The sequence below is a fragment of the Bos mutus genome, chromosome 21 (genome assembly GCF_027580195.1).
Source record: "Bos mutus isolate GX-2022 chromosome 21, NWIPB_WYAK_1.1, whole genome shotgun sequence".
NCBI lineage: Eukaryota > Metazoa > Chordata > Mammalia > Artiodactyla > Bovidae > Bos > Bos mutus.
In genome coordinates this window covers 57,020,679-57,164,857 of record NC_091637.1, presented here as the reverse complement: position 1 = coordinate 57,164,857, position 144,179 = coordinate 57,020,679, and the positions used below count along the sequence as shown (strand labels likewise).

The 144,179-nt window shown below is 41.3% G+C and overlaps 1 protein-coding gene across 2 annotated transcripts; it reads left to right on the top strand.

The window, feature by feature from the left end:
• Positions 1-44,223: 44,223 nt before the first annotated feature.
• Positions 44,224-133,197, top strand: BTBD7 (BTB domain containing 7). Of its 2 annotated transcripts, none has more exons than XM_070357877.1 (11): positions 44,224-44,469; positions 76,106-76,293; positions 76,775-77,854; positions 107,200-107,408; positions 112,096-112,171; positions 115,147-115,307; positions 119,075-119,218; positions 121,296-121,485; positions 124,246-124,424; positions 126,056-126,499; positions 127,915-133,197. In XM_070357877.1, the coding sequence occupies exons 2-11, from the start codon at positions 76,212-76,214 to the stop codon at positions 128,725-128,727; spliced, it is 3,378 nt and encodes a 1,125-aa protein (XP_070213978.1). In that variant the 5' UTR covers positions 44,224-44,469; positions 76,106-76,211; the 3' UTR covers positions 128,728-133,197. The 2 variants fall into 2 exon arrangements, with proteins under 2 accessions (XP_070213978.1, XP_070213979.1); XM_070357878.1 differs by lacking the exon at positions 44,224-44,469 and adding an exon at positions 44,958-44,976.
• The last annotated feature ends 10,982 nt before the right edge of the window (positions 133,198-144,179 follow it).

The window sequence follows — 144,179 nt, the reverse complement described above, 5'->3', positions numbered from 1 at the left end:
CTGGAGAAGGGAATGGCTACCCACTCCAGTATTCTTGTCTGGAGAATTCCATGGACAGAGGAACCTGACAGGTTACAGTCCATGGGGTCACAAAGAGTCTGACGGGACTGAAGGACTAACACTTTTCACTTTTTCATTATAGCTAAAGGATACAGATTAAAATCAGTCAAGGGAAAAAGTGCACGAAACAGATGCCAGGAAGGCTCCAAATACAGACCTTCCAGTTGACCTTTACCCCATAGAGTTGGGACAGCATTACTCTCCTGGAATTGGTATGTAACAATATACACAGAAGACTGCCAACCAGGAAAGTTCACACAAGCCTCCATGTTCATAGTTTTTATTATGGTCCTATCACATAGGTATAATTGATTGCTCACATCTCAGTGTCCAGTCCCCAGCCTGAGAGGTGAGCATACTATATGAGCCAAAGCTCCTACCATAAATCACGTATTATCTAGTGTGTGGCCAGCCCCCACCCTAATCACATTAACTATCTAATGGGATCCAAGGGCACCATGTGAAAAGACATTCCTATTAGGCACAACTTTCTAAAGACTGAGATCTTTCTAAGCTGAGGACAAAGGTAAAGTTAAATTCTTTACTATACATCCTCCAATATATTTGAACATTTCTAAAAAGTCTTCATGCAGTGTAGCTTTTGAAACAGGCTAACATCCTTTGGGTTAAGGCATCTTGTGCTGTGATTTACTAATCACTTCTCCTCCTTCCTCCACTTCACCTCTAGCAATCTCCTCTTTACTAGGAGGTGAGATCATAGAAATAGCAAGCACACTAACAGTGCTATAGTAGGCAGTTCTCTAAACAGATATTTCCTACTTCTCTTGTGGCTGCATCTAAGCACCTCTAAACAAAGAATTGATGCATATACCTGTCAAAACTTTCAATGAGATCTTAATTCTGCTTAGAGGATAGACAGCTCCGTTGAATCAGTCTTTGTTTCAGAATCCCTTGTTTACAGTATTCAGTAAGGTATGCTACTGTATAGTTTTGTCTTAAGCTTATGGATTTTATAATTTAAAATGGCATTCTTTCTCTACATTTTCATGTTTATAATTTTCAGTGACTTGCAAAGAAGAGAGATTTTTTTTTCCATCATCTTCTGCATGAGGTCCATCATTTGTTTTCAATTTGTGGGGGAGTGTATCTCTAGGAATATAGGTGAATTTAAAAACCTGAATACAAACGAGATGCCAGTCCAGGTTCGATGCACGATACTGGATGCTTGGGGCTAGTGCACTGGGACAACCCAGAGGGATGGTATGGGGAGGGAGGAGGGAGGAGGGTTCAGGATGGGGAACACATGTATACCTGTGGCGGATTCATTTTGATATTTGGCAAAACTAATACAATTATGTAAAGTTTAAAAATAAAATAAAATAAAAACCTGAATACTCTAATAGAAGAATTTGATTCATTAAAATTCTGAATTGGTGAGTAAAATAAAATACAAATGTCTCAGTGTATCAGAAACATATATCCTTGAGCAAAATGCAGATATAAATTATAAATAAAGAGATATGTAGATATAATGAAAAGGTAATATCTAACCCATTTTATGATTTCAAAATGAGCAAAACTAGATGAAGGGGCCTAAAGTGGTTCCAGGGTGGGTGGTAGAGTAGAGTCACTCTGAGAACATATTAAACAAAAACAAAGGAAGCTGTTCAGATTTCACACAAAAACAGAAATCCAAACCTGTGTCACAGGAATGCTGTGTATCTATTGCTTTTCACATTGACTCCACTCAGGGTGTTGGCGGCCAGAGTGAGGCACTCGGCCCGTGGCAAAGGTCATGAGGAAGGAGGCTCAACATACGCAAAGGTGGGATCGAGCCTCAGGAGTCCCCCTGGAAATCCTCGAGCATCTACCCCCACAACCAGAGCCTGCCTACTTTACTACTTTGTGCTCTCACCTACACCTCTGACTTTACGGGGGTCTGTCCCCTACCACCTCTTTCGGAGAAGGAGTTAACTTAGAGCTCCAGTTAATAAAAACTCCTGGGCGTGACAAGAGTATTTTAACCTACAAACTCTTCTGAAGGTTCTCTAGCCTGCCTGACAGGCTTGTCCGGCCACATGTGATTGCTCACAGCCTCCCAACCGTGAGAGGCACGAGATGATTTAAAACTTCTAAAAACAGGTTCCTTAGAAAAGTTAGAAAACCATTAGTATAAATATAATGGGCTGATTAGAAATTGTATTGGTGAAGGGTTTTTCATTTGTTGAGCCAATGTTTGTCGCTAAGTCTCCACATCCCCTGCCCTTACACATATTAATGAATATATAGAAGAAATAAGTATTAACCTTTGATATTAATCACGTTAGACCTTAGGCTAAGTAAATTCTTTCCTTAACTAAAACCCACTATACCCTCACCCTATAGGAATATAACTTTATTTGGGTGGCGTCTGTTTTAAGAATAATCACCCCTGGAGAAATAAGTGTCCTGGTTGACTGACCGCTGTCACAAGGAGAGGGTCATAAATTGTCAGCAGGCCCCCTGGCCAGAAGATGATGTAACACCCCTAAGACCTCTGTATACATTTGTATGAAGCACCTGACTTTGATAAAAGTCAGGACTGCTGATCCCACGTGACTTTTGCATAACATCTCAGTGTATAAAAGTAGACCATGGAAAATAAAGAATTGGGATCAGTTTCTCAAAATACTGGTCTCCCCATGTCGCTCTCTCTCTTACACTCTGGCTGAGTCTCCGTCTGGAACGCGGAACCCACCAAGCTTACTAATTTTGCCTGGGCTTCTAAGATCCAACCGGGGAGGCCTCAGTGTCTCCTCTCCTTCCGGAGAACGGAAGGACGCCTGCGGCCTACGTAAGTGGTGCAAGCTTCTTGTCTTGAAGTTTTATTGGTCTCCCGCGTAAACCAAGCTACTCAGCCTCTTTTCTCCACTGATTTTTCCTACTGAGCTATCCTCATTCTATTACTCTTTACATCTTTAATTAATATCTAATTGAAGCTATTGTATCCTGATCCTCGCCGACGCCGTCCCCACTTTGAACTCCCTGGATCAGCCGGGGCTGGACCCTGGCATCAGGGCATAGCAATCATGGAGCTACTGGGTTGGTATTAAGTTCTTTAGTTATTCCCATCTGTAGGATAAATCATGGACAAGAAAAAAGGCAAATGGTCACATTTCTGCTGCCCCAAGTAAGAGCTGACCAGGGCAAATTGTGCAGCCTGTTACTTAGATTGGTCTGCCTACCCTTCCCACTGCCCAGGACAGCCAAGTTTACCCAGACAAGGGACTAACCCAGGGAGTCAACACATTTACTGTAATTAATAATATTTTTAAACTTATTTTTGCCCTCTTATGTCATGTTTCCAATTTGCCATTCTTAAGTGTTGTTTTCTCTTTCCTACCTTTGCTGTGATGTGCTTAGTCACTCAATCATGTCCGATTCTTTGCGACCCCATGGACTGTAGCCCTGACAGGCTCCTCTGTCCATGGGGATTCTCCCAGCAAGAATATTGGAGTGGGTTGCCATGCCCTCCTCCAGGGGATCTTCCCAACCCAGGGACTGAACCCAGGTCTCCTGCATTGCAGGCAGATTCTTTACCATCTGAGCCACCAGGGAAACCCGTGAATACTGGAGTGGGTAGCCTATCCCTTCTCCAGGGGAACTTCCCAACCCAGAAATTGAACTGGGGTTTCCTACATTGCAAGCAGATTCTTTACCAGCTGAGTTATCGGGGAATTCAGACACATTTGCTTTTCCATTTTATCCTCGAGAAGTTTGGAAAATATATAACCTATTCTTCTTACAATTACCCTTAAATTTTGAAAGAATAAACTTTCATTTAAATATTACCACCATGGCCAATAAAATTCTCCATCAGTTTCAGTATCCTGGGCCTTCCCTGCTGGTCACCATCCACCTAAGATACCGTAGCACCTGAGGCAGTCATCTGAGGGTCCAGTTCCAGATTATTAAATTGTTTTGTTTTACCCATTAAAAATTACATAGACTTAACTATTTTGTGTGGCCTTTTTCCTATTTCATTGACCCATCTGTTTCTCTTCCCTGGAATAAAGCTTCTAATAACTATTTAATAGGAGAAAGGTGAAGGAAATGGCAACCCACTCCACTATTCTTGCCTGGAGAATCCCACAGACAGAGGAGCCTGGCAGGTTATGGTCCGTTGGCTCGCAAGAGTCAGACATGACTTAGTGACTAAACCAGCACCAGGAGAAAGGTGGAGAAATGGATTTAAGATAGTGTTCGAACCACAATCAGTATGAAAGTCACCTAGTTAAGAATCAGGGATGAGGGCGATAAGAAAAAAGGAGATTTTTATGAAACAAGAGGCTCAGGAATTCTGGACACCAGCTGGAGAGAAGCCCAAACCAGGAGCAGCAAGATGGGGATCAGCCTTCCTGTCACTGTCCTCTCTTCCAAGGGCCTATGGGGACTACAGCGGGTAGGGGGCAGGGAGCAGAGTTTGGGGATGGAGGAAGACATTCAGCTTGGGTATTCCCCCTCCTCCGAATAAACCTCTGATCACTCAAAAACAAAAACAAAAGTTGCTTTCTCTTCACAGAGGAAGATGCATCCTTGGTAATGCTGTCTTTTATGTAAGAATGAAAAGAGATGAGTATTTGTTTCCCCTATTGGAAGCACCTACATAAGTTGTATCTGGTGATCTCAGTCCCAAGTGTAAATGGACATAAGCAAAAGCAAGATTTGGGTTTTCCCAGATCCAAGAGTACCTTTTTTCTTCCTGGACATCATCTCCATCAGCTACACATTCCATTAAGAATCTGAGGGCCATGAAAAGATGCACTAAGATATGCTGCATCTGATGTGCTTTATGCCATCACTTCATTTCCCCTTCATGGAGCACAGCCTTGTGGTGAAGGGGCTTGTGTACCTCAATGAAGCTATAAGCCATGCTGTGGAGGGCCACTCAAAACAGATGGGTGAAGAGTTCTGACAAAACATGGGCCACTGGAGAAGCAAATAGCAACCCACTCCACTACTCTTGCCTGGAGAACCCCATGGACAGTATGAAAAGGCAAAAAAAGATACGACATCGGAAGATGAGCCCCCTAGGTTGGAAAGTGTCCAATATGCTGCTGGGGAGAGGCAGAGGATAATTACTAATAGCTTAAGAAAGAATGAAATGGATAGGCCAAAGCAGAAACAATGCTCAGCTGCGGGTGCATCTGGTGGGGAAAGTCCAATGCTGTAAAGAACAATATTGCATAGAATGTTAGGTCCATGAATCAAGGTACATTGGACATGGTCAAGCATGAGACGGCAAGAGTGAACATCGACATTTTAGGAACTCGTGAACTAAAATGGATAGGAATAGGTGAATTTAATTCAGATGAACATTATACCTACTACTGTGGGCAAGAATCCCTAGGAAGAAATGGAGTAACCCTCAAATTCAAAAAGAGTCTGAAATACAGTACCCAAGTACAATATCAAAAATGACAGAATGATCTCAGTTCGTTTCCAAGGCAAGCCACTCAACATCACAGTAATCCAAGTTTATGCCCTTACTACTGATATCAAAGAAGCTGAAGTTGACCAGTTCTATGAAGACATACAACACCTTCTAGAACTAACACCAAAAAAAAGATGTCCTTTTCATCATAGAGGATTGGAATGCAAAATATGAAGTCAAGAGATACCTGGAATAACAGGAAAGTTTTGCCTTGGAGTACAAAATGAAGCAGGGCAAAGGTTAACAGAGTTTTGTCAAGAGACACACTGGTCATAGCACACACCCTTTTCCAACAACCCAAGAGACAACTCTACACATAGACATCACCTGATGGTCATTATCCAATTCAGACTCATTATGTTCTTTGCAGCCAAAGATGGAAAATCTCTATACAGTCAGCAAAAACACGACCTAGAGCTGACTATGGCTCAGATTATGAGCTCCTTATTGCAAAATTCAGGCTTAAATGGAAAAAAAGTAGGGAAAACCACTAGGTCATTCAGGTATGACCTAAATCAAATCACTTATGATTATACAGTAGAAGTGACAAATAGATTCAAGGGATTAGATCTGGTAGACAGAGTGCTTGAAGAACTTTGGATGGAGATTCACAACATTGTACAGGAGGTAGTGACTAAAACCATCTCAAAGAAAAAGAAATGCAAGAAGGCAAAGTGGTTGTCTGTGGAGGCTTTGCAAATAACTGAGGAAAGAAAAGAAGCAAAAGGCAAGGGAGAAAGGGAAAGATATACCCAACTGAATGCAAAATTCCAGAGATCAGCAAAGAGAGACAAGAAGGTCTTCTTAAAAGAACAATGGAAAGAAATAAACAATAGAACAGGAAAGACTAGAGATCTCTTCAAAAAGACTGGAGATATAAAGGGAACATTTAATGCAAGGATGTGTAAGAAAAAGGCCAGAAATGGTAAGGACCTAAGAGAAACAGAAGAGATTAAGAAGAGGTGGTGGGACTTACCTGGCTCCAGTGGCTAAGTCTTGTGCTCCGAATCCAGGAGGACCAGGTTTGATCCCTGGTCCAGGAACTAGATCCCACATGCTGCAACTAAAGATCCTAGTGTAGCCAAATTAATTAATTAATTAAAAAAATATATAAGAAGAGATGGAAAGAATACACAGAAGAACTATACAAAAAAGATCTTTATGACCTGGATAACCATTATGGTGTGGTTGCTTACCTAGAGCCAGACATCCAGGAACATGAAGTCAAGTGGGCTTTACCATTACTACAAACAAAGCTAGTGGAGGTGATGGAATTCCAGCTGAGCTATTTCAAATCCTGAAAGATGATGCTGTAAAAGTGCTGCACTCAATATGCCAGCAAATTTGGAAAACTCAGCAGTGGCCACAGGACCGGAAAAGATCAGTTTTCATTCCAATCTCAAAGAAAGAAAATGCCAAAGAATATTCAAACTACCGCAGAATTGCACTCATTTCACATGCTAGCAAGGTGATGTTCAAAATCCTTCAAGCTAGGTTTCAGCAGTATGTGAACCTAGAACTTCCAGATATACAAGCTGGACTTAGAAAAGGCAGAAGAACCAGAGATCAAATTGCCAACATCTGCTGGATCATAGAGAAAACAAGGGAATTTCAGAAAAACATCTGCTTCATTGACTCTGCTAAAGCCTTTGACTGTGTGGATTACAACAAACTGTGGCAAATTCTTCAAGAGATGGGAATACCAGACCACCTTACCTGTCTCCTGAGAAATCTGTATGCAGGTCAAGAAAGCAACAGTTAGAACAGGACATGGAACAACCGACTGTTTCAAGACTGAGAAAGGAGAACATCAAAGCTGTACATTGGCACCCTGTTTATTTAACTTATATGCAGAGTACATCATGCAAAGTGCCTGGCTGGATGACTCAAAAGCTGGAATCAAGACTGCCAGAAGAAATATCAACAACTTCGGATATGCAGATTTCATCACTCTAATGGAAGAAAGTGAAGAGGACCTAAAGAGCCTCCTGATGAAGGAGAAAGCGCAGACTGAAAAAGCTGCCTTAAAATTCAACATTCAACTCAGATCATGGCATCCAGTCCCATCACTTCATGTCAAATAGATGGGGGAAAAGTGCAAACAGTGACAGATTTATTTTGGGGGGCTCCAAAATCCAGTGGACAGTGACCGAAGCCATAAAATTAAAAGACACTTGCTCCTTGGAAGAAAAACTAAGACAAACTCGCTAAGTCACTTCAGTCATGTCCGACTCTTTGCCATCCTGTGGACTGTAGCCCTCCAGGCCCCTCTGCCCATGGGATTCTCCAGTCAAGAATACTGATGTGGGTTGCCATGCTCTTCTCCAGGGTATCTTTCCAACCCAGGGATCAAATCCATATCTCTATGTCTCCTCCATTGGCAGGCGGTTCCTTTACCACTAGCGCCACTTGGAAAGCCCATGACAAACCTCGACAGTGTATTAAAAAGCAGAGACATTACCTTGCGGACAAATGTCTGTCTAGTCAAAGCTATGGTTTTTCCAATAGTGATGTATACATGTGAGACTTGGACCATAATGAAGGCTGAGTGCCAATGAATTGATGCTTTCAAACTGCAGTGCTGGAGAAGACTCTTGAGAGTCCCTTGGACAGTAAGGAGATCAAGCCAGTCAATCCTAAAGGAAATCAACCCTGAATATTCACTGGAAGGACTGATGCTGAAGCTGAAGCTGCAATACTTTGGTCACCTGATGCAAAGAGCTGATTCATTGGGAAGACCCTGATGCTGGGGAAGACTGGGGACGAGAGGAGAAGGGGGCAATAGAGGATGAGATGGTTAGATGACATCACAGGCTCAATGGACATGAGTCTGAGCAAACTCCAGGAGATAGTGAAGGACAGGTAAGCCTGGCACACTGCAATCCATGGGATTGCAAAGAGTTGGACATGACTTAGTGACTGAACAACAAAGAAAAACAAGGATTATTTCCCACAAACCACCTGAAATACCCCAAATGGTAAACTTTGAGGCCTTGTTCATCTAAAAATTATTTTTTTCACTTCCACTGAAATGCTTCTTTGGCTAGGTATAGTATTCTTATCAGTTAAAGAAAATCATTGTCCCTCCTATCTTTGAAAGTGTTGCTTCACTGCCTTTAAAATTGTATTACAGTGAGAGATCTGATTATTTCTTTGTAGATAACATTTTTTTTTCTGTATGAAAGCTTTTTAGAAATTTCTCATTATCCTTTGTCTTCTCAGATTTCACCACAATGTATGTAGGTATGAGTCAGTGAAGTCGCTCAGTCGTGTCCGACTCTTTGCGACCCCATGGACTGTAGCCCACCAGGCTTCTCTGTCCATGGGATCCTCCAGGCAAGAATCCTGGAGTGGGTTGCCATTTTCTTCTCCAGGGGATCTTCCTGACTCAGGGAATGAACCCGGGTCTCCCGTATTACAGGCAGACACTTTAACCTCTGAGCCACCAGGGAAGCCCTATGTAGGTATAGGCCTTTTATAATTTATTCTGTTATTGATTTATTTAGTGTTTGAGTTTTTCTCTAGATTTACTTTCAAGTGTACTCACCCACCTTCTTTATCTAATCTCATCCCACACACAATAAACCTATTCAGATAAATCCTAAGTTACAATATGGATATATCTCACACACATAACATCATTAAGACTGACGTAATAATACATTCTGTACTATTCTATTTGTGTAAAGTTTCAACATACAAAACTAATCTATGCTGTTAGAAGTCAGAATAGGGGTTATCTTTAGGGGCTAATGACTAGAAGCGGGCACAAGAAGGGCTTCTTGGATCTTGGTAATATTCTGTTTCTTGGTCTGGGTGTCGGTTACATAGTTGTATTAACTTTGTTTGTATTAACTTTGTGAAATTAATTTGTATTAACTTACACACCTTTATGTATGTGGTACTTCAATCAAAAGTTTTTTTAAGGGGTTTCCCTAGTGGTTAAGAGTTAAAGAGACCATCTTGCAATGCAGGGACACTGGTTCGATCCCTGCTTCAGGAAGATCCCACATGCCACACAGCAACTAAGCCTATGTGCCACAAGTACTGAACCTATGCTCTAGAGCCCCCAAGCCACAACTACTGCAGCCTGAGTACCCACAACCCATGCTCCACAACAAAGAAGTCACAACAGTGAGAAGCTCACACACGGCAACTAGAGTAGCCCCAACTCCCCACAACTAGAGAAAGCCTGCACATAGCAACGAAGACCCAGCACAGCCAAAAATAACAAACTAAATAATTTTTAAAGTTTTTTTTAAACAACTGGAGATTATTTTGAATTCTCTATTCTTCTTACAGAGGTAACTTTTCATTTAATATAATTTAAAAAACAGATTAATATGTAAAAATCTGGAAAATTAGATTATATATTTATATACTGCAAAGTATACTCTAGGGACTTCCACCTCTAGAACCAGCAGAACAGGTAAGTCAGACTAGTATTTCTGACAAGCAACTAGACCAGTAGAACAAAATTAAAAAAAAAAAAAAAAAAAACGGTTTTAAGGTATAAACAGACATTGAAGAATTACCAGGCCAGAAACTGATAAATATAGAGATTAAGAGAGGTAAGTCCTGCATTTGCCAATTCTGGAAGAAGTGGTTGAGAAGTGATTTTGACAGCCTCTCAGAGGCAGGGGGATAGGGGCTGAAGTGCAGAGTCAACTAAGGTAGGGAATGCAGAGGGAGGAAAGCAATCAGACAAGTGGGTGAATCTCCCTTGACTTGCTTTGGGACCTCAAAAGACTGCAATCTAGAAGTAAGACCGAACCAGAAGTAGATAGGTTTATAAAGAGACCATATCTATTTTAAGAGTAAGCTGAGGATGTCATAAGAACACGAAGGCTACACAGGTTTCCCAAAGGACACATTAAATCTGAGACTTGAGAAAGAAATAGAAGTGAGTAAAAATTTTCCAAGTCAAAATGGAAACTGGAGAAGCAAAGAGTAGAAGAGGGAAAGCATTCCAGAGAGAGTCCATGCAAAGGCTGGAGGCATTCTGAAGATTCATATATTCATGTGATAGGGATATGAAAATATGAGCAGTTGAATATAACTAGAGCACAGCTAAGATAAGTTAAGAGGTGAAGCTGCAGTTGGATGAAAGTCAAAGGTAAGAAAAGTTTAAAATGTACAATCAGTAAGACTTTTTAAGATTAGAACTACAGTAAAGAAAAAGACTGTTAAGGAGGGTTCCTATGGTTATTTATTGTATAGGCAGCTGATAGACCATGGTATCTTACTTTTCAGATTCAAAGCAAACATGATTCACTTGTTACATTTACTTTCGTAAGCCTAAATTACTTGCATTATCTTCCTAAAACCAGAGTCTATCACTTTCCTGTCCAAAACCCTTTAATAGCTTTCCTGTACATATAATGGACTTCCCAGGTGGTGCTAGTGGTAAAGAACCCGTCTGCCAATGCAGGAGACAAATGAGATGCAGGTTCAATCCCTGGGTCAGGAAGGTCACCTAGAGGAGGGCATGGCAACCCACTGCAGTATTCTTGCCTGGAGAATCCCATGGACATTAAAGCCTGGTGGGCTCCATAGGGCTGCACAGAGTTGGACACGACTGAGGGGACCTTAGGACGCACACATGTACGTATAATAAAAAAAAATTTAATTCAAACATGGACTATATGCCATCTATGATTTGGTTCCCACCTACTCTCTCATCATCTTCACACAACACTTTCTGTCTCACTCCCAGCATTTTAAGCTACGTAGTTTTCCTAAGTTCTATAGAATATTAAGATCTTGGTCTCCTGAGGGTCTCATACATGATGTTTCTTCTGATATTTTCATCCCCTTCCCCACTCTTCACTTCACCTTTTTGTCTTTAGGTCTCAACTTAAATATCATTCTAGCAAACATACCTTCAATGACTTCCCTCCCCCCAGCTTAAGTTAGGTTCCCTGGTTCATATCTCCCTCCCTTCATATCTTATTTGTGATTATGTATTTCCTCCTCTCGGCTGTTAGGACAGTGACTTCGTTTCTCTTGTATATATCCAGTACCTAACACAGTGTACTGTGATATACAGGAGGTGCTCAAACACTGAATGAATAAATGCACACAGGATGAATAGCAGATTTGAAAGGAGAAAGATTTCAGGATTGGGTATTTTTAATCTGAAGTGTCTACACATTATCAAAGAGGAAATACTAGGCAGACAAAAACAGCTACCTGAATTTTAGAAGAAAGATCTAGGACAAAAAGACAGATTTGGGAGTAATCAACAGGTACCTGAAGCCATCCAAAGATGAGAACACACAGAGAAGGAATTTTAAGCAGAAGGGGAAGGAGGCTAAGACTAAGAAAAAACAAACTGATGGGAGAAAAATAAGTCTGTGATAAGTGTAATACCACTGAAGAGATTATTTCAAAAACAGAGTAAATAAATGGCAAATACTCAAAGTTGAAAGGACTAAAATCTATCTACTAGATTTAGTGCCAAAGCTACTGATGACCTTGGGTAGCAATATCAATGGAATGATGAGTAGAAATAAATGTTCAGTTAATTGTTAACTCAATCAGTGGAGCAGAAGTTGAGAAAGCTACCAAAAACTTGGATGCTTATGTTAAAGAAGGTAGAAGGGCTTTTTACCCTTCTTAAAGAATGAAAGTTGGGGATATTTAAATTACCATGAGATAGAATCAGTAAAGAGAAATCTAAGTTAGACAACTGCTAGAGCCTAATTATAGGGTAGGAAACATGTAGGACCCAGAGCAGAGGATAGCGAATCAGCCTTAGAATGGCAATTGTCCCACTGCAATTACAGGAAAGATGGGTTGGATTCAGTTACACTTGTAGAAAGGCAGGCAAAAACTGGGCTTCCCTGGTGACTCAGAGGATAAAGAATCTGCCTGCAATGCAGGAGCCCCGGGTTCAGTCCCTAGATTGGGAAAATCCCCTGGTGAAGGGAATGGCAATCCACTTCAGTATTCTTGCCTAGAGAATTCTATGGACAGAGGAGCTGGTGGTCTACAGTCCACGAGATCACAAAGAGTCAGACAGGACTGAGCGATTACACTTTCACTTTCAGGCAAAAATTAAGGATTCATTTCAACTTCTCTGTGAAGCCCGCGATGAGGTAGTCCTCTGAGATTAAGTAGGAGGCTAATGTGCTAAATGGAGCTAACATGAGATTTAATTTTTTTAAAGGATACACATTTATTTAGGCTGTACCTAGTCTCAGTTGCAGCATGTGAGATCTTTAGTTGCAGCATGCAAACTCTAAGCTTTGGCATGTGGGATCTAGTTCCCTGACCAGGGATGGAACCTGTGCCCCCTGCACTGGGAATGTGGAGTCTCAGCTACTAGACCAGGGAAGTAGGTGGTATAGCATCTCACCAACTTGAAGTTTAAAAATGGCCACTATCATAAAAAGTAAAGAAAAAGAGAAAGGAATTTCAAGAAGCACTGCAGGCTTTTAAGTCTGGAGACAGTGAATTTCTAATAGTAGTAATAGTACAACTCTTTGATTCCCTTGCAGCTCTTGCCCAAGCCAAAATCAGGGAACTAAGACTGATACAGGATTTGTATTTTGGAGGGCAAAAGAACAAAAAGATAGAAGGGCAAAGTTAAAGGTATTGGCAATAGAACACTTAAATCAGAGTGGGTAAGGTGGAAAGGCTGGATAAGTAAAAAAGGAAAAACAGCAGGTTCCTCACAGAAGAGAATGGAGTAGAAGTCCAAATGAGGCCAGGTAAAAGTGTGGTGAGAACAATGAAGTAAGAAAGCTGAGAAAAGTGTAGGCTAACTAAATGAGTATGACATTATAGAAGTGATTTTCCCCATGATGGGCCTACTCAAGCATCGTATTGAATGTACATGTTATGTATATGTGCATAAATTATACACAGGATAAATTTTAATCAATACTTGATTTATAAAGTTTAATTCTGAATAACCTTAGGTTACTGTTCAAAAAAAATTTTAACGCCTTGCTTACACAGCAGGCCAGAGAATCTTTCAATGACGACATATTAATTTGAATAAAGCAAAAAGTTAAAAATCACTGGTCTAGGTCAACCTGTTCATTTTTCAGAAAAGGAAACAGCCTTCCAGAAGTAAAACGATTTACCCAAATTCAGCAACTTGCCATAGCAACAGAACTTTAAAAATAAATGGAACTTTGCAGAAAATGGTTTTTCTGTATTGAAAAATGGCTTACCTCAATCTTTCAGAATAAAAGTATTTCATAATTATCAACCTTTCTTGTAAAAATCTTTGATACAAATATTTGCCACAAATATTGTATTTACCATGCTTACAAATATTGTGTTCATCATGCTTATAAACGTTACAAATGATTTATAAGTCCCTGTCTAAAGACCCGAACTTATAATTTCTATAAATTTGCCAAAACCTATCAAGGAAAAACTGACAAGCTTAGTCAATATAAATGCTACATTTTACTTATACTGTTGACTAAAATTATTCCATTTCTTCTATAATCTTCCTCAACACAGAATTACACACAGCCACTACTAGAAAAGGTTGAATTTGGCAAAAGAGATGAACCCTATTTGTCTTATCAGCAGTTTAACCATTCAACAGATATATTTAAAACAAAAAAAGAGCTCAGAACATGTGCCAGGCATTGAGCTGAATGTTAGAAAAACACTAAGAACTGCTTTCCTATCTACAGACCACATGCTCACCAAATGCTTGTGTATTGAAGGACCAATTTAAGTCTTTTGATCAAAGAGTAAATATTTTTATTTATCCACTATGCCACATCTAAGGATTAAAAAATTGTCGTACCTCACACTTCCTCGAGAAATTTTAAATCTGGCTATGGAGATGAAATAGATAGGCATTGTATCTATATGCTGATGATTAGCTATTTTATCAAATACCAGAACTTTATACCTACTAGATGTTAGCCAATAAAGTACTCATCTAAGAAACAGTGAGAGTTCTATTGATATAGATAAAATTGTATTGATAAAGTTCAATGATATCACTGTCAAATATGTTACAACTAACTGGCTGTCTCACCAAGAAAATCATTCGTTTATTGGAAAATTTCACTTTTAAATCAAGTTGAACTACTTCATTTATTCCCCAAACTTACATTTTAAACTATTCCACAAAAATTTAATCTGAAGAAATGAAAAGTTTCTACACACTTCGTGCGTGCATGCGAAGTCACTTCAGTTGTGCCTATTTTCAACCCTATGGACCGTAGCCTGCCAGGTTCCCCTGTCCATGGGATTCTCCAGGCAAGAATTATGGAGTGGGTTGCCATTTCCTTCTCCAAGGGATCTTCCCAACCCAGATATTGAACCCACATCTCTTAAGTCTCCCACATGGGCAGGAAGGTTCTTTTATCACTAGTGCCACCTGGGAAGCCCATTCTACACACTAATCCTTCCCAAAAGAACGTACTGTAAATTCTTTAAATTTCAAAATAAAAATTCCTCAAACATTTCACAAATAGGAGCAAGACCTCCTCCAAGAAATTCCACTTGATTCACATTATTTGTAGAGTCCATATTTGCAAACCCTACTTTCTAAAATTGATTTGCAATCCCCAAATCAATACTCACAACATTTACAGACATGGCGGGGTGGTGAAAAATTTGAATTGCTCAATGCTAAGGTCAAACAAGGCTATGTTCTGCCTTCCTGTTTTGACTCATTATTGTAAACAAGCATCCTTGCCATGATCTACCTAGCATCACATTTTTTATATTTTTTATATTTTTATAAAAATATAGTGTATAGAGGGAGAAGGCAATGGCAATACACTCCAGTACTCTCGCCTGGAAAATCCCATGGTCAGAGGAGCCTGGTAGGCTGCAGTCCATGGGGTCTGAGGGACTTCACTTTCACTTGTCACTTTCATGAATTGGAGGAGGAAATGGCAACCCACTTGTGTTCTTGCCTGGAGAATCCCAGGGACGGGGGAGCCCAGTGGGCTACTGTCTATGGGGTCGCACAGAGTCGGACACAACTGAAGTGACTTAGCAGGAACAGCAACACTGTATATAACTGAAGCACTTTGCTGTACAGCAATGAACACACTATAAATCAACTATACTTGAAAAAAATTAATTTTAAAAAAATTAGATTAAAACTAAGGCATCCTTAAACAGAAAGACATATAAGGTTATATGCTGACAAAGTGTTCAGTCGCTCAGTTGTGCCCCACTCTTTGCAGCCCCATGGACCAAAGCCAGCCAGGATCCTCTGCCATTTTCCAGCCAAGAACACTAGAGTGAGTTGCCATTCCCTACTCTAGGGAATCTGTCCTACCCAGGGATAGAACTCACATCTCTTGCACCTCCTGCATAGGGAGGCAGGTTCTTTAGCCCTAGTGCCACCTGGGAAGCCCAATATATATTGACAGGTGGCGAAATATTAATATATTGTGACCAGAGGCTCACAAGAACCTAAGCCTATATTTCCCCTAGGAGCAGTGCTTCAGTATTTGCTAATTGAGCATTCACAGTGACTACAGAATAAAACTACCCAAGTAACAAGAATCAACTACACTTTGAATGTGACACCTTTATGCATGTAAAATTAACTAAAAGACAGGGCAATAGTCCGTTCTCCAAAATGAGCTACCATTTCAGTCTGTTCACCAAAAGGAGCTACCATTTTCCTATAGCATTATTCCATGAGAATACTCAATAAATACGTGTGAAGTAAGTGGTTCATAAAATTAAGTGCTCCAGTTTTATGTTAAAGACTCCTATTTTCAATATTCTTTCCCAGCTAGCACAAAGGTAGGTCAGTCCTTTGCTATTATTTGGAGTATGTGGAGGCATACATTAGAAGCTAAAGCTCATAAAGCTCAAGTCAGAGAAGAAAAAAGTTCAGTAAGACTGATCATTCATTAACGTTCTCATTATTGTACAATTAGCCCCTGAACAATACAGGTCCACTTATATGGGTTTGTTTTTTTTTTTGCCACATGTGGGATCCTAGTTCAGAGACCAGGGGTAAACTGCACCCCTGCATTGGAATTCCAGGAACCTTAAACACTGGACCACCATGGAAAGTGCAACATATGAAGCTTTTTTTTTTTCCCCAGTAAATATGTACTACATACAGGATCCTATGTACTACAGGATCCAACGTTGGTCGACTCCTTGAATATGGAACCGCTGATACTGGAGGGCGGACTGTAAAGTTACCTCTGAAATTCCGACTGCATAAAGGATCAGCAGTCTAATTCCCCTGCTCCCCTCCACTCCTGCCTCCCCCCAACCCTTCCCTTCCCTTCCCACCTTTCAAAGGTCAACCGTATTTTAATTCAGTAGATTTCATCAGCTTTCACGATGTTTAGAAAAAACCTGTGATCACACATAATAGCAAGCATAAACAAGCATCTCAGTTTTATTTAACATTTTTAAATGACTGCACACTCTTTCTCTAATGCACCATATAAAAAAGTGCAAAATATTTACCATAAGCATATGGTCAGGAAAGTGAACACCCACAATGGCTGCACCATCAACTCAACTAAGCACTTTTACTCATTTAAAGAGTCCACAGCGTTTTCTGGAAGTTGCTGGACGTTAACAGCTGCTCCACATCTTCTTGAACTACTCTCTTCTGAACTGGTCCAGGTTGCTCAGCACGTACCCACGCGGCGTTAAGAAGGCGGTGAAAAACACCACGAGTGCAATAGCCACCTCCTGGAACAAGATATCAACAGCGCTGTTAGGAGGGCGGCTTCCGGAGTGGAGAACTGTTTCAAACGTTCTGAGGAGTTTGGCTGTGGTCCTCGATCTGGGGGCCCGGTGACACCTAAAAAGCAGAACTCCCTTCCTAAGTGACCCCGTAGAAATTTCTGAGGAAAACTCATTTTTCTCCTCATGGTGCCTCCGTTCTGACCTTTGAAATCTGGAAGCTAGACATTGCCCCGCGATTTCCCACATTTTAGAGAAATGCTAGGTCTCGGCAATTTAGGGCGCTATCAAAGTGAGAGATGTTCTGAGGTGCAACGACGGCTCTGCCCCTCGAACTTCGCGCCCAAAACGGTACCGACAACGAAGGTCCGGTTCTCTGAGGCCCTCGCGCTCCTCGAGGTCCCCGCTTCCTGGCGCCTCAAGCCCAACCCCAGCGCCCTCACCGCGACGGCGCCTCAGCTCCCCAGCGGCCTCCGAGCCCTCCGGACCACCCAAGCCTCCCACCCAAATAGCCGCCGCGTCCTCCTCGCCTCCACCCGTCGGGGCGCTCCCGCCTAAGCCAGGCGCTTCCGCCCGCCGCGTCCCGCCTTCGCCGCCCGGGAGAATGGGCCCCAACTCACGACGGTCGACACCGGGCGGTGGCGCGGAGGCTCCAAGTGGGCCATGCGCAGGCCAGGCATCAGGAGCAGCAGGGTCACACGGCGGCGGGGAAACACGCAGAGCACGGGCATGCGCGGCATGATTCGTCCGGTGCGGCGAAGCCAGGCGTAGACGCGAAGCGCGGTGAGGAGACGTGAGGTGAAGCGAGGCGACGCGCGGTCGGACCTCACGAGCCTCACAACACGACAGTAGAATCGTCTGCGCATGTTCTGGGGACACAGGAGGTTGGGGGGGCGTACTACTCCCCGCTCCCTGATAAGCCCCGCCCCTGACACGCCCCTTCCGCTCAGCGCCCTGCTGAGCCCAGACCTTACGCACGTACCCGCTGCCTCAGTCCACCTACGCTCCTCGCGTAGCACCATCCCTATGCTCCTAGGCCCTGCTTCCTACGCATGCCACACCGCCCTCTCCTCTACCCGCCCTGCCTAACTTCCTAACCCCACGGCCCACAGTATCTCGATTTCTGTTCGGTGGGGATCAGACGGTAAAGAATTCGCCTCCAATGCGGGATCAGTTCAGTGGATCAGTCGTGTCCGACTCTTTGCAACCCCATGAATCACAGCACGCCAGGCCTCCCTGTCCATCACCAACTCCCGGAGTTCACTCAAACTCATGTCCATCGAGTGGGTGATGCCGTCCAGCCATCTCATCCTCTGTCCTCCCCTTCTCCTCCTGCCCTCAATCCCTCCCAGCCTCAGGGTCTTTTCCAATGAGTCAACTCTGTGCATAAGGTGGCCAAAGTATTGGAGTTTCAGCTTTAGCATCAGTCCCTCCAATGAACACCCAGGACTGATCTCCTTTAGGATGGACTGGTTGGATCTCCTTGCAGTCCAAGGGACTCTCAAGAGTCTTCTCCAACACCACAGTTCAAAAGCATCAATTCTTTAGTGCTCAGCTTTCTTCACAGTCCAACTCTCACATCCATACATGACCACTGGAAAAATCATAGCCTTGACTAGCCGGACCTATGTTGGCAAAGTAATATTGCTCTTCAATATGCTGTCTAGGTTGGTCATAACTTTCCTTCCAAGGTGTAAGCGTCTTTTAATTTCATGGCTGCAATCACCATCTGCAGTGATTTTGGAGCCCCCCCCCCCCAAAAATAAAGTCTGACACTGTTTCCACTGTTTCCCCTTCTATCTGCCATGAAGTGATGGGACCAGATGCCATGATCTTCGTTTTCTGAATGTTGAGCTTTAAGCCAACTTTTTCACTCTCTTCTTTCACTTTCATCAAGAGGCTTTTGAGTTCCTCTTCACTTTCTTCCATAAGGGTGGTATCATCTACATATCTGAGGTTATTGATATTTCTCTCAGCAATCTTGATTCCAGCTTGTGCTTCTTCCAGTCCAGCGTTTCTCATGACGTACTCTGCATATAAGTTAAATAAGCAGAGTGACAATATACAGCCTTGACATACTCCTTTCCCAATTGAAACCAGTCTGTTGTTCCATGTCCAGTTCTAAGTGTTGCTTCCTGACCTGCATATAGGTTTCTCAAGAGGCAGATCAGGTGGTCTGGTATTCCCATCTCTTTCAGAATTTTCCACAGTTTATTGTGGTCCACACAGTCAAAGGCTTTGGCATAGTCAATAAAGCAGAAATAGATGTTTTTCTGGAACTCTCTTGCTTTTTCTATGATCCAGCAGATGTTGGCAATTTCATCTCTGGTTCCTCTGCGTTTTCTAAAACCAACTTGATCATCTGGAAGTTCACGATTCACGTATCACTAAAGCCTGGCTTGGAGAATTTTGAGCATTACTTTACTAGCGTGTGAGATGAGTGCAATTGTGTGGTAGTTTGAGCATTCTTTGGCATTGCCTTTCTTTGGGATTGGAATGAAAACTGACCTTTTCCAGTCCTGTGGCCACTGCTGAGTTTTCCAAATTTGCTGGCATATTGAGTGCAGCACTTTCACAGCATCATCTTTCAGGATTTGGATCAACTGGAATTCCATCACCTCCACTAGCTTTGTTCATAGTGATGCTTTCTAAGGCCCACTTGACTTCACATTCCAGGATGTCTGGCTGTAGGTGAGTGATCACACCATGGTGATTATCCCAATGCAGGATACCTGGGTTCGATCCCTGGGTTGGGAAGATCCCCTGGAGGAGGGCATGGCAACCCACTCCAGTATTCTTGCCTGCAGAATCCCCATGGACAGAGGAGCCTGGTGGTCTACAGTCCATGGGGTCACAAAGAGTCGAACACAACTGAGCGACTATGCATACAAGATAAAGCATAGTGAACACAGCTAGACTTAACTTACCTTTATCTTTCATTCCTCCCTACCTGTATCTCTCTACGTGCCATCACTTCTCTGGGTGGAATTTATAACGTTTATACTCTGTTCTCTAATGTTAATTACATTTTCTATGCATTGCATTTCTATGCATTAAATGCATTCTATACATTTAATTCCCCAAATTAAAATCAAGAACGAGTATCTAAAAATAATCATGGCAGGATCAAATTGAGTGTTTGGATCCAGTAAAGAAGGTGATGTAACTGTGGAAATTCTTGAAGGAAAAATGGTATATTGTGATTTTCAAATTTAATAATATAAGAACCCTTGCCTACTCCCTAAGATGATTTAGTTTCTTCACAGTATTTCATTTTTAGGCTTATTGTGAAACCAGCATTCTAGGGTTTCTTTTGATATGCTCGTTTCTACTACCTGATTTCTTCCTCTTTTTGGATTCCTATTTCATTTTGCTTCCTATTTTTTTTTGTTTCATTCTTATTTCAATTCCTTAAGCAATTCTTTCAGGAAGGGTCTGTGAGTAATAAGTTTCTTCAATCCATAAAAGTCAAAGAAATATTTTGCTCTACACTTAATTGCTAATTTGGCTGGGTGTACAATGCTAGACTCAAAATTATTTCCTTGTTTTCTAGCATTTTAAAGGAATTTTAAAGGCATTATTCCCTTGTTTTCTAGCAGCTAGTGTAACTGCTAAGTGTGATCTAATATAATTCTTATTCCTCTGACGTAGCCTCTTTTTTTTTTTTTTTTTTTGGAATCTTTTTGTGTTTGGGCTTGTTAAGTGTCTCCACGTTATGGCTAGATAAGGTTCTTGCTTCATTCATACAAATCAGCAGTGGGTGAGACTTTTCAACTTGAAGACTTGGATCTTTCTTAACCTCTGGGAGGTCTACTTCTGTGTGTTATTTATGTCCTTCCCTCTATTTTTTCTAGTCTGTCTTCTCTTCACAAGAGGTGAAGGATCAAGAGAGCTGTCTGTGGTCTCTTTTATTATGTAAGACAGTAATCCCATTCACTAGTGTCTGAAAGCGAAAGTTAAGTAGCTCGGTAGTGTCCGACTCTTTGAGACCCCATGGACTGTAGCCCACCAGGCTCCTCCATCCATGGGATTCTCCAGGCAAGAATACTGGAGTGGGTTGCCATTTCCTTCTCCAGGGGATCTTCCTGACCCAGGGATCGAACCCAGGTCTCCCGAATTAGAGGCACACGCTTTAACCTCTGAGCCACCAGGGAAGGCCTGACCCCTGCTCTTAACCTAATCTTCTCGCAGAGGCTACACCTCATCACTTTGGAAATTAGGACTTCAACATATGAATGTGGAGGGAATGTAAACATTCAGTCTATTGCATTTAGTAAAAAAAAAAAAAAAAGAATGCAAAAAGATCTCATTAAAAATTTTTAGTTCTAAAAAAAATTTAGTTCTGAAAAATTATCACAATAAAAAATTTTGTAACTGTGTATGGTAACAGATGTTCATTGTATTTATTGTAGGAATCCTTTCTCAATATATAGCCACACATCTCAGATGGGACTCAAACCCATAATCCTCCAACAGAAACCATACAACTCATCTCAGGACTTAATGAAGCTGAGGTTTTTTACATCTCAGCACAAAAGGAATTCTGCAAGAGGCAAAGTTATAAGAAGTAAATTTATTAATAATATTTGTAAGGAAGTTGCAGGAGCATGAGACATGAAAGGATGGGCATGTCCCAAGTCTTGGGCTAGTTCCTAGGATGGGCCACCAAATGCAGATCCTTGGCTTCTGGCAGGAAAGCATTCAAGAACAAGTCATAGTAAAGTGAAAGCAGAGATACACATTCCATAGACAGAATAAGATCTGTCTCGGAAGGTGAGAGCGGACCTTGTAGTTACTTTTTATGGACTGGGTAACTTCATAAGCTAGTGAGTAGGAGGATTATCCCAACTATTTCAAAGAAGGGGTGGGGATTACCAGGAACTGGGTGAGCCACCATTCACTTTCTGGTCTTCTAGAACCTACCTCAGAACTGTCATGGTGCTTGTGGGTGTGTCATTTAGCATGCTAATGTATTACAATGAGCATTACAATTGTATTACAATATAATATCCATCCATGTTGCTGAAATGACAAAATTTCATTCTTCTTGATGACTGAGCCAGCCACTTACCCATTTCCCATGGCTCTCTTTCCCCTTCTCTGCGTTATGTATGGCCCAAGGACCATCTGAACATGGTAATTGTGTATCTCATTCACTAAGAGGTGAGCATTGTAAGAGTAGGCTTGTCTGACTTGCTCACCCCAAAGCACCCCAAGAAGCACCTCACACACAGTAAGTACCCAATAAATATTTGTTGAATGCACGAATAATGAATGCTCATGTCTCCCTGTCTCTTTTCCTTCCCACCTAAAGACACTCTCTGGAGAGAACACCCTCTGCAACACAGTAGAAATGGACAACTAGGGAGACACTAGATTGTGAAGAGAGGGAATGAATGAACCATGGCACCTGTAAATATTGGTCACCTGTTTGTAGCCATGAGATTATGGGAGAGCACAGCTGGAGGAGGGGTGCTAATGTATAATTCTTCCCAGATATTTCTCTCCCTCTATGGGCCAAGGAGGATTTGAGTTTTGCCTACGCAGTTTTTTTTCTTCTCCTTCACCCTTCAAGATGGGGGAAGAGGAGGTGTCAGAACTATCCCTTTAAATTCTTGTAATGCAGAATCAGGAGGAAACAGAAGGGGCAAAAGACAGAAAGCTCAAGACACCACTGAATGCAATTTTCTGAAGAGCTGAAAAAAAATTTGTACTATGTGATTAAGTAGAAAGAAAAATGAAAGGGAATTTTTAGAAGAATCGCGGTAGTCTGTGTATCCCAGTGGTAAACAGCCTGCCTGCCAGTGCAGGCTTAGAGACGCAGGTTCAGTCCCTGGGTCAGGAAGATCCCCTGGAGGAGGGCACAGCAACCTACTCCAGTATTCATACCTGGAGAATCCCATGGACAGAGGAGCCTGGCAGGCCACAGTCCATAGCATGGCACCGAGTTGGATATGACTGAAGAGACTTAGCACAGCACAGTATTATAAAATAAGTCACAATAGTTTGAAAGGATTGAACTCATACATGGTGAGTTAACAACAATGGGATTAAATTGGAAATCAAAACCAAAAGGGTATCTGAAAAAACTCCTAGAATATTTAGAAATTGAACAATACACTTCTGAGTGACCCATTAGTCAAAGAAGAAACCACAAGGGAAATTAGAAAAGATTCTCAACTGAATTAAAATTAAAACACAACGCATCAAATTTTGTGAAGAGCCAGGCTCTTCTCTCCATGGAATTTCCCAGGCAAGAATACTGGAGTGGGTTGCTATGCCCTACTTCCCAACCCAAGAATCAGTCCCAGGTCTCCAGCACTGTAGGCAGATTCTTTCCCATCTGAACCACTAGGGAAGCCTTCTTCTGTAGTACTTGCCTTAGCATAAAATCCCAGACATTTTCATACAATTTTCTCTGATACTTCTTATTTTTGGGTTCCAATGTTGTTGACATATGGCATAGTCTGTACACCTTTCTTTTCTGGGAACTGCCTCTCTCTCATAAAGTGATGATGATAGTAGTTATTATTATTGATATTATAATTAGTAGCAGTAGTAGTATTTAACCTTTCTAAAGCACCTGTTTATGTGCCTGGAACTTCCTCTAAACACTACACAAAGTATTAACTCTCTAAATCTTCCTATACACCTATAAGGTAAGCATTGTTATTATACTCATTTACAGATGAAGAAACTGAGGCAAGGAAAATTTAAGCAAATTGCTCATAGTTATATTAGTGGTTTAGAAAGTTTTTAATCTCAGGAACTCCTTAGAGATTAAGCTCCAAAGAGCTTTTGTTTATGTAGGTTATACTATGTTCAGTTCAGTTCAGTCACTCAGTCGTGTCCGACTCTTTGCAACCCCATGAATTGCAGCACACCAGGCCTCCCTATTCATCACCAACTCCCGGAGTTCACTCAAATTCACGTCCGTCGAGTCAGTGATGCCATCCAGCCATCTCATCCTCTGTCGTCCCCTTCTCCTCCTGCCCCCAATCCCTCCCAGCCTCAGGGTCCTTTCCAATGAGTCAACTCTGCGCATAAGGTGGCCAAACTACTGGAGTTTCAGCTTCAGCATCAGTCCCTCCAATGAACACCGAGGACTAATCTCCTTTAGGATGGACTGGTTGGATCTCCTTGCAGTCCAAGGGACTCTCAAGAGTCTTCTCCAACACCACAGTTCAAAAGCATCAATTCTTCAGCGCTCAGCTTTCTTCACAGTCCAACTCTCACATCCATACATGACCACAGGAAAAGCCATAGCCTTGACTAGTAGGGCCTTTGTTGGCAAAGTAATATCTCTGCTTTTCAATAACAGAAGCAGAAGATATCAAGAAGAGGTGGCAAGAATACACAGAAGAACTGTACAAAAAAGATCTTCATGTCCCAGATAATCACGATGGTGTGATCACTGACCTAGAGTCAGACATCCTGGAATGTGAAGTCAAGAGGGCCTTAGAAAGCATCACTATGAACAAAGCTAGTGGAGGTGATGGAATTCCAGTTGAGCTATTTCAAATCCTGAAAGATGATGCTGTGAAAGTGCTGCACTCAATATGCCAGCAAATTTGGAAAACTCAGCAGTGGCCACAGGACTGGAAAAGGTCAGTTTTCATTCCAATCCCAAAGAAAGGCAATGCCAAAGAATGCTCAAACTACTGCACAATTGCACTCATCTCACATGCTAGTAAATCAATGCTCAAAATTCTCCAAGCCAGGCTTCAGCAATATGTGAACTGTGAACTTCCTGATGTTCAAGCTGGTTTTAGAAAAGGCAGAGGAACCAGAGATCAAATTGCCAACATCTGCTGGATCATGGAAAGCAAGAGAGTTCCAGAAAAACATCTATTTCTGCTTTACTGACTATGCCAAAGCCTTTGACTGTGTGGATCACAATCAACTGTGGGAAATTCTGAAAGAGATGGGAATACCAGACCACCTGACCTGCCTCTTGAGAAATCCGTATGCAGGTCAGGAAGCAACAGTTAGAACTGGACATGGAACAATAGACTGGTTCCAAACAGGAAAAGGAGTACGTCAAGGCTGTATATTGTCACCCTGCTTATTTAACTCCTTTGCAGAGTACATCATGAGAAACGCTGGACTGGAAGAAACACAAGCTGGAATCAAGATTGCCGGGAGAAAAATCAATAACCCCAGATATGCAGATGACACCACCCTTATGGCAGAAAGTGAAGAGGAACTCAAAAGCCTCTTGATGAAAGTGAAAGAGGAGAGTGAAAAAGTTGGCTTAAAGCTCAACATTCAGAAAACGAAGATCATGGCATCTGGTCTCATCACTTCATGGGAAATAGATGAGGAAACAATGGAAACAGTGTAAGACTTTATTTTGGGGGGCTCCAAAATCACTGCAAATGGTGACTGCAGCCATGAAATTAAAAGACACTTATTCCTTGGAAGGAAACTTATGACCAACCTAGATAGCATATTCAAAAGCAGAGACATTACTTTGTCAACAAAGGTCCAGCTAGTCAAGGCTATGGTTTTTCCTGTGGTCATGTATGGATGTGAGAGTTGGACTGTGAAGAAGGCTGAGTGCAGAAGAGTTGGTGCTTTTGAACTGTGGTGTTGGAGAAGACTCTTGAGAGTCCCTTGGACTGCAAGGAGATTCAACCAGTCCATTCTAAAGGAGATCAGCCCTGAGATTTCTTTGGAAGGAATGATGCTAAAGCTGAAACTCCAGTAGTTTGGCCACCTCATGCGCAGAGTTGACTCATTGGAAAAGACTCTAATGCTGGGAGGGATTGAGGGCAGGAGGAGAAGGGGACGACAGAGGATGAGATGGATGGATCGAATCACTGACTCGATGGATGTGAGTCTGAGTGAACTCCGGGAGTTGGTGATGGACAGGGAGGCCCGTGTGCTGCAATTCATGAGGTCGCAAAGAGTCGGACACGACTGAGCGACTGAACTGAACTGATCTAGGTTGGTCATAGCTTACCTTCCAAGGAGTAAGCGTCTTTTAATTTCATGGCTGCAGTCACCATCTGCAGTGATTTTGGAGCCCCCAAAAATAAAGTCTGACACTAGAAACACTTAAATACTTTAAATATTTATTTATTAATTGACTTAAAAATAGAAGTAACAAATCCATCACATACTCACATAATAACATTTAAATGAAATATAAATATATATATATAAAGCAGTGAAATGAGTAGTATTGTTTTACATTTTTGTTTCTCTTTACTGTCAGGTTTAATAGAAAATTGTGCTGTGTGTATGTTCAGTTACTCAGTCGTTGCCAACTCTTTGCAACCCCATGGACTGTAGCCTGCCAGGTTCCTTGGTGCATGGAATTGTCAGGCGAGTGTATGCTCCTCGGTTCTTTGTCTCGTCACCACAAAGATTTGGAGTGACAGACATTAAAGCCCCCTTGGCATGTCACAGCTGTCGGGTCTTAGACAGACCGTGTTATAGCTCTCAGATCTTGAAAGGACGATGTTACACTCTTAGACAAATCAGTGTTACAGCTCTATTTTATTTATAAGTTAACAGAAAAATCCATCTTCGAGGTGTGAGGGCACGTCGATCCAAAGACGCGAAGAGAAGAGTGCCCCAGCGCACAGGAGAGGGAGAAAGAGAGAGAGAGAGCCCTTTGGCTCCTCTTTTTATACGTTTTTTTCTTCCCCTTGGGCCTGCCCTATGCAAATTGGGCTTAGTCAGGAGTGCTATTCTACCTGAAGTCCTCACTCCGGTCCTCAGACCTTCCTTTGACCTTTCTCTTTTCTGCTTTCGCAGGCTTCTCCCTTCCTTGTCTTTTAGCCACCGCCATTTTGGACTCCTTTTCCCTATTCTAACTACCTGACAGAATTTTCTAGGCAAGTATACTGGAACAGGTTGTCATTCTTACTCCAGGGGATCTTCCTGACCGAGGGATCAAACCTGAGTTTGATTCCTGCATTGACACGAAGATTCTTTACCATTGTACCACGTGGGAAGCTCATAATAGAAGATTAGACTACCTGAAAAAAAAAATTAGAAATAAACTACCCAGATTCACATCTGCTTTTATATTCAACCTATTGTGATGTCCCATGTTATACAATCTCTGGAAAATTCCACCATACATTCTTCAGAGAATGAGTAAAAAAGTCAAATATCTTAGTGTTATTAGGAAAAGAATTTTTGTTTAATTGTTGTTTTTTAATGAAAATAACTGTGACATTGTGGGGCCTCAGAAAGGGTCTAGGGAACTCCTAAATTCATGGGCTACATGAATCCTGTAATAACTCTTTTTTTTAAATTAATATTTATTTATTTGACTGTACTGGCCTTTCTCAAGATGGCGGAGTAGAAGGACGTGCACCCATCTCCTGCTGCTGCTGCTGCTAAGTCGCTTCAGTCGTGTCCTACTCTGTGCGACCCCATAGACGGCAGCCCACCAGGCTCCCCAGTCCCTGGGATTCTCCAGGCAAGAACATTGGAGTGGGTTGCCATTTGGATCCCACCAAAAAAAGATACCCCACCTCCAAGGGCAAAGGAGAAGCTGCAACAGGATGGTAGGAGGGGCACAATCGTGTTTAAAATCAAACCTCATACCCATCAGAGACACTCGAAGGTGCAAACAAAACCCAGGGAAAGGAGCAATGACTCCCCCACAAGAGACTGAGCCAGACATGCCTTTGAGTGTTTGAGTGTCTCCTGTGGAAGAATGAGTCAGCAGTGGCCTGCCATGGGCACAGAGGCTCTGGCAACAGCAGAACTGGGAGGTGCAGTATGTGGCATAAGTCCTCTTGGAGGAGGTCGTAATTAGCCCCACCGTGTGCGTGCCTGCTAAGTCGCTTCAGTCGTGTCCTACTCTTTGTGATTCCATGGACTGCAGCCAGCCAGGCTCCTCTATCCATGGGATTCTCCAGGCAAGAATACTGGAGTGGGTTGCCATTCCCTTCTCCAAGAGATCTTCCTGATGCAGAGGTCGAACATGTGTCACTTAATGTCTCCTGCATTGGCAGGCAGGAGTTTGATTAAATGGACCTAAGTTTGAGTAAAGTCCGGGAGTTGGTGATGGACAGGAAGGCCTGGCGTACTGCAGTCCATGAGGTCACAAAGAGTCAGACACGACTGAGCGACTGAACTGAGCTGAGCATTGCCAGGCAGGTTCTTTACCACTAGTGCCACCTGGGAAGCCCCACAATAAAACTGCTGAGCAGGTGACTCACAAACTGGAGAACAATTATACCAAAGAAATTCTCACACTGTTGTGAAAGTTCTAGGGTGAACAACAGATTTCCCAACCTGGCGATCCAGCAAAGAGACTGCAAATCCCCAGGGAATTTGACTTTGAAGGCCAGTAAGATTTGATTACAGAACTTCCACAGGACTGGGGAAACAGAGACTCTTGAAGGGCACAAACAAAAGCTTGTGAGCATCAGGACCCAGGAGAAAGGAACAGTGACCCCATAAAAGACTGAGCCAGACTTGCCTGTGAGTGTCCTGCAGTCTCCAGCAGAGGCACAGGTTGACGGTGACCTGCCATGGAGCCAGAGGCACTGACTACAATTGTCCTGGGAGCTGCAGCATGTTGGCATAAGTCCTTTTGGAAGAGGATCATTACCCCTACCATAGTTTGGCCTCAGGACTTCCCTGATGGAACAAGGGAAGCAAACAGTAAACAAACAGTAAAGCAGCTGCCTACAATGTGGGAGACCCGGGTTCAATCCCTGGGTCGGGAAGACCTCCTGGAGAAGGAAATGGCAACCCACTCCAGTCCTCTTGCCTGGGATGGAGAAGCCTGGTAGGCTACAGCCCATGGGGTCACAAAGAATCTGATACGATTGAGCGACTTCACTTTCACTTTCAAACTACAGGAAGGGAACACAGCCCCACCCATCAGCAGAAAATTGGATTAAAGATTTACTGAGCATGGCCTGTCCACCAGAGCAAGACCCAGTTTTACCCACAGCCAATCCCTCCCCCCAGAAGCTTCCACAGCCTCTTATCCTCACCCATCAGAGGGGAAACAGACTGAAAACCACTATCCCAGAAGACTAACCATACTGTTCTCATGGATCACAGACTTGTCTAACTCAATGAAACTATGAGACATATCCTGTAGGGCCACCTAAGTCTGATGGGTCATGTTGGAGAGTTCTGACAAAACGTGGTCCATTGGAGAAGGGAATAGCAAATTTCACTTTGCCACTTCAGCATTCTTACCTTGAGAACCCCATGAACAGTATAAAAAGGCAAAAAGATATGACACTGAAAGTCGAACTCCCCAGGTCAGTAGGTACCCAATATGCTACTGGAGAAGAGCAGATAAATGTCTCCGAAAGAATGAAAAGGCTAAGCCAAAGAAGAAACAACACCCAGTTGTGGCTGTGTCTGGTGGTGAAAGTAAAGTCCAATGCTAGAAAGAACAATACTACATAGGAACCTGGAATGTTAGGTCCATGAATCAAGGTAAATTGGAAGTGGTCAAACAGGAGATGGCAAGAGTGAACATCGACATTTTAGGAATCAGTGAACTAAAATGGATGGGAATTTAAATGGAAGAATTTAATTTAGATGACCATTATATATAGTACTGTGGGCAAGAATCCCATAGAAGAAATGGAGTAGACATCATAGTCATAAAAAGAGTCCAAAATGCAGTACTTGGGTGCAATCTCAAAATGACAGAATGATCTCTGTTTATTTCCAAGGCAAACCATTCAGTATAACAGTAATCCAAGTATATGCCCCAACCAGTAATGCTGAAGAAGCTGAAGTTGAACGGTTCTATGAAGACATACAAGATCTTCTAGACTAACACCTCTCAAAAAAGATATCCTTTTCATCATAAGGGATTGGAATGCAAAAGAAGCAAGTCAAGAGATAGTGGGAGTAACAGGCAATTTGGCCTTGGAGTACAAAGGGAAGCGGGGCAAAGGCTAACAGAGTTTTGCCAAGAGAATGCACTCATCATAGCAAAACACCCTCTTCTAACAACACAAGAGACGACTACACATGGACATCACCAGATGATCAATATTGAAATCAAACTGATTATATTCTTTGCAGCAGAAGATGGAAAAGCTCTATACAATCAGCAAAAAAAAAAAAAAAAAAAGACCAGGGGCTGACTGTGGCTAGGATCATGAATTCCTTATTGAAAAATTCAGATTTAAATTGAAGAAAGTAGGGAAAACCACTAGACCATTCAGGTATGACATAAATAAAATCCCTTATGATTATACAATGGAAATGACAAATAGATTCAAGGGATTAGATCTGATAGACAGAGTCCCTAAAGAACTATGGAAGGTGATTCGTAATATTGCACGAGGTGGTGATAAAAACCATCCACAAGAAAAAGAAATGCAAAAAGGCAAAATAGTTGTCATAGAAGGCCTTACAAATAGCTGAGTAAAGAAGAGAACCAAAAGACAAAGAAGGAAAAGAAAGATATACCCACCTGAATGCAGAGAATAGCAAGAAGAAATAAGTAAGCCTTCCTAAGTGAACAATGCAAAGAAATAGAGGGAAAAAATAGAATGGGAAAGACTAGAGATCTCTTCAAGAATATTAAAGATACCAAGGGAACATTTCATGCAAACATAGGCACAATAAAGGACAGAAATGGTATGGACCTAATAGAAGCAGAAGATATTAAGAGGTGGCAAGAGTACACAGCAGAACTACCCAAAAAACATCTTAATGACCTGGATAACCATGATGATGTGATCACTCACCAAGAGCCAGACATCCTGGAGTGCAAAATCAAGTGGACCTTAGGAAGCATCACTACGAACAAAGCTACTGGAGGAGATGGAATTCCAGTTGAGCTATTTCAAATCCTAAAAGATGATGCTGTGAAAGTGCTTCACTCAATATGCCAGCAAATCTGGAAAACTCAGCAGTGGCCAAAGCACTGGAAAAGGTTAGTTTTCATTCCAATCCCAAAGAAGGGCAATGCCAAACAATGTTCAAACTACTGCAGAATTCACTCATTTCACATGCTAGCCAGGTCATGCTCAAAATCCTCCAAGCTAGTCTTCAATGGTACATGAACCAAGAACTTCCAGATGTTCAAGTTGGATTGAGAAAAGGCAGAGGAACCAAAGATCAAATTGCCAACATCCATTGGATCATAGAAAAAACAAGAGAGTTCCAGAAAAACATTTACTTCTGCTTCATTGACTAGACTGAAGCCTTTGATTACATGGATCACAACAAACTGTGGAAAATTCTGAAAGAAATGGGAATACCAGACCACCTGACCTGCCTACTGAGAAATCTGTATGCAGGTGAAGAAACAACAGTTAGAACTGGACATGGAACAATTGGTTCCAAATTGGGAAAGGAGTATGTCAAGGCTGTATATTGTTACCCTGCTTATTTAAATTATATGCAGAGTACATCTTGTGAGATGCTTGGCTGGAAGGAATACAAGCTAGAATCAAGATTGCCAGGAGAAATATTAAATAACCTCAGATATGCAGATGACACCACCCTTATGGCAGAAAGCAAAGAGGAACCAAAGAACCTCTTGATGAAAGTGAAAGAGGAGAGTGAAAAAGTTGGCTTAAAACTCAACATTCAGAAAACTAAGATCATGGCATCTGGTCCCATCACTTCATGGGAAATAGATGGGGAAACAGTGTAAGACTTTATTTTTTTGGGCTCCAAAATCACTGTAGATGGTGACTACAGCCATGAAATTAAAAGACGCTTACTCCTTGGAAGAAAAGCTATGACCAACTTAGACAGCGTGTTAAAAATCAGAGACGTTACTTTGCTGACAAAGGTCCATCTAATCAAAGCTATGGTTTTTCCAGTAGTCATGTATGGATGTGAGAGTTGGACCATAAAGAAAGCTGAATGCCGAAGAATTGATGCTTTTGAACTGTGGTGTTGGAGAAGACTCTTGAGAGTCCCTTGGACAGCAAGGAGATCCAATCAGTCAATCCTAAAGGAAATCAGTCCTGTCAATATTCATTGACAGGACTGATGCGGAAGTGGAAATTCCCATACTTTGGCCACCTGATTGAAGAACTGGCACTTTAGAAAAGACCCTGATGCTGGGAAAGATTGAAGGCAGGAGGAGAAGGGGATGACAGAGGATGAGATGGTTGGGTGGCATCACTGACTCGATGGACATGAGTTTGAGCAAGCTCCAGGAGTTGGTGATGGACAGGGAAACCTGACATGCTACAGTCCATGGGGTCGCAAAGAGACACGACTGAGTAAGTGAACTGAACTGAACTGAACGGGCCAAATCATCCCACTCCAGGGATGTTACACTTGGGATCAGCAGTCTGAAACTGTTTCTTTTATACGATGAGTGGTCTAACTTGGGAGCCATGTTTTTTTCTACCCACAGAGAAAGCCCTTCCGTGGTGAGTCAATAATGAAGCCAAGCTATTGAACGAAGCAGAGATAAGCGATGGAAGGAACATCCTGACCATGTTCAGATCCCTGTTTCTCACTGTTCTGAAGCCCTGGTACTTTCTGTCCTTGAGTTCTGGGCCACTTTTTATTTTCTTAATGATAGATCCTGCTTTTGACTTCAATGAGTCAAAACTGGATTTCTATCACTTGCAACCCAAAGGGTCTTAACAAAGACTCTGTTAGTCAAGTCTTTTTTTCCCTCAAGTTTTCCCTGCCCTTAAATTTAAAAAAGATATCAAAAATGCTGAAGTAAACTAAGAGCTCTGTGAGAGACAAGCTTGGTTGAACTAATTCAAATCACGAGAAGTTTAGACTGGTGTGCCACTGATGTGAGAATCAAGCATTTTAGGTCTTTCTCTGTGAAAAAACCCATAAATTACTTTTGACAGTGTCAGTAAATCTGACTCCAAATTCAGCCACAATACAATTAAGCTCCTGCCGCCCACATGTACCCCTGGAGGTGCCACTTTCAGCTTCTCAAATTGCAGGTACAAATAGCAGTAGCTCCTTTAATACTTCCAAGTTACAGAAGACTAGCACTGTTAACTCAAACCTCTCCAATTTTCAATAAAGGGCTTAGTGGGCCCCAGATTCAATATATTCTCAGTGAACTATAATGCAGAACCTTCCTGCTACAGTTATATAAAGGGCATAATTAGAGCTATAGCCTAGAGATCAGGTTTTTTGAGCTCTGTATATACAATGAAAAAGAAAGGCACACTCACCCACTTGCTTATTTTTAATGTGATTTTTATAAGTGTTCGTGCTCTAAATAAACTGGTGTTAGAGTTCTAGAAAATTGTATAATGTATTAAGACTGTGGTACCTCAGGCTCAAACATCTTCAATTCTCTCCTCTCTAGAAAACGCTTTTAATTTCTGTTCAAGGACCAAAGTTCTTTGAGGAATGCAGTGACTCTCTCTAGGTCTATTTATGTCTATCTTTACAGTTGCATGACCTCAGAGAAAGAAATTCAAGAAGGCAGCAACAGCAGAGAGTTGCAAAGGTTGGGAAAACATTCAGAGTTATGCAACTGGTACCATCAGTATCACACTCCTAAATCGAACACACATTGCTAATATGAGATCCAGCAAAAGCAGCCATCCATTATTTCAAAGTATCCTGAGAAAGAATTGCCCTTCTGCAGTTCACAAGATAATCTTGATGTTCCAAGTTTACTCTTTCAAATTTGTACTTTTTTTTAATAGAGTGTTTCTTCAAAAAACTGTAGGCGATGAAAACAGTTTTAGTTTTCTTATATCACTTTTTCATTTTTAAATCTGAAATTCCTTTTCCTCTCCTAAACTGCAAGATATTTGCAGATGTATCTGTATCCAGATATTCTTCAGTGGATTTCTTTTATACTGGAGTGAAGAGAGATTGGCAGTTGGAGCCAATAGATCAAAGATCAGACCTCAATACTATCCTTTACTAGCTGTGGAGCTTTATTCAAATTAAGTATAATACTTCTCTTAGAATGCTGACGTAGAGGTTAAATGAGGTAGTGTGTATATATGTATTAACCTGTATGTGTGTATACACATACAGGTTAAGATTGTTGTTTAGTCGCTAAGTCACATCCTACTCTTTTGCAACCCCCTGGACTGTAGCCCACCAGGCTCCTCTGTTCATGGGACTTCCCAGGCAAGAATACTAGAGTGGGTTGCCATTTTCTTCTCCAGGGGATCTTCCCGACCCAGAGATAGAACCCACATCTCCTGCATTGGCAGTTGGATTCTTTATCACTGAACCACCTGGATAAATGTTCCTCATTCAGTGTTACAGAAAACATAATAATAAATGAAATTGATTGGGTCACATAAGTGGAAAGGCCAGAAGTAGTTGATTTCAGGGAAAGCTTATTTAAGCATCTCTAATGGTGTCACCAGGGACTCGTTTTTCCTTAGGGCACAAGTTAGCCGTACCCTAAGTCAGGCTCCCCTCTGGTAGCAGGATGGTTGCCAAGAGCTTCTGGGGCTACATCCAGGTTCAATCATGTTTAATAGAAGAGGAGACTCTTCCAGCATCTTCTGCAGGAGACATTTTCTTTTCCAGAAGTCCTAGTCACATCCTGGCTCTTGAGGGGTTACATATTTTCCCCTGAATGCACCTCTTAAGCCAAAGGAGTGACATTTGGGCATCTGCTGAAAACCTTAATCAAATCAGGCAACCAGGTGTAAAATGTTGGATCATTCCCACCCAGACTCCTTGATTGGGAAAGTGAGAAATTATGAGAAAAAAAGGAAGGACCAAAATGGTTGAGGAACCATGACAGTGTGTAAGAATGTGTTTTGAAGAAGGATGCTGAGTAAACTGGGTTGAATTCCATCTCTAGGATCTGTGGAGGAAACAGATACTTCCAAAAGATCAAGGATTGACTGGTACCCTTGCCAATTAGACCTCCAGAACATTCCATAGCATCTTAAATACTTAAGAGATACCACCATCCTTAGTATCTTAAACACTTTAAATGATATTTTATACTAACTTTTCTATATAGTTTAGGGTCTATATATCTGTAAAGCAAATGGTTTAGCTTTGCCTGTTTTTGTATTCTATAGAATTTAAGATGTCATTATTTGATGTCTCACTAAGAAAGAAAAAAAATCTATTAACTAAATCATGACCCAGTGTTAAGAGGTCACCAACTGTAACACAACAAATTTCAGCATTCCTTTAAAAATTAAAAAAAAAAAATCTGTGTCTTAGAAAGGAAAAAATACAATACATGGAATTATCTTGTATGTTACTTTTGTGTTTTTAAGATCAATGTTTTTCATAGCTCAAATTCAGTTAAAGCATGAATATACCAGTTTTTATCCATTATATTACTGATATTTGGGTTGTTATGCTATGCTATGCTAAGTCACTTCAGTCGTGTCCGACTCTGTGCGACTCCATAGACGGCAGCCACCAGGCTCCCCCGTCCCTGGGATTCTCCAGGCAAGAACACTGGAGTGGGTTGCCATTTCCTTCTCCAATGCATGAAAGTGAAAAGTGAAAGTGAAGTCGCTCAGTCGTGTCCAACTCTTAGCGACCCCATGGACTGCAGCCTACCAGGCTCCTCCATCCATGGGATTTTCCAGGCATAAGTACTGGCGTGGGGTGCCACTGCCTTCTCCAATTTGGATTGTTATCAGTTGACTAATATAAACTGCTGCTATGAACCTTTTTGTTCCTGTCTCCTGGCACACATGGGTATAAGTTTCTCTATATAACCAATAGTGGATTTTTGCTGGATGCAGAACAAGCCAATTTTCTTCTTTCCTAGGTAATGTCAAACTGCTTTCCCAAATGGTTCTTCCTATTTCTACTCTCACCAATAGTATTTGTTGTTGTTCTTTAGTTGCTAAGTCAACTTGTGACTCCATGGACTGTAGCCACTGATACTCTTGCGACCCATGGACTGTAGCCCACCAGGCTCCTTCTGTCCATAGGATTTCCCAGGCAAGAATACTGGAGTGGGTTTCCTTCTTCAGGGGAATCTTCCTGACCAGGGATGAAACCTGTGTCTCCTGCATTGGCAGACAGGTACTATACCACTGAGTCACCAGGGAAGCACCACCAGTAGTATAGTGAGTTCCTAATAACTCACATCTTCATCAACACTTGGACTTGTCCCTTTTAAAAAAAATTTTTAACCAATGTTATGAGCCAGTATTATCTTATTGCAGCTCTATAATTTGTACTTCCATTATATTAACCCAGTTGAGCACCTTTTGATTTATTTTATTTTGATTTCTTCATTTGTTCAGGTTTTTTGAAAATTACTTCACAAATATTTTTTACCAATGTGTGACTTGTCTTTTCACTCTCCTTACTGTGTATTCTGATGAACTGAAGCTCATGTTTTAAATGTAGCTGAATCTATGTGTAGGGGAGGCAAAACTTTACTTCTACCCTCTTAAGGTCTCTGACAGGGACTGAGAAGTAAGTTGACACACACAGATTAACAAGGAGAGGCAAACAGATTTTTACATGTGCATGGGAACTTCTCAGTTCAGTTCAGTTCAGTCGCTCAGTTTTGTCCAACTCTTTGCCACCCCATGGACTGCAGCACGCCAGGCTTCCCTGTCCATTACCAACTCCTGGAGTTTACTCAAACTCATGCCCATTGAGTCGCTGATGCCATCCAACCACTTCATCCTGTCGTCCCCTTCTCCTCCAGCCTTCAATCTTTCCCAGCATCAGGGTCTTTCCAATGAGTCAGCTCTTCGCATCAGGTGGCCTAAGAACTGGAGTTTCAGCTTCAACATCAGTCCTTCCAATGAATATTCAGGACTGATTTCCTTGAGGATGGACTGGTTGGATCTCCTTGCAGTCCAAGGGACTCTCAAGAGTCTTCTCCAACACCACAGTTCAAAAGCATCAATTCTTCTGCACTCAGCTTTCTTTATAGTCCAACTCTCACATCCATACATGACCATTGGAAAAACCATAGCCTTGACTAGATGGAATTTTTTGGCAAAGTAATGTCTCTGCTTTTCAATATGCTATCTAGGTTGGTCATAACTTTTCTTCCAAGGAGTAAGCGTCTTTTAATTTCATGGCTGCAGTCACCATCTGCAGTGATTTTGGAGCCCCAAAAAATAAAGTCTGACACTGTTTCCACTGTTTCCCCATCTATTTGCCATGAAGTGATGGGACTAGATGCCATGAACTTGGTTTTCTGAATATTGAGTTTTAAGCCAATTTTTTCACTCTCCTCTTTCACTTTTGTCAAGAGGCTCTTTAGTTCTTCTTCACTTTCTGCCATAAGGGTGGTGTCATCTGCATATCTGAGGTTATTGATATTTCTCCCGGCAGTCTTGATTCCAGCTTGTGCTTCATCCAGCCCAGCGTTTCTCATGATGTACTCTGTGTATAATAAGTTAAATAAGCAGGGTGACCAAATACAGCCTTGACATACTCCTTTTCCTATTTGGAACTAGTCTGTTGTTCCATGTCCAGTTCTAACTGTTGCTTCCTGACCTGCATACAGGTTTCTCAAGAGGCAGATAAGGTGGTCTGGTATTCCCATCTCTTGAAGATTTTTCCACAGTTTATTGGGATCCACACAGTCAAAGACTTTGGCATAGTCAATAAAGCAGAAATAGATGTTTTTCTGGAACTCTCTTGCTTTTTCTATGATCCAGCAGATGTTGGCAATTTGATCTCTAGTTCCTCTGCCTTTTCTAAAACCAGCTTGAACATCTGTAAGTTTATGGTTCACATACTGTTGAAGCCTGACTTGGAGAATTTTGAGCATTACTTTGCTAGCGTGTGAGATGAGTGCGATTGTGTGGTAGTTTGAGCATTCTTTGGCATTGCCTTTCTTTGGGATTGGAATGAAAACTGCCCTTTTCCAGTCCTGTGGCCACTGCTGAGTTTTCCAAATTTGCTGGCATATTGAGTGCAGTACTTTCACAGCATCATCTTTCAGGATTTGAAATAGCTCAACTGGAATTCCATCACCTCCACTAGCTTTGTTCATAGTGATGCTTCCTAAGGCCCACTTGACTTCACATTCCAGGATGTCTGGCTCGAGGTGACTGATCTACAGGAAAGCTAAGACCCAAAGAAGCAGTTACAGCTGAATGTTTATACACTAAGCTTTGTGTTGTACAAAGAGTAATAAATTGTTGAAACTGACAAGACAAAAGGGCTTGGACCAGAGCAGTTAACAGTGGAGAAGTGAATAGGAAGATAAGGGCTAACAAGATATGTTTGTATAAATTTCCCTCATTCTTGATTACTGTCTCTGGGGATGAGAATATTTCTTTCCTCCTGGTATAGGCAAGATATCTTTCACATCGTTCAAGATCACTGTCAGGGGCACTTTGACACATATGTTTCATTCCTCTTCATTTTTCAGACTCCGGCAGATTCAGAACAATGCTTGGAAATGGGGAACAGTATCATTATGGCAAAGCATAGGAGGAAACAGAATTTTCCTTTTCTTCATGATTATAAAACTCAGCTTCTATATTCTATTTCTAGAAAGATGAGCCAAGGGAGGGGCTGTGGTGGATGCTTACACTTGGTAGAAAAATGAAGTTTCAGATTGGAGTAACAGAATATGGTATACACAGTTAGAAAAAGAAGGATCTGGATTTTAGGCATACGTGACCAGGTGGATGGGGTGACACATTGATGGAGGGAGCACGGAGAGGAAGAACAGAACATTCAATTGCAAAAGACAGAAATGTACTGTTTTTATCCACCTCCAACCAGTTTAAGATGAAAAAAGGAGAGTTAGTGCAACCTCAGTTCAGTTCAGTTCAGTTCAGTCGCTCAGTCGTGTCCGACTCTTTTCGACCCCATGAATCGCAGCATGCCAGGCCTCCCTGTCCATCACCAACTCCCGGAGTTCACTCAGACTCACGTCCATCTAGTCAGTGATGCCATCCAGCCATCTCATCCTCTGTCATCCCCTTCTCCTCCTGCCCCCAATCCCTCCCAGCATCAGAGTCTTTTCCAATGAGTCAACTCTTCGCATGAGGTGGCCAAAGTACTGGAGTTTCAGCTTTAGCATCATTCCCTCCAAAGAAATCCCAGGGCTGATCTCCTTCAGAATGGACTGGTTGGATCTCCTTGCAGTCCAAGGGACTCTCAAGAGTCTTCTCCAACACCACAGTTCAAAAGCATCAATTCTTCGGTGCTCAGCCTTCTTCACAGTCCAACTCTCACATCCATACATGACCACAGGAAAAACCATAGCCTTGACTAGCTGGACCTTTGTTGGCAAAGTAATGTCTCTGCTTTTTAATATGCTATCTAGGTTGGTCATAACTTTTCTTCCAAGGAGTAAGCGTCTTTTAATTTCATGGCTGCAGTCATCATCTGCAGTGATTTTGGAGCCCAAAAAAATAAAGTCTGACACTGTTTCCACTCTTTCCCCATCCATTTCCCATGAAGTGGTGGGACTGGATGCCATGATCTTTGTTTTCTGAATGTTGAGCTTTAAGCCAACTTTTCACTCTCCACTTTCACTTTCATCAAGAGGCTTTTGAGTTCCTCTTCACTTTCTGCCATAAGGGTGGTGTCATCTGCATATCTGAGGTTATTGATATTTCTCCCGGCAGTCTTGATTCCAGCTTGTGTTTCTTCCAGTCCAGCGTTTCTCATGACGTACTCTGCAAAGAAGTTAAATAAGCAGGGTGACCAAATACAGCTTTGACTTACTCCTTTTCCTATTTGGAACCAGTCTGTTGTTCCATGTCCAGTTCTAACTGTTGCTTCCTGACCTGCATACAAATTCCTCAAGAGGCAGATCAGGTGGTCTGGTATTCCCATCTCTTTCAGAATTTTCCACAGTTTATTGTGATCCACACAGTCAAAGGCTTTGGCATAGTCAATAAAGCAGAAATAGATGCTTTTCTGGAACTCTCTTGCTTTTTCCATGATCCAGTGGATGTTGGCAATTTGATCTCTAGTTCCTCTGCCTTTTCTAAAACCAGCTTGAACATCAGGAAGTTCACAGTTCACATATTGTTGAAGCCTGGCTTGGAGAATTTTGAGCATTACTTTACTAGCGTGTGAGATGAGTGCGATTGTGTGGTAGTTTGAGCATTCTTTGGCATTGCCTTTCTTTGGGATTGGAATGAAAACTGACCTTTTCCAGTCCTGTGGCCACTGCTGAGTTTTCCAAATTTGTTGGTATATTGAGTGCAGCACTTTCACAGCATCATCTTTCAGGATTTGGAATAGCTCAACTGGAATTCCATCACCTCCACTAGCTTTGTTCATAGTGATGCTTTCTAAGGCCCACTTGACTTCACATTCCAGGATGTCTGACTCTAGGTCAGTGATCACACCGTTGTGATTATCTGGGTTGTGAAGATCTTTTTTGTACAGTTCTTCTGTGTATTCTTGCCACCTCTTCTTAATATCTTTTGCTTCTGTTAGGTCCATACCATTTCTGTCCTTTATCGAGCCCATCTTTGCATGAAATGTTTCCTTGGTATCTCTAATTTTCTTGAAGAGATCTCTAGTCTTTCCCATTCTGTTGTTTTCCTCTATTTCTTTGCAGCTCATAAAAACTGAAGACTAGGAATGGATTGGTTTAGGGTAAGCTATGCCCAGGAGTTCAAATGATGTCAGGGCTTCCCTTTCTCAGTTTCTCTGATTCTTTCTGCTCGTGGTCTCCATTCTCTCCTACTGCTCATGTCTTTCTCCTCATAGCTAAGGAAGATAATTTACATTGTCTGTTAAGGTCAAAATTCCAGAGAAATAGATTTTTTAAAAATCTCCTAGGATAACTTCATAGAAATTTCCAGAATAGATGCTGATTTGCTGACTTGTGTCACAGGCCCACTAGGTCTGTCTGACTCTAGAGTGCATACTCTTCACCACTGAATACTATCTTAGCACTTAAAAAAAAAAAAAATATATATATATATATATTTTAGTCTGCCTTCTTATTAGAGTCTAAGCTCCTCAAGGACAAAGACTCATTTATTTTTTACCTGGTGCATCTATCACTGTGCTTGGCATATGGCATTGGATGCATTTTTTTTTTTTAAGTGGGTAGGAGTGAACTGAAATAGATAAATCTAAACTCTAACGGATGATGTGTAAACCAAGTATATTCAGTATCTTGTAAGTGCAACTAAATAGTTTAATAAGAAAACACAAGATAGATGAATTAAAGGGTGGAAAAAAATCATGGAGCACTTACACATGGTTTCTGTAAAGGTAAATCACACCCAACTAGTCTACTAGAGTTCTTCAAATATGCAGATAGAGAAAAGGACAAGGTGAAACCAGCAGACTTTATTTGGCTTTTCAAAAAGCCTTTTGATAGATTTCCACGTCAAAAGCATTTAGAGAAATGGTGACACCCTCAGATTTTAGAATGCTGTTGTTGTGTTGTTCAGTTACTCAGTCATGTCCAACTCTTTGCCATCCCATGGACTGCAGCATACCAGGCTTCCTGGTCCTTCACCATCTCCTGGAGTTTGGTCAAACTCATTTTCACTGAGTTGACGATGCCATCTAACCATCTCATCCTCTGTCCCCTTCTCCCCTGCATTCAATCTTTCCCAACATCGGGATCTTTTCTAATGAGTTGGCTCTTTTCTAATGAGTTGCCAAAGTATTGGAGCTTCAGTTTCAGCATCAGTCCTTCCAATGTATATTCAGGGTTGATTTTCTATAGGATTGACTGGATTGATCTTCTTGCAGTCCAAAGGACTCTCAGGAGTCTTCTCCAGCACCACAGTTCAAAAGCAACACTTCTTCAGCACTGAGCCTTCTTTATGGTCCAACTCTCACATCCATACATGACTATTGGAAAAACCATAGCTTTGATTATACAGTCTTTTGTTGGCAAAGTAATGTCTCTGCTATTGCTGGTATTGTTTTACTTTTGCTTGTTAAATTGTGTCTAGAAAGCAGAATCTAAGTCAAGCAATGAAGATTTGGAATAAATGGGAAACTGTAAATATGTGCATGCTAAAGTCACGTCCAACTCTGTGCAACCCTACGGACTGCAGCCTGCCAGGCTCCTCTGTTCATGGAATTCTCCAGGCAAGTATACTAGAGTGGGTTGTCATGCCCTCCTCCAGGGGATTCACACCCAGGGATTGAACTCTTACATCTCCTGCACTGGCAGGTGGATTCTTCACCACTAGTGCCACCTGGGAAGCCCGAAAGTGTAATAGTGGGGACCGATCTTATGTAATGTTTTGTGAATTATCAAAAGGTGGTTAGGACAATGAAATTTTTAGTTTGCATATAGTAGGTCTTCCAGTTAGTGTAATATTTAGCTAAAGACAAAGGCAAAAGAATAGAAAATAACGGTAGGTGTCTTGAACTTAGATAAGATTCATTTATGCATTTTCAGGAAGTAGACCCTGATGCTGGGAAAGATTGAGGGCAGGAGGAGAAGGGGACGACAGAAGATGAGATGGCCGGATGGCATCACCGACTCAATGGACATGGGTTTGGGTGGACTTCGGGAGTTGATGATGGACAGGGAGGCCTGGTGTGCTGCAGTTCATGGGGTCACAAAGAGTCAGACAGGACTGAGCGATTGAACTGAACTGATAACAGTACAGTGGAACAGGATGTGGGCACCCAGAGACAAACCTTTGCTCCAACTAGATGGGCCTATTTCCCTTGTATTTTCTCACTTTTCCATGTACTTATCTCCTGTCACCACACACACACACACACACACACACACACACACACGCTCAGTTGAAGAAACCCCTACCAGTTAGAAGCGATATTTTTTCCTGACAATGGAATGCTACAATCTTTAAACCTTTGAGGACTGGGGTTGAGGAAAGATGCATGGGTTGAAAGGTTGGGGGAGGGGAAAATGAACTAATATCAATTGGAAAGAAGTATCTTTGCAAGGCAGTAAGGCGGTGATGGATGAGGACAAGAAAGATACATCTAATCTGAAGAAAGTCCAGAGAACAGCAATGATCACATTCATAAAGTCCTTTCCTTGTTAAAAAAAAAAAAAAAAACCTAAATCTTCCAACCAAATGTGAAATGTATAAAATAATAAAGGACCAAGAAATGGTTAAAAACACATCGTAAAATTTGAAAGTGCTCTTAGTGTTTTAAGCTTAGAGATGGTTTGAGAACAAGAAGACTTGGAGGCATGACTTAGAAAAGTTGTTTCTCAAAGGATGGGTAGAGATTGACAAAGCAAGTACTTTCAAGAGGGATTTAAATAAATTCCCAGAGGACAAATACACGATGTATTGAAAAGCCTGTTGAAAAGCCTGTCGGAGAACTGTGAGGGGTAATTTGTCTGATGACCAGGGTGAGAATGTCTGGGTTCTAGTCTTGGCTTGTCCACTTACTAATGCAGCATGTACGCCCGGGGGGGGCAAACGACTTAGTATTTTCGAGTCTATTTCCTTAGTCGTAAAAAGATACTTGTCCTTTTTCTTGTAAAAGTAAGCTTGTAAAGGATACTTGTAATACTTGTCCCCACTACCTCAAAGGGTGGGGTTTTGGTGTTCAAAGGAAGCCATGCATTTAACAGTGTTTTTGCAAACTGTAAGGTGTTCCATAAATATGTGTTTCGTTAATGCATCGCTGAAACTCCCAGACGAGGGGCATCTGGGGAGAGCGATTTGGCTCTCCCACGTGGCGACTGTGAGCTTTCATCAGTTCTTATCCCAGGTTTATGGGAGTATCTTGCTGAGGAAAACTTTTCAGTGTCTGACTTAAAAAAAAAAAAATCCTCTATACAACTAGCAAGATGGTGTTTGTAAAAGTATCATACAGACAGGGCTTAAGATAAACTGTCAAGAAGTCACCCAAGCGCCAAGACTGAAAAAAAAAAAAAAAAGATATTTCCGCGGACGTAGCCTTCGTTTTGAGAAAGATGCAAGGTGAGTTCTAGATCAGGATGCCAGCCGCCGAATGGAAACAAAAATTGGTAGAATCGGTCGTCCGGTAACGTTGTTATTATAGTTCCATTCTGACAGATTTAAACGATTTGCCACAGTTCCCCAGAATAAGCAGGATACAAGCAACCAACTCCGAGGAGAGAGCGGGAATAATGCGCGCGCACTCGACTCCGACCGCTCCCGGGTCCCGTGAGCGCGCCTCCCGGGCCAGCCCCGGCGCGCGCGCTGCCGGTGGTCCACGTGACCCCGGGCGCGGCGACGGCGAGGACGGGCGGGGGCTCGGGCCAGCTCCGCAGCGCCGCGCAAGCGCGCCAGGTCCGCGCTGAGCCGAGCCCCTCCTGCCCGCTCCAGGCGTCAAAATGGCGGCGAGGGGAACCTGGAGAAGCCTCGGAGCCTGAGCTACTGACAGGAGCGGAGAGGGGGGCGGCGGCGGCGACGGCAGGAGGAGGATGGCCCGGGGCGCTGGCGCCGGTGCGGACGGCGGTGCTGGTGGTGGCGGCGGCGGGGGCGACGGCCGCGGTCCCAGCGGCGGCAGCAGCAGCGGCAGGAGGAGCCTCCGGGGTGAGTGTCCCCCTCGATGTCTCCGAGGCTGTGAGGCGAGGCTGTGCCCGGCGCGGCGCGGCGCGGCGCTGGGCGTCCCGGCGGGGAAGGGTCTGTGCGTGAGCGGCGGGGGCTCAGGGCTGGGGCCGGGCCGCCGCGCGGCGCCGCGGGGCGGAGGGAGGCAGTGGTCCGTCTGGGGCTAAGGCGGCGGCGGCAGACTGACCGGTCCTGGTGCGCTCCGAGGGGCGGGCTGCGCTGTGCGCCGCCGTTCCGGGGGGCTGGAGCCGCGAGGTGTGGCGCTCCCGAGCTGGGATAGCGGCTGGGCCGGCTCCCGACTCAGGGCTCCGAGGGGCGGGACCCGCCGCTCCCTGGACGCCGGGAAACCGCTCCCGAGACTCGGGCGCGCGTTTACCCGGGCTGCCGGGCTGGACCGCCTGGGGGTGGGCGTGAGAGCGGCCGGCCGGCTTCGGGGGTCGGGGAGAGCAGGCCTGGGGACCGCTGCTCCCGGGGAGAAGTTGGATTGTCCGGGTAAGTTACTGTTTCGGGATCGAACTGGAATTGGCTCTTTGGTAGGTTGGGAGAGGGACGAGACAATACAGAGTGTTTGATAAAGAAGTCTGTGCTTGGAGTACTTGAAAGGCTAAAAGCGTGCATTCAGCATCTCGTCATTTGCACAGATGTTTATTTACTAGCCTTGCCCCGAAGATGAGAACTTTCTCTCTCAGTTTTCGAGGGGGAAGCTCTGAGCAGTGTTGCTCCTCTTTTGAAATACAATAGCACCTCTTCATATACCAGCACAGATAATAAGTACTCTGGATTAGGCCTAATTTGCAGAAGCAGCCTTGGTTTTTACCAGAAATCTGTTCCCTCTGCTAAAATATCTTACCGTGATAAAGAAGTAGACATTTTTACAATCTTTTGTCTCTCAATGGCATCCATTTCTTTTAGATTGCTGAAATCTATTACTTTCTTCCTGGAGATGTGGAAGAAAGATTTGAAACTGCAAGAATCATACGCGTTAATGGCAGCTGTGACGAAACTTGTCCTAGAATTTTGAAGTCAGAAAAACCTTGAGCGATCTGGTGTGACTTGTTTTAGAGCCGGGAAACTAGGCTCAGGGAGATGAGCTACTCGCTGTGGGTCCTGCAGCTGGCCAGGGATTGGACCAAAACGGGGATCTAGGCCTCTCTCCGCCCCATTTAGAGAGCACTTTTCACTCACTGCTGAACCCCCTGTTCTTCATTGATTGCATTCTTCACCACCATCCTCCCTGGGTCTTTGTGCAATAGAGTTGAAAGGAGAAGTCAGAGAGTGCGCCTCACGCTGATTCTTGACAGTTGCTGTCAGTTACCACAAGTAACTGATGAAGATTTTTTTCCTGACCTGAATTTAATAAAAACCAACTGACATTTCATTTAGAGTTTTCATAGGCCTGTGACTGTATTTCTGTCCAGTTATAGCATTGCTCGTGTTTGCATGCATTCAGTAAAACCATAGGTTCATATTCTGTCCCGCAAAACCTAACTACTATATCGTTTGATTCAGCAATACCAGGTTTTAAACAGGTTCTTTGTATCAGACTCTCATTTTAGGCTTTAAAATACCTGTGTTATACCACGTGGTTTCCACATAATCGCAGCAATTTCTGTGTTGTGTGTCACAGATTAACCTTCAGAGACAGTCATGTCACATGATTCTGATTTCATATTCTAGTCATTGAAACACACACACCAAAGTTGTGCCTTTTGTTCAGTTACACAGGTGATTATTGAAGATCTGTTCTGTATTTTGCAATATTAGGTGCTGCAGAAGAAAGAAACAAGTGTAATATATAGACTTTGCCCTCAGAAAAGATGAGATGTACCCCTCTGAGCCTAGAAAACAATCTAGTTAAAGTTCTCTCAGTACAAAGAATGCTGTACGTTTCCTGGTTAAAGGGAGATGAGTGAGGGCTCAGGAGTCTAAATAACTTCCTGGAACACTTGAGACTTGAGCTGGCTTCTGTGAGGGTTTAGATTTACAGAGAGATTGGAGCAGTTACTTTGTGGGGGAAAAGCAAGAGTATAAGGTGGAGATTAGTTTTAAGGGAGGGGAAAAGAGGAAAACTTGGATGAGCTGACCACTGAAGTTCCTTGGGAAGACATTAGACTATTGAAAGGGTATCTGTTTGTAGAAGGGTTTGAGTGCCAGATTGAGGAGATTTGGATTTTTATCCTCTTGTGCAAGATATGGGGAGTCTTTTAAACTTTGGAAGCCAAACATTAGTTTGATAAAACTGCCAAGATGCACCTGTCAGTGATCCATTGATTGAGTTAGAATAAGGTTGAGTGGAATGAACCAGGGAAAATAGTAGCTGTTGCAGTACTTGGGTAGGAAGAGATTGGATCCTAACACTAAGATAGAGTCCCTAGAAAAGATGCACAGCAAGTATAATTTTGTTGTTGTTTTTATCATGGTAAAATACACATAACATAAAGGTTGCCATCTTTACCAGTTTTAATTGTACATTAAGTACATCCACTTTGTATCGCAACCACTACCACCACCCATTTCCAGAACTCTGTTCATCTTTCTCAACTGAAACTCTGTTCCCAGTAAACACTTAACTCCCACTTCCTTTTATGCCCAGCCCATGACAACCACTTTTCTGCTTTCCTTCTCTATGAATTTGATTATTGTATGTATTTAATATAAGTAGACTCATACAATATTTGTCCTGGCTTATTTCACTTAGTTAGCATAATGTTCATCCAAGTTGTAGCATTTGTTAGAATTTCCTTCCTATTTAAGGCTGAATAATATTCCATTGTATGTAATCTGTTAGTTGATACTTTGTATGCTTCCACTTTTTGGCTCTTGGACTAATGTTACCATGTACATAGATGTGCAGGTATCCGAGTCCTTGCTTTCATTTCATTTGGGTATGCTGCTAAGTCGCTTCAGTCATGTCCGACTCTGTGCGACCCCATAGACGGCAGCTCACCAGGCTCCCCCGTCCCTGGGATTCTCCAGGCAAGAATACTGGAGTAGGGTGCCATTTCCTTCTCCATCATTTGGGTATATATCCAGAAAATTTTACATTCCCACCAGCATGGGTCAGAATTCAGTTTCTTCACATCTTCATCAATACTTGTTCATTTCATTATTTTGATAACATCCATCCTAATTGGTATGAAGTGATATCTTATTGTGGTTTTCACTTGCATTTCTCTATGATATTTGCATCTCTTGTGCTTATCAGCCTTTTGAACTGGAGAAATAATCTATTTAAGTTCTTTGCCTATTTTTAAAATTAAGTTGTTTTTCTGTTGAGTTGTAGGAGCTGTTTGTATATTCTGGATGCCAATCCCTTATCAGATATATGATTTTCAAATATTTTTGCCATTCCATGCATTACCTTTTCACTCTGTGGTGTGTATTTTGATGCACAAAAGTTTTTAATGAAGTCCAACTGATCTAGTTTTTTCTTTTATTTTGTTTATACTTTTGGTGTTAAATCTGTGAAATTACTGCCAAATCCAGTGACATGAAGCTTTCCCCTTTTAAAACCCTTCTAAGAGTTTTGCCCTCAAAAAAACTCTTATAGTTAGCTCTTTACATGTGAATATCCAGTTTTTCCAATACCATTTGCTGAAAAGACTGTCTTTTTTCCATTGAATAGTCTTGGCATCTTTGTCAAAAATTACTTGATCATACATTCAGGGATTTATTTTTGAAATCTTCTAATCCATTTTTCTGTATGTCTGTCTTTATGCTGGTACCAAACTCTTTTGATTACTCTAGCTTTATAGTAATTTTGAAATCAGAAGTATGAGGCCACCAACATTATTCTTTTTTGAAATTGTTTTGGCTATTTAGGGTCCCTTAAGACTGTTCCATATAAACTTTAGGATAGATTTTTCTATATCTGCAAAAAATATGTCATTGGGATTTTTTTGATAGGGATTGGATTGAATCTTTGGAGTGGTGTTGACATCTTTTCCAGTCTTCCAATCTATGAACAACAGATGTCTTTCATTTATTTGTATTTAATTTCTTCCCACAACATTTCGTAGTTTTCAGTATAAAAGTCATCTCTTTGGTTAGGTTTACTCCTAAATACTCTTTTTGGTGCTTGTAAATGTGATTTCTTTTTTGGATTGTTCATTGTTACAGAACACAACTCATTTTTATGTGTTGATTTTGTATCCTTCAACCTTTCTGAATTCATTTATCCTAAATAGGTTGTGTGTGTGTGTGTGTGATCTTTAGAATTTTTTATATATAAGATCATGTTATCATCAAACAATAATAATTTTACTTCTTTCCAATTTGAATACCTTTTCTTTCTTTTTATTGCCTAATTGCTCTGGCTAGGAGTTCCAGTATTATATTGAATAGAAATGATGAAAATGAATATCCTTGTCTTGTTCCTCATCTTAGCGAGAAAGCTTTATATAATTTCCTTATATTCCTGGTTTGTTGAGTGTGTTCACAGGTATGTTTTAAGAAAAGAAAATTCAGTTTCAGGTGCTGAGTTTCTGCCTGGTGAAAGTTTTGTGGTCATAAGCCATCCATTTTACCTGTCTGAGGCCTGATTTCCTCATCTGTAATAAGAAAGAAGTACAGACACAGGCAGTGTTTACACAGCAACTTTGCCGCCTTTTTTTTTTTATTCCATTCTTTCCCTCCCTATTACCACTTCCTGTTTATCGAGTGGCCTACCAGCTGAATCGCTGCTGTTTGTTCTCCCACTTTCCCTCTCCTTCTCTGCAGTTCTCTATATTGCTACCACACTTTACCAAAAAAAAAAACCCAGTTGAAGGATGTTTCTTTTCCACCTAAAAAACTTGTGTTGAGTTCCCATTGTCTACTGGATAAAGTCCAAACTCACAGAAGTTTCATAAACTGTGTCCAACCGTAGATTTCCCATCACTCCAGCCATGCTAAACTGTTTCTCTTGTTCCCTGTTCTGTTTTTAGTGTGTTTATCCCAGTGTTTGGAGTTCTTTTTCATTGTCATCCAGGAGACTCTTAGAAGATGACTCATCACCCATTTCAGCGGTAGATTTTGATTACACCAAGCCAATCAGCCCGAGGCATTCCCCCGTAAATTATTGTTTGTCCAAGTTAAACTGGACAAGGAAAGAGAGATTCTATTTTGGGGGAAGAAGGTTTTTTTCCCCTGTTGTATGTGAACAAGAGAACAGTGCTAGTGGCCACTGGCAGCTGTTTTGTGACCACAGGGAGTGATGAAGCAAGCCCTGAGGATGGCAGAACTGAGAGGTAGAAAGAATGTAGGTCCATGATAATACAATTTTAGACTCCTGTTGTGCTGGGCCTGGGGCTTTCCCTATGGTGGGATTTCTATTCATGAATAAATCCCTATTGTGTAAGCCAGTTTGGGGTTATTTGCAATTAAAAGTCTACCGATTCTTAGAGCCATCTTTATTCTTCAAGACCCAGCTCAAAAGTTGCTTTTACCGGTAATCATATACTCACTCCCTTAGTACTTTGGACCTTTCTTCCAGTTCTTATTGTACTACATTATCACCAGTTGCTTGTACGTTTGACTCCTCCACATAACTCTCTGTACTTGGAACAGAAGCCTACAGAATGTGGCATCATAGTGTCTGGTAAATTGTAGAGAGTGAGTTGTTGGGATGAAATAATAGCATGAGAAAGTGCTTTGTAAACAATCTTTTAGTAAATTTGAGATATATTATTGTATTTAAAACTAAAGTGAGATGGAAAAATCAATTAGGCCAGGCATGCAAGGTGTTCTTTGCTTGCCCTTGTTTTCTAAAAATAGTGACAAAGATTAAAAGTTTGACAATCTCCTCTGGCTACAATTCCTTAAATTTTATGAAAATCTTACTTACTAAAGCAGAAATCATGGAATGAGCAATAATGAATTGTGTTGTTAGTGTGTAATTTCCTTTCTTCTTTAGGGGGAGACTTAATGCCAAAACAACTTCAAGTATAGTGTATTTTTTCCTCTGAATTCTGAAATTGTGCTGTGAGCTAAGTCTCTCCGGTCGTGTCCAACTCTTGCGATCCCATGGATTGTAGCCTGCCAGGCTCCTCTGTCCATGGGATTCTCCAGGCAAAAATACTAGAGTGTGTTGCCTTGCCCTTTTCCAGGGGATCTTCCCAACCCAGAGATCGAACCCAAGTCTCCTGCATTGCAGGCAGATTCTTTACCTCTGAGCCACCAGGGAAGCCCATTCTGAAATTATACTTACTTTCTGTTTTATCTAGAGTTTACTTCAGAGAAAAATTCTATAATATTCTTCTTAAGACTTAATTATTCTTGTCTTCAGACTTTTCCCAAAATATTTCTTGCTTGCTTGAGACAAGACATGAGAATTTTCTGGTTAGCAAAAAAGCTTTGTGGCAGAACTAGGTGAGTTTGTAGTGAATGTTAGTAATAGCTTATGACAGATAAATCTCATTATAACCTTGATTACAGAGTCATAGTTCTGTCACATGCTTCAACAGTAAAGTCTGAGAAAGGAGGAAGGATGGGGAAGTAGAGTTAAAATTCCCAACTTGGTATACTTCTCCATCTGTTGGCTTCAGTCAGATAAAAGTCTGACATGGTGATTTGTAGTTATTTTTGAAACAAGGTAAAGGAGAACACAGTATACATGAGAAATTGTAGTGTCGTGTGTTGGGGTAGGCAGGTTTGTGAGCAGCCTTCACGTTTTGATGTCTAGTTGTTTGTTTCCTCTGTACCTTAGTTTCTGCATCTGTAAAATGAATAGTATCACCTTCCTTAGAGTTATTCTTTGATTAATTAAAAGAGTCTATGTGAAAACACAACATAGTGTTCTGAACAGAGATGTTCAGGCATCTCTCTTTTTCTCTATCAACTTTTCCACATTAAGTGAATGTCTTTAATGCTGTTTGGATTTCAACTTTTGAGAATTGAAGCCAAGAACTCTCTTCTTTATGTGTGCATTCTTTCTATCCTGTGGGCTTATTAACTCTTGAATGAGACCAAGTTTAAGCAAAAGTGTGTGTGTATGTTTAGCAAAACTCTCTAAAATAAGGTTCAAACTCCCTTTCATAGGTCAAGTGGCTTTTTGTTACCCAGCCTCTGCCGCCTCTCTGGGCTCGTATCTTTACTACTGCCAAACCCCTTCCCTTTCGCACTCTGCGTATAGAATTGCTTTAAGTTCCTTAGTGAACCGAGTTTTGTTCTTTCCTTGGGCCTTCACATAGTCAGTTTCCTTTGCTGTTTAGAGCTTTATTTTGGTATCCCAACCCCTCCCCCCATTACCTTCACCAAGAAAAAAGTTCACACTTATAGTCTTAGATCTTATCTCAGATGTTACTTTCTCAACAAGCCCATAAGGTGAATACTTCATCATTAGACACAGAGAAGATAAACAGTTTGCCCAAGATCACAAACTTTTTAAATGGATCTGGATCCAAACCTAGATAGTTCAGCCCTAGAGTTCATCTTCACTAATTTGTGCTTCCTCTACATTGTAATTACCTATTTACCAGCTTGTGTGTGTATGTGCTAAGTTGCTTCAGTGATGTCTGACTCTGTGTGACCCCATGGACTGTAGCCTGCCAGGCTTCTCTGTCCATGGGTTTCTCCAGGCAAGAAGACTGGAGTGGGTTGCCATTTCCTTCTCCACGGGATCTTCCCCACCCAGGGGTCAAACTGGCATCTCTTACATCATCTCCTGCTTTGGCAGGCAGGTTCTTTACCATTAGCGCCACCTGGGGTCGTTTACCAGCTTGTCCTTATATAATTTAAAAAAAATATTTGACTGCACCCAGTCTTAGTTGTAGCGTGCGGTATCTAGTTCCCTGACCAGCGATCAAATTGGCCCCCCATATTGGGAGTGTGGGGTCTTCGCCACTGGGCCACCAGGGAAGTCCTATCCCTAAATAATTTTGAAGCAGAAATTACGTCTATCTTTTTCATTGTTATATCCTTGTAAGCCTATTATTAGCACATAGTTCATGCTTGGGAAACATATAAATGAATGAAAATTCTCTTGAGAGCAGAATTTTTTTATAAATTTCTCTTAGTACTTTTCACATAATGCATGTCAGTAAATAGTCTTTTCATGCTTATGATACAAAGTGAAAAGTATATGATCAAGTTCATTGTGTCTTTGAAATATTTTGCACTTTGTACCAAAGGTAGTTCAAGCTCCATTTTTATAGTCACTGTTAACTCCTCCTGCCCTTTTATAGCAGTGTTACTTGGCTTCTTAAACTGGTGCTTTCTTTTGTAGGCCTCCATGTCACATGGTATTCCAATGAACTATTAAAATTTAGATTATTTGTAACTCCTTTCTAAATGGTACCTAAGAGATTTTATAAATTATAAATTTTATAACTAGTACATGGACTCTAATCATTTATATCTATTAACCTTTTAATGGGTGTGATTGCTGTACATATTTGGAACTTAGAAAAAAATAGAAGTACCCACATTTTAAACCTTGGTGGTATCCCAAAAGATAAATGGTTTATCTGTTCACAGGGTAAATAATGATTTAAGGCATACACATTGTCATTCGTGTATATGGGGAAAATTGGAATGGTGTATTTCATTATGCTTTTTCAAATAAGTAATATCTTGAAGCTATCCAGCTTCGTGCTGTAATCAGGGTCACTAGGATAGAGAACCAGAAAAGTTCTTTCTCCCTGAATGTTCTCACTTTACCAAAGACTTTGCCTCTTTGGTTAGTCATTCTCTCTTTTGTATACACTGTGCTTTAGTACAAGGTTTCTCAGCTTTGGCACCGCTGACCTGTTGGATCAGATCATTCTTTATTGTGGGGCACGGTCGTGTGCGTTGCAGAATGTTTAGCAGCATCCTCAGCCTCTACCCACTAGGCTGCAGCAGTGCCCTTTCTCATCCCTAGCTGTGACAGCCAAAAGTGTCTCCTCAGCCTCTACCCCCTAGGTTGCAGCAGTGCCCTTTCTCATCCCTAGCTGTGACAACCAAAAGTGTCTCCAAGCATGCTAGACGTCTCTGGGGGAGCAGAGTCACCCAGTTGAAAACTGATGCTTTACTGCATCTTCCCTCCTCATTTGTTATGATTCCCCCTCTTTTTCATACACACACCTTTCCATACTTTCACGTCCTCTCTACCACTGCCTCACTTCTTGGCACCTTTTTACAGTCTTTCTTTGAAAAGAGTTATAAAACATCTGCTCACTCCAAGTTTTTGCTTCCGCTTCAGTTTCGTCTCTTCAGTTGTATGAAACGACATTTTTCTGGTTTTCCTTTACATCTCTGGCAGCTCCATTTTGGTCTCCTTTATCAGCCCTACTCACTTGGACAATGACGTAATTTTTGCTTCTTTCTTACTTTTTCTGATCTGGTCTACTCGTGCCTTTCTTGCTTCATTTCTTTGTATGTTGTCTCTCGTATACCCATTAATTCTTAAGCTGTTCTTTGTATTGAAACACCCTTACCTGTTCTTCTTTCCATTTAAATTCTAACAGTCTTCAAGAACCAAAGCAGATGTCATCTTCCCATGAAAGCTATTTCTAATCACCCTCCTCTAACTTCATGCCATGATCCTGTTCTTTCTCTCGTATTCCGCTTACAGCTTTGTGTTATTCACGTCCTGGAATATGTCCTGCACTCGACAGCAGGCTCGTTTTTGTATCTCTGACGGTACCTGGCTAAGTGCCCTGCACATAGTCGGTGCTCAGACAATTGTTAAAGCAACGCTGAGGAGGTAGCAGTAGAGTGGAAAGGATTTAGTAAAAAAAACGGTAATGACCTGAAAGGTTGCCAAAAGTAGGAGAAAAAGAAGAAAAATGAAGAAAATTTAAAACTGATCATAGAATACTTTACATTCTCTCCTTTCGTGGTTTCTGTGATACGGGCCTGATTTTATTCTCCATTCTAAGCACCTGATTTATTAAGGACCCGTTATGAGCCAGGCTGTCTTCAAGGTAATTGGAATACAAAGTTATTTGAAAAGGACACAGTGCCAGTACTGTAGGAACTTAATCTCTTTGAGGATGTAGAAATCGTAGCAATTATTTGCCCCTACAGAGTGGTAAGTACTGAAACTGAAGTGTATCCAAAACTTTCTGGTCACACAGAGGAAGGGGGCGACTTCTCATTTCAAAGTAAACCTCACTCATAGACCACTTCTTAACACGCAGCCTATTCTGGTCACTGCCCAGCTGATTAGGGTTTTCCATGGTTTCCTTAACTGTGTTCTTTCCCAGCTCCCCAATCATAGGCATTTCCTGTGCCTCAGAACTTAGCCTTCCGTTCATTCTTTTATATCCTTTTCTTCAGGAAATGGATATATTGATAGCTTCAAGACTTCAGCTGACAACTTCCAAATCCATACCAGCTACAACAGAACATTTTCTGTTGTGAAATAATAGACAAGCATATAAACAATTTTAACTTACCTTTTTACTAAGTTATTTTGAATCTGACACTGCCATAGTCATGAAATAGAACAGTGTAAGCATGAGCAAGCTTCCCTGGTGGCACACCTGGTAAAGAATCCGCCTGCAATGTAGGAGACCTGGGTTCTATCCCTGGGTTGGGAAGAGCCCCTGGAAAAGGGAATGGCTACCCACTCCAGGTATACTTGGGCTTCCCCTGTGGCTCAGCTGGTAAAGAATCCATCTTCAGTGCAGGAGACCTGGGTTGGAAAGATCCCCTGGAGGAGCGCATGGCAACCCTCTCCAGTATTCTTGCCTGGAGAATCTTCATGGACAGGAGCCTGGCAGGCTACAGTCCATGTGTTCGCAAAGAGACACGACTGAGCACCTAAGCACAGCACAAACATGAGCAAAGCCTCACTCAGTGCCTTGTCTCAATCACAATCACTTTAAAGTTAGCTGTCATTCTGCTTTTTATGGTAATTGCTTCTATTAAAAAAAAAAAAAGAAAAGATTCTCTATACCTGAATACCAACTATATATTTTTTCCAAAACAGTATAGTTTCATTTTGAAAGACTGGAAAACAGTGGTGGAGGGAGCCATCTCTCTGTATTCCATTTTGTTCTTGCATTGAAATCTGTAAGAACATCCCTGGGTTCACTAGGAGGACTGAGTATATAGTGATACTCATGGATATCATTTATTGCAGCACAGGATACAAAACAAAATCAGCAAAGAAAAAGGGCCCATGAGGCGAAGTCCAAAGGGAAGCAGGCACAAGTTTCCAGGAGCTCTCTGTTGCTGGAGTCACAGAGGTCACACTTAGTACTTCCAGGATCGACTTGTGACAGCACAAGTGACATATTGTCTACTAGGGGAGCTCATTAGAGTCTCAGTGGAGTGCCTAGGGTTTTTATTGACGGCTGGTCAAGTAGGCATCCACTATCTAACATGTATCAAAATTCTAGGCTCCCAGAAGGAAAGCAGATATTGAGCATAAACCATACTGTTGGCACAAACAGTTTACATATACAGAGCTGTCCTTATCTGTTAAGGAATGGTAGAAACACAGAAAGTCCGAGGTCTTGAAGACCAGCCAGGGCCAGCCTTTCAAGCAGTTTTTAAGCCTGTTGTGCTTTTTTCTGCCTGATACTTTTTAATTCAAAATTTAAATAAATGAAAACTCAGTTTTCGTATTGTATCATTTTCTCTTAAAATGTATCTGCACTAGCAGAGTGCAAGCCTTTACTTCATACTCCCCTGCTGTCATATGATTGAACGTATGTTCTATGGAACACTGTACATGGCCTGTTACCGGTTTTTCTTAGAAAGGTTTTCATGATTGATTAAGGTTCAGGAAGACTGAATTAAGCAATTAAACAGACAACTTTCACAGGTCTCTTGGCCTTTTGGAGTGATGTGTGTGGCCTGGCCTCCTCCTACCTGTCTTCCCTCATCTTACAGTATCTTGCTTCCGCACTTCCCCTGCATCAGCTACCTTGGCCTTCTTGCTCTTCCTGGAATTTGCTAAACTGTTGACTCTGCCTTAACTATCCAGTATCACATCACTACTACCTCTGTCAATAAATAATGTCAAGTGTTATTTGTGTTTCTATATTATTTATATTTATGTGTTTAAGATCTCTCTTCTGTATGCTATGTGTGTTCTTTTTATGTCTTATGGGCTTATTCATGTCAATAAATCAACTTATTCTCTCTCATAGCAGCCATGCCTTTCATGGCATTTATCCCAGGGTATAATTTTATTTTTGTAATTATTTCCAAACTTGGAAAACTCAGCAGTGGCCACAGGACTGGAAAAGGTCAGTTTTCATTCCAGCCTCAAAGAAGGGCAATGCCAAAGAATATTCAAACTACCACACAGTTGCACTCATTTCACATGCTAGCAGGGCTTGCCTCGTGGCTAGGTTGGTAAAGAATCTGCCTGCAATGCAGGAGACCTGGTTTCGATCCCTGGGTTAGGAAGATCCCCTGGAGAAGGGAAAAGCTACCCACTCCAGTATCCCTGCCTAGAGAATTCCATGGACTACAGTCCATGGGGTTGCAAAGAGTCGGACACAACTGAGTGACATTCACTCATGCTAGCAAGGTAATGCTCAAAATTCTTCAAGCTGGGCTTTGGCAGTATGTGAACCAAGAACATCCAGATGTACAGACTGCATTTAGAAAAGGCAGAAGAACCAGAGATCAAATTGCCAACATTTGTTGGATCATAGGGAAAGCAAGGGAATTCCAGAAAAACACCTACTTCGGTTTCATTGACTTTGCTAAAGCCTTTGACTATGTGGAACACAACAAACTGTGGAAAGTTCTTAAAGAGGTGGGAATGCCAGATGACCTTATTTATCTCCTGAGAAACTGTATGCCGGTCAAGAAGCAACAGTTACAGCCTTACATGGAACAGGCTAGTTCAAAACTGGGAAAGGAGTATGACAAGGCTGTATATTGTCACTCTGCTTATTTAATTTACATGCAGAGTACATTATGCAAGGTGCCCAGCTGGATGAAACACAAGCTGGAGTCAGGATTGCTGGGAGAAATATCAACAACCATTTAGAAAGATGGTAACAATGACCCTATATGCGAGACAGCAAAAGAGACACAGGTGTAAAGAGCAGTCTTTTGGACTCTGTGGGAGAAGGCGAGGATGGGATGATTTGAGAGGATAGCATTGAAACGTATATATTATCATATGTGAAGCGGATCGCCGGTCCAGGTCCAGATTCAATGCATGAGACAGGGTGCTCAGGGCTTGTGCACTGGGATGACCCTGGGGATGGGATGGGGAGGGAGGTGGGAGGGGGTTTCTGGATAGGGAACACATGTGCACCCGTGGCTGATTCATGTTGATGTTCCACTACAATATTGTAAAGCAATTAGCCTCCAATTTAAATAAATTAATTTTTTAAAGTAGAAAAAAAATATCAACAACCTCAGATATACAGATGATATCACCCTAATGGCAGAAAAAAAGAGCCTCTTGATGACACTGAAAGAGGAAAGTGAAAAAACTGGCTTAAAACTCTGCATTCAAAAATCTAAGATCATGTCATCCAGTCCCATCACTTCATGGCAAATAGAAGGGGAAAAAGTGGCAACAGTGACAGATTTTATTTTCCTGGGCTCAAAAATCACGGCCAATAGTGACTACAGCCATGAAATTAAAAGATGTTTGCTCCTTGGAAGGAAAGTTACGCCAAACCTAGACAGCATATTAAAAAGCAGAGACATCGTTTTGCTAAAAAAGGTCTGTATAGCCAAAGGTACGGTTTTTCCAGTAGTCATGTACAGAAGTGAGAGGTGGACCATAAAGAAGGCTGAGTGCTGAAGAATAGACGCTTTCAGATTGCGCTGGAGAAGACTCTTGAGAGTCCCTTGGACTGCAAGGAGATCAAACCAGTCAATCCTAAAGAAAGTCAGCCCTGAATGTTCATTGGAAGGACTGATGCTGAAGCTTCAATACTTTGGCTGCCTGGTGCAAAGAGTCAACTCATTTGAAAAGACCCTGATGCTGGGAAAGATTGAGGGTAGGAGGAGAAGGGGGGCGACAGAGAATGAGAGGGGTGGATGGCATCACCAACTCAGTGAACATGAGTTTGAGCAAACTGTGGGAGATAGTGAAGGAACAGGGAAGCCTAGGATGCTACAGTCCGTGGGGTGGCAAAGAGTTGGACATCGCTTATGGACTAAACAGCAACAACAGATTGTTTAAATGTCCATTTTTATCACTTGATTGTAAGCAATATGAGAACCAAGATATTTTGTTCATAACTATAACCATCAATACTTAGCATAGGGCACATAGTTGGCACTTTTAAGTGTAAAATACTTTACATAGTTAGGATTTGCGGCCAGGAGTTCGTACTTATTGTATATGTTTGATTGAACCTCTGTTAGATTAATTCATTGTTGGTGTGCTGGAATTAATTCATTGTTGGTTAGACTGAAGCAGAGACCAAGATTGATTTGTGACAATCCAAGGAAGATACTAAACTGGGAGTTAGTCTGAGTGGTTTGCAGTGGGATTGGTGAACCACCTTGTTACAGTGGAGAAAGATGAGGGAAGATGCGACGCTGGGTGTCCAGATGTCTTTAGCAAACAGCATATGAGTAGATAGGACTAATTAGGTTTCTTCTCCCCAAAAGCATCCTCCTGTTAATCTGAATAGCCTCTAATTAAAATAAATAAGTTACATTAAAAATAAAATAGCTATATAACTCATAGGATCAATACAGATGTAAAACTCTGACAATAAAAAATAAAATAAAATACTGAAAAAAATATCCATTTTGTTTCCAGGCAACACCAATTAATTTAATTATCTTCATATTAGGAATTAATTTCTTAAAATTAGCACACTGAATTACTTAATAATAGCTGTGCTGTAAAACTCTTTATCTAATATCAGCTTTCTGCTGTGTTTGAGGAGTGTTTACCTACATAATCTAATTTGGAGAAGACAACAAAAATTAAGAGAACTTTTTTGTATGTGATGTAAAAACATTTATAGCAGGGAATGTGAAACCCAGATGTTACAAAAAGAAAAGTTTGAAAAAAGTGACTGTATAAAAAATTTAAACACTTATGATAAAAGCCATCATAGTTTTAAAAGGCTAATATAAATATTCTGCCTTGATATTTTAATATTAAAAAGTGTCACAAATTAATAAAAAGAACAGCTACATAGAATAATACCCAAAGATTATAGACTAATAAATACACTGAAATTCAGTTTCTCATATAATTTTTAATATGAAGATTAAAATAATGAGATCATTTTTCCCCCATCAGATTGACAAACATTAATAATGACCAGAGTTTTGATGTTCTAACACAGAGTTGGTAGGAATGTAAATTTGCAACTTTCTGACCAATCTCCACATCAGAAATATATATACCCTTTTATCCAGTATGCTATTTCCTGATACTTATTCTAATGGCATAAGTTACAGTGGTTAAAGATAGAGGTAAAAGGATTACAGGACTGTTTATAATATTGAAAAGTTAGAAATGATTCTCAATATGTTTTGGTAAAATAAATTATGGCATATGTACACAATATTTGCTGCTGCTGCTGCTAAGTCGCTTCAGTTGTGTCCAACTCTGTGCGACCCAATAAAAGGCAGCCCACCTGGCTCCACCATCCCTGGGATTCTCCAGGCAAGAACACTGGAGTGGGTTGCCATTTCCTTCTCCAACGCATGAAAGTGAAAAGTCAAAGTGAAGTCGCTCAGTCGTGTCTGACTCTAGCAACCCCATGGACTGCAGCCTTCCAGGCTTCTCCATCCATGGGATTTTCCAGGCAAGAGTACTGGAGTGGGGTGCCATTGCCTTCTCCGACACAATATTTTCAGTTCAATTCAGTTCAGTCGCTCAGTCGTGTCCAACTCTTTGCGACCCCATGAATCGCAGCACGCCAGGCCTCCCTGTCCATCACCAACTCCTGGAGTTCACTCAGACTCACATCCATCGAGTCAGTGATGCCATTCAGCCATCTCATCCTCTGTCATTCCCTTTTCCTCCTGCCCCCAATCCCTCCCAGCATCAGAGTCTTTTCCAGTGAGTCAACTCTTCGCATGAGGTGGCCAAAGTACTGGAGTTTCAGCTTCAACATCATTCCCTCCAAAGAAATCCCAGGGCTGATCTCCTTCAGAATGGACTGGTTGGCTCTCCTTGCAGTCCAAGGGACTCTCAAGAGTCTTCTCCAACACCACAGTTCAAAAGCATCAATTCTTCGGCGCTCAGGCTTCTTCACAGTCCAGCTCTCACATCCATACATGACCACAGGAAAAAACCATAGCCTTGACTAGCCGGACCTTTGTTGGCAGAGTAATGTCTCTGCTTTTGAACATGCTATCTAGGTTGGTCATAACTTTTCTTCCAAGGAGTAAGCGTCTTTTAATTTCATGGCTGCAGTCACCATCTGCAGTGATTTTGGAGCCCCCAAAAATAAAGTCTGACACTGTTTCCACTGTTTCCCCATCTATTTCCCATAAAATGATGGGACCGGATGCCATGATCTTAGTTTACAATATTTAGGGGGTTTTAAAAGATAAAGTAAAATTTATATTGGTCTGTGTTTCTCTATCCCTGATATATTATGAAATGAAAATAACTTTTTATAGAACTCTTTGTAAAATATCCCTACCTAAAACTATTTAAAGTTGATTTATGTAAAAAATGCTAGAAAGTCAAAATAGCTATCAGCTGTCTTTGTGAGGCAGATTTTAGGAAATTGCCGTTTGTTACACTCTCCTGTTTTTCTTTTTTCTCCAATTTAAACAACAAATGTGTAATTCTCATACGTGAATGGGGAAACATAAGTTTTGGAGTGGGTAGGCCTGAGAAGATTTAGCATGTATTTTATTTGTGTATTATGATCTATAACCTTTAAAATGCAGGGTCAAAAGTATAAATCTCAACTTTTCAAACTCTAGTAATAGAAGGCAAAAACCCTTTTGGGGAGGTAAAGAAATAGACAACTAAAAATCAGATGCTAAAAATTACTGTTTCCATATTTTCAATAAAGAAAATAAAATTATATTTTAACCTTGTAAAATAACAAAACTAAGAGGGGAGTGGGTGTACACTGTTTGATGGCAGTGCCTATGTGCTGTCACCAAATAGCATGATTAGTTTTATATTCAAATTAGATTGTTGTTTAGTTGCTCAGTCATGAGTGACTCTTTGCAGCTCCGTGGGCTACAGCACTCCAGGATTCCCTGTCCTTCACCATCTCCCGCAGCTTGCTCAAACTCATGTCCAGTGAGTTGGTGGTGCTATCCAACCATCTCATCCTCTGTGTCCTCTTCTCCTGCCTTCAATCTTTCCCAGCATCAGGATCTTTTCAAATGAGTCAGATCTTCGCATCAGGTGGCCAAAGTATTGGGGCTTCAGCATCAGTCCTTCCAGTGAATATTCAGGACCGATTTCCTTTAGGATTGACTGGTTTGATCTCCTTGCAGTCCAAGGGACTTTGAAGAGTCTTCTCCAACTCCACAATTCAAAAACATCAATTCTTCGGCACTCAGCTTTCTTTATAGTCCAACTCTCACATCCATTCATGACTACTGGAAAAACCATGGCTTTGACTAGACGGATCTTTGTTGGCAGAATAATGTCTCTGCTTTTTAATATGCTGTCCAGGTTGGTCAGCAGGAAGGACTGTAAGTCAGAATGATTAGCCAAAGACAACGTGGAATTAATCCCATCACCATAAAACCCCAAGACTGGGAGGCACATGGCAGAGCAGTTCTCCTTGATTCTCTTACGCTACTGCTCTCTGCCCGGGTGCCCCTTCCCAATAAAATCTCTTGCTCAACACATGTGTCTCCTCGGACAGTTCATTTCCGAGCCCACTTTCTTGCCCTGGAAGGGATCCCCCTTTCTGCAACAGTTAAACATAAGCATTGAATAACTGTTTAGGGATTTAAAATTCAGCAAAACTAATTGTTCTTTATGCAAAGGAAATGTGTGGGTATAGAGATAAATAATTAGGTTAATAATATGGAAGTCCTGTAGCTAATGGTCAAATTTGGAAACAGCCCCCTAAAATATTGTGCTTAAATTCAGAATAATTCACATGCTTGATGTCTAGGAGTAAAATATTTGTAACATGGTTCACTTCAACTTTTTGTTTTTTATTGACTATTTTCACTAAATGTTTGCCATTTTCTATTCTTGGCTAACCTACTTAAATATTGATATTAATTTTACATTTTAATGCACATCTGAATGCATAATTTCAAAGATTAAATGTACATTTAATTTTCCTAAATGAGAAAATTGCTACATTTAACATTATTTCTAATAACTTAGTATCTCATTGAATCATTCTCTCACTGGTTTTGGTTTTCTTAACCTATTTAGAATGATGATCAGTAGTTTCCCTTGTGATTACTCCTACGGTCATGATTCCTTGAAGATTATCTTTTTAAAATCATTTGAAAAACTACAGCTTAACATATTTCAGACAATGCTGAATATGCATTAAAAAGCAGACATTTTATTTAAGAAATGATTTATAACGAGAAATATCAAGAATACCAAGAATATATAGTATGAATCTGCACTATAGTGAGAGTTCTAAGAACCAGACTCACCTCGTTTATCAGCATTTTCCCCCTCATTTTCTAGTTTTAAAAATTCTAATTGTTATCCTTAAAAGAATGTTGCATAGACTGGTGGAATGGGATGTACTTTTAAAAATATCCTTTTTAAGAATTCATTTTTAATAGGAAAAAAGAGTAGCAGCAGGAGACTAACAAGCTGTTTTAAATTATAATAGGTTGTATTATAAAAAGGCCACATGGGCTTAGTAAGATGCTCCTAAGCCAGACTCGAACAAATAATCTCTATTTGCAGTAACACAATTTAATTTTATAATAAAATGCAATTTAACAGATATCTTTATTTAAAGTGAGTAAAAATGTTTTCTGACTTGTCTTTTTATTGGTGGTACTGTTTTTAGACATGATCTTAAGCTACTAACCACAGGTCCACAATGTCTTATTTATAATTTGAAATTCTAAAAGTACTGAAAGCCTTTTTTTTTTTTAGGGAGACTCATTTAATGGCAAACACTGATGATATGACCTGAATACATTTGACAACAAAACCTAACCTGAAGTAACATAGCTTAGTCTAAATATTTAATGTGAAAGTGAAAGTGAAGTAGCTCAGTCGTGTCCAACTCTTTGCGACCTCATGGGCAGTAGCCTGCACCAGGCTCCTCCGTCCATGGGATTTTCTAGGCAAGAGTACTGGAGTGGGTTGCCATTTCCTTCTCCAGGGAATCTTCCCGACCCAGGGATCGAACCCAGGTCTCCTGCATTGTAGACAGACGCTTTACCATCTGAGCCACCAGGGAATATTTTATTGCAAAATAGGGGATGATAATTTTGCAAAATACGGGATAATATGACAAACTTCTCTGGGGTGTTTCCATAGTATACAGTAAATATTTCATATACCATATTATTTTCTTTTAAAAGAGGGAGAAAGAGAAGGAAAGGAGTCTGAATTTTAGAATATATTTAGCTCCAAAGGTTTCTACCTGATAAAGGATTATGGACTTGTGTTCTGAATAACACTCTTAAACTAGTATTTTGAATTGGTGGTGAACATTAAAATTTTATTGGTAAAGTAAAATTGAGAGACAATATAGTATGTAGTACTTTATTGTTAAATTCTATAGATAGAGCTTAATTATCAAATATGTGGAAAGACTATATGAAAAGTAGAAAAGTTCACTGATTACTTTGTAGATACCAACTGTAAATAAATATGTTACTTAAAATTAGATACTGGAGGATTGAGATAGGAGGAAGAAGATACTAGCAATTTCAGTATTGCTTATAGTAGGGAGCCAGTGGATAGTAGCCAAAAAAGAGGGAATTTAGGGTATTATGTAAAAATATTATTAAAGTTACCTGTGGGATAGGGAGAGACTAGGTTAAAGTAGACAGGGAGAGCAACTAGTCTTTGAGGATGTCTTTTTTTATGGTTTTGACTTTAGATTCATCTAAACATTTTGCAGACATATATAACAACATTAATTAAAAATATAGTGCCCAAAAGTCAAAAGTGAAATAAAAGTGTACTTCCAGTTAGTGATGTAATCACCCAAAGCAGACTGTTGCAAGTGACTTACGTACAGCATAATGTATAGGTATCTTGAGTTGGGTAATTCTGAGGGTAAAAAAGAATTGCCCCTCAGAAAGATTTTTGTTTATCATATTGCTGGTGATAGTGTTAACATTTTAAGTCTTGGCTATTGTGTGTATATTGTGAGATAAAAGAACAGTTACGAAGGCAGCTTTGAAAATAGGGTTTTGGCATGCGAGAAAGGAGAAACAGATGTACAACTAATAAAATTTAAGTGAAAACTCTCTAAACCTGAGTTTGGATTAGAATCATCAGTATATACTCATGTATGTATGTGTATGTATATACACGTGTATATGACATTTCCTAGCTCTGTGTACTAAAAAGGCAGTCAGCACCACTTAGCACCCAGATTGTGGTTTCTAAATACCATTTCCCACTGAAAGGAAAGGAATTAGGGCTCCTTTAAATAGATGGCTGATTACAGGTCTAAGACAAGAAAAAGATAAGATATGCCTAGAATAAGGTATAACCCTAGAAAGCAAAGAAGCTCTCTGAGACAACTAACTATGGTTACAAAGTCTTGGGAGCTAATTTGAATAAGCTTCCACTGTCCAAATACGGTACAATCTGAGTGTCAGTAGGGATAACTACAAATAATTGAAATCTACCAAATATGTCTAAATCTGTGAACACATAATTGTTTTTAACTTGCTGATCATCTTTAGAGAAATGCTGGGATGTTAATTGTTTTGAAAAGCAGTTGTTCAGTTGCTAAGTCATGTCTGACACTTTGCCGCCCCGTGGACTGCAGCACTCCTAGGCTCCCCTCTCCTTCACTGTCTCCCGGAGTTTGCTCAGATTCATGTCCGTTGAGTTGGTGATGCTATCTAACCACCTTGCTGCCCCCTTTTTCTTTTGCCTTCAGTCTTCCCCAGCATCAAGATCTTTTCCAATGAGTTGACGCTTCGCGTCAGGTGGCCGAAGTATGCTTCAACGATGGTCCTTCCAACGAATATTCAGGGTTGATTTCCTTAGGATTGACTGGTTTGATCTTCTTGCAGTTCAAGGGACTCTGAAGAGTCTTCTCCAGCACATTTCAAAAGCATCAATTCTTTGGCACTCAACCTTCTTTATGATCCGACTCTCACATCTGTACATGACTACTGGAAAAACTATAACTTTGACTATGCAGACCTTTGTTGGAAAAGTGATATCTTTGCTTTTTAATATGCTGTTTAGGTTTGTCGTAGCTTTCCTTGAAAGAAGCAAGAGTCTTTTTATTTCATGGCTGCAGTCACTGTAGTGATTTTGAAGCCAAAGAAAATTAATAAAGGTAAAGAATCATTTATTCTGACTTTTCTGTGCAAACAACTGAATTGTCGATGGATGAGTTTCTCTTACAAAAGTGTTTTAGCCAATGAATAAAGAAGGAGTGATAGAATATTACCATGTTGCAACCCCTAATGAATTAATAACTCTAGTTGGTGATTACTGAGAATGAGAACTAGACATTTGATACCTATGTTGGAAATAAACATCACCACCTGTGAAGCAATCTTGACAAACTTTAAAAGTACCAAAATGACCCTAAATCTGATTAAGTCATTGCTGGTAAGTCGCTTCAGTCGTGTCCGACTCTGTGCGACCCCACAGACGGCAGCCTAGCAGGCTCCCCCGTCCCTGGGATTCTCCAGGCAAGAACACTGGAGTGGGTTGCCATTTCCTTCTCCAATGCATGAAAGTGAAAAGTGAAAGTGAAGTCACTCAGTCATGTCCAACTCTTCACGACCCCATGGACTGCAGCCCACCAGGCTCCTCCATCCACAGGATTTTCCAGGCAAGAGTACTGGAGTAGGGTGCCAACGCCTTCTCCGTGACTAAGTTATTAGATCTGTCAATTACTATAATTACAAGGATCAGAAAAACATGTTAAGGTACACCATAGTGATACATTTGGCAAATTCAGACTATGGGAAACAACCAAATAACCTGATTTCTTCAATAATAAAAATAAAACTGCAAGGGGGAAAGGGCTGTGGAGGGACCTTTTAAAGGAAATTTAAGAGACATAGTCATTCAGTCACAATGCATGGGCCTTATTTGGATCCTGATTCAAACAAACTTAAGGAAAAATAAACCAGTGATGGAAATGTCAGCACTGTCCTGGGAAGTTCGTACTGAGGAATTATTGTTCATGATTTTAGATGTGATCATAGTACTACAGTTGCTCTCTTGTATCCTTTCTTCTGGAGATTCATAAGGAAGTATTTATAGATGAAATAATATGCTGTCTGGAATTTGCTTCTAAATAATCCAGAGAGATTAGGTAGAAAGAGGGTTGGGATATAGTGATAGAAGACTGCTACAAATTGGTAACTGTTGAGCTTTGTCTTCCTAGTCTCTCTACTTTTGTTGTTTTTCTTTCCTTTATTACAGAAACTGCAAAAGTAACTGCTGCGCAGGAGGAAAAAACAAGTGATAAGAAGTGAAAATAGAAAACCATAGTTGTAATTGTCTTTGGTGTTTGCATGCTAAAGGGTTTGATATTCATGGAGTGTAATCCACAATCAGGAAACTTTTTTATTGTTCACCAACAATGCAAAGCACTAGAGATTAATTTAAGATCTGTGCTTTAACCATAGTTGGGTGATAAAGTAGGAAATTTAACAGTTTAAGAACCGTAACAAAATCAACAGTGCAGTTAGATGTAAAGAAGCATAAGGAAGACATGGCTGTTCCCATCAGAAAGGTTGATACAGGACCGAGGACTTTTGAGATGCTTCCTTGTTGAGGGGAAAAACACTAGATTAGGGATCAGAATGACTGGTATCTAGTTTTGGCTTTGCCATTTTGCTATATGGATAAAATTTTGGGGCCAACCCAGTATTTTACTTTAGATAAGTCGCTTTGTGTTTCTACCTTAACTGCCTCATTCAGAGATGAGAGGATGAAACCTGTCCTCTCGACATTGAAGACTTGATATGAGAATAAAATGACTTCATGTGTGGAAAAGTGTTTTGTGAACTATTTATCCCTGTTAGAAGATACTTCTGCTACAGTCATTAGAGAATGTAAAAAGGGGGAACTCATGTCATTGCTTTCCTGTCTTAGTGGGTCTTTTTTCCAGTTACTTTTCAAAAGTTATGATTAAAGATACAGGTAACAGAGCATTTACCGTTTTAACCAGTTGTGAGTGTACATTCACACTGTTGTGCAGCCGCCACCATCCATCTCCAGACCTTTTCATTTTCACCAGTGGCTCCCCAGCCCCTGGCAACCCCCATTATTCTTTCTGTCTCTGTGACTTTAACTACTTTACATACCTCATATAAGTAGCATCACATAATATTAGTCCTTCTGTTGTTCTAAGACTTTGTTATCTTTTGCAAACATTGACAGGACGTTTATAAATGATACCTTCCATCAGAAGTAGATGAATTATATTGAGATAATGCTGTATTGTATGTTCAAGTGTTAAGCCTCTGCTGCTGCTGCTAAGTCACTTCAGTCGTGTCCGACTCTGTGCGACCCCATAGACGGCAGCCCACCAGGCTCCCCCGTCCCTGGGATTCTCCAGGCAAGAATACTGGAGTGGGTTGCCATTTCCTTCTCCAGATTAATGTGCTAGATAACCACAAATCAAACAAATATATATGATAATAAGCATAAATACTTAAATCCAGTTTACATCAACCCAAACAGAAACGAGACACTTTCTGCCCCTACAGTAACTTCCATGTTAGGTGGGGAAGTACTGAGGTGAGAGCAGTACTGAGGCAGAATTAAGTGCTAAATACAGGTAGAAGTGATACGGTTACCTGTTTTTCCAGAGCAGCCTTTCCTACTTCTTTAGTAGACGATGTGAGTGTTTCATTCAAGCACTGTAAACTTGCTAATTCAAGCCGCTAGAGCAGTGAAAATATCATAGTCATCCCTCAGTATCCGGGGGGGTGGGTTACAGGATCCTCACACATACAGAAATCCGTGGATGCTCAAGTCCCGTACATAAAATAGCATAGGACTTGCATATAACATGTACATATCCCCCATATACTTGAGACCATCTCTGGATTACTTATAATAACTAATACAGTATAAATGCCATGTAAATAGTTGAGAACATGTGTACAATTCAAGTTTTGCTTTTTGGAACTTTCTGGAATTTTTTTTTCTGAACAGTTTCTATCTACAGTTGGGTCAATCTGCAGATGCAGAACCTGTGGATACAGAAGGTCAACTGTATTAGGAAACTCTTGTTTATAGATTTCTCCTTTAATGTATTCTCTGTTTGCATTATGTCTTCCCTGGTATGTCTTTCTGGGACCTCAAGCCCATTATCCTTATTACTCCCAGGTCACCCACAAATCGCTTGTCCTGTGTTTCTTCTTGGTTCACAGCATTGCCAACGACATTGCAAAGTAGACTTTATCATCTTCCCACTTCTTCCTTTCCACCACCTCCCTCACCAATTAGGTACGCGTTTACTATGTGTTCTGTGATAAAGGCTTCATCTGGGTTGTCTTAGTGTTTTGTTATAGATGCCCTAAACAAATGCAAAATAGTGTTTTTAAGATGCAGACTTGTATTACATAAACAGGACCTAGAATATGTGTTCTGGTCTAATTTGTTTGGACTGTAATATTCTCGTCTAGCATTTCAGCTACAAGTAGCACAGGATAAGCAGTGGGGTTGAGGAAAGAAAGGGGAAAATAGTTTATCATTTATCCAAGAAAGGCCTCATAAAATCCTTAGGAAGGGAAGAGTTTTGTCTGACTTTCTACTTCTCACTTTACCTACGAGGTGTTGTTGTCTCTGTAAGAGGGGTCTTTCATAATGGAGGTGTCTTAAAACTTGTTCATCCTCAGACCTACAGTTTGAGAAGTTCCTACTTCTTTACTAGGACTTATGTCTGCAAGATTGTTTCTAACTATGAACTTCAGGAGACTTTTAGGAGAAATACCTCTTCATTTGACATCCTAACAAAGAGTCTGTGAGTATCAGAGGTATTATGGGCAGAAGCCTATCAGAATGGCATGAGTGATCATTATTAAGGCGAGGGCAACATTGTATATACCTTACTCTTGGCTGAAAATATAAGCTAGTGGGTTTTCCCTCATATCTGTTCAGATTCTTCTACTCTGGGTGATGGGAGGAAAAATAGAATTTTAGTACAAAATTAACTTCAGCCCCTAAACCATTATTATCCTCCTATTTATAAGAACTTGAATAATTCCTAGGACCATTCACATGCTGATTCTCCTGATAATCAGAAGTTACAGTTAAGCACTTGATGTCCTCATGGAAACTGCCCTGGATGAGGGGGCCTTTGAGGGTTGCGTTCCTGTTTCTGGTTTGTTCTTATTCTTTTCTTCTCCGTGTGTAGCCATAGTGTCAGGCTCACTGTCAGCTTCACCAGGACGTTTTCTTTCTTCTCCAGATTTTCCAGGGGAGCCCCGAGAAACTCATCAACAAGAAATATGCCCTTGTATTTTGCTTTTTAACATTCACTGAGTTGGTGTCAGAAAATCTAAACTGTCTTTGAGTGAAGTTTATGAGAAATTCCATGTTTTTTCTTCAAATTCAGTTGCTTTGAACATGTTCTCTGATTTCAGCTATAGTTCTGTACTGATCCTCTGTAGGTTCCTATCTAGACTCAGACTTGTCATTGCCTTCTCCGTATCATCCAGAGCTGCTTCTCTGTACAGCACTAAGTGCTAGTTGCTCAGTCATGTCCGACTCTTGCGACCCCATGGACTGGAGCCGCCAGGCTCCTCTGTCCATGGGATTCTCCAGACGAGAATACTGGCGTGGGTTGCCATTTCCTTCTCCAGGGGATCTTCCGAATCCAGGAATCAAACCCAGATCGCCTGCCTTGCAGGCAGATTCTTTACCATCTGAGCCACCAGGGAAGCCCACTAAACCAGCAGTGAAAACGGTTGTCCCCAGTTAGAAAAGTGATTTCACTCATTCACTCAAATACTGTGTGCCTGGCTCAAAACTAGTCTTCCTACTGTGAACACAAAAGTTCCAAACAGCACCATTTACCATAAAAGTTGATTGAGCAAGTTCTTGGAGGGCTTCATAATCATTTCCAAACTCTGTTTATATGCCCTTATTCCTACCTGCTAGAGAAAATTTATCCTGCTGCTTCTAGAGCTGCCTTAGTTAGGGGGAGTACAGTTTATTGCTAAGAAGACAACAGAAGCTTTGGTGTTGGGGATAGCTGAGCCAAGCTGCTCTGGTCCAGCTTGCCCTGTTGGGTCTCACTTAACCTCTGCTAGAGACCCAGACAAGGGTCTAAACCCCCTTCCACTTTGATCTTATCTATTTAAAGATGCCTTCAAAAGGCAACAGAGAAGGCAATGGCACCCCACTCCAGTACTCTAGCCTGGAAAATCCCACAGACGGAGGAGCCTGGTAGGCTGCAGTCCATGGGGTCGCACAGGGTCGGACACAACTGAGTGACTTCACTTTCACTTTGCACTTTCATGCATTGGAGAAGGAGGTGGCAACCCACTCCAGTGTTCTTGCCTGGAGAATCCCAGGGACGGGGGAGCCTGGTGGGCTGCCATCTGTGGGGTTGCACAGAGTCGGACACTACTGAAGCGACTTAGCAGCAGCAAAAGGCAAAGGTCTTGCTGACTGCTTCTGACGTACTGTTCAGAGTCTTTTTGCTTTGTTGTTCTTATGTGTCCGAGGATAGAACTGAAGGTTCTATCTAAAAGGTATTTGGAGAACCAAGTGGGTTTAATACATATAAATGCTCTAAACAGAGTTTGGTATATAAATGATAGCTGTTATTTTGGGTAAAACATGCTTGGGAATGAGAATGGACATAGGAAATCGTATTCTTTTAACTTTTAGGTTTTGTTTTTTTCTTTTTAACCTTTTTTTCTAGCTGCTCTACAAATGTGAGATTTGACTATAGAAGCTATCATTCATCCAGCTTTGCCTCCTTAGGCCTGGGTGGTACCCTTTTTCACTCTCACGTATCCTGATTTGAATGATGTAGTCCTCTTAGATCTGACAGAAGTGAAATATTACTATAGTTTTGCATTTCTTCTTAATTATGAATTGTTTTTCACAGTCACGTGTCCCACGTTCCTGTTCTTCTATAATTATACCTAATAATCAGACTAAGTGGAAAACATGTTTAAAATTCAAAATTCAGTTGCCCTTTTTTTTTCATTGAAACAATAACATTTAATATAGAAATAACTCCCTTCCCCATCCTCATTTTACAAATCAATAAGTCTTACACTTCAGTGAATTTTAGGAACCCTGTTTTGACTTATTTTATACATCTGGCCCATACATCTCAACTTTGGTTTATAAAAACTGAGATTCATAGACGTTAAATGTACTTATCCCATGTAAGTGATAAATTAGTTATGAGAGAGAACTATCTCAGATGCAGTAAAAGCACCTTTGTAAGTCCAGTTTGTTCATTAAGTCCAACAAAGTTAACCTAGGTACCCAACTGACACAATCAGCTATATAGTACTGTACTGGAATATGGAATAGGTTTATAATACTTTTCACACAGATACTACATAGAAAACAAACACAAAAATAAAGCATTTTTAATCTTAAAGTATAGTACCTTGAAAAGCACAATGGCACAGTACAACAGCTGGCATACAGAGGCTGGCATCAAGTGAACAGGCAAGAAGAGTCCCGACTGGTGGAGGGACAGGAGGCGGGAGACGGTAGAGCCCAAGGATAGATGGCAATAGGAAATGGGAGGCAAGGCACAGTTTCACTCGTGCCTAGTGGTGATGGAACACATATTTGCATCTTTGAAAGTTCACAAACTTGAAGGCTTTCAGGTACAAGACTTACTGTACCTGACACTCATTGTTCTGTCTGCAGCCTAAAAGGTAAAAATATATTTTTATGGCAAAGGTCAGAGTTTTCCAAGTGTGTTATGCAAGTCTGTTTTACTGCTTTGTGGGGCAAAAGGGCTCCTTTAGATTAAGCTGAATACTTCCTTTTGGAGGTTCACAGTGCACCTTCGCACTTCAAAGATTCTAAAAAAAGTTCTGAAGTAGGGAAAAGTAAAGCTTTGTTTAACTCTGCATTTTCTAAAACATTGGGAAAACTCTTTGGAAATGCTGGCCTAGGGATTTTGCGGGGAGAGGGGTTTTAGGGGAGAGGTTGATTTTCGTTTTCAATTCTTTTTCATTGGGTTGTAAATTTTCTCTGTTGCATTCAGCATGACTTTTTTCTCCCATAGTTGGATATGCTACAATCACGGAAGCTTATTTTAAGCCAGTTGGATCCTCTGATTGAGATTGTCATGTCAACTATTAGCAGGAGCTCTCCCAGAAAGGTGATTCTGGGAAAATGATTTATCAGCTTTCTAGGACCATTTGCATCCTGTGGGCCTCTCCCAGTCCCTGAGGCCCTCCCTTTCCCTTTCCTGTCTATCATCCAAAGGTTACGTTTCATCCTGTTTTATGTAGGAGACAATCAAAGCTTGCCCAGAATGAAAATATCCCTGAAGAGTTTTAAGACTGTGACTAACTCTCACTTCCAGCGTAAAGGCAGCAGATTCAATTAAGAAATAAATAACAAGATACTGTGTTCCATTTGGTATGAGTTTTTGGTTACCTAAGAAATTGTTTCCTGAGAATTTCGAGAAATATGGCTTTAGTAACTTTAGTGACTCCTGGGATTTGGGATTGGGGACGCAGGAGGGATTTAAGGATTATATCTGATCCAGAAAAAGTCTCTCCCATCAAGTCTTTCCAAGGCCTATGTACTTTAGTATCAGAGCTCTAATAGGAGATATGAATGTCACCCAAAGCAGTTCATCTTGAAGGGGATTTCCATTGACTTGGAGCTGCCAGGAAGAGACACTGTCCCTAAGTCCTGAAGACTTTTTTATCTCAAGTCACTTCATCAGAGACCCCAGCTGTCCTTCTGGTGCTAATTATAGTGGCAAATGGCCAAGCATCAGTATCTCAGCTATGACTTCTCTGGTGTTTGCGGGGTGTTCTTTTGTCTTCATTGGGGCTGGTGAGGTTTTCTAACCTTTCTGGGGATACCTTATAGAGTATCTAATTGTGCTAATCATAAAATTGAGCTTTTTTTTTTTTTTTAATCATTTTTGGCCTGGTTTAAATCTCAGACCAGTGCAAAAATGTTTTCTGTCCCTGCAAACTTTGCAAAATTCTCTGATGAAGATACTTTTCGTGTGTGTGCACACGTGTGCACATGCACACACAGATGAGAGAATAGTCAACTTCATCTTATTTATGAGATGGAGTGAGAGCAGGTTACCTTTGTCCATTTCTGTAGACACTCCGGCTTTTCTTCATCTGGACCCAAGTCTCCGCTCTTGGTTTGCTTCTTCAGCATACTTTGTTCTGTGTTAGTGAGTTTACTCTGCAGTCATCAGAAATCAAAAGCAAAACAACAAAATGAAGCAACGTGGAACTTCAAGAATGAGTAAAGATGGAAGTGAGAGGGCTACTGTAGGAGTGACGCTTTACCAGCACTTTCCATCATCCACCAGTACGTCCATATTCAGAGCTCGTCTTTTTAATCTTTTTTTTTCTCGTTTTGATAAAGGCTTTTATTTTGCATATTTTTACTCTGGATTTTTTTCTTAGTATATTTCAGACTTCTTTGTTTGCATAGGATTGCTGATGCTGTTTCTATGTTTTAAATAAAAATTTTTAGTGACTGAGAATAGGACTTGACTTGAAAATAAGACCACAAACTTGGCTTCCGGGATCCTGTTTTTTCTTTTTTGTTGTAATATTTATAGTTGATTGACAGCATTGTGCCAGTTCCAGGTGTACACCTTCAGATTCCTTTCCATTATAGGTTATTACAAGATACTGAATATAGTTCCCTGTGCTACAGAATAAATCCGTGTTGTTTATCTATTTTGTATATAGTAGTGTGTATCTGTTAAGCCTTTATCCCTCCCCTTCCCCTTTGATAACCATAATTTGTTTTCTATGTCTGTGAATCTGTTTTGTAAACAAGTTGATTTGTATTATTTTTTTAAGAAAGCCTGTTTTCTCCTAAAGAACCAGTAAAAATGCAATAGAATCTTGAAGCTTTTAAGGAATTCAAAAATTAAGATTTATTAATCAGACTTTGGTAGTGGTGGTAGTTTAGTTGCTAAGTCGTTTCTGACTCTTGCGACCGCATGGACTATAGCCCACCAGGCCCCTTTCTCCATGGTATTTCCCAGGCAGAAATACTGGAGTGACTTGCCATTTCCTTCCCCAAGGGATCTTCCTGACCCAGGGATTGAATCCCGGTCTTCTGCATTGCAGGTGATCTCCTGCATTGTGGATGGATTCTTTACTGACTGAGCCATGAGGGAAGCCCGTTATTTAAACTTACGGTTTTTTGAAGTTTGAACTGAAATTAACACAAGCAGATTTAGTTTCTATTTTATAAAAATTGACAGCATTCAAAATGAATCACAAAAAATTGCCTTTTCTACATTATATATATAATGTATATGTTACATATATACATATATTTTCTACATTATATATAATATATATAATGTATATATACAAAAAGTCTAATGTGCTGTTCTATGGTAGGTAAATTTCAAATAGGAAATTAAATTTACATGTGAGCATATGATTTGATTGAAGTTACTGCTACTTCTCATAGTATCTAGTTAGCAGAGTTTCCCAGTCTCCTCTTGAACACTGTAGGCAGGTAATTCTATGCTTATTAGATAAATGAACTTCCATATGATTATAGTGGGAAAAGATTGAAGGAAAGCACAGATGTTAAGTGATTTTCTTAAATTTGATTTCCTAAGGTTACACTATGTAGCAGAAATGAAAATAAATGCCAAGAATCTTGACATAGTTCTATTTTCCAGCAGGGTTTTTGTGATATTTGTGTTTAACTCTTAACTGTTAAAAAATTTCATCCTTCATTATGAGGCCATATTAACTGCCTAGTTTCCTAACAGTTCCAATAATAGATTTTAAATTGTGTTTTCTCTTAAACCATTATTGCTTTTGGTCAAATAAATTTTATATATCTGGATGGTATAAAGATTTAGAAGTATCCTGTGAACACTCTGCTCTCTTAGAATTTCTTCTTTTTGTGCTTATATCTTCAGCTTGCAGCTCTGAGAGTTAAGGTTCTGTAATGTGGAATTTATCCTATAATTGTTAAAATTATCTGTTAGTGGTACTGCCCTATCCTTTCTAAGCCATAATATCAGGTAAAAGAAAGTAGTGTTTCTATTTCAGGACTTTTATGGGGAGGAAAGATGAAAGTTTTTGTTTTTCCTTGTGTCTTCTCACTGTATTTATTATAATTTCCTCAAAATTGTTACAGAACAAGTAGCCTAGAGATAATTTAGTTTGAACTATCTTTCCTTCCCCCTCTTTCAGCAAAATGCCTGAATAAATCTGATATGGTACTTTTTGCTTTCTTAGAATGTATATAATTGGTACATTTTCTGGCACAAAATTGCAGGTAGCACTGATACATAAGTCAAATTTAGCTGTTTAATTACATTTTCTGAAATTTTTACATGTGAATTTGACAGTATATTATTATTTGCAAATAAAAGCCAAGTTTTCAATAACTTTCTTTTTTAGCTGTGCAATTTGAGATACATTTGAAACAATAAAATTATTTTTGTTTCATATCAAGAAATGGATGAAAAGAGGCTCCTGGATCCAGGGTTGAAAGTCCGTAAAGGCCTCTGGGATCATACTCTGAAGAACCAGCAGATGGAATGCCTGAGTGACTGAAGAAAATGGGTGCTAATGCATCTAGCTATCCTCATTCATGCTCCCCGAGAGTAGGGGGGAATCCTCAAGCCCAGCAGACTTTCATAGGTAACCAGTTCAGTTTTTCTAACCTCATTTTCTTTTGTGGATATAAATAGGATTGTGTTTTCAGTGGTCTTTTTGGATGAAAAGAGGGTTGAGCTATGGAAAAAGTTAATATATATAATAATTCTGCAGCATCCATGTTTTTTCCTACCAGGTGTAAATCTGGCTTATATGATTCTTATCCTAACCAAGCTGCTGTAGCACAGTTGATCTTTGATTGTTTTATTTCATTTATTGTGCCCATAGAAATTTAGCATTTTTTTACAATGAATAATCTGCTCTGTTTTTCCCTATTCCTTATTTAATATAAAAATGAGTTACTTGAACTTTTTAACCTTCCTTTATAGAAACAAAAATCAGTTTTACTTGAATGGTTCAGAAATGTCTGTAAAAATTTTAGCACAAAATGTATGTTAAATTGAATGTTGAAAATGACTGCTAAGAAAAAAGAAATAAATTTTCACTTGTTTAATTTCCTTCTTAGGGACATCATCCTATTCTCAGCAAGGCTATGGTTGTGAATCAAAATTATATAGTCTTGACCATGGCCATGAGAAACCACAAGACAAAAAAAAGAGAACCTCTGGCCTTGCCACCCTCAAAAAGAAGTTTATCAAGCGTCGAAAATCTAATCGGTCTGCTGATCACGCCAAGCAGATGCGAGAACTCCTCTCTGGGTGGGATGTTCGAGATGTCAATGCATTAGTGGAGGAATATGAGGGAACTTCAGCCTTAAAGGAGCTTTCTTTACAAGCCAGTGTGGCTAGACCAGAAGCCCGGACATTGCAGAAAGATATGGCCGATCTTTATGAGTACAAGTATTGTACTGATGTAGACTTAATATTTCAAGAAACTTGCTTTCCTGTTCATCGTGCCATTTTGGCGGCAAGATGTCCATTTTTTAAAACACTACTTTCTTCCTCACCTGAATATGGGGCAGAGATCATCATGGACATCAATACAGCTGGTATAGATATGCCCATGTTTTCTGCTTTGCTCCAGTACCTTTACACGGGAGAGTTTGGAATGGAGGACTCAAGGTTTCAAAATGTTGATATCCTCGTTCAGCTTAGGGAAGAATTTGGAACACCAAATTCCCTTGATGTAGATATGCGTGGACTCTTTGATTACATGTGCTATTATGATGTCGTCCTTAGTTTTTCTTCAGACTCTGAACTGGTTGAAGCTTTTGGTGGAAATCAGAACTGTTTAGATGAAGAGCTCAAAGCTCACAAGGCTATTATTTCAGCACGGTCCCCATTTTTTCGAAATTTATTACAAAGAAGGATACGGACTGGTGAAGAAATCACAGACCGAACTTTGAGGACTCCCACAAGAATTATATTAGATGAGTCCATTATACCAAAAAAATATGCAAAAGTGATATTACACTGTATGTATACTGACATGGTGGACCTGGCCGTTTTGCACTGTAGCCCCTCTGTGGGCAGTCTCAGTGAAGTTCAGGCTCTCGTCGCAGGGAAGCCAAACATGACCAGGGCAGAAGAAGCCATGGAGCTTTACCACATAGCACTGTTCTTGGAATTTAACATGCTTGCACAAGGTAATGAAATTCTGGTTTTTAATTTTAATCTTGATCTCTTGAATTGCACGTTTGTCTTCCAGATTGAAAGCACGACCAGTGTGTTCCATGATTTCAGTGTTTGGGATGTGACAGAGTCAATTTTTTCAAATCTGTAGTTACGACATCTGAGACAGAATGGGGGTTAATGTTAATGTAGCTCTTCATTTGGTATTAATACCAAGCATTCACAACTAATGGTTAAGAATAAATGAGGGACTTCCCTGCTGGTCCAGTGGTTAACTCTGTCAGCTCCCAAAGCAGGGGGCCCAGGTTTGATCCCTGGTCAGGGAACTAGATCCCACATGCTGCAACTAAGACCTGGTGCAGCCAAATAAATGAAAAAAATATTAAAAAAAAAAAAAAAAAAATAATAAATGAGACTTGAGGCTCTTTTTTCCCTAATGTAAGATGATAGATGTGAGAATATGTAATGACCCAGCTACCGCCCTGTCTGCTCTTGAGCTTTGAGCTAGTCCTGTTTGCCAGATTTCAAGGTTATTCTTGGTCTGAGACTCGTTGGGTAACTTAGATTCTCATATAGATACTCGGTGCCTTATTGATACTTAAATATTTAGAATAAGAATGAAAGTTCATTACAAAAATGAAGATAGTCTCATTTAGATACAGATTTATTTGAATCAAAGAATTGGGCAAGGTTTCTGACTTAAATTTTTAAAATATTCTCTTATCTTTTCAAGTTCAGCTGTGCATCAAGCAATAGCTTATGGAGTATAAAGCACAGTTTGTTCTTAAACTCATGTGCTGCCTTCATTTAATTTAAACTAAAATTAGTAAGTTGGAATGACACATTTTTTGTGTTACAGGCAAATAATTGCACTACAGCTACACTAGAAGAATATATCTTTTAGTGTATATTTGTGGTAAACATTAGAATCATAACATTTCAGAGCTGGAAAGTGACCTTCCGTGGGAGAGAAAGGGAATTTGCTGTCTTCACAGAATGTACTCTTAGCTTTCTATGATCGTATATTAAAAGAAAACAAGCTATATGACATGAAGGTACTTCAGAAATTTAGCTGATGAGTGTTTGCTAAAAGAACACTAGAAGTTGCAAATTAGCAGAGAATTCATGATTTGAGTAAAAGATATATATTTACATAAGGAAAACTAAGCACATTTTTCTGGAGAGGGCAGTGTCACCCCACTCTCCACTACTCTTGCCTAGAAAATCCCATGGACAGAGGAGCCTGGTAGGCTGCAGTCCATGGGATTGCTAAGAGTCAGACACGACTGAGCGACTTCTCTTTCACTTTTCACTTTCATGCATTGGAGAAGGAAATGGCAACCTACTCCAGTGTTCTTGCCTGGAGAATCCCAGGGACGGGGGAGCCTGGTGGGCTGCCGTCTATGGGGTCGCACAGAGTCAGACATGACTGAAGTGACGCAGCAGCAGCAGCAGCAAGCACATTTTTCTAGTTTGGAAAAAAATCTGTATTGTGTGGGTGAATCAACAAGTCAGTAGAACTTTGAAAAAAATAAAAGCCCCAGTTAAATAACAATGTCAGTAATAAAATGGAAGACATTATTGGAAGACAATGATAAGCATGAGTGAAAAAAGTTGAGATTTCTATTACATAAAGAATCTTAAAATCTTATTTTACTATTTCCTGTGTAGTAATATTACTAATTTTGTTTTATTGCCAAATCAAAATGTCATTAAAATATTTTCTTGCTAGTTCAAAACAAAAACTATGAGTAATAGACCATTAGATATCAGACTATAGGAAAATATGTTATTAAAAATAACCTAGCAGCTTGCCCTACCATTCTTTGACTCTGTAAAACCAAATTTGTCAGAAAATGCCTCTACAGAAAAACAGTTTGCAGCACTACCATAAAGGTGTAATATCACTCTTTTCTCAAAATGGTTTTATTTTTGAAACATTTAATAAGAAACCAAAGTGTATTGTGTATACTTTACTGTTTTTAAAACTGGGAAAGCATCCCTTGGTATAGTTTTTTTTGTTTTGTTGTTAAGTTTTTAACAGAAAGTAAAATGGTGAACTAGCTCTTGGGATCTTGGATAATATTTGATCTAGAGTGGTTTTTTTTTTTATGTTGAGTTAAATTTTTATACGTATAATTTATCAGTAGCTAGAAATTTTATTTTTTGGAGCACATTTAGGGCTATAAAACAACACTCCTTATAGAACTTTAATTTTGGCTACTTAAAACAAGCAAGCAAATATTCCCTTAAATTTGGATATACATGACTCTGTATTATTCAAATTCAAATTTTTCATTTTTCAAACTACAGAGTTTGAGTTACTTGATGTTTTGCTTTTTGTACACCATGTAGGCATTACCTTTCTCCCATACCCATTAGGCTGTTCATACTAGGGTTTATATATAACCAACCATAACCAACCATATAACCAACCATAACCAACCATATAACCAACCAACCAGCATAGTTTTGCCCCATTCCCACGGGAAGGAGACTAGTCACTTGAAGAGGGATTTTATACCATAAAGCTTAAGATCTCAGGCTCTGAAACCAGACAAACTGGATTTGAATTCTTTACTATCATGTTTTAACTTGTTTAACCTTAAAGTAAGTCATCTCTAAGCCCCTGTTTTCCCATTTGTGAAATAAGAATAGTAACACTATGAGGTAGGATTATGAGGATTAAAGGAAATAATACATATCAACTGATCTGAACAGTGCCCAGGACATAGTAAGCATTCAATAAATGTTAAATGCTAAATGAAAATCATCACAGCATATATTATTCACTACCACAGTCTCTTCTAAAACTATTTACATTTTAAAAAATAATTTTTTATTATATTGACTAAACTCCATATTGAGACTAGTTTGCAAAACTTTTTTTAAGTAACTTGTTTTTAAGATTTTACTGTAATTTTATCCCTAGCAAACTGGTGCATACTATTTATCAGACTGTTGTATCTGGCCATTTGTCACTCAGGTTTCAACTAGAGTTATGCAAGCAGACTAAACCTATAATACTCTGAGGCATCTATTACGTGTAATGAATTAGCATCTCTCCACTGCATTTAGTGTGGTACTAGTTACATACCATTTTGGAGAGAATTAAGAAAATAGTCCCCAAAATAATTTTCTGTCTTCTTTGATTCAGTTGAAGACTCCTGGTTAAGAAAGCCTGTGAGACTAGACTGGCAGCTTGAGTATAAGATCATATTGTTCTCATCCTTGTATCCCCAGTGCCTGGGGCATAATAGGCACTGAGTAAATGTTTATGAACTAATGACAGTTAACCTTTTTATTCCAAATTAGGTTTGACTTTAAAAATTAAAGCCCAGTTTTAAAAGGAGACAAATTCTATCAAGGGAAGCTAGGACATTGAGACAACATATGCTCTTCAAGGTGGAGAGGTGATTTAATAGTTTTAAGAACATCGTAAAAAGAGGCAGTATAGGCAGACAGCCAGAGTAATTTGGCAAGTGGATAAAAGGGAGGATTCTTGGCTTACACTGAGAATGTATTTTATTCAGAGAAGTAGGCAATCACTATTAGGGAGGTGAATTAACAGGTAATGAGGCTTCAGCTTACTCATGTGTGCTATCCTTTATTAAGCTCCCGTGAATACATGGTTTAGCACTTTTCATTCTGCTTAAGTGATCCACCTGTCTGTTCTTGCATTGACGTCGTTGCAGCTAGGTGGCAAATCCTGACCTGCCTCCTCAATTCCCTTCTAAACACGAGAGTCCTGAGATTTATTTTCAAAGAAAGGAAAATAGATTCCACATCTGGAAATAGCTATAAAGAAGGGTGGGGATAAGGCACAGGATTGAGATGTGGAATTATGTGAAAGCCTACACACTCTACCTTTCCCTGCTCTGGTCCAAACTGGACAGATAGCAGACAATAAACTGGTGCTGCCGAAGTGGTCTATATGAAGAGCATATATAGACCTGCTTTGGGGTTTCATGATGAAATGATGCTCAGGAGTTATACAGTGAAAAAGCCGGTTTGCCTTCCAGATGTCCTACAGGGAAGACAGCAGTCAGCAAGCCTGCTTGTGCAACAGACCTTCCAAATAGCTGTTAAACTGCCTTAGTCTTCCACTGGATGTTTGAGAAAAGCTTGCAGATTGAGACAGAAATAAGAACACATGCTAGAGGAAACAGACAATGAAGGGAGAGAAGAAAACGTCAATAGAATCAAAATATCCTTACATAAAAGAATATTGAACAACGAGACATACATAGGATGCTATAAAAGTGAAAAGAGGAGCTTTTAGAAATGAAAATTGTAGGAGGATTAGAAGGGAAAATTGAAGGAATCTGGAAAGTAGAACAGATTAGCAAAGAGATGGACAACAGTGGAGACAAATAAGAAAACGAGTATTCATCCAGAAACTGTAGCGTCTTAAATAACAGCTGTAGAATATATACTAGAGAAAATGGAAGAGAAGACAGTATCTAAGGAGTAATGTAATAAATATTGCTGAAGCTAAAGGGATTTCTATATTTTAAAAATTTCATCCCTGTCACTAGAAAACACCAGAGAAAAAGAGAAGATTGTAAAATCATTGGGAGGTGAAAGGGTAAGTTCCATACAAGAAATAGGAAACAATGATAGTGAACTTTCCAGTAGCAACAACTGAATGTACCTTTAAAAAGATGATGGAAAATTGTTTTAAACACAAAGCCAAACAGTCAGTCAAATGTCAGGCTAAATAAATGCATTTTCCAGTCATGCCTCAAAAATTTTAACTCCCCTGTACCCCTACTTAGGAAGCAACTAAGGATGTATTCCACTAAATGATGAAGTAAACGAAGAACCAGCAAGTGTTGGACCCAAAAAATGGGGTCTAACACCAGAAAGAAGAAAAGGAAATCCTAGATACTAGCTGTGCATTAGATGTAGTGGATATCTAGTCTAGACTGGACGAGGAGGAGGAGAGTGTCCAAGAAGTAGATATCGGAAGAGACCAATTACCTGAATGTTTGAAAATTAAGTGACAAGTGACATTGAAAGAAGTATTACAGATCTTTTGGTACACTTGTGAAAAATTAGCTGTTGCTAATTTATTAAAAGTGAAGCAAGTGAGAAAAGAGGAAATTAATAATTTCCAAGAAAATTTAAAGTTAAATATGGAAGAAAATATAATTCTAGTATACAGTTTGGTTCAGCAGTAAGTAGTATTTAAGTAGTCATTATGATTTGAACACTGAGTGTTGGTTTAATAAAATTTATAAAATTATAATTATAAAGAGATAAATATCAGAAGATACTAAAAAATTGAGCATAGTTGCCTCTGGGAAGCAAGACTGAGTGAAGGAGAGATAAGGGCAGAAGGTTTTGCTTTTAGGGTACACTTTTTATTGCTACTAAGTATAAGACTTTGTAAATTATGAGCCTATATTGCTTTGATTACAAAATTAATTTTTTATAATAAAGATGTGACATCAGTACCCAGAAGAACCAGAGAGATCTGGATTGGCCACGGTCCTGAAGAACTAGGGAATTTATCATACCTATCAGGGCTGTTAATTAATGAGATCATGCTTATAATTTTGGTCTACATGGAGCCTTTACTTTCCTCTCATTTGGTTATCTTGACAACCTATGAGTATGGCAGGGCTCAGAAATGAATAACTAGCATTTTCCCAGTCTTGTAAGGGATGAAGCTGTGAGCCACACCAGCTCTTCCAACCTGAAGCCCAGGAATCAGCATGGTGAGACAGGGGAGCAGTGTGAAAAACAACGTCTAAGAATGATAGTGAGAGGCCACTGTGGCCTAGTTGTAGGAGCCAACCAGACTGGTGTAGGAACAACTCAGAGCAATCTCAGCTGTGAGCCTGTTGGGACTGAACTGCTTGGGGGTGGGGGAATTGTGGGCTAGCTGGGTAGGTCACCACTCAGACTGCTTCCGAGCACTTAGCCAGAGAACAGAGGGCTTTGTGCTGAGCAGGCCATTCTTTCCTGGATAGACAAGTATTCCCAGGTCAGTTATTTGACTTTTTCAGCAGCCCCGAGTGAGGAACTCCTTCTTTGCGTTGGGCAGTTCCATACCACGTAGGTCTTGATAGAAGACAGAGCCCCCCTGCCAGTGTTTTCTCAGTCTTCTCTGTGGTCAGAGCTCCCCTACGTGACCTAGACTTTTTGAATCTAGAGCATTGATGGCACGGAGATTTGGGGACTGTAGAGAATTCTTTCTGGAAGCACGGTGGGAACAGCAACACCTAGTGGAAAAGCAGAGGAATCAGTGTCAGTGGCGCCAGTGATGGCGTTCACTGTCCAGGGGCAGTTTTGGCCTGGGTCCCAGGCCACGAGGGGCCCTCGCTGGGCTGTTCTGTGCTGTAGTACTCAACTCGCAGTCTTCCTTTGTTGTTTGTACTCTGAGCCCGCTCTCCAACTTTCCCAGCAACTCTGGGCTCGCAGTATCCTTTCAGATAAATTCCTTTTCTGTTTAAGCCAACTGAAGTTGTTTTCTGTGGTTGCAGCTTAGAAGCCTAGTTCATAACAGTAACTATATTGAAAGACTAGTGTATAAAATTCCAAAATAAATGACTAGATTGGAAGAGCTTCAGATGAAGGACCAGGTGTTTAATCACTGACTTTACACAATGACCTTAGAATACACTGCATAAACAGCTCTGAAAACGTGAGAACAGTGAGAATGTATTATTTATTGATTTGTAATTCTTTTAGTAAATACCGACTCTTTAGGGGAACTATAGATTTTCTCATGAACTTTAACAACCCACAGGCCAGTAGAGCTTCTGTTTCCTTTTCATAAATACTGTTGAGTTAGCACCAGCATCTGCATGCGTATTCCAGTCAGGGGTGTCTTACAGTTGTGTGCTCTAAAATACAGATTTGTTTTTTTTATATTGATCAAAAATGTATTTTTCAGTCTTTGGAATATGAAGTTTATTTATAGCTTTAGTTCCAAAATAGCTTCTGAAATGCATTGCCCCTGTTTTTAGTTGTAATGCATATGATTATACTTTATTGAATTAAAACTCTTAACAGAGAAACAACTGAAAGCAATGACCTAATTTTTTCTCTTAGCAACTTGGTCAGATTCCAGGAGTATGTGACTTGATACAAATACAGAATAACAAAAACTGGCCCCACTCTAATCCATTCCTCCCTCTTCCCATCCTCTCCATTGTCCCCATGTTAACACGCTCCCTTCTGTCTCCATTTGGTTGCTCTGGTAGTTCATTTTGCTTCTCCCTCTAATTGTTTCCTCTTCGGCAGCTTAGTCTGGATATACTTGCTAGAGAACAGTGGAGCTAAGTTAAATACCATCATCAACAGATCAAAGTAGCAAATACAGGTTTCAGTTAAACATGGGATATGGTTGAAGAATTCCTGTTTCAGGAATGGCAGTTCAAATGACTCAAGTTATACATCTTTAATCATAATGAAATTTAGCACTTAACTCAAAATTGTGAATAAGGTTCCAATGTGTAATATTTAAAATATTTAATTCCACATTTTATTTTATAACTCAAACTTGTTCATGCTGCTGCTACTGCTGCTGCTGCTGCTGCTGCTGCTAAGTCGCTTCAGTCGTGTCCAACTCTGTGCAACCCCATAGAAGGCAGCCTACCAGGCTCCCCCGTCCCTGGGATTCTCCAGGCAAGAACACTGGGTTGCCATTTCCTTCTCAAAAACTTGTTCATATAAACTCTTCACCTCTGACCCTCTGCGCACACTGTTCTTTGGTTTTATAATATCTTTGCCTTTGTTCACTAAATGTCTAAATTCTACCCTTGCCTTTAAGACCAAACTCATATTCTACTTCCCGTGTTTTGTCTTAGGCATTGCAAATTAAGTGCTCCTGCTTCTTGCAAACCTCTAAAACACTTCTTTTATCATTCTTTTAGGTTTTTACATCTTCTGACTTGTTTTGAAATTAACCTGTGTAACTTTCCTCTACCAACTTGTACCAACTATATTTTCTAAAGACAAGTTCCAAATCTGAGTCATCTTTGAATCACCCAAAGAACCTAACACAGGCCTTTGCTCTTAATAGACTCTCAGTTATATATTTTGAATTATCTTTAGTACCCATGCAGACTGCATAACTTTTTCTTTTAAAAAAGGGGAGAGTGTAATCAATGTTTAACCCTAGTTGTAAAAAAGAGAGAACAGTGAGCCTAAATCAAGGAGATAAATATCAAGTATTATTATAAAAATAAATTTATATGTGGTCTAAATGATGTATACTTCTATACTGTTAAACTCAGTTTTAAGTTAAATTTCTAATAAAATTGTCTCATCAGCTCTTTACTTTCTTGGTCCATGCTGCTGCTGCTGCTAAGTCGCAGCAGTCGTGTCCAACCCTGTGCGAGCTTTCCAGGGACTGAAGAGCAATCCCAAAGGTCAATGCCAAAGAACATTAGAACTACCATACAACTGTATGTATTTCACATTTAGTTCAGTCAGTCCCTGCTGCTGCTGCTGGTGCTGCTGCTGCGTTGCTTCAGTCATGTCTGACTCTGTGTGACCCCGTAGACGGCAGCCCACCAGGCTCCCCCGTCCCTGGGATTCTCCAGTCAAGAACACTGGAGTGGGTTGCCATTTCCTTCTCCAATGCATAAAAGTGAAAGTGAAGTCGCTCAGTCGAGTCCGACTCTTAGCAACCCCATGGACTGCAGCCCACCAGGCTCCTCCGTCCATGGGATTTTCCAGTCAAGAGTACTGGAGTGGGGTGCCATTGCCTTCTCCGGTCAGTCCCTGGAAAGCCTTTAATCAAATCCCTCTGGCCCTCAGGGCCAAATTCCCTTGGGATTCCCAGTTCCTTTGTCGGATCCCCAGGCTGGGAATCCTGACTTAGGTTCAGAATGTAACCTTCAACAATAGTGTGACAACTTCATTGGTATTATTGTTGTTTAGTCTGTGGGCCACCTACCCAGCGGGTATGGGATTTGATTATATCATGATTATGCCTCTCCTACCATCTCACTGCAGCTTCTTCTTTGTCTTTGGATGTGGGGTATCTTTATTAGTGGGTTCCAGTGTCCTCCTGTGGATGGTTGTTCAACAGCTAGTTGAAATTTTGGTGCTCTCGCAAGAGGAGATGAGCATAGATCCTTCTACTCCACCATCTTGAACTGCAAGCATATGCTGCTTAATGTCATTTTTATAGCAGCCCCATGAAGCTTGCAGAATAGGTCTTCCATTTGCCCAGAGAGATTCAGAGATACATAACAATGCCCAAATTTAATGGTATTAATATTTTATAAATATGAAGTCTGGAGTTAGATCTGTGTTCTCATACTGCCTCTGCCACATACTAACCATGTAAATTCTGTCTAGATTCCTCAGCCTGAGCTCATTTATTCCTCTTCATAGAAGTGCAGGCACCAAACACTGTGCCTGGCTCACAGTTGGGCTTTAACAAATGGTTTTTAAATTTATTTACATTAACTCTTAGTAGACAATTTCTGAAGATAAGCATTGAGTTATTTTCCGTACACATCATTTGACAGCACAGTTTCAAGTTTCCAAAGTCTAAAAAGTTTACCAGATTAATTGAGACTTTTTAAAAAACAATGATACAATTGCAAGAAATATCCAATGTTAGATGGCAAAACAGAGCCATTAAAAAAAAATGGTACATACAGTGTTCCCTGCGGTGGTGGGCTTTTTAGTGTAAACTCCCATTTTGCTTTGATTCGGTTATAGTCCCTTTTTCTCTTAGAAGCACTGAGAAAACAGCCTGAATGGGCCATTTCCTAAAGCCGCAAGTTATTTTTATTTTTCTAACTCTGCCATTGTCAGATTTTGACTACTCCTCTTATGCTTTCTGTTGCCAAGAAGTGCAGAAACTAATGCAGTCTAAGATGCATCTTAGACTGATACATGGAAAACAGGATTGGGAGAGGGTATTAGTAAGTGAGGAAGGAAAATGACAGAAGGAAGAGCCTCTGTATTCAACAAGTCTCCTGCCTTTTCAAACTCAGTTTTGAGATACAAAGTTGCCATTTCTGCCTTAAAACCAAATATTGCACTTAACTCCTAAAAAATCCAAAGTAGAAGAACTCTGACCAGACACAAGCATTTTGTCCACTTCTGGTTTTGGAAGTGGCTGGAGAAAACTGTTCTAGAAATTCAGATAGATTAGAATATTTAGCTGTTACTGTGTGCAAAACATTGGGCTAAATTCGTGATGTGTAAGACCTCCCTTAAGCTTTACAGTAGCTTGTGTGGTAACTGCTATCATCCTGTTTGTTTTAGAGATGAGGTGAGTAACTTGTTACTTTTCCAAGGCCACATCTACTGATCAAAAAATGGACTGCAAAACAAACATTTACTGAGCACCAACTCTGTATGAAGTAGTGAAGCTTCTATTATATTTTTTTCCTTTTTTGGGGTGGTGGGGATGGAGGATGGGATCTTAGTTCCACAACCAGGGATCAGATCTGTGCCGCCTGCAGTGGAAAGACAGAGTCCTAACCACTGGAGCGCCAGGGAAGTCCCTTTACTTAACACTTTAAGAAACTTTAGACAGTGTGTTCAGTAACACTCATCGAGAAACCGTATTTTCATCTACTACCACTCCTTTCCCCAAATGCATATTGATGACAGACTTTGAACAGTTTTGAGTTTTCTTACAAACCTCTGAATATTTTTGAATGTGTTTGTATATTTCAGTGCATCTCTTGTTCTGTTGTGATATAATAGTACCACACTATACATGTTATCCTGTGTCTTGCTTTTTACATACTTAATAAACTTTGGGGAAATGATGTCAGTAAAGAATAGCTACCCAGGCTTCCCTAGTGCTCAGAGGGTAAAGAATCTGCCTGCAAAGTGGGAGAGCCAGGTTCAGTCCCTGAGTTGGGAAGATGCCCTGGAGAAGGGAATGGCAATCCACTCCAGTACTCTTGCCTGGAGAATTCCATGGAGAGAGGAGCATGGTGGGCTGTCGTCCATGAGGTCGCAAAGATTGAGTGACTAACACTTTATTTTAATAACTATATTTTTGTTTCTAAAAATATAAAGGATGCCCTGATTGGATATTCAGATAATTCAAATAATACAAAAGTTGTTTTAAAAACCCTTTAGACTCACTCCTCAGTGAAAAACACTGTTGACGAATAGTACCTTTTTATAAATATCTCCTCTTAGAGTGTTAATTTATGGACCGGCTAAAATATTCAGTGAATATAAACTGACTAGAAAGTTCTTGCCTCACAACTATTTTTTCTCATATTTAGATGAAGAGGAGTATCAATTTCTATTATAAGTTAACATGAGCTAGCCTCACTAAGTGTGTCTCCATGAAGTGGGTAGCTTTGATAAATTACAAGGCTTTGAGCTCTGTTTTTGTTCTCTTCACTAAAACATTTTTATGTTTCATGCTTAGCGTGGACATGTCCATAAGACTTCCAGTAAATGTTTTTACATGTCAAGGCACTTGAAGGTGAAACATCCACACATCTGAAAGTTGTGCCAGAAAACTGAAAACACTGTTTGCACACTTACATGTCTTTGTTTTTAACCAAGTTCCTCTTCAACCGTAATAGGCCCCTGAAGTGGGTTTGATTTAACACTGTTTTCACTGTCAGTTATGTCCTATTAATGTTTGCATTGAAGAACAGTGCTGGTACTTCCACGGCAGTCCAGTGGTTACGACTCTGTGATTCCCCTGCACGGCGGTGCTGGTTCTTTCCCTGGTTGGGAAATCAAGATCCCACATGCCACATGGCTCGGCCCCCAAAAAAGACAGTACTGAATTTTGGAACCTGATTCACTAAACTATTTGTAGAAAATAGATGGGCGTCATATTGGTTTTCTAAACCTTGATATCTTTCTGAGCTTATATCTAATGAGCTTGTATCTAATTGTGAAAGGTTCAGAAATGTATGATTAATTGCTTTTTTTATGCCTCATCTCAAATTCTGGATTGATAGTTTTTGTTTGTAAATGTAAGTAAAAGTATTAGGTATCTGAAGTCTTCAGTGGTGTGAACCCCGTCCTAACCTACCTTTTAATTATCAGATTTCTAGAAGTACTAAGTGAAATAGAAGTAGACAGAATGTTGTAAACCTGGTCATCACAATAGGTCTGTAAACCTGAGAGAATAACAGCTGCCTGAGCTTTCAAAGGTAAAAATGGAACATTGTTGAGGGAGGGAGGAATAGAACCTTGATTCCAGTGGATCTTTCTGTAGAATTAGCACTGTGATTCCTAGACTTACTCATTTAGCAAACACTTAACTGAGCTCTTACTGTATGCCAGACTCTGAGAGTAAAGTAATGAATTAGATAGTCTGGTGGTGGGTGCCAGTAGGCAGTTCCGATGTATAAATGCCCCAATAGAGTAAAGCCCTGACCAGTAGGGAGCACATAGGAAGAGAGAAGTCCTAACCTCAATATATGGAGTTAGGGAAGGAGAGACGGTATCTAGAAGAACTCTACAGAGAAGTTGTGACCTGGAGAATGAATAGGAGTTAAGTAAATAAAGATTGGAGATAAAGAGGCCCATATCAAGCAGAAGGAACTTCAGGTGGCAAGGTCTAGAGATAAGGGAGAGCACTTCTGGTTTTGGCGGGGAGGTTGTAGGGGTTGCAGAGATGAGAGAGAGGTATGATGTAGCAAGAAATGAGGCTGTAGCAACCAGCACGGCTAGGTAATAAAGAACTTGGTATACCACGCTGAGACGTTTGGTTTTATCCTGAGCATGTGACCTGATTAAATTTATATTTTCTGAAAGATCTCTTTGGTTGAAGCATGCAGGTGGAAACCATCAGAATTTTTCCAGAAATAGTGTTTTTATTTTAAATGTATACTTTCTTTAAGCAGATAAAATCTGTATAAGATCAGATCAGTCACTCACTGGGGTCCGACTCTTTGCGACCCCATGAATCGCAGCACGCCAGGCCTCCCTGTCCATCACCAACTCCCGGAGTTCACTCAGACTCACGTCCATCTAGTCAGTGATGCCATCCAGCCATCTCATCCTCTGTCGCCCCTTCTCCTCCTGCCCCCAATCCCTCCCAGCATCAGAGTCTTTTTCCAATGAGTCAACTCTTCGCATGAGGTGGCCAAAGTACTGGAGTTTCAGCTTCAGCATCATTCCTTCCAAAGAAATCCCAGGGCTGATCTCCTTCAGAATGGACTGGTTGGATCTCCTTGCAGTCCAAGGGACTCTCAAGAGTCTTCTCCAACACCACAGTTCAAAAGCATCAATTCTTCGGCGCTTAGCCTTCTTCACAGTCCAACTCTGACATCCATACATGACCACAGGAAAAACCATAGCCTTGACTAGCCGGACCTTTGATGACAAAGTAATGTCTCTGCTTTTGAATATGCTATCTAGGTTGGTCATAACTTTCCTTCCAAGGAGTAAGCGTCTTTTAATTTCTTGGCTGCAGTCACCATCTGCAGTGATTTTGGAGCCCAGAAAAATAAAGTCTGACACTGTTTCCACTGTTTCCCCATCCATTTCCCATGAAGTGATGGGACTGGATGCCATGATCTTTGTTTTCTGAATGTTGAGCTTTAAGCCAACTTTTTCGCTCTCCACTTTCACTTTCATCAAGAGGCTTTTGAGTTCCTCTTCACTTTCTGCCATAAGGGTGGTGTCATCTGCATATCTGAGGTTATTGATATTTCTCCCAGCAATCTTGATTCCAGCTTGTGTTTCTTCCAGTCCAGCGTTTCTCATGATGTACTCTGCATGTAAGTTAAACAAACAGGGTGACAATATACAGCCTTGACGAACTCCTTTTCCTATTTGGAACCAGTCTGTTGTTCCATGTCCAGTTCTAAGTGTTGCTTCCTGACCTGCATACAAATTTCTCAAGAGGCAGATCAGGTGTTCTGGTATTCCCATTTCTTTCAGAATTTTCTACAGTTTATTGTGATCCACACAGTCAAAGGCTTTGGCATAGTCAATAAAGCAGAAATAGATGCTTTTCTGGAACTCTCTTGCTTTTTCCATGATCCAGCGGATGTTGGCAATTTGATCTCTGGTTCCTCTGCCTTTTCTAAAACCAGCTTGAACATCAGGAAGTTCATGGTTCACATATTGTTGAAGCCTGGCTTGGAGAATTTTGAGCATGACTTTACTAGCGTGTGAGATGAGTGCAATTGTGCAGTAGTTTGAGCATTCTTTGGCATTGCCTTTCTTTGGGATTGGAATGAAAACTGACCTTTTCCAGTCCTGTGGCCACTGCTGAGTTTTCCAAATTTGCTGGCATATTGAGTGCAACACTTTCATAGCATCATCTTTCAGGATTTGGAATAGCTCAACTGGAATTCCATCACCTCCACTAGCTTTGTTCGTAGTGATGCTTTCTAAGGCCCACTTGACTTCACATTCCAGGATGTCTGGCTCTAGGTCAGTGATCACACCATCATGATTATCTGGGTCGTGAAGATCTTTTTTGTACAGTTCTTCTATGTGTTCTTGCCATCTCTTCTTAATATCTTCTGCTTCTGTTAGGTCCATACCATTTCTGTCCTTTATCTAGCTCATCTTTGCATGAAATGTTCCTTTGGTATCTCTGATTTTCTTGAAGAGATCCCTAGTCTTTCCCATTCTGTTGTTTTCCTCTATTTCTTTGCATTGATCACTGAGGAAGGCTTTCTTATCTCTTCTTGCTATTCTTTGGAACTCTGCATTCAGATGTTTATATCTTTCCTTTTCTCCTTCGCTTTTCACTTCTCTTCTTTTCACAGCTATTTCTAAGGCTTCCCCAGACAGCCATTTTGCTTTTTTGCATTTCTTTTCCATGGGGATGGTCTTGATCCCTGTCTCCTGTACAATGCCACGAACCTCCTTCCATAGTTCATCAGGCACTCTATCTATCAGATCTAGGCCCTTAAATCTATTTCTCACTTCCACTGTATAATCATAAGGGATTTGATTTAGGTCATACCTGAATGGTCTAGTGATTTTCCCTACTTTCTTTAATTTACGTCTGAATTTGGCAATAAGGAGTTCATGATCTGAGCCACAGTCAGCTCCTGGTCTTGTTTTTGCTGACTGTATAGAGCTTCTCCATCTTTGGCTGCAAAGAATATAATCAGTCTGATTTCGGTGTTGACCATCTGGTGATGTCCATGTATAGAGTCTTCTCTTGTGTTGTCGGAAGAGGGTGTTTGCTATGACCAGTGCATTTTCTTGGCAAAACTCTATTAGTCTTTGCCCTGCTTCATTCCGTATTCCAAGGCCAAATTTGCCTGTTACTCCAGGTGTTTCTTGACTTCCTACTTTTGCATTCTAGACCCCTATAATGAAAACGACATCTTTTTTGGGTATTAGTTCTAAAAGGTCTTGTAGGTCTTCATAGAACCATTCAGCTTCAGCTTCTTCAGCGTTACTGGTTGGGGCATAGACTTGGATTACTGTGATATTGAATGGTTTGCCTTGGAAACGAACAGAGATCATTCTGTCGTTTTTGAGATTGCATCCAAGTACTGCATTTCGGACTCTTTTGTTGACCATGATGGCTACTCCATTTCTTCTGAGGGATTCCTGCCTGCAGTAGTAGATATAATGGTCATCTGAGTTAAATTCACCCATTCCAGTGCATTTCAGTTCGCTGATTCCTAGAATGTCGACATTCACTCTTGCCATCTCTTGTTTGACCACTTCCAATTTGCCTTGATTCATGGACCTGACATTCCAGGTTCCTATGCATTATTGCTCTTTACAGCATCAGACCTTGCTTCTATCACCAGTCACATCCACAGCTGGGTATTGTTTTTGCTTTGTCTCCATCCCTTCATTCTTTCTGGAGTTATTTCAACACTGATCTCCAGTAGCATATTGGGCACCTACTGACCTGGAGAGTTCCTCTTTCAGTATCCTATCATTTTGCCTTTTCATACTGTTCATGGGGTTCTCAAGGTAAGAATACTGTATAAATTACACATCAAAAGTCACTATTCTTTTTAAAAATTCCATACTCTATTTAATGTGTTTATTCAGTAGAATTTTTTTGAACACCTATTTTTTTGCCAGGTATTGTGTAAGCTTTCAGTTCACATTGCCCTCTGTGGTAGGTGTTATCTCTATTTTACAGATAAACTGAGGCTTGAAAATACTGTCACTGGAGGTTACAACTAGAAAGTGTTAAGGCCAAGATTTGAATCCTGGGTTTTCAACTCTAGACCTATTGTTTTCTATTTAAAGGAGAAAGAGAATAAGATTTCTGTAAGTGGAAGTCATCTGTGAGGTGCCTTGTTTCAAATGGAGCACATGATTATACTGAGGAGATAACTAAACCAGTAGATATCAAAAACTTTTCTAAAAATCATTAATTACATGTCTCTCCCTCAAACGCTTTGGATTTTTCCCTTATTATGATGATAGAATTAAGGACACTAAATTTTGTTACTAGTGGGAAAATGGTTTAAGAATAATAAACCAGTTCAGTTCATTCACTCAGCCCTGTCCGACTCTGCAACCCCATGGACTGCAGCACGCCAGGCTTCCCTGTTCATCACCAACTCCCAGAGCGTACTCAAACTCATGTCTATCGAGTCGGTGATGCCATCCAAACATCTCATCCTCTGTCGTCCCCTTCTCCTCCTGCCTTCAATCTTTCCCTGCATCAGGGTCTTTTCCAAGGAGTCAGTTCTTCGCATCAAGTGGCCAAAGTATTGGAGTTTCAGCTTCAGCATCAGTCCTTCCAGTGAATATTCAGGACTGATTTCCTTTAGGATGGACTGGCTAGATCTCCTTGTAGTCCAAGAGACTCTCACGAGTCTTCTCCAATATTAGTTCTTCATTGCTCACCTTTCTTCATAGTCCAACTCTCACATCCGTACATAACTACTGGAAAAACCGTAGCTTTGACTAGATGGACTTTTGTTGGCAAAATAATGTCTCTGCTATTTAATATGCTGTCTATGTTGGTCATCGCTTTTCTCCCAAGGAGTAAGCATCTTTTAATTTCATGGCTGCAGTCACCATCTGCAGTGATTTTGGAGCCCACTGTTTCCATCGTTTCCCCATCTATTTGCTGTGAAGTGATGGGTATAAACAATGTATTTGCCATGAAGTGATGGGGTAATAAACAAGGTATAGGTATAAAGGGGTATTTTTTGTTTTTAGATAAAAAGGAATGAACCTCTGAGTTTTTCACATATCGAGTACTAGGGTTGATTTTATGTAGCATTTTAACAAGTGTGATCTTGTTAAAATCTGTGAGATCTGTGAGAGATCTGTGAGAGACCCCAATACATTTAGGTTGTCACTGGCCATTTCTGTTCCCTTTATGATCTTTGCTCTGCTCTCTTAAGATTGTGCTCGTTTCCTACCCTCTCTCACCCCCACAGATCCCTGTACTTGCTTTTGAATTAGAATACCCCAGTACAGTGGATGCCCTCTTCAAGAAAACCTAATTACAGTAACTGTTGTTCAGTCGTTAAGTCGTGTCCAACTCTGCGAACCATGGACTGCAATGCACCAATTATAGTAATAGCTGCTACTTATTAATGTGTATCATAAGTTAATGTGCTAAGTGCTCTGTGTATATTATTTAATCCTCAAAATAACCAGATGAGGTAGAATTAAGAAACATTTTTTCAGATGAGGAATCAGGCAGAATTTCACACATCACACAGCTATAGGGAGTTGGGATTGGGTCTCAGATCATGGTGTTGGGTCTCGTATCAGTCTGACTCTAGTGGTGTGTCTTGACATCTCTCTTCCAGATAGATGCCTGAACAAAAGAACATATGTCAATTTCGAGGAATTCAGGCATCCTGTAGATCCCAGAATTAGATCTCCTTGCATTTTAATTTAGCAGAGGCTTATATACAGTATCTGTGTCAAGAGAACGGACATCCCCATGACTGCTTTTCCCTTTCATTATGCTATTTTCACCCCCCAAAATACCAAAGAACAAATAATTTAAAATGTCATATTAGAATTAATAGTATAAACATTAGAGAAATACAAATCTGTATTTAACTACATATCTTAGAGATTCTTGGTCTTTTTTGTTTGTTTCCTTTCGTGGTAAAAAGAGAACCCTTCAGTCTTTTATCACTTGCTGCCTGTGTGCTTTAGCCTCCTCCTCTAGTTACCAAAGTTGTTGTGTAGATATTTTCAGCTTCTTTCACATCTTTGTCTGTTTTTCCCCCTCCCATAGCTTGGCAGAGCTGTGAGAGTGAAGAGTACCAGCACTATTTGTATATTTTCACACAAGCAACGTGAATCTCAGTGATATGTGTCTTCCGCATCAAAAGGGAGTCATGTTCTCAGAGCAGAGAACCTTCTGATATCCCTCCCACTATTTGCTTGCATTTTGTGGACAGTGATTGATTTTATGTTGAGCCCTGAGGGAAGGGACTCCTGGCACCTTCCCTAGCCTGGTGTGTTTTTTTTTTTGTTTTTTTGTTTTTATTTTTTGAGTAGATAATACATTCAAATGGAGCAGAATTCAAAAGGGGACTCATCAGAACGTCTCCTGCCCTCTCAACTTTCTGTTCCCCAGAGACTAGAGACTTTTTACCCTGCCAGCTTTGAAGAAGTCAGCTTTTGTGTTGTATGATGGCCTGTTGAGTGGACTGCATGAAAAGAACTACAGGCAGCCTCTTGGAGGAGATTGTGAACCCTCAGCTAATAACCAGCAAGAAGCTGGGCCTTTAGTTATACGGCGGCAAGGAAACGATTTTTGCCAGCAACCTGAATGAACTTGGAAGCAAATTCTTCCCTAATTGAGAATGTGAACCTAGTTGACACCTTGATTGCAGCCTTAGGAAACCCTGAGGACCCAGGTGACCTGTGCCCAGAAAATATGAGATGATTTGTTTGTTGATTTAACCTACTATGTTTGTAATCATTTGTTGTATAGCAACAGAAAACAAATAGATTAATCTTCTGACTTTCATAGGGTAGAATGGTTTAATAGCAACAGTTGCATGTGATTTAACTTAATTAGAGGAGAGCAGTAATTTAAATCCAGTTTACCACAGAGCCTTCAAGGTGCTAACCAGCCGCACCTCTATAAAAGACTCAGTTCAGGAAAGATGATACAATTAGCCACAATCTCAGCTGCTGCAGTTGGGTAGAGGCTTTCATTGATATTCTCATCATAACTGTATCACTCGGGTTTCAGTCAGGGAAGCTGAGCAACAGTGACTTATGGGGTAAGGGAATCATTGTAGGAATTGGTCCTTACACAGTTGTGGGAGAAGCTGGGGCAGTGAAGGTCTGCTGCGGTGGAGGGGGTTGGACCCAAAGGAGTTAACAACCAGTCAACCTGGGAAGCCAAGGATGTCGAGGCAGTGAGGTGGGGCCGCACAGGGGACAGTGGCCTATCTGTGGGTCTGCAGCCAAGCGCCTGGTGGTGGCCTGGGGCCAGGGTTGTCACCAGAGCTGCAGTTGGGAGGGAGAGCTGGATGCGGATTGCAGAGAGCAAGGAAAGCTAGGCTCCACGGGCACCTCTGTGTCTGCCTTTCACCACATCTAGCTTCAGTGATTTTTAGAGAGTGATGGCTGCTGCTGCTTCCTTTCACATCACACATTTCTGTTTTGGCCAACTTTGGGGATGATTGTGCAAAAGAGTTTTAGCTTAGAGAAGTGTAAACAGTACAGATCAGCACAGTCTCCGTCTTTCATCACTGCACCTAGATTTTCTTCCTGCTTTGCCAACATTTCACCAGGTCTAGATAGCCTACCAGGTGAGAGGACCCAGACCTTCATCCCAGAAACATCTGCAATTGCCCAGGTTCCGTTATCCCCGAGCAGAGAAGCACCAAAAGGTGCTGCAGTTGAGTCCCTTGGGTTCTGGAAGCGCACCTTCCTGCTCCTGTTGTCCTGCCCCACACCTCACAGCCTGGCCCAGGACTCTCAGTAAGCACTCCCGCAGTATTTACATCCAGGTCGTGCAGTTCTTTGGGTGTATGTGCTCTTTCTTCCCAGAACAGGGACTGTACTTTCTCCCTCAAACTGTGATTATGCTTGAACAGATCCTGATTTTTGGTCTGGAGCTAGCGAGAGGAGGCTGGGGCAGATACTGAAGAGGACAGCATTGTCTTTTCAGGCACCTTCAGGATCTTCTGGCAAGAGAAGCCTGCTGTCCTCCAGCAGGGAGTTGGGAGCAGGGTGCTGCTTCTCCCACCCTGGAAAGTCCAGGTGAATCTTGGGGCTTAGCATTCCTCATCCACCACATAGCCCCTTTCAAGGTTTCTGTGTCCAGCTCTTCCTCTCAGGATCCACATTTTGTCATAGGTTTGTCAAGATTTTGTTCCGATCTTCTTCATAGATCTGATAAAATTAAATCTTGAGCCTAAGTTTTGGCAGTCTTTTCTGTAGCTCTAGGAAGTAAGGGTATCTTTGAACACCAATCTAGAAGTTTCCTTGTTTTGACAGAATTCTTAGGCTTAAAGAGTGACTGTCATTTTCTTTTTTCATGACTTCTAAGCCAGCCAGCACCAGGTCTTAGAATCACTCATGTTTCTGTTCAAGTGCAGCCACAACCACTGCTGCTAAACTAACACTTCCCTTAGTGAAAAACCTTAGTACTGTCACTGCAACAGGCAGGGGTTGTCACCATCCCACTTGCCATTAGGATGGGGTCCTCTTGGCCATCTTACCAGGGAATGATCTAGTTCCAGAATCTTTCTCAAGAATTTTATTTCCTGGAGCCACTTGCCTTACTATCATAGTGTGGGTGTCCCCTCCCATTTCCCCATAGCCTGTGCTGAAACAGCCTAAAAGGCTTGCTTGCAGTTATTTGGTAAGGAATCCCATGAACAGGGGAGAATTGGGGGGAATGAAACCAGGGAGGAGGAGAAGCAGCAGAAGAGTGGCCCGTAGTGTTGGTCACCAGTGGAGGTTATGGGGCTTCAAGCCTGCCAGGAGCTTCGAGGAATTTTGTACAGTCTTCTTTAGAATGGTCCTCCTGAAAGATGGCAGAGAGGAGCATTTATCTAACCAGCTGTCAGGTGTTGCAGAGTCCCGGGAGTAGCGGTGAAAAGCACCATGGCGTAGATCGTCTTGTCTTCTCACCCACGTGTCTGATGCTCATTTCTGCCTTGGATCTGGAATTCTGGTTGCCTTTTTAAAACAGATGTACAGGGATGATGTGTTGATAGTGGTGTCTTAGAAAGCAAACCTTTCAACGGTGTGATCATTGTGGATTAGAATACTGAAGGCATGGAGACAGTCGGAAGCTTTTCTATAATTAAGGTGTGAAGTATGGAGTATTTGAACCAAGGTGGTGTTGATAGAAAACAAAACTAATCAAATTGTGTTTTTGAAGGAAGAATCAGAAACATTAGTTTCATGTGTGTATATGAGGGAGAGAGAGAAAAGAGGGTGAATTGGTGCAGCGGACTGAAGATTTCTTGCCTAGGAGAAGCATAGTGCTCATGGACAGGTTGAAAGTGAAAGTGTCGGTTGCTCAGAGTCATGCCCGACTGTTTGCAGCCCCACAGACTGTAGCCCAGTAGGCTTCTCTGTCCATGAAATTCTCCAGGCAAGAATACTGGCGTGGGTTGCCATTTCCTACTCCAGGGGATCTTCCCAACCCAAGGATTGAACCCAGGTCTCCTGCATTGCAGGCAGATTCTTCATTGACTGAGCCACTAGGGACGCCCCATGGACACATGGGCTCCTGAGTATTTTTAACATGATCCTCAGAACTCTGATGGCATCATTTCATCCTGGGTATAAGGAAATGAGACTAACAGAGCGTGGGATGCTTTGATCCAGCACTTATCACTGGATGATAAGTGAGAGCCAAGAGTTAGTGATATAATTACCTGAATTTAGAACCTTCAGTGCTCTATCTACTACTTCATGCTGCTGTCACTTCCCACTTGTTTCATAATTCCTTTCCTTAGGATTTGGAATCAGTCCCATACAGTTTAGTAGGAAAGAATTGAAGCAGCTTTTTTCTTGAGCCTATTTGCACTTGAAGTCTTAATTCTAACTCTGGTGCCACTGAAGAGTCACCACTGAAGTGCCTACTCTAAGGCCAGCCTTCTTCTAACCTTACCATATTGCTTTATGTTGTGGGGCAAGCCATAATCTCCTCCATAATTCCTCTTCTTTCTTCCCCCTTGTCTATTTCTTTCTTCCTCTTCCCACCTCTAACCCAATATGAAATTCTAAATCTGGAAGCCACTTATATATTTTCTGATGGCTATAAGCCAATGAAAGGTTCCCCACTGATAATTGGTGAAACATGTATGACGATGTACCTGGGAGTAATGAAGAGTATGAGAGCAGCAGTAAAGACAGATTCTGGCAGCATATTCAGAAAATCTGTCAACATCGACGTATATTTTGGTTATCAGAGGTACATGGAGAGGAGAAAAACAAAAATGTTCATAATAAAAACAGAAAATGGCCCTGTTTATCATGCAGAGTAACACTCATTGGTATCACTAAATGTCTAATTGTTTTACTTCTTTGTATTTCTGCCTTGATCATTCATGTTATGTAGCTCAAATTTTTGAAAAGAAGCATTTCTGCCATCATTAAGGATTAGAAAGAAAATATTCTGGTGAAAGAAAGTAGAAGAAAAGGATTAAAAAAATAGGAGATGGATCTATAAAATGGAGTTATCACAGAAGCACAAAAGAACTGTAAAATGTTTACTTCATACTCTCTGCCAACCTCACATCAACATCATTGAAGATCTCCTACCTGAGCAGAATACATGGGCATCTTTGAGATGTTAAATGTCTAGGCTCCAGATGAGTTTTTCTGTTATGAGGACATTGTTAAAAGCTTTTGATTCATCCAAAAAGTTCTCTGGTTTATTAGTCAGCCATTGCTATATAACAACAACCAGAGAATTTCAGTGGCATTTAACAAAAAACATGTTTCTCACAAATTTCCAGGTGAGCTTAAATCAGAGATTTAGGTTTGCAGCAGCTGGGGTCACTCTGACGGCCACCATGGTTGAACAGGACTGGCAGTTCTGTTCCCACTGCTGCTCACTTTCCTCCTGGGACCAACAGACTAGCTCTGTGTGTTCTTACCATAGCGGTGGCAGAAGACAAGTGGGCAAGCCCAGTTCCCAAAAGTACTTTTGAAGCCTTTGGTCATATCACATTCACTAACATTTAATTGGGCTTCCATGATAGCTCAGTTGATAAAGAATCTGCCTGCAACACAGGAAACCCCGGTTCAATTCCTGGGTCAGAAAGATCCGCTGGATAAGGGATAGGCTATCCACTCCAGTGTTCTTGGGCTTCCCTTGTGGCTCAACTGGTAAAGAATCCGCCTGCAGTGTAGACCAGGGTTTGATCCCTGGGTTGGGGAGATTTCCCTGGAGAAGGGAAAAGCTACCCACTCCAGTATTCTGGCCTGGAGAATTCCAAATATTTAATTGGTCAAACCTGATGTCACAGCCAGTTCCAAAGTCTTGTTGCAGGGAAGTAACACTCTGCCCATTGAGGGGCGGTGGGGATCAGAAGGCTGGCGGTAGGGACTGTGTCTAAACAGTAATCTAGCATGTGTGGACAATAGACTCATAAGCTCTAAACTTCTAGTTTAAGAAGATAAAGTAATCATTCTGTGTTGTTTAGTTTTATTTAAAGAAATATATGTAATATTTTGTCTGTAGTGAGGCAGTGTAGTCAGTGAGTTCTATAGGGAAGAAGAGCAAGCATGCCCTCTGGAAGTTAATTAGGACCAAATGGGAAGAAACAGTCCTGACTTCCCTATATCCTGAAACTGACAGAGGGGAAAGGATTTTAGACAGAATGGTGCTACTCCCTGTTCAGCAGTGTTCTAAGTGGTGTGTGGCTCACAACAAACTGTGGAAAATTCTTCAAGACATGGGAATACTAGACCACCTGACCTGCCTCCTGAGAAATCTGTATGCAGGTCAAGAAGCAACAATTAAAACCGGACATGGAACTATGGACTGGTTCCAAATTGGGAAAGGAGTATGTCAAGGCTGTATATTGTCACCCTGTATAAGTTATTTAACTTATATGCAGAATACATCATATGAAATGCCAGACTGTATGAAGAACAAGCTGGAATCTGATTGCTGGGAGAAGTATCAATAACCTCAGATATGAAGATGACACCACCCTTATGGCAGAAAACAAAGAAGAACTAAACAGCCTCTTGATGAAGGTGAAAGAGGAGAGTGAAAAAGCTGGCTTAAAACTCAACATTCAGAAAACTAAGACCATGGCATCCAATCCCATCACTTGATGGCAAATAGATGGGGAAACAGTGAGAGACTTTATTTTTTGGGGGGAAGGGGGCTCCAAAATCACTGCAGATGGTGACTGCAGCCATGAAATTCAAAGACGCTTCCTCCTTGGAAGAAAAACTATGACCAACCTAGACAGCATATTGAAAAGCAGAGACATTGCTTTGCCACCAAAGGTCCATCTAGTCAAAGCTTGAAGAAGGCAATGGCACCCCACTCCAGTACTCTTGCCTGGGAAATCCCATGGATGGAAGAGCCTGGTAGGCTACAGTTCATGGGGTCATGAAGAGTCAGACACGACTGAGGGACTTCAGTTTCACTTTTCACTTTCATGCATTGGAGAAGGAAATGGCAACCCACTCCAGTGTTCTTGCCTGAAGAATCCCAGGGACAGAGGAGCCTGGTAGGGTGCCGTCTATGGGGTCGCACAGAGTCAGACACGACTGAAGCGACTCAGCAGCAGCAGCAGTCAAAGCTATGGTTTTTCCAGTAATCATGTGTGGATGTGAGAGTTGGACTATAAAGAAAGCTGAGCGTCGAAAAATTGATGCTTTTGAACTGTAGTGCTGGAGAAGAGTCTTGAGTGTCCCTTGGACTGCAAGGAGATCCAACCAGTCCATCCTAAAGGAAATCAGTCCTGAATATTCATTGGAAGAACAGATGCTGAAGCTGAAACTCCAGTTCTTTGGCCACCTAATGTGAAGAACTGACTCATTGGAAAAGACCCTGATGCTGGGAAAGATTGAAGGCGGGAGGAGAAGGAGACGACAGAGGATGAGATGTTTGGATGGCATCACTGACTCTATGGCCTTGAGCTTGAGCAAGCTCCTGGAGTTGGTGATGGCCAGGGGGGCCTGGCGTGCTGCAGTCCATGGGGTTGCAAAGAGTTGGGCACAACTAAGTGACTGAACTGAACTGATTGAAAGTGGATCTACAGTGAGATAATAAGGAAACTGAGAGTATGCATTTTAAAACTTTTGTAGCAATTTGACATTGACACAGTATTCAAGCAGTGTTTTTACTGAATTTTACTAAGATATTGGTTTGTGTTAGATTGGAAACTTAAAAAGAAGCAAACTTAAAAATCTGTTCCCTGATGCAAGATAGTTTGAGAAGAGCTCAGATAGACTTTCCACTGACTAGAAATGAATACTTCCACTGTACATAAATGGACCTTCTCATTTATCCATTAGTCTTTTGGGATTTGGGTTATCAACACTTCATCATCAAGAATCTGACCATCTTTGAGTGTGCAGTAGTGTTTTACAAGACTGGTCCAGATTTTTCCAAGGAAATGTCTTTGTGTGAAGCCTCTTTGTATCTCATTTCCTAGCCTTTCCCCTGCCAGCATCCATTTGACCTTGCTGCTATAGTATTTACATTTTCATTCCATTATTGACAAACTTAACAAAAGATAAATTACCACTAACTGAAATTGTTTACTATAACATGAAAATACTAATTTTGACAATACTAGATAAATCTCTTTAAAGTGTCCCTTCCACCTTTTTTAAAATTTTGGCCCAATTTTCTTTTACATTTCTGAGTTAACATCACCATGTTTGAAGGTGCTTTTCTGTTCATGAGAGAGGCAGTTCTAAGTGAAGAAGTTATATTGAGCGTTGATTAGTAGAAGACCTAAGTTAAGAGGCATGACAAGGAAAGAGATTTTTAGGATGGAAGGAAAGGATGTTTCATTAAGTATGACTTTCTTTCTTCCTGGCTGTATGACCTTGGGCAAGTTAATTCATCTTTGTGAGTCTTAGTTTTCTCATCTGTAAAATGGGAATTATAATATTACCTTCTTCAAGAATATTATCAAAATTAAGCACAGAGCTTGGTACATAATAAATTTCAAAAATGTTAGCATTATGTTTTGTTTTTAATTATCTACCAGGTGTCAGGTGCTATAGCATCAGAGATAAAGGGAGGTCACTACCCCAGAGAAGCGCTCAGTCTGACAGAGGAGTCAGACAAGTATGTCAGAAATGTAAACTAAATTAGTATGAGAATTTAATGCTATTACAGAGAGAAACACAGGACATTGTGGAAAATTTCAGGTAGGAGGAACACCTAACTTTTGACTTAGGCTTTGGGGAATGGGCTCAAGGTAGGCTTTTGAAAGAGGCAATATCTCAGCTGATTCTAAAAGAATGTGGAGGACTTAGGAAGGAAAAATTCAGAGACTCAGGGTGGTTAAGTGGTTTGCCCAAAGTGACTTTTCTGCTTAAATGCCCAAGTTGGGGTCTCAAGCCAATCTGATTTCAAAGTCCGTTTTTCATATCTTTGTAAACTTGAAAAGTTTAAACATATGATGTTATCTTTCTCTTTCTTTCCTCTGCCAATATCCTGGTTTTAGTAGGACTGTGACACATTCTTTTAAATAACCACTTTTTCTCTTAATTTGCCACCAAGCACATCTACCAGATTGCCTTTGCTGTCATGTTGACTCATACTACTCAACTCTACTCCACTGCCTGCTTTAAAACAGCAGAAGTCCTCCATTGGCTACTGGGCGAGGCCTGTCCTCCTCAGCTTGGCATTCAAGACACTGTAAAATGAGAACTGTCCAGGACTTCCATATTTCCCACTTTTCATGAGCTCATATTCATGCCTCTGGTGTCATTTACATGCAGATATCACTTTATAAGGATGCCATTTTAAGGTTTAGATTAAATAAATTAATCTTCAGTCTTTAGATTTAATTACTCTCTTACAACTGAGTGCTCATGCGCGTGGGCCACACACACACTTACTCTGTTATTTCTAAAAATGATTTTATCATTATGACCAAAGAGCTTGGATGTCATCCTTCTTTAGTTCCATACCCAGCATAAGGGTTCTTGGTTATTGTTGTTTAGTTGCTAAGTCATGCCTGACTCTTGTGACCCCATGAACTGTGGCCCACCAGGCTCCTCTGTGCGTAAGATTTCCCAAGCAAGAACACTGGAGTAGGTTGCCATTTCCTTCTCCAGGGGATCTTCCTGACCCAGGGATCGAACCCATGTCTCCTGAACTGGCAGGTGGATTTTTACCGCTGAGCCACCAGGGAAGTCCAAGGGTTCTTGGTACTCTACCCATAATGTGATGAGCTAACCTCTGCTCCTACATTTTTCTGGAGGGATCTTTTTTCTAGAGGGATCCTTTTTTTTGAGGAGAGGTAAGGAGAACAGTTCTGATTGTTAGAAATTTCTTAATAGTGAGTCAGAATCTCTTCTTTTACCATCCATTTGTTTCCCAGGACTTGCCCTTGGAACCACAGGTAATTGGTCTTTTTTTTTTTTTCTGCCTCATGAGGTTCAAGATTCTATCAGACGTTGAAAGATAGCTCTTACATCTCTCCTTGGGTTTCTCTTACATAAATCAATAATAATATTGTTTGTTTAGACCTTTTTTCATTAACAGGTCTCAAACTCTTCACTGTACTTTTGCCCACCTCTGAGAATCCTAGAGTTTTGCCATTGCCGGTCTAAAACCACAGAGCTTAGAACAGAACACAGCACCCGACAGGACAGCAGTGCAGCATTGTTCCTTCATTATGACTCTTTGCTTGTGTCTTAAAAGCCTGTGATTGGTTTAGCTTTATAGTAACCATTTCACATTTTGCATTCATTCAATTAATATACCCAGATACTATCTTTACATAATGGTTGTAGTTAAGCTAGCTCTTCTTGTCATCTACTCTGTAGTTGACTCTCTTTAAATACAGAACTTAAGATTTTGTTAGTTAGATTTCACCTTCATTTTGATCCATCTTTTTAGCTAATTTTGACCATTTTATCCAGTGTATTTTAAACTGTGTTTCCCAGCTTTAGGTTATCTCAAGACTTTGAAGCCTACTTTCCAGCTTGATGAACATCAGAGAAGTAGAGACTTTCCACTCCATCTCAGGAGTTGACCAGTGCTTCTTACACATGGTTCTGTTAGCCACTCGTCTGTCACCCCTCCACATCTTTTTGTCTTACCTTCAAAGATCTCATTTGTACATTCAGCAAATTTTTATTCAGTGCCTACCATGTGGAAGAAGATACCAGTGATAAAGTGAAGACAGCGGTCCCCATCTTCTGAGCTAACAATCTAGAGACATCATGAAGTGTTCTGTTAAATGCTTTACAGAGATTAGGTTACACAGTTCTCTGTGATACTCGGTTTCTCTGTTGTCATATCAAAAGGGAAGGATGCATTACTTCTTACAAACTCTATATTGGCTCCTAATGATCATACATCACCTGAAAATGGGAATCATTATCTTTCTCTTTTCACAGGTTCACAAGAACCTTGAGCTTGGAAAGTCTGCAGAGTTCATTGCTGACCTTTCTACCTTTTATTGTATCTTTTAAACCTCCGAGCTCATTAGAGAGCAGCCTGTTTAGCCACATTTGTGGTGGTGGCAGTGGCATCTAATCCCCCCATTATTGGGATTCTTTTTGTATTTTAAACTTAGCTGTGAAGAATGTGTGTCCAACTTTAGCCATTTTCCCTTACAGTCTTTGTCACTCCAATTCTCTTTGTGTTTCATCTTTGTATTTTGAAACTATTTTTTCTAAGGAATATAGCTGACTATCCTCAGATGTTTTTCTTCTCTTCTTAAAGCACTTAAAGTGCCATAGTCACTTTCTCCAGGATCCTGGTCCTTTTCACTTAAACCATGTATTTCTTTTTAGTTCAACAAATGAACAAAAAACTGCAGTACTCTAAGGGATGAAACTATCAACGATGCAATGTGTTGGTTTTTTACTAGAATAATACCAAGAACAGATATCCTCATAGTCCCTAGAAGACAGCCCACCCATACCCCTAAGTGTGGGTTCACTTATCCGTCAGGTGTCATCCAAACCTCAACTTGCCAGTTCCCACAGCTGGATCATCCGTGCCTCTTCTTCCTTCTTTCCCCGCTGGTCTAGTGCTCTCTGCTGTGTCCTGTACAGATTTTGAGTTGCACATAGATGTTTATTTTCTTAAACAATTATGAGGATTCCTGCCTTTTTATGTAGATCTTTGTGGAACAGCAGATTCCCTGCAGTTGTCAAAATCTATTATGGTTACCAGTTGCTACCCCATCCCATCAAGTCTTGGTGACTTCCATGAGATTTTATTATCTCTGTCTTCTTTTTTCCTATTGCTACTTTTAAGATTGGTGTCTAACACACTAATGTTCAATAATATTTATGATTAATCTCAAGAAGTATTTGCCTTCTCTTTTAGGCTGTGAGGATATCATTGCTGAAAGCATCTCATTAGATACCTTAATTGCCATCCTCAAGTGGAGCTCTCATCCATATGGCTCTAAGTGGGTGCACCGACAAGCTTTACATTTCCTCTGTGAGGAATTTTCCCAGGTCATGACTTCGGATGTTTTTTATGAACTCAGCAAAGACCATCTGCTTACTGCTATCCAGTCTGACTACCTGCAGGTAATCATGTATACGCTCTCGAATTCACTGTCGTTCGTATGTGCACCAGGAAGCCCGTCTGTCCTCCGTTACTCCCCCACCCAGGGAGGTCAGCCCACCCAGGAATGCCTGCTTCATATTTGTGCAGCCCGAGGTGTCTAGGGCTCTGGGCCCTTTGTGCTCACTGCCACCATCACTGAGCAGTGTGAACCAGCCCCAGTCCTAACCAGCGATTCCCCAAAGGGGTTGTGGCAGTAGGCAAGGTCAGAAGCATATCCCAATGGTGATTCTCTTGGCTTCTGTTAATAGTAGATTCACTACAACAGTTTCTTTTATTTTTGGTAAAGTATCAGAAGATATTTAGACTTAAGCAGCACAAAATAAGAACAACATTCAATTTCTGACCTATTCGGACATTTCTTAAAACTCAGTGTATGAGTCCTCCTGAAGTATAATAATGTTTTCAAGTACTTATTTTTAGTCAGAAGTATATTTAAACAAATTCTTGTATTCTTATATATCATTTATAATTAAGTAATTTAAACTAACAGTATATTTAAAATAAGTTAAAAAAATACTTTGAGGTAGAGTTTATTTGATTTTTTTTTTCTTTCTTTTTTGCATTGGCTGTATGACTTTTATACTGGTAACTATACAGCAGTTTTAATGTTAAGTTATAAACTCATTAAACCATATCCTATTTCTTTGTATTTGTACTAGAAAAATTATGAAATGCTTTCATCTCAGTCAGCAGTGCAGTGAAGAGTTAAATAATCCACTTAGCATCTGTATTTTTCCTTCATACGTTGCTTTGATTGTAGTACATATGTTGTCATAATTGGCTTTGATCTGTTTAGGATTTGTTTTCATTAACCTTATTATTTCACTGTCCTGTTGCAGACCTGATAGGAGTTAGGATTTGTCAGTTCAGTTTCCACCTCAGTCCGTCTCTGCCATCATGAAGCTTCCATAAGCCTCTTATCCTTATCCATCAGAGGGCAGACAGAATGAAAACCACAATCACAGAAAACTAACCAATCTGATCACATGAACCACAGCCACAGCCTTGTATAATTCAGTGAAACTATGAGCCATGCCATGTAGGGCCACCCAAGATGGTCATGGTGGAGAGTTCTGACAAAACAAGGTCCCCTAGAGAAGGGAATGGCAAACCACTTCAGTAGTCTTGCCTTGAGAACCCCATGAACAGTATGAAAAGGCAAAAAGATAGGATACTGAAAGATGAACTCTCCTGGTTGGTAGGTGCCCAGTATGCTACTGGAGATCAGTGGAGAAATAACTCCAGAAAGAATGAAGAGACAGAGCCAAAGCAAAAACAACACCCAGTTGTGGATGTGACGGGTGATGGAAGTAAAGTCCAATGCTGTAAAGAACAATATTGCATAGGAACCTGAAATGTTCATCAATCAAGGTCCATCAATCAAGGCAAATTGGAAGTGGTGAAACAGGAGATGGCAAGAGTGAACATTGACATTTTAGGAATCAGCAAACTAAAATGGACTGGAATGGGTGAACTTAACTCAGAATATCATTGTATCTACTACTGTGGGCAAGAATCCCTTAGAAGAAATGGAGTAGCCATCATGGTCAACAAAAGAGTCTGAAATGCAGTATTTCGATGCAATCTCAAAAATGACAGAATGATCTCTCTTCGTTTTCAAGGCAAACCTTTCAGTATCACAGTAATCCAAGTCTATGCCCCAACCAGTAATGCTGAAAAAGCTGAGGTTGAACGGTTCTATGAAGACCTACAAGACCTTTTAGAACTAACACCCAAAAAAGATGTCCTTTTCACTATAGGGGACTGGAATGCAAAAGTAGGAAGTCAAGAAACACCTGGAGTAACAGGTAAATTTGGCTTTGGAGTACAAAACGAAGCAGGTCAAAGGCTAACAGAGTTTTGCCGAGAGAATGCACTGGTCATAGCAAACACCTTTTTCCAGCAACACAAGAGAAGACTGTGCACATGGACATCACCAGATGGTCAACACCAAAATCAGATTGATTATATTCTTTGCAGCCAAAGATGGAGAAGCTCTATGCAGTCAGCAAAAACAAGACCGGGAGCTGATTATGGCTGAGATCCTGAACTCCTTATTGCCAAATTCAGACTTAAATTGAAGAAAGTAGGGAAAACCACTGGACCATTCAGGTATGACCTAAATCAAATCCCTTACAGTTATACAGTGGAAGTGACAAATAGATTCAAGAGATTACACCTGATAGAGTACCTGAAGAAGTATGGACGGAGGTTTGTGACATTGTACAGGAGGCAGTGATCAAGACCATCCCCAAGAAAAAGAAATGCAAAAAGGCAAAATGGCTGTTTGAGGAGGTATTACAAATAGCTGAGAAAAGAAAAGATCCAAAAGGCAAAGGAGAAAAGGAAAGATGTACCCATTTGAATGCAGAGTTCTAAAGAATAGCAAGGAGAAATAAGAAAGCCTTCTTCAGTGATCAGTGTAAAGAAATAGAGGAAAACACTAGAATGGGAAAGACCAGAGATCTCTTCAAGAGAATTAGAGATTCTTCAAGGGAATATTTCATGTAAAGATGAGCACAATTAAGGACAGAAAAGGTATGGACCTAACAGAAGCAGAAGATATTAAGAAGAGGTGGCAAGAATACACAGAAGAACAACACAAAAAAGATCTTCATGACCCAGATAACCATGATGGTGTAATCACTCACCTAGAGCCAGACATCCTGGAATGCGAAGTCAGGTGGGCCTTAGGAAGCATCACTATGAACAAAGCTAGTGGAGGTGATGGAATTCCAGTTGAGCTATTTTAAATCCTGAAAGACGATGCTGTGAAAGTGCTTCACTCAGTATGCCAGCAAATTTGGAAAACTCAGCAGTGGCCACAGAACTGGAAAAGGTCTGTTTTCATTCCAATCCCAAAGAAAAGCAATGCCAAAGAATGTTCAAACTACCGCACAATTGCACTCATCTCACATGCTAGCAAAGTAATGCTCAAAATTCTCCAAGCCAGGCTTCAACAGTATGTGAACCGTGAACTTCCAGATGTTCAAGCTGGATTTAGAAAAGGCAGAGGAACCAGGGATCAAATTGTCGACATCTGTTGGACCATCAAAAAAGCAAGAGAGTTCCAGAAAACATCTATTTCTTCTTTATTGCCTATGCCAAGTCTCTTGACTGTGTGGATCACAACAAACTGTGGAAAATTCTGAAAGAGATGGGAATACCAGACCACCTTACCTGCCTCCTGAGAAATCTGTATGCAGGTCAAGAAGCAACAGTTACAACTGGACATGGAACAATGGACTGATTCCAAATTGGGTAAGGAGTACGTCAAGGTTGTTTGTTGTCATTCTGCTTATTTAACTTGTATGCAGAGTACATCATGAGAAATGCTGGGCTGGATGAAGCACAAGCTGGAATCAAGACTGCCAGGAGAAATATCAATAACCTCAGATATGTAGATGACACCACCCTTATGGGAGAAAGCAAAGAGAAACTAAAGAGCTTTTTGATTAAGCTGAAAGACGAGAATGAAAAAGCTGGCTTAAAACTCAACATTCAGAAAACTAAGATCATGACATCCAGTCCCATCACTGTATGGCAAATAGATGGGGAAACAGTGAGAGACTTTATTTTTGGGTGGGGAGGGGGCTCCAAAATGACTGCAGATGGTGATTGCAGGCATGAAATTAAAAGACTCTTGCTCCTTGGAAGAGAAGTTATAACCAACCTAGATAGCATATTAAAAAGCAGAGACATTACTTTGCCAACAGAGGTCCATCTAATCAAGCTATGGTTTTTCCAGTAGTCATGTATGGATGCGAGAGTTGGACTATAAAGAAAGCTTAGTGCCGAAGAATTGATGCTTTTGAACTGTGGTGTTGGGGAGAAGACTCTTGAGAGTCCTTTGGACTGCAAGGAGATCCAGCCAGTCCATCCTAAAGGAAATCAGTCCGAATATTCATTGAAAGGACTGATGCTGATGCTGGGAAATGTTGAAGGCGGGAGAAGGGCACAACAGAGGATGAGTTGGCCCATGGGGTCGCAAAGAGTCGGATGCAACTGAGGGACTGAACTGAACTGGATGATTGTTTAGAATCTTTGCATTTCTTCTTGGAATGTAAAAAACTTGGAGAGCAACCTGGATTATGCCCTAAGATTTTAAATGCAGTACAAAGAAATGAGAAGCACATTGCCATTTCACAGACTATGCCTGAGGGGTCCTTCACCAATCAGTAGCATACTTCGTGGAGATCATAGTGTCTTCTGCCAAGACAAGTTGCCATACTTGTTTTTTTCTGCTCCTCCAGGAGACAGCAGTCACACTATATCTTTACACTTTTACTTTCATGTATTTATCTCCATCTTGTCCCCAAAAGAATTTAAGGCAGCTGTATAGAAACCATATAGTAAGGTAAATTTAAAACAGGGAAAGAAAACAGTTTAAAAAACAAATAAAGATGAAAATAAGAGTAAAAATTTAATTTGAGCCAAGAGTGAGGTTACTGGACCAAAGGTATATAATTGGGTCTGTGTATTTGCTTCCTGGTATACCACAGGTTTAGGTCAGACATTTGAAACAGCCAGTGTAAAGAGTGAAACGTGGCATGTTGCACATTGTATGTACTTTATGACATAAGAGTCTTTAATGAGATTAATGTCTATCTGTTTGCACTAAAATAAATATAAACTTTTTTATTATAGGCAAGTGAACAAGATATCCTTAAATATCTGATTAAATGGGGTGAGCATCAGTTAATGAAGAGAATAGCAGACAGAGGTAAGCTCAGAAAACTAGCTTGAAACTGTAAGTTTTTCCCAAAAGTTACTAAAGTGTATGCTGCACATCAGTCTTGACAGTTACCACTGTTGCCTGGTGAAAATAGAAATATTTAAATCAGTAAAATCCTTTAGTGGAAAGGGTATACTTGGTTAGAAATAAACATATCAGAAAGTTTAATTTTGCAGTTTAAACTGTAGCTCTTAGTATTCTCTTTCTGTGTGTTTAATAATGTATGTTGAATCATTTATAAAAGTATTAAACTGTAGTTTTTCAATTAATGAGTAAAGTGTTACAAAGGCATGTTGTTGATGAAAATATTTTAGAATTAGGTGGTAGTGATAAGTGCATAGCATTCTAAATGTACTAAAAACCACTACATTGTACACTCTAAAATGGTTAAAATGGTAAATTTTATGTTATGTGAATGTTGCTCGAGAAAAAAAAAATACATGACTACCAAAGGGAAGCATGTTTGTTGTTTATTTGAATTTTTTGTGAAAGGTAAAGGAGAAATGATACTTTTGCATGGCCTCCAAGTAGGGGATACTGCAGAAGAGACGCAAGCACCACGTGTCGCTCGTGGTCTTAACTGTGGGAGCTTGTGCTTATGTAGCAATCTTACATCTATGTCTAGGGTGAGCCCACCCACCTGTGTGACTTCATATAATTTTGTGTTTGTCTATATAGTGAACCCAAATCAAAATATTTTAATTTAAAAAATTAAATGCAGGTTTCCCTTTCCTCTCATTTTTGACAGCTTTATATAGATAAATTTACATACCATAAAGTTTATGTTTGAAGTGTTCAAGTCAGTGTTTTTTAGTATACTTAGAGTTGTTCTTCTCACATTTTAAAATATTTTTAAAAAGTAAAGCTGAACCTGCCTTCAAATCATTTTATAGTGTGCCTTTAATATACTGCTGCCAGACTCTAGGAAACAAAAGCAGTCCTCCTATCTTAATTCTAATTTAATCTGTGGCCTGCAGTTTCAGGCCTTTAATCAAAGCCTTTCACAGTTTCAGATTTGAAATTTTTTAAATATAAAAACCACTACTGTTAATTTGGGACATTTTTGAAATGCCAGTATGCAGCCTATGCTGCTGTTTTACAGATTCTAAATTTGCAAATTCACCTACTTGCTAAAATTTATTTATGATCCCCAAATCAATACTCATGACACTTTTAATCATTTGCAGAGATGCACAGAATGCCATACGTTTCCAGCTTATGGTAAAGCAAAGTGATACTCTGCCATCTTCAATGTTCAAACAAGTGTCCTTTTCATAGTCTTTTTAGTGCTGTGTTTTTTACATCTGAATGGGATTTTCTGGTAAACCCACTGTCTAAGATAGCCTCCAAATGTAATACTATTAATACTGTCTAGTGTTCCTAAGTCCAAGAGGGCTATGATGTGCCTTACGGAGAAAATATGTGTTAGATAAGCATTGTTCAGGTGCATGAATTACAGTGCTGTTGGCTGTGAGCTCATTGTTAAAGAATCAACAATATATACTAACAAGGTGTCCCTAAACAGAAACATACATAAAACAAGGCTTTGTCCTCATTGGCTGACAAAAGTATTGTGACCAGAGGCTCAAAGGAACCTAACTGTGTGTTTCCTTTAGAAGCAGTGGTTCAGTATTCACTAATTGTTGTGGTGGCTTTATAGAACAATACCACCCCAGTGCATATAGTGCTCCATAATCATCAAAGGCTTGTTTATTGATGTAAAGCTGGTGATGATATGCCATATTTATTTTGGGCAGATAATGAACATCCTTGATAAAATTTCCATTGTTTCATGGTTTTCTGGCTGGGTTAGAATGGGAGGCTCTTCCACAGAGATGAGAAGGACACTGCACAAACCAGACTGCACCTTTGTCTCAGTCACTTTCACGGATAAGGTTTCTGCCCTTACCTGGTACATATCTGGGGGTTTCATGTAATATTACGTTTGAAAACAGGACACCACTACTTTGAGAAAAAATTTCTTTTGAAAAGCAGTGCCTTATATACATATTGAATCCAAAGCATAACAAGGCAAGAACAAAAACCCTTTTCCACACACTGGCAACAATTTTAATAAGCCTCTCAAAAAACAATATCTCTTTATCACATTATTTAAGGGAAAATATCAGTTTACCTGTAGTGTTTGTGGGGAAAATCCAGCATTTATATTTTGAATGATAAAGATCTTATTTTTAAGCAAAAAAAAAATATATATAGCCCCCTAGTTTAAAGATATGATTAAAAATTCCTCAAATATGTTGTTTTCCTTCCCACCTCACTTTCAAAAACCATATATATACTTCAGATCTTCCTCTTCCACTAAAACCCCATGAAAAAAACATTATTCTCTGCTCTGGACAGTGGAATATATTACACATGAACTTTTATGCATTAATATTTCTGTCAAAATTTAGGAGACTCATAAAATTCTTAAAGTTAAATAGAGTGTACATTAGGTTTTGCTGCTTTAAGGTATCAGGTGATATAATTTTAGATACTCATTAAATTCCTATTAAATCTATATAGTAGCCTAATGAGCATACTCATAACTTACAGTTACCAGAAATAACATTTGTTCTGTATTACCCTTATTGTAAGTTGTATTAAGATAAAAAAAACTAGCCCCAAAAGTGAGGAACATTAAGAAAAAGACTTTGATCAAACTAGATTTTAATAGATTGTTTTTCTCCTTTGAGTTAGTATGCAGAAAAGAATTCTGTCTTCTTTAATGCAGAACAATTGTAAAGAATGTTACCGAACTATTGACACTATGCTTTTTCTTTGTCCAAGAATATCTATTAGGGAAACTTCTTAAGCCATAAAAGTAATTTATGTATAGCACTTTTTAGAGCAGGTAAATTTAGTATAGAAGATTACTGAAAGTATACTTAGAGAAAAAAGAGAGCCTTTCTCTGGAAATTTGAATTTGGGTGGAGACTTCTCATTTTCCGTTTCTGTCATAGAGCCAAACTTACTGAGTGGCACTGCTCACAGTGTGAACAAGAGAGGTGTGAAAAGACGGGACCTGGACATTGAAGAGCTTAGAGAGATCCTTTCCTCTCTCTTACCTTTTGTGCGAATTGAACACATCTTGCCTATAAACAGTGAAGTCCTAAGTGATGCAGTAAGTATCTTTCTTCATTTATCCCTTTCATGAAAATAATATGTCTTTTTTTTTAATCCTTGTAAATAATTTCTCCTAATGGAGTATCGTGAGACTAAACTCCATGAAGACACAGATGTCTGTTTTGTACTGTGTTAGGTCCCCAGTATCTGGCACATGGCACAAATAAATATTTGGTGGATGAGACTTGAGTTGGGTGTATCAGTCTTACTTTTGCAAAAATATAGTCTCTAAATGGAGTTAATCCAGCAATTGATCAGTGTAGATCAAGTAGTCCTCATTTTAAATGGAAAGAGTAGAAGTTACTTTGGAGACTTTCTTAAGAATAGCAGTAAATCAGAGAGCAAGAGAGGAAGAGATTGGTTCAGTGTAAAAGGGGTAAATGAATCCTGTAATTGTGTTTCAGGTAAAAATTAATGGAGCTGATTGATCATGTTACTTTCACAGTTTTTATGTGAATTTTTTTAGACTATAAGAATTGCTCCAATTAATGGTTGACAGCCTGGAGGAGGAAATGGCAACCCACTCCAGTATTCTTGCTTGGAGAATTCCATGGATGGTGAAGCCTGGTGGGCTGCAGTCCATGGGGTCGCAAAGAGTCAAACACAACTGAGCGACTTTCACTACTACTATGGTTGGGAAAAATACTCTTCACAGATTGGTTTATAACTTTAATAAGATACTGTAAACGTAATAGTTTTTTCCAACTGCACAGAAACATTGTAAAAGTCATCTAGAAAAAAACTGATAAGAATTTTTTTAGTTCTAAAAGAAAAAAGAAAAATAAGGAGTGATAATAAAGGGCCAGCTTAAAACAAAATATTAAAAAAACTAAGATCATGGCATCTGCCCCCATTACTTCATGGCAAATAGAAGGGGAAAAGGTGGAAGTAGTGACAGATTTCCTCTTCTTGGGCTCCAAAATCACTGCTGATGGTGACTGCAGCCATGAAATCAGAAGACAGTTGCTACTTGACAGTAAAACTATGAAAAACCTAGACAGTATATTGAAAAGCAGAGATATTACTGTGCTGGGAAAGGTCTATATAGTCAAGGCTATGATCTTCCCAGTGGTCACATACACTTGTGAGAGCTGGACAGTAAAGAAGGCTGAGCGCCAAAGAATTGATGCCTTTGAACTGTGGTGCTGGAGAAGACTCCTGAGAGTCCCTTGGATAGCAAGGAAATCAAACCAGTCAATCTTAAGGGAAATCAACCCTGAATACTCATGGGAAGGACTGATACTGAAGCTGAAGCTCCAGTATTTTGGTCATCTGATGCAAACAGCTGACTCATTGTAAAAGTCCCTGATGCTGGGAAAGATTGTGGGCAGAGGAAGAAGAGGGTGTCAGAGGATGAGATGGCTGGATAGCATCACCAATGCAATGAAGATGAACTTGGGCAAACTTCAGGAGATGATGAGGGACAGGGAAGCCTGGCATTTTGCAGTCCATGGGGGTCACAAAAATGTCAGACATGATTGGGTAACCGAACAACAACTCTTCCATAATGTAAAATATATTTTAAAACTCTTTTAAGAGTCAGTCTGTGATGCTAGCATAATAGAGAAGACAAAACAGCCCAGAAGAAGAGGCTAATTAATATAAGAATTAAACATATAATAAGCAAGCTATCACAAACCGTGCTAAAGTAAGCCATCAGTTGGGGAGGGAAGAAATGTGCTTTAAGTTAAATCCTCATTTCACTTGCACACAAAATTAATCCCTATTAGATCGAATAATTAAATATTAAGTTGAAACATGGAAAAACTAGAAGAAAACAAATATTTATGGAACCTCTGATTAAAAGGATGTTCAGTGTCGCTAGTAAGCACACATAAAGTAAAGAAAGCAAAATAAGACAAAAAGTTACCACTTTTTTACCTATTAGGTCACTAATTTTTGAAATAATATTACTGGTCTGATGGGGAAGTGTACCTGGTACATTGGTAGCATTATCGTTAAGTATATTTGGAAATAACCTAAATGTCCAATAACAGGGGAAGTAAGTTATAGCATAACTGTTTGACAGAGTATTTTGCTGTCCTAAAAAAAATATGTACTTTTATATATTCTAAAATTTATTTAGGTAAAAATTTATCTAAAAAAGATTGGGAGGAAATACATCTACAGTACTACACTTACAACAAATTAGAGTTAGGATTTTTTTTGCCTATTTTCAAAATATGTCTAATGCTATATTTTATTAGTTAAACATAATTTTAATGCACCAATGAGATGTTTATTATATTTAACAAGAATAATACTAGAAACAGTATTTGGTTTCATTTAAAATCTGGGACTAAAACCAGATACAGTTTGGTTCAGAAAAATACTTTAGAACTTTTGTTTAATAGATTTAGAAAATATATAGCTCTGTTGTTAATATCCTATGCTTAACACATAATAAATAAAGTGAAACTTGCTCAGTCACGTCTGACTCTTTGCGAGCCCATGGACTATACAGTCCATGAAATTCTCTAGGCCAGAATACTGGAGTGGGGAGCCTTTCCCTTCTCCAGGGGATCTTCCCAACTCAGGAACTGAAGCCAGGTCTCCCATATTGCCAGGCAGATTCTTTACCAGCTGAGCCACAAGGGAAGCCCAAGAATACTGGAGTGGGCTATCCCTTATCCAGCGGATCTTCCCGACCCAAGTATCGAACTGGGGTCTCCTGCATTGCTGGCAGATTCTTTACCAACTGAGTTATCAGGGAATCCCAACACATAATAAGTCCCCAGTAAAAGTTTACTAATATTGGTTGTTAGCCATAGTGCTCATGTAGTATATGTTAAGCACTGTGCCAGGTGCCTTTTATCTTCCTCACCGTCATTTCCTCCTCACAGCCACCTCATGGGCTAAAGTACTTGATTTATATTCTCCTGGCATAGATGTTGGAGAAGGCAATGGCACCCCACTCCAGTACTCTTGCCTGGAAAATCCCATGGATGGAGGAGCCTGGTAGGCTGCAGTCCATGGGGTCGTGAAGAGTTGGACACGACTGAGCGACTTCAATTTCAGTTTTCACTTTGATGCATTGGAGAAGGAAATGGCAACCCACTCCAGTGTTCTTGCCTGGAGAATCCCAGGGAAAGCAGAGACTGGTAGGCTGCTGTCTATGGGGTCACACAGAGTTGGACACGACTGAAGCGACTTAGCAGCAGCAGCAGCATAGATGTGGAGGCAACAGGGCCACCGCATTTAGTTAGTCCTGCAGTGTCCCATCTCCAGGGCTAATTCAGGGTCCTTAAGGTGAGGCCCAGGCAAGAGAAGATGTCCATGGCCACCTGGCTGTCGAATGGAGAGTTAAGGTTTGAGCCAAGTTCTTTCCTTAGAGCCCCTGCCCCTATCACTGTGCAGACTGGCTATCTTCGTACTGTAGATACAGGCCCAAGAATGTGCTTGTTTTGTCTTGTGGAGGATAGATTAGGGGAGGAATCAATTCCTAGATGAGTAAGGAAAAAAATCGGTTCTATTTTAGAGTTCTGAAAGTTAGCCTGACTCATATTTTTAATTAATATAACTCTTGTTTTTAAAATATCATTTCTCTATTTAAAGAAAAATGGAAAGTTGTACCTTTTTATGGCTTTCTGAATCCTTTAAACACTTTTAAACATTCAAAGTATGTGTAAGTTTCATGTGCATTCCTAAGTTCATATTTAAATGGTGAAGTTTGAACATGTTGACTTATAGGTATAATTATTTTTATCTTAGTAATATTGTGCTACACAAATGTCTGTTTCTCTAAAAAATAATTTATTTTTCAAGATGAAAAGAGGCTTGATTAGTACTCCTCCATCAGATATGCTTCCTACAACAGAAGGTGGAAAGTCAAATGCCTGGTTACGGCAAAAAAATGCTGGAATCTATGTTCGTCCTCGGCTGTTCTCTCCCTACGTAGAAGAAGCGAAGGTAAGATATTAAACTACTTTATTATGAACTATAAACACAAAGATATCTATTGTAGTATCATTTAAATATTTGGAAATAGCCTAATAAGGAAAGTGAAAGTAAATTCTGCTTTGACTTCTCACCAGAGTAGTTTAATTATGTTTAATGTTTAATTATCAAGCATGTTTTTATATTTATAACTTAAATCATATTAAGTTGTATTTTACATTTTTCTCATCTTAGTTTTTCTTGCAAACTGTTAGCTTGGAAAAAACTTCTTCATTTTACTGAAATGGTCATTAGTATGTTGCTATCTTCAGGGTGGGAAAAATGTTTGAAAGAAGACTGCAAACATATTTTCTTCCTTTTGTAAACTAAAGAAATGCCATGACTTCCTATAACATATTTCTGTAGTGGGTGACTGTTGGAAATTGTATTTAGCGTTCAAAAAAGTGTACAAGCTAAAACAAAATTTCAGGCCTATTAAATTAAAAGCTGACATTATATTATATTGTATTGCCATTTATAACATAACTCTCCAAGTAAATATGATAAATACTGCAGTATAAAATACTGCAGTTTTATTAGACGTGTTCAGCCGAGGCGCTTCGGTGTGACCTTTTGAGAAACTGACAGTCTTTGAAAGTCAGAAATCACCTTTAAGCTTAATGAAATGAATTAACAGGCAAAATAATGTGTTTGGATATAGAAACATAGTTACCTTAAAAGTTTTCTCCCTTTTATTTGTTGGAGTCAGTTCACTTCAGTTCAGTCGCTCAGTCGTGTCTGACTCTTTGCCACCCCATGAACTGCAGCACGCCAGGCCACCCTGTCCATCACCAACTCCCGGAGTTCACTCAGACTCAGATCCATCTAGTCAGTGATGCCATCCAGCCATCTCATCCTCTGTCGTCCCCTTCTCTTCCTGCCCCCAATCCCTCCCAGCATCAGAGTCTTTTCCAATGAGTCAACTCTTTGCATGAAGTGGCCAAAGTACTGGAGTTTCAGCTTCAGCATCATTCCCTCCAAAGAAATCCCAGGGCTGATCTCCTTCAGAATGGATTTGTTGGAGTATCCCTAGTTTAAAATACATATATGAAAGGATTTGTGAGAGATTTATTGATGAGGTTGATAATCTACCCCTTATTGAGTAATTCACACTTTGAAAGTGAAAGTTGCTCAGTGTCCGACTCGGTAGCCTGCCTGACTTCTCTGTCCATGAAATTCTCCAGGCAAGAATACTGGAATGGGTGGCGAGGATCTTCCTAACCCAGGAATCAACAGGGGTCTCCTGCATTGCAGGCAGATTCTTTACCACCTGGGAAGCAATTGACACTTTAAATAATTGTGAAACGGTGAGGTGGGCAGGGGAGGCAGAATGGTTGGGTCAGGTCTTTCTGAAATAAGTCCAGTGCCTAAAGTCACTCGAGCAGGTGAGGCCTCTGTGGAAGGTTGAGTCTAGTGCTAAAAGGTCCATAATAAACTAGATCTCCCCTCCTTTGTGCTGTCTCAAAGTACAGCAGCCGCAAGCTGACCAGACAGCCCTCCTGTACCCGTGCATACGTGGGTACATGCCCACAGTAAATGCAGAGAATGGTTTTACATTATGCCATTTTGACCGTTCTGCAGTTTGCTGAAGTGGATTCATCTGAAGCTTATTTAACAAGTGTTTATGTGTAGGTCTGTTGAATTTAATATCAGTCTTTAATATTTTATATCTTGAGCGTTTCTTATTGGCTAGGATATTTAGTCCATATTTACATTGTTTTCTTTACTGTGACTTTATGTATAATTTCACTTCTGATTAATTTTATATCCCTTCTTCAAATTTCAAATACTCCTGTTAAAAGCATACTTTTCAGAAAATGATTATTTCTTTTCAAAGATGCTCCAGAAAACTCCTTTAAACATTAAAGAGGTAGGGAAAAAATTAAAGAGGTTAGAGTACTGTCTCCGTTTACCACTAATTTTAGGCTGTATACACTGCAAACAGTAAATTAATTCCCTTTTTATGTGATGATGGCAGTAATCTTTCTCTAAATGTGATGTAACAAAGGTGTAAGGTTGACTAACTCTGTTAATACTGAATTGTTTTCAGTCAGTGCTAGACGAGATGATGGTGGAACAAACAGACCTTGTGCGTTTGCGAATGGTTAGAATGTCCAACGTGCCAGACACGCTTTACATGGTCAGCAATGCCGTGCCTCAGTGCTGCCACATGATCAGCCACCAGCAGATCAGCAGCAACCAGTCGAGCCCTCCTTCAGTGGTAGCAAACGAAATCCCAGGTAAGGCGGTTAACCTTGTGAATAGTCTGATCATATTCTGTAACCCCTCTATGCATGCTGATTCTTTCCACCTTCCAATACCCTTTATGCATTGTTCTCATTAAAGAAGAAATTCTTATAAGCTAAGTTTTTTGTTTTGTATTTTGTTTTACAGTAACAAATGTGTGCAGTTTTTCAGTTTAGCTCAGGGTTTCTCAGCCTTGGCCCTGTTGAACGTTAGGGTTGGATAGTTCTCTGTTATGGAGGCTGTCCTTTGCATTGTAGGGTGTTGAGCAGCATCCCTGGCCTGTACTCACTAGATGCCAGTTGCACATGTGTTTACACGCACGTGCACCCACACACACCTTGTGACAGCCTCACGGAAGCATTTTCATGTCTCTGCACACTGCCGAATGTGCCTGTGGGGCAGTATTACTGCCTGTTGAGAACCACTGGTTTAGAGGAATTCAGACTTTTCATCACCATAGGGTGTTTCTCATAAGACTTTGGGGAGAGTACTATCAACTTAGATCTTCGAGTCTATATATGCCCTCTCAAAATGTGATTACCATTGGTTTCTGGGAGATCCAGTTTCTCAAGGTCTGCTTTGTGAATGTTATATGCATTGTAATTCAGGCTTCCATCTTATTGTCTATTGATCGAGGTATAATTGTCATGTCCGAAAACATCTGAGTGTCAGTTAGTGCTGACGTTAACCAAAGGGCTGTCATGTTAGTTTCTAAAACAAGAAAATCCACAGAGATCTCGGGGTCAGAAATGTATAGCTCTTGCCCGTTACCATTGCAGGAGTCCAAAAAATCAGCAAACTATAGCATTACTGGAAATGATGCTGTGCGTTTTTTTGCTGAGAAGTCTCCGTTTCAGTTAAGGATAGTAAAAGACATAACGACGGAACTTTTAATTGAACACATTCGTTTTATTCCAGAACTAACCTCTGATCGGTTGTTGCCTTACCAGATTTGACCGCTGTGTATCTATTTAATAAAGTGTACATTGAATGAACAGTATGAAGAGAAGTATTTCTGTAGCTGGTTTGTGCAGCTTTTGAACCTTTGGTAATTATCATGGACTTTATCAACTTCAGTTAATACGACTGAGTAGCAGTATAATTTAACCTTAGAACTCACTCTCAAAAGCCCAAAGAGATCTACAATTAAGTATGCTCAGAAAAATAGGACTTGTCTTTCTGTTGTTTAATGAGATGTGGCCCTATGCTTGTACCATCAAAATTCTCCCTTCCTCGCTTACCATGCTAATGTAAGGTGTCTAGCTTTTGGAGAAGACTCCTGGGCACATGTTCTGGCTCTGCCACTTTGTATGACTTTGGACAAGACATTTACTTCCCTGAGCATTAATTTCCTCATCTGTGAAATGAGGATATCTCCTTTCTAGGGTTCTTGTGAAGATTTAAGGAAGCTCTGTGAGGAATATGGAGTTTGCATGGCACAAAGTAAGCACTCAGTAAACAGTAGCTCCCTTTTCCCAGAATTAATAATCAGTGACCACTCAAGTCAGTTTGTCTCATAGATACTTACAGATGGTCCCCTCTTCCCCAGCCCTCTGCTGCATCCTTAGTCCAGGTTCCTAACCTGTGAACCTGTCTAACCTTACTCCCACTCTAGCCTTTATACCAGGGTGTGGCAGACATCTTCTGTGAAGGGCTAGGTAGTCAATATTTTGGGCTTTGTGGGATATGCAGTCTCTATTGGACTATGCTCAGCTCTGCCGTCATAGGCCAAAGGCAGCCATACGCAATACCTAAACGGATGAGTGTGTCTGTGAGCCAGTAGAACTTTATTTACAAAAACAGGTGGCAGAGTGGTTTTAGCCTACAGGCGATAGTTTGCCAACCCTTGCTTTCCACTCCTCTCAGAATGCACTTACCGCAACACAACTCGGATCCTCTCATTCCCCCACACAAGCAACTGCCCGTTGTTCCCCAGATACAAATTAAATTCCTTATCATGACACAGAGGGTCATTTATGGTCTGCCACTACCCTTCTTTCTAGCCTTCTCTCCTGTTACCCTTCCTGCTTGTACCGTCTACTGGCTGTGCCATCCAATTGTGCCTTGCTGTCTCTCACTTGCATGTTTCACACGTGCCTGGTCCTTCTGCAGAAAAGGACCAGAAAACCTTGGCTCCACGTTATTTGCCAGCCTGGTTTTCTCTCATTCTTCAAGTCTCCATTCAGAGCTCACCTGGTCCAGGAAGCCTCCCCTGCCTGCTTCCAGTCTGGACTGGGGCCCTTCCTCCAGTTCTTTCAGCATCCTTTGCACATCTTTCTCTACGATCACTGGCGGCCCTCTGCTGTGCTGGTGTACTTTGTTTACTTCATTAAAACCAGAGCTCTGTAAGGATAGGGATCACGTCTTTTGTTCTGTGCACCCTAATACCTGAGTCGAAGCCCTGGTGCATAGTCAGGACTCAAAGATTATTTGAATAAAAGAGTGAATATATTTAAAAGACTTTTGAAATATCCTGAGATTCAGCAGAGAATATATGCAAGTAAAATTGTATTTAGTCTGTGAACTCATAATGCAGTTCAGGGGCTCTGGTATGACTAAGAGCCTTTGGGGCACTGTGAAATTTTAAAACCCTAAAAAATAATTAGATGTGTATAAATTACTATCTTTCCTGGAAATTAAAATACTATCAAAAGTTGATGAGGATGCAAAACACATGCTTTTCTTTTTTGCACTCAGTAGGTGGTCTTGTGCAGCTCAGGCATTGTGCCTACAGACTGTCTCTCTTCTTGCAGTTCCTCGCCTCCTCATTATGAAGGACATGGTCAGACGTCTGCAGGAGCTACGGCACACTGAGCAGGTGCAGAGGGCCTACGCACTCAACTGTGGGGAAGGCGCCACGGTCAGCTATGAAATTCAGATCCGCGTGTTAAGGGAGTTTGGTCTTGCCGATGCTGCAGCAGAACTCTTGCAGGTGGGAAGCAGCCCTCCACTACCTAAAACAGGGAATCTTGAGTTAGATTGTCAGCTGTTATTAATAATGAAAATATTGTGGTATTCTTTTGGATTTTGCAACGTTTGTGTTATTTGTCATATTTTGAAATTTGCGATTTGTGATTTCTAAGTCTAGATAGTCAGCTTTGTACCTGAAAAAAATAAAATACAAGGAGCCCTGACTGTAACTCAGACAGTATTTTCAGACATCCCAGGGAGCCCTCATAGCTTGTCCTTTTCTTTTGTACGTGCTTTTTCAACTGTCCTGGTGTCTTGGGTGACCTGAAAGCCCTCAGTAAGAGGCAGTATGGTAGACTGGATGGGGCACAGGCTCTGGAGTGAGAACTGGTTTTATATCCTGCAATGGTGCTTACCAGTTAGTTAACTTAGAGCGAGTTATATAACCTCTCTGAGCATCAGTTTCTTTACCTGTAAAGTGAATTGTGAAGGTAAGAGTGGCTGTCTGTAAAGCAGCTGTGTCTCTTGCACATAATAAGCACATAAATGGTGACCCCTAAAAGCTCATGGTGTGTACACCCAACAGAGTGAGAAAGAGAAAGAGAGAACATTCTGCTGCTTTTCTCTCCCTGGTTTGGTCACTAGATTTCAGGTTGTGACCTACTACATCCTTAACAGACCTTCCAGATGCCCCCCCTTTCCTCCTCTCTCCTCCCTTTTACAAGAAGTTTTTTTGCACGATAGTTCAAACCACATAAGCATGAGAATCAAAGAATGAGTAGAGTGCTTTTTTTTTTTTTACTAGCAGGAAGAAACCCAATTCTAGTAATTATTTAGTACAAAAAATAGTAGTATTTTTGTATAAAATGTGTAATCTTCACAACTAAAGCAGAGACTAAAATAAAATTTAATTTCATCTGGTGAAGTGATTGCATTGTTTTCATGCCACTGACTGCAAACCATTTTAGCCTGAGTTTTCAAAGGGGAACGTGGTATGGTAGCCCTAGGCAAGGAGCAGACCATTTGTAGGTTCTTGATTTTCAATTTTTACTGTAGTTTCCATCCCTAAAATAGTCTTGTTTTCTGTTCATTTCTGTTCTCTGTGCCATTCTAAATTGTATCTTAATTTGGTCTCTTAAATGTATAAGTTGTATAAGTTAAGTATCCCCATGTTTATCAAAATATTAATCAAACTTATTTCTACATAGTAGTATTTTGTAGTTTTTATTTCAGACTGAATGCGTACAGATGTTTTATCAGAAAGTTCTAGGAGGATCTTCACTCATATGCCTTTTCTTCTTCTGGTTTTTAATGGTACTTTTATTTTCTTAGGAAAGACATATTTGAATTAGGTTTTATTTCCTGTTTTTTATCATCACATAATTTGCAAGAGATTACTGACCTGCTTTCTGGGGCATTCAGCTAAGCAGCTCTCCTTGATAGCTGTACTTTAAGCTACGGAGGCTGCACTCTACTGTTTTACACCGTTTTTAAGGTAATTTTTCCTTGAGCTTCAAGCCTAGAAAAATATGTTGTGCTTTTTACTGAATGTGGTTTTCTTAGGTACTCACTTAATTCTCTCAGCCTGCAAATTTCTGTCCAGGAAATCTGCTAACAAATATCTTAACTTTTTCCCCCTCCATTCTTTCTTAGAATCCTCACAAATTCTTTCCTGATGAACGATTTGGAGATGAAAGTCCACTCTTGACAATGAGACAGTCTGGGAGATGTCGAGTTAACAGCACCCCCACTGCAGAAACCATGTTTACAGATCTGGACTCTTTCGTGGCCTTCCATCCACCCTTACCCCCTCCACCGCCTCCCTACCACCCGCCAGCAACCCCAATCCATAACCAGCTCAAAGCAGGTTGGAAGCAAAGACCTCCCAGTCAGCATCCTTCACGTTCGTTTTCTTATCCCTGTAATCACTCACTGTTTCACTCCAGAACAGCCCCTAAAGCTGGCCCCCCTCCAGTCTACTTGCCAGGTGTGAAAGCAGCAGCCCCTGATTGTACCAACACCACAGGACTGGGGAGACAGACGGTGGCTGCTGCTGCCGCTGCCGCCTCAGCAACAATAGCATCTGAAAAACAAGTGGTAAGTTCGCACTTCAGTGACTTACCTGAAGTTAAAAGTCTCTGGAATGTTAAAAGCAATTTCCTAGGCCCCAGGACCCCTACCTGGGACTCAGCAGTGCACAGTGTTACTGACAAGCTGAAAGCACAGACTTAAGGAGTGTGGAAGTTGGAGAGAAAAAGAGAGTGTAGGTGGATGAGAAAGTCCAGAGAAAAGAGACAAGATGTGTATGGTGGGAAGAAGTGAGTGCCTTCCCTTATGTTCGTGTGCAGGTGTCTGGACAGGGTGGAGTTACTGGGCAACACAGGTAATGTTGTTACTGGTTTCATAGTGCACTCTTCAAGCACATGTCTAGAGTCTGTTCTTGGCCTCTATTCTGTAGAGTCTGCTATTCTCCCAAAGGCTTTGGTGGGGCCGGAAGGGGAAGCTACTTGTAGCTGAGCATACCATCAGGAACAGTGTGGCAGGAGACTCCCCATTCATAAAATAGGCAGAATATTAACCCTCATGAGTGTCTCTGCTTCCAGCAAGCTGTTTGATCAGAGCACTCATTTAATTGGAAATCACAGTTGCCAGCGCTAGTTGCTAGTAAATTAAGCAAGACTTCCTTGCTTGATCTTGCACTGCATTGAAGGTTGAATTTCTGTTGTATATAATACATTTGAAAAAAAACAGTATTGATTTTTAAGTCTTCCTGCTTAGTCACACTTTATCAGTAGCATTCAACATAAGAGATAAAAGATACATATATTAGTTCAGGGAGTCTTCATTGAAAGATGACTGGACTAGTGTACAGCTTGAGTCAAATTATGGTCCTTCCTCACCTTTTACCCTTTTGCCTGTTCTCCCTGCTATCCACTCCAACCCCTCAAAAAAGAAGAAATAACAAAGGTTAATAGTGTTGGATAAACCCAATTTCCATCTTATCGGCCTGGCCCTCAGTGCCACAGTTACAAAAGTTCTGCTACTTTATAATTAAATAAAACTCCCTTTGAAGGTAATTTATCTGTATGTTCCTTGCACTCCCGATTATAATAATGAAAAACTGGAAACTGCCTTAAGGTCTCACAGTGGAAGAATAGTTAAGCGGTCATGCCTCATCAGTACAGTGGAATAGTATCCAGTAATTTAAATAGAAATCTCAAAATTTAGTGACAGTATTATATATGCATTAAATTTTATGAAAATTAATATTTGTGCAAAATAAAAAGGTGCGAGAACTGCTTCAAAATGTTAATAACAGTGGTTATCTCAGTCCGGAAGGTTTGGGGTTTTGTGGGGGGGTTTTGCCTTACAGTTTTCTATATTTTTATTATTCTTAAAATTAAGCATATATTTTTATAATGAGGAAACAAAATCAGTGAACATCATTTGAAAAAGAGGGAGTCACAGGCCTTTTTCTTTTTAACCTTCCCCCTGTTTGTTTCTGTTTGCAGTGCACACAACCTGTGCTAAACGATCTAATGCCAGATATTGCCATGGGTGTATCCACGCTGTCACTCAAGGACAGGAGGCTTCCAGAACTTGCTGTGGACACAGAATTAAGCCAGGCAGTTTCTGAAGTAGGACCAGGGCCTCCCCAGCATCTATCGTGTATTCCACAGAGGCATACACACACATCTCGAAAGAAACACACACTAGAGCAAAAAACAGATGCTCGAGAAAATCAGCAGGAATATCCGGATTTCTACGACTTCTCAAATGCTGCTTGCAGACCATCTGCTCCTGCCCCTGGCAGACGTACCCCCTCCCCTTCACAAGGTGGATATTTTGGTCCCGATTTGTATAGCCACAATAAGGCATCACCAAGTGGCTTAAAGTCAGCCTACCTACCAGGCCAGACCTCACCTAAAAAGCAGGAAGAAACTAGGAAAGAATATCCACTTCCCCCCGACGGGCATCCACACAGACAGAAGAGTGAGCCGATACACCTCGACGTTGTTGAGCAGCCTCCCCAGCGGCCAGATTTTCCCTTGGCAGCCCCAGAAAATGCCGGCAGTGGTTCAGCCCATGTCAGGGGGCGAGCCGCAGTGGAAACTGACTTGACTTTTGGGCTGACTCCTAACAGACCTTCACATTCTGCATGTAGCTCTGAAGCTCCAGAAGAGAGATCCGGCAGAAGACTGGCAGATGAGTCCCTGGGCCATGGAGCTCAGCGAAATACAGATTTGGAAAGGGAAGATTCAGTCAGCAGAGGAAGGAGGTCCCCGAGCAAGCCAGACTTCCTCTACAAAAAGTCTGCCCTTTGAGAGCAACCTCCAAGTCGTCCGTGCCTGAGATGTGAAACATCCCATTTTATGATGTAACCCAACAACTTAGAGACCAGTTTATTGATGCCAGCTGATAACTCAGTTTCACGTTATTTTATTCTAGTTTTTGTATATACATGTTTATTAGACATGGCATGCTAAGAGGGTTATTTTGAATGCTGCATCTGCTGTCTGTTTTGTGTTTGAACAATTGTGTGGGGAAGCATTTTTAAGAACAAACAAGCTGGCACTTTTTTTTTTTTCCCCTCTCTTTACAAACAATGGAATTTTTTTGCACTTGTACCTTTGTTTTATCTGTATTGGTTTTATATCACTATGTTAAACTTTATTGCCACATTTAAAGGACTGTATTTTCATACTTTTTTGCATTTTACCTTTCATCTACCTATTTCCACGTGCATTGGATTGCACACTAAGATGTATTTTCTTATGAAATAGTTCTGTGTTTATTTTTTAATTATAGAAATTCCAAAGAACAGCACATCAAAAATGCTCCTCTCTTTTCTGTAGTTGTTTCAGTTCAGAAACCTTCCTGCTCAGTCTTCATAAATCTTATGTCATCCTGTTTAAATAAGTCCTGGGAGCTGGTCTGCATTCCTCCAGCAGGAGTCCAATCAGGAATCCTGAAGTTTTCCTGGTTCAGGAAAGAACAAGAAGGAGAAAAGCCTTCTGCATCCAGGCAAAAGCTTGTTGTTTTATCCACAGTACAGACTCTGTTAGAATCACTGCAGGTTCTGGTCATGTGGATTAGAGTTTCACTAGATGAGGTTTGAAAGAGATCAGCTTTCTTGGAATCCTAAAGCAGTGGAATTAGTAACTTAAGCTTGCACTACGGGATCGCTGCTTCTGAGCATCGACTCAGCAGCTGAGTGGGGAGTGACTGCTTGCTGCCTTCAGTTGTCCTGCTCTCTTGTGGGGGGGAAAAAAACAAAAGGGCTTCAGTCTTACGGATGTCATTTGTTGTTTGTAAGTAGATGTTTTAAGTGTTTTTCAAAGTGTGTCCGAATTTTGGTGTCCTTTAAAAAGTTATTGTATAATGCATAATGCTTTGTCACCAAAAAAGAAAAACCATTTTTTTTTCCAGTGAAACACTACATGTCCTACTTGAACTCCACTGGGGACGCTGGTTTGGGATTTTACTGAACCACTGAGCACATGGGGTCTTTTAAGATCCTTTCCCTTAGAAGGGCAATGTGTGAGCTAAGGACTGTTTTTTTCTTACTCTCCAATGTAAATATATTAGCATTTGAGTTTTTAAATCAGTTCAACATTATTTGAGCATTCACTTTGTATTTTTACACATAACACACATACAGCCGTAGCACTTAGATTAAAAGAGACTTTTCTGAGCACTCCCCTCACTTGAGGGATGTTCGGGAGCCTCCTCTCTGTGTATGTGTATATACATATATACAACTCTGAATCACTCACACTCACTCTAAAACTATGCAGGGCTAGGGAGCCTTTACAAGCTACCATATAAATGAATTACATGCACTTTTAAGTAAATAGGTTTCTATTGGATGTCAGCAGCTCTGATTTTTCCCGAAACTGTAGTTTCTCTTACAGTCTCTTCCTACTTTACCCTGTGGATACACACTCAGGAATAATCTGACATTTTAAAAAATCCTAACAGTAGATAGTCTCAAAGATGGGAACACGTCAGTTGATCTGTCTACACCGGCAAACCGCCGCCACTCGCTCTGCTGCCTGGCTAGTTAGCTGCTGCCCACGCGCCCGTCCATGTTGGCCACACTGCACACCAAGCCCTGGGTCTCCCAGAGTCAGCACCAGGCTGCTGCGAGGTTGGCTGCATATCATCGCCTCTGAGGCTCCTTTTTGTTTTGTTTTGTTTTAAGATGAAAAACTTTAGGACTCTGTTCTCATTTTTAGGAGGTTTCACCTTTTGTAATAAGATGACAGTGTCTTTTGAAACTAATCTCGGTCTGTCTCTCCTCAGAAACAAAAAATATTCATTCCATCACATTCCTTAAGGTGTATTTATGTACATGTGTTGACATGAATTCTCTTGATACAGTTTTAAACTTCTCTTCTGAATTCAGACTGTGCTGTGCTGGTACTGCAATTAAGAGTGAGTAGATATAGTTGGTGGGGAAGTCTTTCTGATCTCCAACCTGTTTTTTTTTTTAAAGACATAAGAGCTATTGATGCCCCACATGGCGTATTTCTGAAAATTTATTAAATATTCTTTCGAGTCCCCAAAATATAAAAGAAGTGACCCACTGTTTGTAGTTTTATTTAATTTATGAAGTTTGTTTTTAATAATTTGGTAGCATACCTGGCTGAACTGTGTATAGAGAGAAACGTGCTGTGGGACTGTGGACTGCTGTGACTTGCAGAAGGTGAACAGATGTGGGTTTTGTGTTAGGGTAGGGTTAATGGATCTTTAATGTGTCTTGTGAAGTATGATCAGTAGGGTAGGTTGAATAGCTATGTGCCTCTGGCTTTTGACCCCATCTCTTCAATCTTTTTTAATGCTTCTTAAGCATTAAAATCTTTCAGTGCTGTACTAAGATAAATGTGAAGTCTGAGTAAGATTGCTCTGAGAAATTAACGTGTATAATATGAAACTTAGGCCCTAGGACCTAGTGTTTTACTCAGTGTAGAAATTTCCTGAGAACCAAATCTCAACACACCAGATCTCCTCTTGAGGCCGGGGACAATCAGGCCATTAGACAATCGCCACTTTTGGTGCCCGCCATGTTGAGGTTGGCGAATGCCAGTTAGATCCTGGAGCGGAAGCAGAGGATCCACGTTTCTTCAAGATGCTGTTGGTCTTGTTCTTATATTTTTGTTTTAATTCTGTGATCTTGATTAATAATTTCAGCTCAGAGTCATAGGTATGACTCCTAGGGGGAAAAGATAGCAGCAAGAAAGGCAAAACTTACTCGTGAAAAAATAATCATTGGCCTTTTCCACGTACCATGCATAACCTTTCTCAGTGCCCCTGTAGCTTTTTCTAGGCACATCCCTAGACCTAAGCTCTCCTGACATTTCGGTAACCAGGTAGATTTTAAGGATTTTAAATGACTTCTTTTTATTTGAGTTTTTTTGTTATTGTTGAACTCTCTGTGAAACTTTACCTAATTCTTGTTTATGCTTCCTTAAAAAAAAAACTTGTTCATTGGGTTTTCTTTGGATTTGTTCTTCAAACTTGAGTAGCAGTGGATAGCACTTGTCCATTGATGGAGGGAAACCAGCACATACGGCCTCAGCAGGGGCACAAAGCTGACCCCTCCCCGTGTGTCGGTCTCTGGAAGTCTCAGTAACGACTTGGCAAAATATGTATTTTCATGTTTAAATCTACCTTTTAGGGAAAATAAGTTTCATGAAACACTTGTAAGATACTTGTTTGCAATTCTAAAGCATTTATGTTTTTATCTTAGGACTGAACTCAAAGGGAAATGTTTGACTTTTCATTTTTAATTATTTGGTTGACCTTTAACTTCCTGTTGAAAGTTCCTATTAAAGCAGCAGTGATGGGTGCTACTCCCCGTTCTGCAGTGGTTTACTTTGTCTACTAAGGAGTTTACTTTCAAACCTCATTACAGATAACCTTACTAAAAGAGTTACCGTCACACACTAAAGGGTATCGTGCTGTTTTTCCATTAACACTATTGTATAAACAATGTTCTATGAAATGTTAAGTTGTTTCTTTGTCCTATTGATTGCAATAGCTGTTATGTAATTGTATTGGCAAGTCTGATTTTTTTTTTTTTCCTCTAGAAAACCCTCAGACCATGAATCAATCTTCCATATTCTGAATATTATAATGCTGTGGCCATTTCTGTAGAAAGATGACTCGCAAGTGTGTATCTTGAAAGTGACCTCTTGTGTTTGCGTGTTTACGTGGGTTCTGTCTTAAGAGCTGAGAGGAGCTCTGGAAGCTTCATGGTGAACCTGCACGTGACTGTGTGGGTTCCACGGGCAGGTGGGACGGAACCTCGCTCTTAGGTGGGGTGGCTGAGAGGGAGACTCCTGAACTCCACTTGCTGTTGATGCGCCACGTCTGCACTCGAGAGAGGTGGTGTCTTCTGCAACACTGCATTGCTTGTGGTTGTGCTGTTACTGGTATAAAGTCAAGTGCCTTCAATGCTAAAGGCTCAGAAATTTTTCTTAAAACTGATTTCATGTCCTATGCAAGTGTTTTCTACAACCTGCATAACCAGTACTTTGTAAAACTTGTTTACGCTTCGACTGTACATAGTGTTTTTTAAAGAAATACATAGTATTTTTATTTAGGTACCTCCGAACTTGAACTCGTCTGTGGGAAGCATTGTAAAACGATCGATCCATTTCTCTTTTGAGTACCATTACGGTTGTACAAAGGTTTTCACTGGTTCTATTTTTCTACTGTTACTGACAAGCATGTAACACTGACTTTATCCTACATATAGTTGGCGTTTCAAATAAATGGCTTGGATAGAACTCGCTGAGTTGGATACAGTCTGTTTTAGCAGGTAGCACACAGTCCTCAGTTACAGAAGTGATTTTGTCCCCACCACTAGAGTAGAAAGTGGGAGGTTTTCTAGATGGACTTCTCCTCTGTCTCTTGGCCTTCAGGTATTCAGAGACGTGTTAAGTATTAACGGATTTCTTGGAAATAACCACCTTCTCATTTGATTCAAATTCAGAATTTCCTGTGATGTCATTGGGGGCATTCCTGAGAGATTTCATTTTACACTTTGAACAAAAATAACTTGCACAGGGGCCTCCAGAGGGATTTCAGCATTCAAACCACACGAACCCAGCACCTGGAATGAGCGCCTGGAAGGGCTGTGGTGAGAGACACAGATAGACCCCAAGATTCACAGGCCTCCAAGTGTCAGACACCTGGCTTAGATTCAAACTCCGAGCATTAATTAGTATTTTTCAGTTTGAAAGGGAAATGATGTCATGATCTAGAGCCTAGTTTTCTGCGGGGGGGGGGGGGGGACATGTAAAATAGAAATCTTTCCAATTTGCATATTTTGTTAAATCACTGTTTAAAACTTTATTCATTTCACTAATAAGTTCCATCCTAGCGTTTCACCCTTTGTTCCTCACTATGGCAATTCTCACAATGTTTTATAACCATCTTAGGTTTAACTGTGGGGTATCAAGATAAAACCTCAAGTTTCTGGAGGTGAGCTTCTTCAAATTCTCAAACAGGAAATCGAATAAGTCAGCTTTCACTTCTGTTCTTGTGATTCCCCTGGAAAAGTGCGTCCAGGCCAGCTTCCCTAGCCACTTTGAGCCTTAACCTCTATTCAGTGCAGCAAGTGTTGAGTCCACTTTTCCCAGGGGCCTGGGGAGCAGCAGGCAGCAGACAGGATGCCTGTTCTCAGAAGGCTTAAAGCAGCTAGAGAGACAGCCAGAGCAGCACATAGTGACTGAGGGGAAAGCTGGCTTACCAGAGGCTGGGAAGGGAGGAGAAGCACACTGGATTCAGTGCAAAGCACTTGATGATTTTTTTCCTGTAATCAACGATTTAGGTATTATTTTATTTAACCCTCTGAATCACACACTATTATTAGTGCCTAGGAGTAGAAGGCAAGAGAGGATGAGATGGTTGAATAGCATCACCGACTCAAGGGACATGAATTTGAGCAAACTCTAGCACAGGGAAGCCTGGTGTGCAGCAGTCCATGGGGTCGCAGAGAGGCGGACACGACTTGGCGACTGAACAACACAAATGAGAAAACCAAAGCACAGAGATCCTGAATGCTTTATCCAAGATCACATAGCTAGTTAGTTGGCAGAGCCTGAGTTCAAACCCCAGGCATTCTGGCACCAGAGCCCAAGTTCTCAACCACGGTATTATACTGACACCGGAAAGCATGGTGCCCAGGTAAAGGGCCACAGTGTGCAGGGGGTGGAGATAGGCACAAGCGTGGCATTTGTGTCTTCAAACATTCACCCAGTGAGCATCTTCTACCTGCCAGGCTCTGCTAGGCCCTGAGGTCACAGCAATAAGCAAGACAGTCACAGTCCCAGCCATGAGAATGCTAGGGTCTCAAAGGAAAAAAAAGACTCAGTATTATAGAGGTAAGCTGGGGTTCTGACTGGTGCCAGGACTGGGAAGCCTTCCAGGTGGAATCAAAGTGCAGGTGAAGGAAGAGTCCCAGGACGAGGAGGAGCTGGTTTCCAGTAGTTTCCAGGGCTAAGCACTGGGGAAGCCAGGGTTGGCAGAGAGGTGGGTTGGCCCATCTTTCCAGCCCTTCCAGGACAGGCGGAGGATTTTGAAACTGATCCTCAAAGCAACAGGAAGTGCTGCCGGGTTTTCAAGAGGAACATAAATGTAAGCAGATTTGTATGTTCCACATCACAGGACTGAGGAGCAGGTGTGGATCAGGAAACGAGGCAGGAGGCTGGCGCAGCCTCCAGGGGAGAGCTTGGATAGCCAACAGAGCAGAGAGGAATTTGGTTAGGGAGTAGTATCTCCAGGACTTGGGAGTTGCTTAGGCACGGGGAGAGAGTGGGAGGAGTCAGGTCAAGGGGAAAAACCATGAGTTTAATGTTGATCGTGTTCACTTGGTGATTCCATGTGAGCCGGGAACTCAGAAGCAAGGGCCAAGCTGGAGGTGCCAGTGGGAGTTGTCCACATGTATGCATGCGTGTGTGCCAAGTCGCTTTTCTCTGTGACCCTATAGACCATAGCCCACCACATATTAGGTGGCAGTGAAAGCCTCGGGAGTAGATGGGGTGATGTAGGGAGACAGTTTAAATGAAAAGAAGGCCAAGAGGGAACTTTGAGGAATTCCCACCTTTCAGGTCCAACAGCTTGAGGGAGTTGCTGACCAAGGGCCGCCTACCAGGTAGAGAAAAAACCAGTGTGGTTCTCAGAAGGGCAGGAGGGACTGTTCAAAACGGGTGAAATATGATCTTCAGAATGAATGAAGTGAAAAGCCAAATGCAAAACAGGGCATATGGACACCCCCAGTTGAGAAGATGAGAAAAAGAAGCTACATGATAAATTTTATATTCATAAAAACATCTGCAAAAACCTAGCGTTTGCAAGAGCTATCCTCTGGAGAGAGGCACTGTAATCAGGTGGGGGGAAGTTAATTGTATACTTTCTGTACTGGTTGAATTTTTAAATTGCCTGCATGTGTTTTTTCAAGTTAAAGGTTAAGAGATGAAGGATCAATTCCACCCCTCTCCCAAAGTTAACTCAGTGGTGGCTGCTGCTCAAGAGATTTTTGGAAAATCAGGCTCAAAAGATTATTGGGGTCAGCACCATGGAGAAGGTGAGTGAGCTTGGCAAGAGCAGTTTGGTGGCGGATAGAGAAGCCAGGTGAGGTGGGTGGGAGTCCACGTGGAATATGTGGAGATGGCCTGGGGAGGAGCTGGGGCAGAGAAGAGTGCAGAGAGCACAGAGGTTGCAGCAGTGGTGAGGTGTCAGGGGCCACAGCCAACCCCTACGTGTCCGTCATGAGAGGCAGCCCAAAGGGGGGTCTATCCCTCATGGAAGAGGAGGAGGCCAGCTCAGTGTCGTGTGTGTTCTTAAAAGACTCTTAGTTCTGGGACTTTCCTGGTGGTCCAGTGGTTAGGATTCTGCAGTCTCACTGCCAGGGGCTGGGGTTCAAGCCCTGGTCAGGGAACTAATCCCACAAGCTGTGTAGCCAAAAAACAAAAACAAAAAACTCTTAGTTTCTAATCATAGCTGCCTTCTCCAAGTATCAGCAATCATTCAGCAGTAGCAAAAGTTCATTTTCAAATCCCCTAGAGAACCCTGTGAAAGTCCTTGTCCTTAGTTACCAGAACCTGCCATCCCCCACATAACAGGACCAAAGCAGATGAGTTGAGACCTTTGGTCGTTTCTAGTACTGGTCTAGTACTGATGCTGAAGCTTAAGCTCCAATACTTTGGCTACCTGATTCGAACAGCCAGCTCATTGGAAAAGACCCTAATGCTGGGAAAGATTGAGGTCAAGAGAAGAGGGTGGCAGAGAATAAGATGGTTGGATAGCATCACCAACTCACTGGACATGAACTTGGGCAAATTCCAGGAGATAGTGAGGGACAGGGAGGCCTGGCGTGCTGCAGTCAATGGGGTTGCAAAGCGTCAGACACGACTTAACGACTGAACAACAAGTATTGGTCATCTGTCCTAATGCCAGGAACACGCGAATTCCCCAGAAGGGACCGTCCTGCTCCCTGGACCCTCCCAGACCCTTGTCTCCACGTTTGCTCACCTGTCCGGGTTTGAGGGATGCTCCCTGCAAAGAAGGAGAAGGCAATGGCACCCCACTCCAGTACTCTTGCCTGGAAAATCCCATGGACGGAGGAGCCTGGTAGGTTGCAGTCCATGGAGTCGCGACTGAGCGACTTCACTTTCACTTTTCACTTTCATGCATTGGAGAAGGAAATGGCAACCCACTCCAGTGTTCTTGCCTGGAGAATCCCAGGGACGGCGGAGCCTGGTGGGCTGCCGTCTATGGGGTCGCACAGAGTCAGACACGACTGAAGCGACTTAGCAGCAGCAGCAGCAGCCCTGCAAAGAAAGGATGGCAGTGACTTTGTGGGTCTGCTCTCCGTCCCCCACTAAGCCTGCGTGAAATGTCCCAGCTCCAAACGCAGCTTACACTTGACAGGGAGAACAACACTGGCATCACGGGCCTCACCTCAGTCTTCACCTCAACGACTCATCAGTGTGTCCCTCATCTGCACAACTCTGGCCCCTTTTTATTTGGCCTCTAAAACCCCCAGAGCTCACCATGCTGAATAGCCCAGATGCGGCCCCGAGGCTTTGTGTCGGCAGCAGGGCTAAGACGTCCTCCTCTGAGGACTGCCCCAGGGTAAGCCTCACATCTTTCAGAGCCTCGGATTTGGGGGCGTCACTTGTCTGTAACCTTGGGTGGGCATCTGCTGCCACAAAGTGTGCTAGTCCAAACATGCTTTTGACCACCCTGGCCGGTGGGAGAATGAGGAAGCCAAGGCCAGAAATCCTGAGGGAGGAAGGGCTCACGTAGCAGAGGAGGGCTTGTCTGGTGGGGACCGTTGCCGGGGTGCCGCCTCATCCACCTCAGCCTGTGTGTCCTCATCCTTAAATGGCGCGGCAGCAGTTCACTGTCTGAGCTCTGTGTGGACTTCTCACATTTTGCCTCTTAATCCTTGAGTCACACTACATTGTCTTCCTGTTCTCAGGTGAAGAAGCTCCTCAATACCCCGGCAGGCCTGCTGTGAGGGTCTGTGGGCAGGTCTTGCCTTTTGCACTCTCCCGCTGAAATCCCTCACCTTAAACGTTCTCCATTTCTGGAAACTTCCATCAGATGAACCAAATACCTCTCCACACTCTGTGACTGAACTACAACCATTTGTTCTTATTTCTCCACATCTACAGATTCACCTGCCCTCTGGTCAGTCCAGGTGTGGGGCACCCCAAGAGGCCCAAGTGCCCCGACTTCCCCCCCTGCCCAAGGGGTTGTCAGTACTGTGCTCTTTGTAGCGCTGGGGTCAGCTGTCCCCCTGGACCTGCTGTTTCCCCTCTCCCAAGTCACTTGCACAGACCCCTGGACTCCTCCCATGATCCAGCTCCACTCCCGGATTCCCACGGCCATCTCCTGACCCCGTCTCCTGCCCTTCCTCTGCAGTGGCCTCCTCCTTCCCGCCGTCTCCTCCTCACCAGCCTTTTCCTCAGCTGAGGACCATCCCTTCTCCCACCCTGCAGGCCTCTCCTGGGAACACTTCCCACACCTAAGGGTCAGGGTGAGAGGTGTGTGGCCGCCCCCCAGTGTGGCACCCTAGCATCCCTGCAGCTCCCTCATCTGCCTGTCCCACCCTCAGCCTTGTGACTGTCACCCCGCCCCTCCTGTCACACCCTGGGGCCTCGGCTCAGCCTCACTGTTGGCCTCTCTGCGCAGGCCTGGCCATCAGCCTGGGGAGCAGCCTGTTGGGGATTTTCTCCCCGGGACTTGGAAATGACGAACCTGAAAGAACAACACTTGGACAGTCTCTCGCAAGGACTGACAAGTTTATTTCTGCAGTCGAGCCTTTTTTATAGAAGCAGGAACAAAGAGCTTAGAGTATACGGCCAGCAGAGCACGTACAGGGTTAAGACATAATCAGTAAAAGATATTTCAAGGACAGCGCATTCTAAATGACCCATGTGTTTATCCCAATGACCCTTTTTCTCAAGCAACATCCTTAATGTTTAGTTATTAAATCTTCGCGCCAAGCATAGCTAAAGGCAGGAGATGTTTTTCAGCTTCAGTACGCAAAGCCTGGGTACTTCTGGCCTTCCGCCATTTTCCCAAGGACCTTCTGCTTCAAGGCTATTTTGCACTGTGCTTCCCAACACAGCCGGACCACCCCCAGCCACCTGCTCCGCCACCCCGCCCTTGTCCCCAGAAAGGCTCCACCTTTGAAACCCTAACTCACTTCCTGCTCTCAGGCCACCGCATCCCAGATGCCCACCCCCCCACCTCCCGCTTCCTCTGGGTCCTCTTTACTCCCCTCTCTCCTGAACAGCCCAGCCTCCCTAGGCATCGGCCTCCTCAACCTGCTCACCTTGCCACCAATTTTCTGGCCAGATTCAACCCATAAATAATAGACATGTCCATCTCCTGGATCTGGAGCCAGCTCTGGGGGACAGCTGAAGACAGTCATACGGCCACGGTCCCCACAGTCCCCAAGCTCCCGGCCACTTTCCGCCCTGGCCTCCTCTCACGGGTGCTGCCCTCCAGCTTGCTGCTCAACCTCAGGGGCAAAACAGGCTGCCCCCAGGTCCCTCATTCTCTCTCCTCTGTGACACTTCGGGTGAGCAGAGGCACCTCTTTCTCCCTCTAGGGTCACCATCCGTCCCCAGCCTCTTGCTTGGGCACTCTGCGCTGGAGTTGTGTTTGTGTTTCTTGGAAGGTGTAGGAACCCCTGGAGTGGTTTAGATGCTGGAAGACAGTCCAGTCCTGTCGTGTAGTGAATTTACCAAAAGAAAACCCAGAAAAAGAGTCAGGGTCCTTCCTACCCCAGGGCCAACCACAATATACCATGATTTAGGTAAAAGCTGTCAACATCTTCCATCATTTCTGCCCCGAGATGCTTAACTGTTTCCAGTGCCCCCAAGTGAACAAGGCTGGACTGTGGAATGAAATGAGCTGGGAGTCACCACTGATGAGCTGTGGACCCCCGGCTTCTCATCGCCTCAGTTTCCACATCTGTAATATGGGGACAGGCAATCCTACTCTGTGGGCCACTGTGGGTAGGAGAAGGAGATCACATGCGCAAGCGCATGCAGCCCACGGCCGCGCACCCAACAGTGGGACAGGCGGCCCCACATTCCAGCCCTTTAACCATAAGTTGGAAGGACGGACCCTGACCTTGAGAAATTTACCGTTTAGTGGGGAGAACAGATACCAAGCAAATAAACCCACAAATATATCATTACTGACCGGGGTGTGTGCTGTTACAAATTAAACAACGATTTGAATATTAGCCACACTGTGGGGTCTCTCCATTTACTATAAAGAGGTCTCGGAGGGGAGGGAAGGCCGGGCAGGAAAGAGAGAGCCCAGGGCCTCCGTCATGGCAGCTAGGTGACCTGCTGATGCACCGAGAACAGAACCTGGGGGATGAAATCCGTGGCTGACTCTGCAGCTTTGCAAAGAAACTGGTGGGGAAGGTGTGTCTGTCATTCTCATCAGGGTCTCTGTCCTCAGCTGCCACCCCTGCTGTTTTATTCACAGCTCCAGGCCCGCCAGCTGGGGTGGGCTTTCTTGATGGGGTGGAGAGCCCCGTTCCGCTGTGAGTCGGGTGCTGAGATCCCAACGTGGTCATCGCCGGCTGTGCGCCTCCGCGGGCCTCTTATCCCCGGAACGGCCTGAGTGGCACCTGCAGCCCCGAGGACATAAGGAAAGCCAGCACACAGGCTCATCCCTCCAGACCCCCGCGGCCTTCCTTACTCCACAAGCACTGCTCAGGGTGGAAGGAGACAAAGAGGCGGGTCAGTTGTTGTGACGGCTGATTTTCTGTGTCAACTTGACTGGGCCGTGGTGTGCCCAGACATCTGGCTAAACATTATCCTGGCGCATCTAGGAGAGCATTTAGCATCTGTACCTGTAGACTGAGTAAAGCGGATGCCCCTCCCGGAGTGGTGGCATCATTCAATCCGTTGAAGGCCTGAATAGAACAAAAATGTGCAGAGAGGATTTACTCTCTACCTGTTTGAGCTCAGAGACTGGCCTCCTCCAGGACTGGGACACTTACGTCATGAGTTCCCCAGGTTCTCAGACCTTCAGGCTGGGACTGGAACCACCCCACTGGCTTTTCCTGCATCTCCAGCTTACAGACACAGCTTGCAGATCACAATCACATGAATCAATTCCTTATTTTATAGACCTAGGTAGACAGAGGTAGGTGTGAGTATCTCCTGTTGGTTCTGTTTCTCTGGAAAACCTAATACAGTTGTGTTGGTCAGTCAGTCCTGTCCGACTCTTTGATGCCCCATGGACTGTAGCCCACCAGACTCCTCTGTCCAGGCAATTCTCCAGGCCAGAATACTGGAGTGGGCTGCCATTCCCTTCTCCAGGGGAACTTCCCAACCCAGGGATCGAACCCAGGTCTCTTGCATTGCGGGTGGATTCTTTACCAGCTGAACCACCAGGGGAAACTCAATACAGTTGTAGAACGTTTCACTTTGGCTCATTACAGCTCAGCCTCATCCAGAAGCCTGAGGCAGAGAGGCAAGAGAAGGAAGCCAGGAGGTGGGGATGTGAGTGAGAAAAATCAAGTAGCATGGGGCATTGGCCCCACACAGGAGGAAAGATGGCTGAAGAGAAACCCAGGTGGGAGTCTCCAGGTGGGGGGAGTTGAGATAAAGCTGAGCAGGGGCTGGAGAACACCAGGAACAACCTAGGAATCCCTGGGAGAAGACCGGAACAAAACGCTGGATGGGAGGCTGATGGAAAAGTCCAGAAGTGTCCAGACTTTTTCCACAGGAAAAGGCACCAGCCCTGGGAGAGTAAGGGACAAGTGCCATGTGTGGTAGGGAGCACTCTGTCACGGGCAGTGCTCAGGAGAACATGCTAGAGATCCACAGAGGTGTTCTTTGCTGCAGCGGAGTCCATGAGCTGCAGACCGCAAGCTTCAGACCAGTGGCTGAAGTGCCTGATTCACACCAAAGGCCTGGATTCTGTCTCCTCTGCCTTCCAGGGTGTTGGCTTCCTCCTGAGTCTGGCCCCCCGGTGCTCACAGGATTTATGCCGGCAGCCAAGAGAGAAGAAAGGCTGAGTGCCCTCACGTCACCTGGAGCTGCCCCAAGAGCATGGAGGCACGGAGGCCAGGGGGCTGAGACGCACAGGACCCTGTGAGGATCACCTGTGAGACGGGACCCTGGCCCAAGAGGTGAGGCTGGGTGGCTTCTCAGGTCCCTTTATCCGAGGGGTCCTGTGACCCTAAGTGTGGATTGCTCGCCTAGTGCCCAGTGGTCCAGGATACATGAGGCACCAGTCTGGCTGTAGCCCAGATGCCCACTTAGGCCAAGGCTTGTGTCTGGTAGCTGCTTCAAGGTGGACGGACTGGGAGGCAGCCTCACTGGCTCCTGGGGGCTCTGCTGGGTTGATTTCCACGTTCCCTCTGCTTCCCACGTTCGCAGCACACACTCGCCTTCTGTGGGAGCTGAACTAGCTCCCTGCCAAGGTCCGGTTATCACTTGGATTGTTGCTCTTTCAGTTTTCTTCTACTGCACTAGGGTCCTTTTAGGGAGCTGGGAGGTGCGCTGTTTTCCTGGCATGGATGGTTCTATAATCCTGAGTGTTCACCGATGAGAGCAGTTCCAAGGCTATGGAGAGCACTTTATTCACCTGCATTTATCATAGGTGATGACTGCAACTGTGAATCATCTCCAAGGAAGCAAGAGCTGGGGGAAGGCCACAGATGGGCCTCTTCACGGGCTTCTTGGTTTGTCCTCACATTTACTTTTGAAGTAATGGCTACCGTGGAGGTGGACCGTGTCTCTCCCTTGGCCTGTGGGCTCCTGGCTCTCTCCCCTGTATAGAGCAAGACCAGAGTACATTGCGATTCATCACAACCCTCACCCATCTCTGTTCTCTGTTCACCTAAGAAATTATGGACCCTCTCTCCTCGGAGGTGTTGTAAAGTGGGGTGTGTGTATGTGTTCCTCAGAGGTGTTGTAAAGCCAAGTTTGTGTGTGTTTCTCGGAGGTGTTGCAAAGCTGTGCGTACGTGTGTGTGCACACAGAGGTGTTGCAAAGCTGTGCGTATGTGTGTGTGTGCACAGAGGTGTTGCAAAGCCAGGTGTGTATATGCGTGTGCACCCGTGTGTGAAGGAGCTCTGCTGGCAAGACTTGAGATCTGGGGTGCGTGTGCTGGGATCAGGCCACGTCGTGCTGGGGAGACAGGAGCAGCCCCTCCGCTACAGCAGGCCCCAGGGCGACTGGAGCTGCCGCCGTGGGCTCACATGGTTCCTGCATCTGCAAACGGAGGCCACATACATGTAAATGTGACGAGAAACCATCTGAAAGCCACTATTTTGAATTGATTTATTTAAATTTTTACAGAAACCTGATTAGAGTTAAGTATGTAATTATAAGTCCAGTAACAATTCTACAAAAATGCACATACAATGCCAGAACTCCTTAAAAGTAACTAATATCGTATTCTTACTTTGCATAAAACATGCATTAATATCAACTGCCACGTTGGCCAAAATCAGTCTCTACAAGAAGAGACGGTCCAATACAGTCAATAAGAAAACTAGTTGTGAACAACAGGTTTCAAAAAAAAAAAGAGGTTTTCTGGTTAACATGAGAGGAACAGTACCTTTCCTAAAACAAGCCCTTCAGCACTGGGGGTTTGCTTGTGCTGCACAGTGATGCCGAGACTTGGTCCTGACCTGTCGTAAGAAGAAACTTTCTGGTGGTTAAATCATATGCCTGAGATGATAGAGCCTTTCAGGCCATACTGGTATACTAGTATCACCTTGTAGAGAGGGGTTCAAAAATCCTCAGGCTTGGAACAGAGCGCTCCCAAGCTGGGGGTGGCGGCCCTCTCGGAGATGCCCGGAGCTCTGGCCCTGGCCACTTCAGCCTTCCACAAGGCCAGCTCAGAGCACACACGCCTCTCCTGTGGCCACAAGATCTTCCCGCTCCACACATCACTCTTCCTGGGGATCTGTAATTAGGAGGTCTGAGGCAGAAAAACGTGAACTGTACTTTTTCTTGAAGGCCTTTGCCTTCTGTAGGCCGAGTTCACCATACTCAGGGATCGGTGGGTACTTATGACTGCTGGACACACACAAAATATTAATATACACTTGTGGCCCCAAAGCCTCAAATGCTTATAGTCACACACCTCAAAGTGTGTCATCTACCATCAGGAAAGACCATGCTCCTCCAGAGGGAGAGAGCAGCTGAGGGCTCTTGTTTATTGAAAGGTGTTTTCCACACAGACTGAGGGGCTTTAAAGACACTTCAAA

What these genes read in the sequence shown, in the direction of transcription:
- BTBD7 (XM_070357877.1), top strand. Translation starts at nt 76,212, where the DNA reads ATGGGTGCTAATGCATCTAGCTATCCTCATTCATGCTCCCCGAGAGTA. An exon ending in GAAGAGAATAGCAGACAGAG is followed by an intron (nt 112,172 to 115,146) that starts GTAAGCTCAGAA and finishes TTTCTGTCATAG; the next exon opens with AGCCAAACTTACTGAGTGGC. An exon ending in GGTAGCAAACGAAATCCCAG is followed by an intron (nt 121,486 to 124,245) that starts GTAAGGCGGTTA and finishes CTCTTCTTGCAG; the next exon opens with TTCCTCGCCTCCTCATTATG.